Source organism: Bos javanicus, chromosome 23 (genome assembly GCF_032452875.1).
Source record: "Bos javanicus breed banteng chromosome 23, ARS-OSU_banteng_1.0, whole genome shotgun sequence".
Lineage (NCBI taxonomy): Eukaryota > Metazoa > Chordata > Mammalia > Artiodactyla > Bovidae > Bos > Bos javanicus.
In genome coordinates this window covers 30,032,497-30,175,046 of record NC_083890.1, presented here as the reverse complement: position 1 = coordinate 30,175,046, position 142,550 = coordinate 30,032,497, and the positions used below count along the sequence as shown (strand labels likewise).

The 142,550-nt window shown below is 37.6% G+C and overlaps 8 protein-coding genes and 2 pseudogenes across 10 annotated transcripts; 4 read left to right on the top strand and 6 right to left on the bottom strand.

Annotated features, from left to right (window-relative positions):
* The first annotated feature begins 18,078 nt into the window (after positions 1 to 18,078).
* LOC133235934 (olfactory receptor 2J3-like) lies at positions 18,079 to 19,625 on the top strand. The gene is given in 2 exon segments (XM_061397710.1): positions 18,079 to 18,093; positions 18,095 to 19,625. Coding segments are annotated over 2 exon segments (930 nt in total). The 3' UTR covers positions 19,010 to 19,625.
* A 2,423-nt stretch (positions 19,626 to 22,048) lies between these two features.
* LOC133235935 (olfactory receptor 2B11-like) lies at positions 22,049 to 23,023 on the bottom strand (annotated as a pseudogene).
* An 8,615-nt stretch (positions 23,024 to 31,638) lies between these two features.
* Positions 31,639 to 32,836, bottom strand: LOC133235933 (olfactory receptor 10C1-like). The gene has a single exon (XM_061397709.1). The coding sequence runs from the start codon at positions 32,670 to 32,672 to the stop codon at positions 31,722 to 31,724; it is 951 nt and encodes a 316-aa protein (XP_061253693.1). The 5' UTR covers positions 32,673 to 32,836; the 3' UTR covers positions 31,639 to 31,721.
* Positions 32,837 to 55,686: 22,850 nt separating this feature from the next.
* LOC133236550 (olfactory receptor 7C1-like) lies at positions 55,687 to 134,963 on the bottom strand. 3 transcript variants are annotated; one of them, XM_061398638.1, is made up of 3 exons: positions 134,603 to 134,959; positions 133,893 to 133,985; positions 55,687 to 56,314 (listed from the first exon to the last, which is right to left on the bottom strand). In XM_061398638.1, the coding sequence occupies exons 1-3, from the start codon at positions 134,873 to 134,875 to the stop codon at positions 56,237 to 56,239; spliced, it is 444 nt and encodes a 147-aa protein (XP_061254622.1). In that variant the 5' UTR covers positions 134,876 to 134,959; the 3' UTR covers positions 55,687 to 56,236. The 3 variants fall into 3 exon arrangements, with proteins under 3 accessions (XP_061254622.1, XP_061254624.1, XP_061254623.1); XM_061398640.1 differs by lacking the exon at positions 55,687 to 56,314 and adding an exon at positions 121,037 to 121,495 and having other exon boundaries at positions 134,603 to 134,963; XM_061398639.1 differs by lacking the exon at positions 55,687 to 56,314 and adding an exon at positions 121,037 to 121,498 and having other exon boundaries at positions 134,603 to 134,962.
* Positions 60,259 to 61,917, top strand: LOC133235932 (olfactory receptor 2J3-like). The gene has a single exon (XM_061397708.1). The coding sequence runs from the start codon at positions 60,554 to 60,556 to the stop codon at positions 61,478 to 61,480; it is 927 nt and encodes a 308-aa protein (XP_061253692.1). The 5' UTR covers positions 60,259 to 60,553; the 3' UTR covers positions 61,481 to 61,917.
* On the bottom strand, positions 65,187 to 74,073 carry LOC133236548 (olfactory receptor 10C1-like). The gene has a single exon (XM_061398637.1). The coding sequence runs from the start codon at positions 73,341 to 73,343 to the stop codon at positions 72,366 to 72,368; it is 978 nt and encodes a 325-aa protein (XP_061254621.1). The 5' UTR covers positions 73,344 to 74,073; the 3' UTR covers positions 65,187 to 72,365.
* On the bottom strand, positions 81,675 to 82,751 carry LOC133236547 (olfactory receptor 2B11-like). Its single transcript, XM_061398636.1, has one exon. It carries the CDS (start codon positions 82,664 to 82,666, stop codon positions 81,728 to 81,730), a length of 939 nt encoding a protein of 312 aa, XP_061254620.1. The 5' UTR covers positions 82,667 to 82,751; the 3' UTR covers positions 81,675 to 81,727.
* Positions 100,184 to 101,688, bottom strand: LOC133235930 (olfactory receptor 10C1-like). Its single transcript, XM_061397707.1, has one exon. It carries the CDS (start codon positions 101,678 to 101,680, stop codon positions 100,718 to 100,720), a length of 963 nt encoding a protein of 320 aa, XP_061253691.1. The 5' UTR covers positions 101,681 to 101,688; the 3' UTR covers positions 100,184 to 100,717.
* LOC133235929 (olfactory receptor 2J3-like) lies at positions 112,919 to 114,170 on the top strand. Its single transcript, XM_061397706.1, has one exon. It carries the CDS (start codon positions 112,963 to 112,965, stop codon positions 113,887 to 113,889), a length of 927 nt encoding a protein of 308 aa, XP_061253690.1. The 5' UTR covers positions 112,919 to 112,962; the 3' UTR covers positions 113,890 to 114,170.
* Positions 124,412 to 126,562, top strand: LOC133236549 (non-POU domain-containing octamer-binding protein-like; annotated as a pseudogene).
* Positions 134,964 to 142,550: the final 7,587 nt, after the last annotated feature.

The following is a 142,550-nucleotide window of genomic DNA, read 5'->3' as shown; positions in this document are numbered from 1 at the left end:
GATTTCCCAGGCAAGAATGCTTCAATAAATTTTTAAGAATTTTATAGGTACAAGTTCATGTCATTCACAAATAAAGACTGTTATTTCTACCTGTCCAACTGCTGTTCCTTTTATATCGCTATCTTACTTTGTTGCACTGTCTGTGATTTCTAGATTAATTTTGACTGTAAGAACTGAGAGCCAGAATCCTTGCCTTATTCTCAATTTTCAGGGGAAGTAGTCAGTCTTTTATCAATAGATATGTTTAGCTTTTTTTTTTTTTTTTCTGTATCATCTATTAGGATTAGAAAGTTTCATTCTCGTCTTGGTTTGCTGTGATTGTCATGAAAGGGTGTGAAATTTTGTCCAGCATTTTTTCTGCATTTCTTCATTTTCTTCTTTATTCAATTAACATGGAGAATTTCACTGGTTAATTTTCATGAGTTAAACTAACTTTGCCTCTTGGCAGTGGACTCTTGATCATAATGTGTTATCCTTTTAAAATCAATCTGGATTTCAGTTGCTAATTTTTTTTGTCTAATTACTGGGTTAATTACTAGGTAAGAATTTTTGGGTCTGTAATCATGAGTGATAATAAGCAATATTTTGCTCTTCTTATGATGTTCTTTGTCTAGTTTCTGTACCAACTTAGTGCTGGTTTCATTACATGACTTGGGAAATACTCCCTTCTTCTCTATTTTCTGAAAGAGTTTGTTTAGCATTGGCATTCCTCTTAAGTGTTCAATAGGACACTGATGTAAACATTTATTATTTCCTTTCTTTTGCTTACTTTTAGTTTAATTTCATCTTCGTTATTCAACTTTTGAAGGTGACAGTGTAGATCATTGATATTAGATCATTTCCCTTTATTTTATTTTAATTTTTTTAAATTTAATTTTATTTTTTAATTTACAATATTGTATTGGTTTTGCATATATTAAAATGAATCTGCCACAGGTATACATGTGTTCCCCATCCTGAACCCCCCTCCCCCGTCCCTCCCCATACCATCCCTCTGGGTCGTCCCAGTGCACCAGCCCCAAGCATCCAGTATCCTGCATCGAACCTGGACTGGCGACTCGTTTCATATATGATATTATACATGTTTCAATGCCATTCTCCCAAATCATCCCACCCTCTCCGTCTCCCACAGAGTCCAAAAGACAATTCTATACATCAGTGTCTCTTTTGCTGTCTCGTATATAGGGTTATTGTTACCATCTTTCTAAATTCCATATATATGCGTTAATATACTGTATTGATGTTTTTCTTTCTGGCTTACTTCACTCTATAATAGGCTCCAGTTTCACCCACCTCATTAGAACTGACTCAAATGCATTCTTTTTAATGGCTGAGTAATACTCCATTGTGTATATGTACCACTGCTTTCTTATCCATTCATCTGCTGATGGACATCTAGGTTGCTTCCATGTCCTGGCTATTATAAACAGTGCTGCGATGAACATTTGGGTACACGTGTCTCTTTCCCTTCTGGTTTCCTCAGTGTGTATGCCCAGCAGTGGGATTGCTGGATCATAAGGCAGTTCTATTTCCAGTTTTTTAAGGAATCTCCACACTGTTCTCCATAGTGGCTGTACTAGTTTGCATTCCCACCAACAGTGTAAGAGGGTTCCCTTTTCTCCACACCCTCTCCAGCATTTATTGCTTGTAGACTTTTGGATCGCAGCCATTCTGACTGGCGTGAAATGGTACGTCATTGTGGTTTTGATTTGCATTTCTCTGATAATGAGTGATGTTGAGCATCTTTTCATGTGTTTCTTAGCCATCTGTATGTCTTCTTTGGAGAAATGCCTATTTAGTTCTTTGGCCCATTTTTTGATTGGGTCGTTTATTTTTCTGGAATTGAGCTGTAGGAGTTGCTTGTATATTTTTGAGATTAGTTGTTTGTCAGTTGCTTCATTTGCTATTATTTTCTCCCAGTCTGAAGTCTGTCTTTTCACCTAGCTTATAGTTTCCTTTGTTGTGCAGAAGCTTTTAAGTTTAATTAGGTCCCATTTGTTTATTTTTGCTTTTATTTCCAATATTCTGGGAGATGGGTCATAGAGGATCCTGTGTGATGTATGTCGGAGATATTTTGCCTATGTTCTCCTCTAGAGGTTTGATAGTTTCTGGTCTTATGTTTAGATCTTTAATCCATTTTGAGTTTATTTTTGTGTATGGTGTTAGAAAGTGTTCTAGTTTCATTCTTTTACAAGTGGCTGACCAGTTTCCCCAGCACCACTAGTTAAAGAGATTGTCTTTAATCCATTGTATATTCTTGCCTCCTTTGTCAAAGATAAGGTGTCCATATGTGCATGGATTTATCTCTGGGCTTTCTATTTTGTTCCACTGATCTATATTTCTGTCTTTGTGCCAGTACCATACTGTCTTAATGGCTGTGGCTTTGTAGTAGAGCCTGGAGTCAGGCAGGTTGATTCCTCCAGTTCCATTCTTCTTTCTCAAGATTGCTTTGGCTATTCGAGGTTTTTTGTATTTCCATACAAATTGTGAAATTATTTGTTCTAGCTCTGTGAAGAATACTGGTGGTAGCTTGATAGGGATTGCATTGAATCTATAAATTGCTTTGGGTAGTATACTCATTTTCACTATATTGATTCTTCCAATCCATGAACATGGTATATTCTCCATCTATTAGTGTCCTCTTTGATTTCTTTCACCAGTGTTTTATAGTTTTCTATATATAGGTCTTTAGTTTCTTTAGGTAGATATATTCCTAAGTATTTTATTCTTTCCGTTGCAATGGTGAATGGAATTGTTTCCTTAATTTCTCTTTCTATTTTCTCATTATTAGTGTATAGAAATGCAAGGGATTTCTGTGTGTTGCTTTTATATCCTGCAACTTTACTATAGTCATTGATTAGTTCTAGTAATTTTCTGGTGGAGTCTTTAGGGTTTTCTATGTAGAGGATCATGTCATCTGCAAACAGTGAGAGTTTTACTTCTTTTCCAATTTGGATTCCTTTTATTTCTTTTTCTGCTCTGATTGCTGTGGCCAAAACTTCCAAAACTATGTTGAATAGTAATGGTGAAAGTGGGCACCCTTGTCTTGTTCCTGACTTTAGAGGAAATGCTTTCAATTTTTCACCATTGAGGATAATGTTAGCTGTGGGTTTGTCATATATAGCTTTTATTATGTTGAGGTATGTTTCTTCTATTCCTGCTTTCTGAAGAGTTTTTATCATAAGTGGATGTTGAATTTTGTCAAAGGCCTTCTCTGCATCTATTGAGATAATCATATGGTTTTTATTTTTCAATTTGTTAATGTGGTGTATTACATTGACTGATTTGCGGATATTGAAGAATCCTTGCATCCCTGGGATAAAGCCCTCTTGGTCATGGTGTATGATCTTTTTAATGTGTTGTTGGATTCTGATTGCTAGAATTTTGTTAAGGATTTTTGCATCTATGTTCATTAGTGATATTGGCCTGTAGTTTTCTTTTTTTGTGTCATCTTTGTCAAGTTTTGGTATTAGGGTGATGGTGGCCTCATAGAATGAGTTTAGAAGTTTACCTTCCTCTGCAATTTTCTGGAAGAGTTTGAGTAGGATAGGTGTTAGCTGTTCTCTAAATTTTTGGTAGAATTCAGCTGTGAAGCCGTCTGGACCTGGGCTTTGGTTTGCTGGAAGATTTCTGATTACAGTTTCAATTTCCATGCTTGTGATGGGTCTGTTAGATTTTCTATTTCTTCCTGGTCCAGTTTTGGAAAGTTGTACTTTTCTAAGAATTTGTCCATTTCTTCCACGTTGTCCATTTTATTGGCATATAATTGTTGACAGTAGTCTCTTATGATCCTTTGTATTTCTGTGTTGTCTGTTGTGATCTCTCCATTTTCATTTCTAATTTTATTGATTGGATTTTTCTCCCTTTGTTTCTTGATGAGTCTGGCTAATGGTTTATCAGTTTTATTTATTCTTTCAAAGAACCAGCTTTTGGCTTTGTTGATTTTTGCTATGGTCTCTTTTGTTTCTTTTGCATTTATTTCTGCCCTAATTTTTAAGATTTCTTTCCTTCTACTAACCCTGGGGTTCTTCATTTCTTCCTTTTCTAGTTGCTTTAGGTGTAGAGTTAGGTTATTTATTTGACTTTTTTCTTGCTTCTTGAGGTGTGCCTGTATTGCTATGAACTTTCCCCTAAGGACTGCTTTTACAGTGTCCCATAGGTTTTGGGTTGTTGTGTTTTCATTTTCATTCGTTTCTATGCAAATTTTGATTTCTTTTTTGATTTCTTCTGTGCTTTGTTGGTTATTCAGCATCCTGTTGTTCAGCCTCAATATGTTGGAATTTTTAATAGTTTTTCTCCTGTAATTGAGATCTAATCTTACTGCATTGTGGTCAGAAAAGATGCTTGGACTGATTTCAATTTTTCTGAATTTACCAAGGCTAGATTTATGGCCCAGGATGTGATCTATCCTGGAGAAGGTTCCGTGTGTGCTTGAGAAAAAGGTGAAATTCATTGTTTTGGGATGAAATGTCTTATAGATATCAATTAGGTCTAACTGGTCTATTGTATCGTTTAAAGTTTGTGTTTCCGTGTTAATTTTCTGTTTAGTTGATCTATCCATAGGTGTGAGTGGGGTATTAAAGTCTCCCACTATTATTGTGTTTTTGTTAATTTCTCCTTTCATACTTGTTAGCATTTGCCTTACATATTGCGGTGCTCCTACGTTGAGTGCATATATATTTATAATTGTTATATCTTTTTCTTGGATTGATCCTTTGATCATTATGTAGTGACCATCTTTGTCTCTTTTCACAGCCTTTGTTTTAAAGTCTATTTTATCTGATATGAGTATTGCTACTCCTGCTTTCTTTTGGTATCTATTTGCATGGAAAATCTTTTTCCAGCCCTTCACTTTCAGTCTGTATGTGTCCCCCGTTTTGAGGTGGGTCTCTTGTAGACAGCATATGTAGGGTCTTATTTTTGTATCCATTCAGCCAGTCTTTGTCTTTTGGTTTGGGCATTCAACCCATTTACATTTAAGGTAATTACTGATAAGTATGATCCCATTGCCACTTACTTTATTGTTTGGGTTCGAATTTATTCACCATTTTTGTGTTTCCTATCTAGACAATATCCTTTAGCATTTGTTGGAGAGCTGGTTTGGTGGTGCTGAATTCTCTCAGCTTTTGCTTGTCTGAGAAGCTTTTGATTTCTCCTTCATATTTGAATGAGATCCTTGCTGGGTAGAATAATCTTGGCTGTAGGTTATTTTCTTTCATCACTTTAAGTACGTCTTGCCATTCCTTCTTGCCTTGAAGAGTTTCTATTGAAAGGTCAGCTGTTATCCTTATGGGAATTACCTTGTGTGTTATTTGTTGTTCTTCCCTTGCTGCTTTTAATGTTTGTTCTTTGTGTTTGATCTTTGTCAATTTGATTAATATGTGTCTTGGAGTGTTTCGTCTTGGGTTTATCCTGTTTTGGACTCTCTGCGTTTCTTGGACTTGAGTGATTATGTCCTTCCCCATTTTAGGGAAGTTTTCAACTATTATCTCCTCAAATATTTTCTCATGGTCTTTCTTTTTGTCTTCTTCTTCTGGGACTCCTATGATTCGAATGTTGGGGTGTTTAATATTGTCCTGGAGGTCTCTGAGATTGTCCTCATTTCTTTTAATTCATTTTTCTTTTTTCCCCTCTGATTCATTTATTTCTACCATTCTATCTTCTAATTCACTAATCCTATCTTCTGCCTCTGTTATTCTACTATTTGTTGCCTCCAGAGTGTTTTTGATTTCATTTATTGCATTATTCATTATACTGACTCTTTTTTATTTCTTCTAGGTCCTTGTTAAACCTTTCTTGCATCTTCTCAGTCCTTGTCTCCAGGCTATTTATCTGTGATTCCATTTGATTTCAAGATTTTGTATCAGTTTCACTATCATTAATTGGAATTCTTTATCAGGTAGATTCCCTGTGTCTTCCTCTTTTGTTTGGTTTGGTGGGCATTTATCCTGTTCCTTTACCTGCTGGGTATTCCTCTGTCTCTTCATCTTGTTTAAATTGCTGAGTTTGGGGTGTCCTTTCTGTATTCTGGCAGTTTGTGGAGTTCTCTTTATTGTGGAGTTTCCTCACTCTGTGTGGGTTTGTACAGATGGCTTGTCAAGTTTTCTTGGTTAGGGAAGCTAGTGTTGGTGTTCTGGTGGGTGGAGCTGGATTTCTTCTCTCTGGTGTGCAATGAAGTGTCCAATAATGAGTTATGAGATGTCTATGGTTTTGTAGTAACTTTGTGCAGCCTGTATATTGGAGCTCAAGGCTGTGTTCCTGTGTTGCTGGAGAATTTTCTTGGTATGTCTTGCACTGGAACTTGTTGGCCCTTGTGTGGTGCTTGGTTTCAGTGTAGGTATGGAGGCGTTTGATGAGCTCCTGTCAATTAATGTTCCCTGGAGTCAGGAGTTCCCTGGAGTCAGGGTTTGGACTTAAGCCTCCTGCTTCCAGTTATAGGTCTTATTTTTACAGTAGTGTCAAAACTTCTTCTATACAGCACCATTGATAAAACATCTAGGTTAAAGATGAAAAGTTTCTCCACCATGAGGGTCACCCAGAGAGGTTCACAGCGCTACATGGAGAAGAGAAGAGGGAGGAGGGAGTTAGAGGTGACCCGAATGAGATGAGGTGGAATCAATAGAGGAGAGAGTGGGCTAGCCAGTAATCACTTCCTTATGTGCACTCCACAACTGGACCGCTCAGAGGTGTTCACGGAGTTATACAGAGAAGAGAAGAGGGAGGAAGGAGACAGAGGTGGTCAGGAGGATAAAAGGGGGGAATGAAAAGAAGAGAGACAGATCCAGCCAGTAATCAGTTCTCTAAGTGTTCTCCACCGTCTGGAACACACAGAAATTAACAGAGTCAGGTAGAGTAGAGAGGGGTTAGGGAGGAGACACAGGCTACCTGGTGGAGAAAAAGGAGAGTCCAAAGTGGGGAGAGAGCAGTCAAGCCAGTAATCTCGCTCTCAAGTAAAAAATGGGTACTGAAGATTGGGTTCTTAAAGGCACAAAATTGGTAACAAATACCTAAAAGCAAAAATTAAAAATCTAGAGTAGAGTTTGGAATTTCAAAAATACAATGTTAAAGAAAAGAAGAAGGAAAATAAAGAGAGAGAGGGAAAAAAATTCACAAAAATTATAAAGAAAATATAGGTACAAAATTGACAACAAATACCAAAAAGCAAAAGTTAAAAATCTAGAGTAGAGTTTGGAATTTCAAAACTACAATGTTAAAGAAAAGAAGAAGAAAAAGAAAGAGGAAAACAAACAAACAAACAAAAACAAAGTCACAAAAATTATAAAGAAAATATAGGTACAAAATTGATAACAAATACCAAAAAGCATAAATTAAAAATCTAGAGTAGAGTTTGGAATTTCAGAAATACAATGTTAAAGAAAAGAAGAAGAGAAAGAAAGAGAGAAAAAAAAATTCACAAGAATTATATAAAAAAAATATAGGTACAAAATTAATAACAAATACCAAAAAGCTAAAATTAAAAATCTAGAGTAGAGTTTGGAATTTCAATAGTACAATTTTAAAGAAAAGAAGAAAAAAAAGAAAGAGAAAAAGAAAAAGAAAAAAAAACAAGGCCACAAAAATTATAAAATATATATATATGAAGTTTGCTTAAAAAAATAGGGTTTTTTTTTTTTGCAAAGTAATAGTAGGTTATAATAGTGAAAATTAAAGGAGTAATAGAGGTCTTAAAAAATTTTTTTTAAATTAAAAAAAAAGAAAGAATGATCATAAAAATAGTAAAAATATATCTTGGACTTTCTCTGGTGTTATTTGGGTATTGTGGGGTCAGTTCATTTTTGGCTAGTTCCTTGGTCCGGCTTATATTTCTCAAGATCTATAGGCCCCTTCCTATGTAGTCGGGACTAACGACAGGGTTTTAATCTATTGCCTGTCGCTTCCAAGGCGGTTCCCTCTGTTATAGCTTCTTCTGTTTGCTGGTCTCTTCAGTGTCTGATTTCTGCCCTGATACAAAGGGGGTGGTGGTGGACACTTTTTTTGTTTTTTAGGCTCACTTGTTCAGTCGCGCTGTGGGGAGGGAGGGACGCTGCAAACAATTAACACTGGCCAGTGCTCGCAATGCCTCAGCCACACCGGGCCTGCTCCCGCTCACAGCGTGTGTAGCCTCCCTGCCTACACTGCTCAGGCTCTAGGTTGCTCTGCCGGGAACCATCAGAGGCCGGCCCTGGGCTGCCTGCACCTCCCAGGTCAAAGCCGCTCAGGTTCAGGCACTCGGGTAGTCCTCAGAGGCACAGACTCCGTTGGGCCTGCGTTTTGTGCCCTTCCCAGGTCCCAGCAGCTCAGGTGATGAGGTGTTTGGGGAGCGCGGCTGCTGCGACTTACCGCCTCCCCGCCGCTCGGTTTTCTAGGTGTACAACCGGCGCACCTTCTCAGGCAGATGTTGACCGTCCAGAGCCCCAAGAAGTCTTAGTTAGCAAAGATGCCTACTTACAGTTTTGTAGATAAGGTCTCTATGGGGGCTGCGATTGCCCCCTTCCGGCTCTGGCTGCCTGTCACCGGAGGGGGATGGTCTGCAGCCAGCTATCTCTGTTCAGTCCTTTGTTCCGTGCGCGGGCCTGGCGGTGTCTTAGGTTAGGGCTGGCTTTTCGCGTGGTAGCTGTCCCACAGTCTGGTTTGCTAGCCCAAATTAGTTTGCTCAGATAGCGCTCGGGGCATTCAGGCCAGATCCTTACTCTAAGCGATGCAGCCCCCGCCTCCCTGCCCAGCCCCCGCTTGCTAGTGGCAGGTGCAGGCGTCTGTGCTGCTTCTCCGCTGGGGGAGTTACCGTTGGGCTCCTAATCTGTGGGTTTTAATTGTTTATTTATTTTCCCTCCCTGTTATGTTGCCCTCTGTGCTTCCAAGGCTCGGCATAGACTCGGCAGTGAGAGTGTTTCCTGGAGTTTGGAAACTTCTCTCTTTTTAAGACTCCCTTCCCAGGACGGAGCTCCGTCCCTCCCTCTTTTGTCTCTTTTTTTGTCTTTTATATTTTTTCCTACCTCCTTTCAAAGACAACGGGTTGATTTTCTGGGTGCCTGATGTCCTCTGCCGGCATTCAGAAGTTGTTTTGTGGAATTTACTTGGCGTTTAAATGTTCTTTTGATGAATTTGTGGGGGAGAAAGTGGTCTCCCTGTCCTATTCCTCCACCATTTTAGCTCCTCCCTCCCTTTATTTTAAACATAAAACATTTAAAGCTATAAATTTTCCTCTCAGCACTGATTTAGCTGCATCTCACACATTTTGAATTTTTTAAAAAAATTATTTTTAATTGGAGTATAATTACTTTACAATATTGTGATAGTTTCTGTCATACATCAACATGAATTAGCCATAGGTATACATGTCCCCTCCTTCTTGAATCTTCCTTCCATCTCCCTCACCATCCCTCCCCTCTAGGTTGTCACAGAGCTCTAGTGGAGTGGAGGAAATGGAATTCCAGCTGAGTTATTTCAAATCCTAAAAGATCATGCTGTGAAAGTGCTGCACTCAATATGCCAGCATATTTGGAAAACTCAGCAGTGGCCGCAGGACTGAAAACAGTCAGTTTTCATTCCAATCCCAAAGAAAGGCAATGCCAAAGAGTGTTCAAACTATCACACAGTTATACTCATCTCACATGGTAGCAAAGTAATGCTCAAAATTCTCCAAGCTAGGCTTTAAAAGTAAGTGAACCGAGAACTTCCAGATGTTCAAGCTGGATTTAGAAAAGGCAGAGGAACCAGAGATCAAATTTAACATCCGCTGGATCATCAAAAAAGCAAGAGAGTTCCAGAAAAACATCTACTTCTGCCTCATTGACTATGCTGAAGCCTTTGACTGTGTGGATCACAACAAGCTGTGGAAAATTCTGAAAGAGATGGGAATACCAGACCACTTTACCTGCCTCCTGAGAAATCTGTATGCAGGTCAAGAAGCAACAGTTAGAACTGGACATGGAACAATGGACCAAATCAATGGCTCCAAATTGGGAAAGGAGCACATCAAGGCTGTATATTGTCCACCTTGCTTATTTAACTTATATGCAGAGTACATCATGAGAAATGCTGGACTGGATGAAGCATAAGCTGGAAACAAGATTGCTGGGAGAAATATCAATAATCTCAGATATGCAGATGACACCACCCTTATGGCAGAAAGTGAAGAGGAAAAAAAAAAAAGAAACAAAGTGAAGAGGAACTAAAGAGCTTCTTGATGAAAGTGAAAAAGAGTGAAAAAGCTGACTTAAAACTCAACATTCAAAAAACTAAGATCATGGCATCTGGTCCCAGCACTTTATGGCAAATAGATGGGAAAACAAGGGAAACAATGGCAGACTTTATTTTCTTGGGCTCCAAAAATCACTGCAGATGATGACTGCAGCCATGAAAATTAAAAAATGCTTGCTTCTTGGAAGAAAATCTATGACCAACCTAGACAGCATATTAAAAAACCAAGATGTATTACTGTGTTAGAATACAGTATTTATCTTTCTCTTTCTGACTCACTCCATGAAGAATTTATTTACAGGGCAACAGCAGAGAAACAGACATAGAGAACAGACTTATGGGGGGAGAGGGTGAGATGTATGAAAAAAATAACATGGAAACTTACATTACCATATGTAAAATAGATAGCCAATGGGAATTTGCTGTATGGCTCAGGAGACTCAAACAGAGGATCTGTATCAACCTAGTGGGGTGGGATGGGAAGGGTAATGGGAGGGAATTTCCAAAGGGAGGGGATATATGTATACCTATGGCTGATTCATGTTGAGGTTTGACAGAAAACAGCACAATTCTGTAAAGCAATTATACTTCAATAAAAAAATAAATCAGTTAAAACAAACAAACAAAAAAAGATGTTACTTTGCCAGCAAAGGTCCATCTAGTCAAAGCTATGATTTCTCCAATAGTCATGAGTGGATATGAGAGTTGGACCATAAAGAAAGCTGAGTGTGGAAGAACTGATACTTTTGAACTGTGGTTTTGGAGAAGACTCTTGAGAGTCCCTTGGACTGCAAGGAGATCCAACTAGTCAATCCTAAAGGAAATCAGTCCTGAATATTCATTGGAGAGACTGATGCTGAAGTTGAAACTCCAATACTTTGGCCACCTGATGTGAAGAACTGACTCATTGGAAAAGACCCTGATGCTGGGAAGATTGAAGGTGAAAGAAGGGAGTGACAGAGGATGAGATGGTTGGATGGCATCACCGACTCAATGGACATGAGTTTGAATAAGCTCCGGGAGTTGGTGATGGAAAGGGAAGCCTGGCGTGCTGCAGTCCGTGGTGTTGCAAAGAGTCGGACATGACTGAGTGACTGAACTGATACTGATTAAATGAGGATAAACAGCTTCTTCTGGCATTGTAGTAACCCTGTTCAATCCCAACCTCAGTGGTGTTATCATATTATACATTACTGGTGTGTTCTCACACTTGCAGTGTGTAATTTTTCTGACAGCTTATAAAGATTAAAAACATGGGAATAGAAGTAAATCATATCCAGTAATAATTATCAGTGCCCATAACTTAACTCCAAGTGAAATTCTCTCCAGGATACTTTAATAGTTTATAAAGTATTCTAATTCACTTTCTTCTCATGTAACTCAACTTGCCAGAAGCGTAGAGAAATGAATTAATGTCATTTGTCCATTTTCATCCCTCATATATGACTTGTGCCTTATGGTCCATGACAATCTGATACTTAAAATATTTTGCATGGATTTTATATAATTGGGAGTGAGTATGGACTCTGAAAATAACCAAAAGGCAGAATCCATATTTCTTCTATCAAGTGCTTTGAAAGTCACATACTTTCAGGGTGTTTCATCTCTCAAGTGTGTTGGGGGAAAAGAAAGAAGCTGAGAGCTGCTGTTTTAGAAATACTCTGCTTTAATTAAATTATTTTATACCATTTGTATATTTACAATAAATTTATAATATTGCACATAAGAATTTCACAATTGCTAGCACCCAATAGATTGGCAGAAGCTAAATATTCTACAAGTCTAGCAACCACAGCATGAGGAATATCGGAACTTGGTATGAAAATGCTATAGTCCTGGTTGTCAGATATTTCCCAGGTTTAAATAACTCAATTTTACTGCTAGTGTTGGATTGCTCTTTAAATTCTTCCTCCTCAAAATAAAATTTAGAGCATGAATATATAACTATTTAGTGATATTAATATGTAAATATTCATTATTATTTAATATATATTGAGGTGAACTGGAATGATACATGCCAAATTCATGATAATGGTTGTCTCTGGGTTGGGTTTTGGGTCAAAGAGTGGTAATTAAAAGGGATATGGATTTTATTTATGATATTTTGTGTGCTAAAATATGCTTGATTTAAATATATAAAAATCATAATTGATAATTCTGAGTTGTGGGAAGATAGATGTTCTATGTGTAATATTTTAAATATCCAAAATAAAGAATAACAAGAAAATAAGGTAGAATCATGTGTTAAAATATCAGTTCAAATTAAACTTCACTCTGATGATAGTAATAGCTAAGATGTATTGAATAATTATGTACTAAGTACTGCTGAAAACTTAAAATCTTTTTCTTATTGAGTCCTTACAACAGTCAAGATCACTGAAACATAAAGACTATTTTCTGGTACCTCTCTTAAATAGAAAGAAAAATACTTAATTGCTCTCTTAAAATTATACTTTTAAAAATGTAGTACTATTATATGACTTCCAAACCAAATTTTTTTCTACAGATGGAATATATTAGCTGGAAACAATATAACAAATTAAACATATTTATTAATCCATAAACTCTTTATATACTCTTTTTATAGTAACAAGTCAATTATTGGATGTAGGCTAGCAATCACAGGTAATTTTATTTGTTTATATATATTATGGCAAAACTCTTGACAAGACATCTAGGGAAATTATTGATAAAAATATTTTGGAAATATTAAATAGTTTTGTTAAGTTTTCAGAGTTTTGGTCATTGCTTTCTGAGTTATAGTTTTCAAAGATTACTTTCAATACTTTTGAGGGCTGAACTTGGCCCTGAATTTTAGAGATGTCAGGCAGAGACAATTAACATGGCAAGGATGTACAGTTTCATCTTTATGTATTCCATTTTTTAAATGACTTATGCTTCCTTCCTCCCTCAGTTAGAATAATTCTGACAAGTTATCCTTGAAATGTGGCCTTTAGCATGATGAGGAATTGCAAAAGAAATTTCAGGATAATGCATTCCGTTACCTATAAACACAGCTTAATGCGTATTTATCAGTGATGATCGGTCTAGAGTCATTGTTTTTTTAGTGCAACTGTGTATCATGTTGAAGGATTCCTCAGAAAATTCTAACTAGAACAACTCCTTGAAGGGCATTAATTGCTGCTTGGGGGTTTACCCTCCCAGTGGCCCCAGTTAAGGAAAGCATGTCACATTATTCTTTTGTTTCCATAAGGGCACCACTTGCTCTATGAAAAGGAGTCCATCCCCTGACAGAATGAATGCTCTAGTGAGTTCTTCCTTCCTGCTAAAACCATATCTTTTTGGTAGACTCAAGACTCTCTCTTGTGTAGCAATGATAATCATAGTAATTTTCAGACTCTGCTTTCATATATTGATGTAGTAGTTTAGAACATATGATGTAGGCAGCCATTTATGTTGGTATTTTCAAAGAGGTGAAAACCAGAGATCAGACTGGTCCACATGATAAAGAGGCATAGATTAGGCAGACAACTACAGGGAATGTTGACGGTCACAGGAAGGACAGAAGAGAAAGGAGTTGTTTCAATACTGCTTAAGCACTAAATAAGAGTGTTGAAGGACTAATGTAAGAAAAAAATAACCTGACCAGTTATATGGGGATGGGAAAAAGGGACTTGTGTCCCTCACTATTTCTTCCATGTCTTATTTTTTAAAAAAGAGATATTTCATTCCATAGCTTATAACTTTGATGAGGTTTTTATTTCTCCTCCTCTGGTAAGAAGAAATTAAACCATTAGTTTAACCATCCTGCAGTTTCTCTATTTACATATGATATTATTTTTTTTTTGTCTCTTATCTCATTCCTTTCAAACTTCTGTAAGAATGTTGAAGGATGGGTCTTACAACAGATAAATGTATCTGACAGCTGCTATTTTGTTTGAAGTAATGTACTAAGTTATTTATGCAACTGTATGAAGAAGGAGAAATTATATCAGCTTTAGAAGAAGCAATGACAGCATTTGGGTTTATATTTCTCATGATGCAGTATCTCCCATTCTATGAAAATACAGAAAAATTTTGGAACTTTCCCATTATCCCACAAGTGGTAGTGATCTCTAAATGAAATATTCTTTATGATTTATTCGACCATTGCTATCTTTTGATTCTGTCATGGTGAACTTCAGGATCCACTGGGCGGCAGCCATTCTGTCTTTGGTAAGGTCTGAACTTTAGCCTTGAGGAGGAAGGCTCCTTTCCAAGTTTTAGAGCTCTATTTATATCTTTATAGTTACTCTCCTTCCATAACTTAATAGTTCTTTATATTATATATTGGCTTAATTAAAAAGTTCTTTTAAAACATATACTGTCTGATTATCCTATATGATTTCTGAGGTGTATAAAGTAGTTTAGATTAGTGTAACAGCTAGCTAATGATTAAGTTTTAGGGTCCAAATCAGTCTTACAGCGTTGGAGCCAACCTGTTTGTGACTTTCCTGCTGAAAGTTAACCATTTATCTACTGCTAACGTCTTTTTCAAGAATTGCTCTTATAAAATGTGAGCAACTAAGAAACCCCCAAGGAGGGGGCAATGGCACCCCACTCCAGTACTCCTGCCTGGAAAAATCCCATGGACGGAGGAGCCTGGAAGGCTGCAGTCCATGGGGTCGCTGAGGGTCAGACACGACTGCGTGACTTCACTTTCACTTTTCACTATCATGCATTGGAGAAGGAAATGGCAACCCACTCCAGTGTTCTTGCCTGGAGAATCCCAGGGATGGGGGAGCCTGGTGGGCTGCTGTCTATGGGGTCGCACAGAGTTGGACACGACTGAAGCGACTCAGCAGCAGCAGGAACAGTATAATAAGTGATAAACAGCCATGTAATGATTTCAGTAAATATTCAGAATTCTCTATGTTGGAGAATAAAAATATATGTAGACACTATAAATTGTGAGCAGAATTTATATATTGTTTCAGTTATTGTCCCAGAGGAAAGAAGTAATGTCAAAACTTCCTTGAGGCCCTGTGTTCAGGTTCTCAACCCTGTGATACACATGTGCACACTTTTCAACTTTCAGCACCAGTAGTCATTTTTCTATCTTCCTCCAACCTCACACCCTTGCTTCTTTGCTCTCTTGGTGAATTTATATCTTCCTTTTCCCCAAAATTTCTCTTTTCAAGTCAGTTATATTCACATGTCTTTTAAGATACGTTCTACCACTGTTCTCCCTGTTTCACAGATCTATTCATGTGAACTAAGATTTTTAGCTTTCTTCGTATTGTGAGTATCCATCCATAGTTGATGTGCCTGTGTGTGTCATTTTTTTTTTTTTGTATTTCTATTGTGTTTTAGTTTTTGATTTAGAAATAAGCTGTGAGTATAAGAGAGCAAATCAGAAGATAAAGTTCTTTCTATAATAATATTTCACTAAAGCTCAGTGTTTTTTGTTCTGTATAAGTATTGTGAAATTATAACTAAATGTGATATTGTTCATCATATCCTCATATCTATTATATATTTAAGATTATTTGGATTGTAATTTTTGTGCTTTCTATAATCACATAAATGGAAATGGCATGAAAATGCTGAAAAGAAAACTAAAACTATTTATTGAAAAAGATTATTGTTCCACAAGAATTTTCTTTTGTAGCTAAGTAAGGAATTTTTCAAGTTACTATTTACCTAGATGTCACCCTGGGGTGAGGGAGAATTCAACTGTTAAGAAGTTATTTTTCTGTAACAGGGAAAATATCTGAATGAAATATAAAAGTGAAAATACTTTATATTTACTTTATAAATTTTTAATTTGATAAAATATCAAACAAATAAATTCTGCAAAAGTGGTACAAATAACTACCATTAACCTTTTAACCAGATTGAGCAATAGTTTACATTCTGCCTGGAATATTTATCTCATCTATTATCTATGTAAATATCCTATTTCTCATTATATTTTCATTCACTAGTTTTTAGTATCCATTTAACTTCCTAACTTCACTATTCCTTCTATATTGGTTAGTTAGGATACTGATGTCAGGAATAGCTTTTATTTATATATTCTTTTAAATTTATCAGTATGAGTGTGGATTCTTATTTCCTCTGGTTCATTAGTGTTATAGTTTTTCTTAATACCCCAATTGTCTTAGAACTGGCCCTTTAAGAGTCATAGACCCTTAAAATTGGCTTCCATTTCTTTCTCATGTGTCCCTTTATTTCTTGGAGACTTCCCATTTTCTTTATTTAAGTATATTTTAAGTATATTTAAGTATAATATTTTGTTAGTTTCAGGCATACAGCATAGTGATTTATTATTATTGCAGATTATACTTCATTATGCTATGGAGTATATCCTTGTTGCTTACCTATTTTATAATAGTAGTTCTTTACTCCCAAGCCCTTAATTTGTTCCTCTTCCCTCCCTTTCCCCTTTGGTAGCCACAGTTTGTTTCTTATACTTGTGAGTCTTTCTCTTTTTTGCAATACATTAATTTGCATTAATTTTTAAATTTGACATCAGTGATATCATACAGTACTTGTCTTTTACTGACTTACCTCACTAAGCATAACATAATTTAGGGCCATCCACATTGCTGCAAATGGCAGTATTTTGTCTTTTTTTAAGGCTCAGTAACATTTCATTGTATTGTATTGTTGTTCAGTTGCTCAGTCATATCTGAATCTGCAATCCCATCAACTTCAACATGTCAGGCTCCTCTGTCCTCCATTATCTCCTGGAGCTTTCTCAAATTCATATCTATTGAGTCAGTGATGCTATATATATATGTATATACACCATATTGTCTTAATCCAATCATCTGTTGATGGGCATGGGGATTGCTTCCATGTTTTGGCTATTGTAAATAGTGTTTCTATGAACACTGAGATGCCTTTTTTTGAATGATTGTTTTCATTTTTCTAGATATATAACCAGGAGTGGAACTGCTGGATCATATGGTAGGTTTAGTTTTAGTTTTTTGAGAAACCTCCCTACTGTTCTCCAACTTACTTTATACACTAACTTACATTCCCACCAACAGTTAGGCGTGTTCCCCATTCCCCACATCCTCAACATTTGTTTTTTGTAGACTTTTTGATAATAAACATTCTGACAGATGTAATATGCTATCTCATTGTTTTTTAATTTTTATTTCTCTAATAACTTGTGATATCAAGCATCTTTTTATGTGCTTTTTAGCCATTTTGTATGTCTTGGGAAAAATGTCCCTTTAAGTCCTGTATTCATTTTTTTTTTTTTTTGATTGTTTGTTTGATGTGGAGTTGTATGAGCCGTTTGTACATGTTGGACATTAACCTTTGTGAGTTGCATTATTTTCAAAAATTTTCTCCCATTCCACAGCTTGTATTATCATTTTGTCAATGGTTTCCTTTGCTATACAAAAGGTTTTAAGTTTAGTTAGTTCTCATTTATTTTTGCTTTTATTTCTTTTACCTTAGGGAATTGATCCAGGAAAATATTGCTGCAATTTATGTCAAAGAGTGTTTGGCCTGTGTTCTCTTCTAGGAGTTTTATGGTTTCCATTGTTATGTTTAGGTCTTTTACCCATTTTGAGTTTATTTTTGTGTATGGTGTGATTAAGTGTTCTAATTTTATTATTTTACATGTAACTGTCTAATTTTCTCAGCATCACTTGCTGAAGAGACTATATTTTTCCATTGTATATCTTGCCTCCTTAATTGACCATGGGTGTGGGTTTATTTCTGGGCTCTGTATTCTGTTTCATTGACCTAAATGTCTTTGTGCCAATACCATGATATTTTGATTATTGTAGCTTTATAGTATAGTCTGGGGCCTGGGATGGTTATACCTACAGTTCTGTTCTTTCCCCTCAAGATTGCTTTGACATTTACTTTCCTTTTATTTTGAATCTATGTGATTCTTTCATCAGGTAACAAGAAATGAATGATAATGGAAAAAATAAATGCAAGCTCTGAAGGCTACTTTGTTTTACTGGGTTTTTCTAATTGGCCTAATCTGGAAGTAGTTCTCTTTGTGATTGTCTTGATGTTCTACTTGATGACTTTGACAGGCAACCTGTTCATCATTATCTTGTCATACTTGGATTCCCACCTCCACACTCCCATGTACTTCTTCCTCTCAAACCTCTCTTTTCTGGATCTCTGCTACTCTACCAGCTTCATCCCTCAGTTGCTGGTCAACCTCTGGGGTCCAGAAAAAACCATCTCTTATACTGGTTGCATGATTCAACTTTATTTTTCCCTTGCACTGGGAACCACTGAATGTGTGCTGTTGGTAGTCATGTCCTATGACCGTTATGCAGCTGTGTGTAGACCCTTGCATTACACTGTCCTCATGCACCCTCGTTTTTGCCATCTGTTGGCTGTGGCTTGTTGGGTAAGTGGCTTCACAAACTCAGCACTTCATTCCTTTTTTACATTTTGGGCACCTCTGTGTGGACATCGCCAAGTGGACCATTTCCTTTGTGAAGTTCCAGCACTGCTTCGACTATCATGTGTTGATACCCGTGCTAATGAGCTAACCCTCATGGTCATGAGCTCCATTTTTGTTCTCATACCTCTCATCCTCATTCTCAGCTCCTATGGTGCCATTGCCCGGGCAGTGCTGAGGATGCAGTCAACAACTGGACTCCAGAAAGTCTTTGGGACGTGTGGAGCCCATCTTATGGTCGTATCCCTTTTTTTCATCCCAGCCATGTGCATATACCTCCAGCCACCATCAGGAAATTCTCAAGATCAGGGCAAATTCATTGCCCTCTTCTATACTGTTGTCACACCTAGCCTCAACCCTCTAATCTACACCCTCAGAAACAGAGATGTAAGAGGGGCAGTAAAGAGACTAGTGGGGTGAGAATGAGCCTGTATCCTTGTGACATTAATGGTACAATGGAGCATCTCTTCATCAATGATTCATCCATCCATCCATTCATTGGCCACTCTTTCATTTACTTACTCTCTCAGGACTTATTGAGCATGTACTATCACAAGGTCACAGAGTTCATTGTAGCAGATATAAATTAAACACAGACTGCCTGAATACCAATCACTCTCTGGTGGAGAAAATAACTATATAAAATCAATATTGAATTCCATATTAGATTTTTTTCCAATGGCACAAGCCTAATAAAACAAAAGTATCTTTTTCTTAATTGAAAATGAGATATGGATTGATTTAAAGAGCAGGTATAGTTCCTATGGAAAGATGATATTCATAGTCTTAAAGTACGTAGAATATATCTTTTAAAAAGTATTTTATTTATTTGCTTATTTTGGCTGAGCTAGGTCTTAGTTGCAGCACATGGGATCTTTAGTTGTGGTATGTGGACTCTTATTTGAAGCATGTGGGATTTAGTTTTGACTAGGAATTGAACCTGGGTCCCCTGCATTGAGAGTATAGAGTCTTAACCTTGGGACTCCCAGGGAAGTTCCTAGAACATACCTTTTAATTTCTTGTTTTTTAGGCAGAATGCATCAAAAATTTGTTTTCTTTGGTTTAATTAAACACATAATGAGATACTTTAAATCATTTCTCCAAAACTGTTATTCTTTTTTGGAAGTAGTTAATATTGAGAGGAATTTTGGTCTATATTCTTCATTATACCATTACCAATAGTAAGAAAATAAGTTTTATGAATCAATTAAGAAGGTCTCTGAAATAATGCAGCCATATAAGCATCTTATATTTCTCATTTTTCAAAATAGTGAGAAGTATAAAGGAGATGAAAATAGTTGTAAAAATGTTATATAGCTCATAAGGTAATGGTCATCATAGGCAAGGTATTGGTAGGTAAGAACATGGAACACCCGCTTAACCCAAGAAGCAATGAAGAATATCTGAAGCAACCAAGCAGGCTTTGCAGTTACTATGCTATGCAGATTTGAGGACACGTCTAGTGTGAAGCAAATCATAGTTACACCTTTTTGATTTCTCGCTTAAAGCCTTTCTCAAATACTTGTCTGCATTTTTATAACTAGGGGTTACAATACTTTGCTGTCTTCCTTTTGTTCTTCAGGAAAGACTTGCTTGGCTGAGAAAAGAAGAAAAGTTTTTTGATTAGCTTCCTTGAAAAGGCAATCTTGAGATTGCTTATGCTTTTACATCAAGTATAGAATACACTCTAACCTTCACATATAATGTGTTTCCTTCAACAGAGCTTCTCAGTGACTAATGAGAATATTCTTCATGCTGGAATATATTGGACATATACGACTACTGTGAAGTAGTCTAGAGTAATAGCATGTATCTGTGGCTTTCCCACTACCACTTTGCTCAGTGTTCTTTATCCTTAAAATTTTTGTGCATTTTCTTTAGGAAGTCCTGATATTTCAGAGCCTGGAAAACACTCACAATTCTGAAATGAGTCATGTTTACAGGCCTAGAAGGTGGTAGATAATTTAAGGAAGCAATCCAAACAGCTCTAAAACAGTATCTATAGCAAAGCTTATGACACAAATTTTGCTGGGTTTTGCCCTCCAAACTAAATATTACCACATTCCTATGTGTTTAAGACTAAGTTAGACAAAGGATATATTTAATAAAAATGATCAGAGATATCATTTAACATCACAAAATTTTAAATTTCATTGCTCTCTCTCTCTCTGTGTATGTGTAAAATTTTAAAACTTTTTTTTGGCATTCAGCCATCAGTCAAATTTTAAAGTTATTTAGAATTTTTCCAAACTAGACACACCGAAAATCTATTTAAAGAACTTGACCAAGTACCAGAAGATCTGTTCTTTATAAAAAATTAGATATGAGTTCCAACTGATTCTTGTTCAGGATAGCATGCAATTTTCTACCCAATAATTTGCTTAGATTTTGATCATACCAGAACACATGCCAGAAGAGTTCACATCACTGTTATTTTTCTTGCTTGTTAATTTCATTACAAAGCTGTATTTCTCATCATATTAATTCTATACTGAATAATTACAAAAGCATTTAATTTGCTTTAAAATATGTAACTAATTTTGTGACAAAGTGTTAAGTCGGGTGTGAGTCCTGGAACTAAGTTTAGCACTTTTAACTTTTAATGATACAGATTTTGAGGATCAAAGAGATACTTATATTGTTTGAAGTAATCAAGCTGCTTTCCACCCTAGAAATACAAATTGTTTCTTTCTCATAATGATTCTTGCACAGTTTCAAAAGGCATTTCAGGCTACCCCCATATGGTTCTACCTTGTGGTTCATTATTAATATCAGTATCTTTTCCTCTCATTGATTCAGAAAGCTCATGCTTATGATATTTAAAAGGAATGTTAAGAAACTTACCAATGTGTTTCACATATATTTTATTTATTTCAATATTTAATGATACATTTTTTTAGGCAAAATAAAAACGCTGTTCACTTGTTTGTTAAACAAGAGTTGCAATGTGTTTTTAAAGAAGCAGTAGCATCTACCTAAGCTGATAAACTTAATGAGACTCATGGTTGATTTAAGGTGTAGAGTGCCTCACAGTGGTGCCGTGTTCCCTTTTAGATGGGGCCAATCTTGTAGAGTGTCGGGATGTTTCTTAGGTGACTCAATCAAGGAAGTTCACTGGTGAATGCTTGCTGTGATGATTAGCTTGAACACATGAGTTTATAATTTATATTATTGCCTTCTTTTCTTTTACTACTTAGCACAGTTATGATTTCATTATCTACCCACCAGAATAGAACTATTTTTAAAAGTTCACACAAATAAAAGGTGCTGTTACTGGTGCATATTAGCCAAGTATCACCCTTGCCTAACACCATTTTAGAAGAATATGAGGAATGTGACATATTTTGCAAAAAGAACATCTAACATGAACTGAGGAAGGGCGACAAGAATGAGTTATTAAAGAAACCTCTATATACCTAACCTAATGGTTAAATAATTTCATTTGATGTCTGCCAACACTCACTTGGAAGTGAAAATGCTCCTCATGAGGTTGCCCAGTGCCCCTTTTACATCTTTATTCCTCAGAGTGTAGATGAAAGGGTTGAGTGTAGGAGTTACTACTCCATAGAAGAGAGCCATGAACTTGGGTTGGTCCCTTGAGGTGGAGGAGGGGGGCTGAAGGTACATACTAATGGCTGGACCATAAAACAAGAAAACTACAATGAGATGGGAGGAACCCGTCTCAAAGGCTTTTCTCCTTCCCCCCAAAGATTTAATCTTAAATACAGTATGTCCAATACAAGCATAGGAAACAAGAATTAAGCATAGTGGTACAGCTAACAAAAAAAAGCATATCACAGAGAGTGTGAGCTCATTAGCAACCTTTGCACCACAGGCAGTCTTTATCAAAACAGGAATCTCACACAACAAGTGATCCAGGGTATTGCGACCACACAGTGGTAACTGTAATGTAAGAGTGGCCTCTGAGACAGCATAGGTCATTCCACTCAGCCACACGGTGGCCACTAATAAGACACAGATGCGCCGATTCATGATGAAGGTGTAGTGTAGAGGTTTGCAGATGGCCACATAGCGATCAAAAGACATAACAGCCAAAAGCAGACATTCTGTGCCCCCCATTATGTGGAAGAAATAAAGCTGAAATGCACACCCCATATAGCTGATTGTCTTAGACGTTCCCAGGTTAAAGAGCATCTGAGGGACAGTGCTTGTGGTGTAGCACATGTCCAAAAAAGGAGAGGTTGGTGAGGAAGAAATACATGGGGCTGTGCAGACGGGGGTCTAACTTGGACACCAGAATGATGGCTATGTTTCCCATCATGGCCATGGGATACGTTATAAGCAGGATAATGAATAGAGGAAGCTCTAGCCAAGGACGGTCAGCAAAGCCTAGTAGAAAAAACTCTTCAGGATGGCTTTTGTTAATCAGATCCATTATTTTCAGTTTGTTTCACCTATGACAGGGAAGTGGCAGGGAAGGTAGAAAGGTTTTGCAAAACTGCAAAACGCAGTTATGCAGTGTGCACAGTTAAGCATCTGGTCACAGAAGATTGGCTACAGTAAATTTTCCAGATTCAAGTATATTTTTATAGCTGAATAATTGTATCATCCCCATGGGGACTATGAAGGCTGGTTTTATTAAAATCCATCTTTGTAATTTAGAATTGAGCAAGAAATGTAAACAATTTCATGTCAGTTTCCTGAAGTGTAAACTGAGAGAATTTAGCTATGACATATGTTTTCTCATACTCAAAAATTTGTTTGGGCATGTAAATTTTCTTGCATAATTACTTCATTCAAACTGGGCATTTGACTTTTTATTTTCAATTTTAATTATCTGTCTTATAAGAATTTTTCTTTATCAAGTGAGCTTATCATGTTTTTATGAGACTTTGGACAGTTATCAGTGATTTACTTAATTGTATTTAGCTACAAATGCAACCTTTATGTCCAGGAAACTGGATCAGGAGAAAATTCTCTATTATAATTTAGCATCAGAGACTTATTCATAACTATAAATTATTTTACATCCTGAGGCTACATTCTTTAAACTTTTTTTTTTAAGGTAAGAGGCATAGTGTAACAACAAAAATCAGCTATCTGAGTAAAGCAATACTTTGAGAAAGTTAATAATGTAATGAGATTTTTAAATACTTTTCCTTTAGTTTCATGAAGTGTGTTTCATGAAGTCTGTAATCTGTCAAGTGAGAGATATTCAGATGGGAAGTTAGAGTCATGTATCCTGGTGACAAAATTCTGAGTTACCCTGACAGTTAATTATTGGTTTAGGGACAACAGACTACATTTATAGGGTTGCAAAGCAGTTTTCACATTCTCTATTTCATTAAATCCTCAAAGCCTTCCTGTGAGGTGTCACATGAAGCTACTCAGGGTTAAGATGTCATTATGACTCTTTTATTCCACACTATCCCTAGGTCAGATGTGTATAATACAAAAATAAAATAATAGTTTCAAGTAATACTTAATGCGCCCTGTGTGCCAGACTCTACAGGAAGCATTTTATACCTATTAAATCATCCAGTAACTATTCCCAAGTCCTCTGACAAAGGAAACTTTAGTACCCATATTTCAAGATATTATTAATCATTCATCACTAATGTCTACTAATGACTAGGGAGGTTCTAAAGATCAAAAAGTTGAGAATTCCTTCAATGAGGTAGACAGATTATAGACTATAGATTCAGGATTTCAAGTTTCCAAGATGTACAATTAAGCTCTGGGATTGTATCAGTTCAGTTCAGTTCAGTCACTCAGTCATGTCCTACTCTTTGTGACCCCATGAACTGCAGCACGCCAGGCCTCCCTGTCCATCACCAACTCCCGGAGTTCACTCAAACTCACGTCCACTGAGTCGGTGATGCCATCCAGCCATCTCATCCTCTGTCGTCCCCTTCTCCTCCTGCCCCCAATCCCTCCCAGCATCAGAGTCTTTTCCAATGCATCAACTCTTGGCATGAGGTGGCCAAAGTACTGGAGTTTCAGCTTCAGCATCATTCCTTCCAAAGAACACTCAGGACCGACCTCCTTTAGAATGGACTGGTTGGATCTCCTTGCAGTCCAAGGGACTCTCAAGAGTCTTCTCCAACACTACAGTTCAAAAGCATCAATTCTTCGGCACTCAGCTTTCTTCACAGTCCAACTCTCACATCCATACATGACCACGGGAAAAACCATAGCCTTGACTAGATGGACCTTTGTTGGCAAAGTCATGTCTCTGCTTTTGAATATGCTATCTAGGTTGTATACTAGATCTCTAATCTTTTCCATGCCATTCTCATATTTCATTACTGTTAACTCTTGGATTCCATGACTTTTTAATCCTACTTTTTGATCTACTTCCAGTGAATTTTCATCACTATTTAACTATATAGGGATCTATTTATCCATGAATGTTTAAAGTCACTTTAATAAAGCATCAGACTATTTCTTTTGATTTTTCCTTTGTATCTCCACTAACATTTTCATCCTAGTATATCTTTTTGTACATAATTTTCACACAGAATATTTTATTATATTTACAGTGATTATTAAGTTATGTGTAGGAAAATACTAGAGAAGAAAGAAAAGTTCTTAATCTGACTTTAAAACATCTGGATGAAACTTGTGGACATTAAATTCATCAAATTTTGACTATGTATTAAAAATATTCACTTGCTTGAATAAAAACTTCACATTTCACTCAGGTATTTAGTATCTGTCAGCTATACAGATACTAAATGTTTAATGTTTATTAAAATTTACATGCATTTAAGTTTGGTTTCGGAGAAGGCAATGGCAACCCACTCCAGTACTCTTGCCTGGAAAATCCCATGGATGCAGGGGCCTGGTGGGCTGCAGTCCATGGGGTTGCTAGGAGTCGGACACGACTGAGCGACTTCACTTTATTTTTTCACTTTCATGCATTGGAGAAGGAGATGGCAAACCACTCCAGTGTTCTTGCCTGGAGAATCCCAGGGACAGGGGAGCCTGGTGGGCTGCCATCTATGGGGTCGCACAGAGTTGGACACGACTGAAGCGACTTAGCAGCAGCAGCAGCAGCAGCAAGTTTGGTTTAAGTGAGAGAATGATAAAGACTGATTACGAAGAGAAATCTAGTTGTTCTCTATAGGCACCAAACTAGTTATTCGCAAAATTTAGAGACGTCTCCCAGAAATGAAATGATGTTTTCCCTATATATGTTAGGTACTGTGATGTACACAGATTACAATGCTCCTTAAGAATGCATAGTTAAAAAAAATGTGTCTTTTTACTTACCTTATTTAGACAAGTATCACAATAAAAAAGGATTTAGGAAGGAACACACTTGAATTTTTCAAATTTTCAAAGAGAGAAAATATAGTATGCAGTTGACTATTTAAGAATTAGCTTTAGAAGTCTGAGTTTACAATTTGATACAATGCTGCCAGAAAGAAAAAAGCCAAGATTAGGAAGACAATATGGATAATATCAAGAATGCTTTGTGAGTGTGTAATTTTATTATATTTCTAAGACTCTTGAGCATTGTTTTTAAACAGTCCATTTATGCTTATCCCAGATGAGTTAGCAGAGAAATTTCCTTGGGACGGGGTTCTCTATGGAAATGCTTATTGTGTATAATTAGTTACCTACTGAATTGAGGTTGGTAGCAAATCTCTTCTATTGTTAGGCTTGTTCTATTTTATTTTTTGTCATAGGTTTTATTTTTAAATGAATTTTTATTGGAGTATAGTTGATTTACAATGTTGTGTTAGTTTCTGCTGTACAGCAAGGTGAATCAGTTATAATATACATATATCTGTTCTTTTTTAGATTCTTTTCCAATATTGCAGAGCAGCATTCTGTATGTTATCCAGTAGGTCCTTCAGATCAGATCAGTCGCTCAGTCGTGTCCGACTCTTTGTGACCCCATGAATTGCAGCATGCCAGGCCTCCCTGTCCATCACCAACTCCCGGAGTTCACTCAGACTCACGTCCATCGAGTCAGTGATGCCATCCAGCCATCTCATCCTCTGTCGTCCCCTTCTCCTCTTGCCCCTAATCCCTCCCAGCATCAGAGTCTTTTCCAATGAGTCAACTCTTCGCATGAGGTGGCCAAAGTACTGGAGTTTCAGCTTTAGCATCATTCCTTCCAAAGAAATCCCAGGGCTGATCTCCTTTAGAATGGACTGGTTGGATCTCCTTGCAGTCCAAGGGAGTCTCAAGAGTCCAACACCACAGTTCAAAAGCATCAATTAGTTATCTATATAGTAGTGTGTGTGTGTTCATCCCAAGCTCTTAATTTATCCTTCCGTCCCTCCTCTCCCCTTTGGTAACCATAAGTTTGTTTTCTACATCTGTGAGTCTGTCTGTACTTTGTAAATAAGTTCATTTATATCTTTTAAAAAAAAATTCCCCCATGTAAGTGGTATCATATAATACTTGTCTTTCTCTGTCTGAATTATGTCATTTTTTAATGAGCTATACACTTGCCTTTTTATTCTCCTGATTGTTCAGCAGGTAACTATTGACACAGACACATAGGAACAACTTTCTAAAGGGTACATTAATTTTCTAAGACAGTGCAACTTAAATTTATAAGAAGGATAAAACACTTTCCTGACATCCTCTATAGTTTACAGAACTCTTCTTTCACAATGGAATTATTATTTCATATTTTAATGTGAAACATTTCATGTTACTTTCCTTAATCCTGACTTATGTCATTTAAGATGGTAATTTCCAGGTCCATCTATGTTACTGAAAATGACATTTCTTTCTTTTTAATGGCTGAGTAATATTCTACTGTATATATGTACCATATCTTCTTTAGCCATTTATGTGTCAATTGACATTTAGATTGCTTCCATGTCTTGGCTATTGTCAACAGCATTGCAATGAATATTGGAGTGCATGTGTCCCTTCAAACCATGGTTTTCTCTGGATACATGTCGAGTAGTGCGATTGCTGGATTTTTAGTTTTTTAAGGAATCTGCATTCTGTTCTTAGTGTCTGTACCAATTTACATTCCCAGCAACAGTGTAAGATAGTTTCCTTTTCTCCACACTCTCTCCAGCATTTAATGTGTATAGGCTTTTTGATGATAGCCATTCTGACTCATGTGAGGTAATAATAGCTCATTGTAGTTTTGATTTGCATTCCTCTAAAACAGCGATGCTGAGCATCTGTTCTTGTGCCTCTTGGCCATTTGTATGTCTTCTTTGGAGAAATGTCTGTTTAGGCCTTCTGCCCAGTTTTTTGATTGGGTTGTTTGTTGTTTTGATATTGAGCCATATATATGAGCTGTTTGCAAATTTTGGAGATTAATCCCTTGTTGGTCACACGTTTCCATGTCATGATTTTTTAAAGTTGAAGCATGATAGACATACAACATTACATTATTTTCAGGTATACAACATAATGACTCGACCCCTGTATCAGGAAGAACAAAGGAGGAGGACATGGCAACCCACTCCAGTATTCTTGCCTGAAGAATCCCATGGAGAGAGAAGCCTGGTGGGCTACAGTTCATAGGGTTGCAAAGAGTCAGACATTACTGAAGTGACTTAACATGCATATAGTGGGAAAGGATCACAGTAAATTTGGTTACCATTGTTCATTATATAAAGTCACAAATTTTTTTCTTCTGATGGAAGCTTTTTTTTTTTTTTTTAAGATTTATTTATTTATTTATTTTATTTTCTGGTTGTGGTGGGTCTTTGTTGCTATGCATAGGCTTTCTCTAGTTACAGTGAGCAGGTGCTATTCTAGTTGTGATGTGCAGGCTTCTCATTGTGGTGGCTTCTTCTATATCAGAGCACAGGCTCTAGGTGCACTGGCTCAATAGTTGTGGTGCACAGGCTTAGTTGCTCCATGGCATGTGGACTCTTCCTAGACCAGGGATTGGAACTGTGTCCCTTGTATTGCAAGGTGGATTCTTAACCACTGGACCACCAGGGAAGCCTGGAAGCTTTTAGGTTTTATTCACTTAGCAACTTCCAGTTTCTCCATGCAATGTTATTGATTATAGTCCATATGCCACACATTTTATTCCTGTGGCATAATTTATTTTATATCTGGAAATTTGTTACTTCTTGATCTCCTTTATGCATTTTACCCACTGCTAATGCTCCTCCCCTCTGGCAATCACGAATATGTTCTCTGTATTTATGAGCTTTGCTTTGTTCATTTGTTTTATTTTGATTCCTCACATAAGTGAAATCATATGGTATTTGTCTTTCTCTGTGTGACTTATTTCCTTAGCATAATACTATCAAGGTCCATCCATTTGCTGCAAATGGCAAGATGTCATAATTCTTTTATGGCTGGGTAGAATTGCATTGTATATAAATACCATATCTTTATCTATTTATCTATCAAAGGACACAAGTTGTTTCTGTATCTTGGCTATTGTAAATAATGCTGCAATGAACATATGGGTGCATATATCTTTTTGAATTAGTGTTTTCATTTTCTCCAGATAAATACTAGTATTTTGAATTGCTGGATCATATGATAGTTCTGCTGTTAATTTTTTGAGATACTTCTATACAATTTTCTATAGTATCTGTATTGGTTTTCATTCCCATAGATAGTGTTTCCTTTACTCTACTTTCTTGCTAAAACTTGTTATTTCTTGTTCTTTTGAAAATAGCCTCTCTGACAGATGTGAAGTGATACTGTTGTTTTGATTTGCAGTTCTCTAATTATTAGTGGAGGGCTTCCCAGGTGGCTTAGTGGTAAGAAGTCCACCTACCAAGCAGGGGATGAGGGTTCGATCCCTGGGTCAGGAAGATTCCCCTGGGGAAGGACATGACAACCCCTCCAGTATTCTTGCTTGGGAAAGCCTATGGACAGGTGAGCCTGGCAGGCTACAGCCATGGGATCACAGAGTCGGACATGACCTAATGACCAAACAGCAGCAGCAGAAACAGTAATTAATGATTAAACCAATTGAATGTCTTCTCATGTGTCTGTTGGCCATTTGAATGTCTTCTTCAGAAGAATGTCTATTTAGAACTACCTATTTTTCAGTTGGATTGTTTGATTTTTTGTTATTGAGTTGCTTGTGTTCTTTGTATATTTTGGATATTATTTGGATAAACCTTTGGGTATATGATTTACAAATATCTTTTCCCATTCTGTAGTTGCCTTTTATTTTGTTTGCGATTTCCTTCACTGTGCAGAAACTTTTAAATCTGATGTAATCTCATTGGTTTATTTTTGCTTTTGTTGCTATTGCCTTTGGAGTCGATCCAAAAATTATTGTCAAGAGTGATGTCAAAGACCTTACTGCCTGTGTTCTCTTCTAGGAGTTTTATGGTTTCTGGTCTTACATTTAGGACTTTAATCCACTATAAGTTTAATTCTGCATGTAGTGTGATTAGATGTTAATAGTCTGATTCTTTTACATTGTAAGTTGTCAAGTTTTTAATCTTTTCAAACTTATAAAACTTAACAAAATGTTAATGCCTTATAGATTCCTATTAACTTGCTTTAATGCTTAATAACTCATTAATTTTTCTAGATTAATAAACATACTTTTAAATTTATACAGATTGCTATTAACTTGCTTTAATGCTTAATAACTCATTTTTTCTATATTAATAAGCACACTTCTAAGTAATAATCTCTAATGCCTACATATAATTCCTGACTATTTCTGTAGCACAATTGTTAAGTGGCTATTTTTGCATGTTCAGATTATTTCCATTCTTGATTACTGTACACACATGTAAATAATAACCACAAAGTATTATGTTTCGGTCAACAATGAATTGGATAGTTTTTGGTAAAATGCGTATATCTGGTAAACATATCTTTGTCATTAGTGAGCATCACTACTATACCCTGACTGTAGAATTTTCACAGTCTTTCTTCCCCTCAGCTTTTAAGAGATAAAACTGACCAATAAAATTGTATATAAAGTATATAATATGATTTGATATATGTGTCCTTTGTGAAATGATTACTACAATCAAGTTAAGAAACATATTCCATCACCTCAAATAGTTATCATTTGTGTATGTGTATGGTAAGAATACTTAAGAACTACAGTACTCTCAGCAAATATCAAGTACACAATACAGTATTATTAACTATAGTCACCATACCATACATCAGTCCCCCAGAACCTATTCTTCTGATACTGTAAGTTAAGTCATAGTAGCAGCACAGTTCTCCACTTTTTGTCATATTATAGCTACTGTTTGAGTAGTTATTTATCCCTCATAGATCATAGCACCTCCCTGAGGACAAGATGTTCAAATCCAAGGAAACGCATCTAATACATGCCTTGAGCTACTAGATCGTGTCGTAATCATGTTCATTTCTCTTAAGAGCAAGTTTTTGGATGATTTCCAAGTATACTCAGCTATGAATCATTTGTACATATGTAAATTTTATAAATTGAATAAAAATCTATAATTTTTATATTAAATATTGTATTAAATACAGTTATTTATATTAATTATTTTTAGTACACCTTTCATCTTCCATCCTTGGATTTAAATGTGATTTCTCTTTATTTCTAAAAATGTTTTGACCATGAGGGCTCTCCATAAAAATTTCCCATATTTTTCTTTTAATATTCTGCAACAAATACCTCTGACTTTAAGAGTTTACTTCTGATGTCTACATATTTTTATAGCACACACAACTCAAAAATTTAACTCTATAGAATGTACCAACAATTAAGGCAAAAGAATTATAAAACATTTTTATGGAAGTAAGTAATACATGTCACAGAGTTACTAGGGAATTCAGAGTTTTATGGGACAGACCCTAGTGACAAGAGCAGAAGTCAGATGGGCCCTCAGGGGCTATACAATGCCTAAGAGTATAGAGTGAGAATTTGCCAAGCTTCTGAGATATAATCTGGCAATCTATACTCTAAACCTATACTTTTAACCTGAAATATTTTGGAAAACCTGTGTAATGTTGGACTCGCCTATTAAATTCTTTAATAGCCAACTTCTTTCCAGAATTTGGCAGTCAGAACTTTAGCTATGGGAAGAGAGCTGTCTCCGGAATTACAAGAATTGTTACAATCACTGTTATTAAAGAATGTTCTTGCAAAATAGTTTGACAAGAACAATATTTTTTCCTCCCTCCTTCCTTTCGTCTTTCCTCTTAGGTTGAGTATGCATCTTTTGCAAAGAGGAATTTGTATGTTCCTCTGCTATCTACCCAGGAATCAAAACTTTTTCTTGCCCAGAGTTCTCCGAAGAGCTGTCTTGACTTCCTTGTTCCGTAAGCTGTAGATGATAGGGTTGAGCATGGATGTCACCACAGTATAGAAGAGGGCCAGGAGTTTATCCACCCCTGGTGAATGGCTAGCCTTGGGCCTCAAGTAGGTGACAGATCCTGAGCCATAGAAGAGCGTTACTACCAGCAGGTGGGAAGAACAGGTGGAAAGAGCTTTTTGGCGGCCTTCAGGGGAGGGCATGATCAGCACGGCAGCTAGAATTCTGCCATAAGAAGCAATGATTAATAAAAATGGGCTGGAAATGCAAAGAGTGGCCACAACAAAGACTGCAGCCTCATTATGGGATGTATCCCCACAGGCTAGTGCCAGAATAGGGGGGAGGTCACAGAAGAAGTGGTCTATTTCACAGGGGCCACAGAAGTCCAAAGAAAAAATATAGTTGGTTTGGCCCAAGCCTACTATGCAACCCACTCCCCAAGAAATCATTGCTAAATGGACGCACACTCCACGACTCATTCGTGTTGCATAGTGAAGTGGGGAGCATATGGCCATATAGCGATCAAAAGCCATGGCTGCCAAAAGACAGCACTCACTTATAGCAAATAATGTAAAGAAAAACATCTGTGTAGCACAGCCCTCCCGAGAGATTCCTCGGGCCTCACTCACAAGGCTCTGCAGCATCTTGGGTATGACAGAGCAAGTGTATCCAATCTCCAAGAGAGACAAGTTGGCCAGGAAGAAGTACATGGGGGTATGGAGGGCTGGATTGGTCCAGATGGCAAAAGCTATGAGAACATTGCCTGTCAGTGATGCTAAGAACATAAGTAGGATGAGGGTAAATAAAAGGAAGCACTGTTCAGTGACGTCAGAGAATTTGGCAAATGCAAAGTGTTTCACAGACATGCTGTTGTCTTGCCACAAGGAACAATTGAGGTTCATGACCTGAAGAAAAGAAAAGCAAAGTCATCAGGAAGATTCTTTCAGATAGAAATATAAATCTTTATATTACTCTTAATAAGCTCCAGTGAGCCAAAGAGATAAATTTCTTACCTATAATTTAAAGTTTTAAAGTTTGGAAGTTATACTCATCCTGAAACCAGTACTATTCTATGTAACCATCCCAATTGATTTGTCCACAGTGTATCTAGTCAGCAGGCATAAAATGGGGGAAAAAAGTCAGCACAAATCTCTTTCATTCCTTCTTTTTATCAAATGAAGTTCCTCAAATACCTATTTCTTTCCTCTTCTTTGGCCACTGACTTACTTTCTTCACTCATTTACTCAACAAGTATTTATTGAGCAGAATACTTTCAAAGTATTTTGCAGTTACTGTAGGTCCTGGTTTAAAACAATGAAAAAATACCACTTCTTTCCAAAGGGAACTTATTTAGTTAAGGAAAGCAATAATTAAATGACTATTCAATAAATAATTGTTACAATGCATAGAATTAAAACACAGGTAAGTTCTGTTACTGATCAACTAAATTGGCTGTTCAAAAAGGGTTCTTGATGAAGAGAAGCCTGAGCTGAGATGTGAATGAAGAAGAGGCAACCATGTGAAGACTGTCACAGCCATTCACATCATGTCTATATTGTACTGCTGAGATAATCCCATCATTGCAACAGTTAAAAAAAAAAAAAAATCTCACCTGCCAAGCTTTCTCCATCAGATTGTTCTTTGCTAAATGAAAATTACCCTTGCTCCAAGTTAAAAATCAAATTTATTAATATAATTGATGAAAATCTATAGATCAAGGTACTGACTATTGATAGAGACTTCTGTCTCACCTTTTATCCAATGGACCGTGTGTTATAGTCACAGCAAACTACTTGCATCTTTTCGTATGTGCCTTGAATGCAAGTATTTCCTTTCCTTTGTGTTTATTTTCCCCTGGTGGAAGGGGCTGGAAATTTTCCTCCCTATTTGTCCATCTAGCGAATAATCTATTATTGAGTTTCAGCATAGCTTCATCTCCTCTCTGGAACTTTCTTCCCCAACTCCCCCTCTCCCTTGCCCTTGTACTAGTAAGTTACATGGCCCTTCCACTCCATCTTCCCACCACTGTCTAATTGATATTTGAGCATTTCAGTTCAGTTCAGTCACTCAGTCCTGTCCGACTCTGTGACACCATGAATCACAGCATGCCAGGCCTCCCTGTCCATCACCAACTCCCAGAGTTCACTCAAACTCACATCCATCGAGTCGGTGATGCCATCCAGCCATCTCATCCTCTGTCGTCCCCTTTTCCTGCCCCCAATCCCTCCCAGCATCAGGGTCTTTTCCAATGAGTCTTTGCATGAGGTGGCCAAAGTACTGGAGTTTCAGCTTTAGCATCATTCCTTCCAAAGAACACCCAAGGCTGATCTCCTTTAGAATGGACTGGTTGGGTCTCCTTGCAGTCCAAGGGACTCTCAAGAGTCTTATCCAACACCCCAGTTCAAAAGCATCAATTCTTCGGCGCTCAGCTTTCTTCACAGTCCAACTCTCACATCCATGCATGACCACAGGAAAAACCATAGCCTTGACTAGATGGACCTTTGTTGGCAAAGTAATGTCTCAGCTTTTGAATATGCTATCTAGGTTGGTCATAACTTTTCTTCCAAGGAGTAAGCATCTTTTAATTTCATGGCTGCAGTCACCATCTGCAGTGATTTTGGAGCCCCCCAAAATAAAGTCTGACACTGTTTCCACTGTTTCCCATCGATTTCCCATGAAGTGATGGGACCAGATGCCATGATCTTAGTTTTCTGAATGTTGAGCTTTAAGCCAACTTTTTCACTCTCCTCTTTCACTTTCATCAAGAGGCTTTTTAGTTCCTCTTCACTTTCTGCCATAAGGGTGGTGTCATCTGCATATCTGAGGTTATTGATATTTCTCCCAGCAATCTTGATTCCAGCTTGTGCCTCTTCCAGCCCAGCGTTTCTCATGATGTACTCTGCATATAAGCTAAATAAGCAGGGTGACAATATAAAGCCTTGACATACTCCTTTTCCTATTTGGAACCAGTCTATTGTTCCATGTCCAGTTCTAATTATTGCTTCCTGACCTGCATATAGATTTCTCAAGAGGCAGGTGAGGTGGTCTGGTATTCCCATCTCTTTCAGAATTTTCCTGTTTATTGTGATCCACACAGTCAAAGGCTTTGGCACAGTCAATAAAGCAGAAATAGATGTTTTTCTGGAACTCTCTTGCTTTTTCCATTATCTAGTGGATGTTGGAAATTTGATCTCTGGTTCCTCTGCCTTTTCTTTAAAACCAGCTTGAACATCTGAAAGTTCATTGTTCACGTATTGCTGAAGCCTGGCTTGGAGAATTTTGAGCATTACTTTACTAGCATGTGAGATGAGTGCAATTGTGCGGTAGTTTGAGCATTCTTTGGCATTGCCTTTCTTTGGGATTGGAATAAAAACTGACCTTTTCCAGTCCTGTGGCCACTGCTGAGTTTTCCAAATTTGCTGGCATATTGTGTGCAGCACTTTCACAGCATCATCTTTCAGGATTTGAAATACCTCAACTGGAATTCCATCACTTCCACTAGCTTTGTTTGTAGTGATGCTTTCTAAGGCCCACTTGACTTCACAGGATGTCTGGCTTTAGGTGAGTGATCACACCATCATGATTATATTGGTCATGAAGCTCTTGTTTGTACAGTTCTTCTGAGTATTCTTGCCACCTCTTCTTAATATCTTCTGCTTCTGTTAGGTCCATACCATTTCTGTCCTTTCTCGAGCCCATCTTAGCATGAAATGTTCCCTTGGTATCTCTAATTTTCTTGAAGAGATGTCTAGTCTTTCCCATTCTCTTGTTTCCCTCTATTTCTTTGCGTTGATCGCTGAGGAAGGCTCTCTTATCTCTTCTTGCTATTCTTTGGAACTCTGCATTCAGATGTTTATATCTTTCATTTTCTCCTTTGCTTTTCACTTCTCTTCTTTTCACAGCTATTTGTAAGGCCTCCCCAGACAGTCATTTTGCTTTTTTGCATTTCTTTTCCATGGGGATGGTCTTGATCCCTGTCTTCTGTACAATGTCATGAACCTCATTCTATAGTTCATCAGGCACTGTATCTATCAGATCTAGTCCCTTAAATCTATTTCTCACTTCCACTAGCATTTAAATTTAGTGTAAATTTGAGCATTACGCTACTCCAAGGACGATTGATTGTTCATTTCTTCCTGAAAATAGCCTCAAGAAGTTTGGGAGTGAAGAACTTTATTTATACCATTATTTCCACCAACCATAACAGTGAATAAGTTCTCATGTAATTAAAAAATTAGAATATTAAGCTTTACTCTGGCTGCATATATATTCTGTCTAGTAGCACTTACTCTATTTTCTGAAGATAATTATGATAAATTTCATTTTCTTTAAGTATCTCAAATGTGACAGCTATTTGTCTCTCAATCCAGTAGTTACTACCAATTCTTGACAAAAACATTTCTTGTTCTAAATATGGATGTACTGCAGTTTAAATTTTTTTGGAAATGTCTTCAAGCAAAATCCTAAATAATGTTTGCTATGAAAGGACAAAAGAATGAGGAGGTTTTTTCCTATTCCTCTGAACTCTTATGTTTTTGTTAGTATAAACTGAAATCTTGTTTATTCTACATTTGTTTAAAACACATCACTGTTTATTCCACATTAATGTTTGATGCCAGTATATATAAAACAAAAGTATGCATTTTGAGGTTCCAAATTATTATGAACAGACAAAATTTAACAAGTGTGTTCACAAAAGCATATGTACAAAGATGTACATTTTTACATATATACATATATCTTATACTGACAGAAACACACATTCAAATCCATGCTAAATAGCACAGTAATCAAGAGTGCTGACAGTCTACGTGGGTTAAATTCCTAGTGCAGCCATCTAACACTGTCATGGCTAACATTTCCTTAAATATCTTTTCCTCAATTTTCCCATTTTTAAAGGAAGTGATAGAAGTACCTCCCTAATGCAGTTGTTATAAGGATTAAGTGAGTTAATTCTCATAGAAGCATGTACAAAATTGGTTACGTACTTAAATTTTAGCCATAACAGAGCCTGTATACTTGCATACTCTTACAATAAATTTACCTTCATATATACTCCTTTTGCTGAATTTTATGTCACAGTCCCTAGAGTCCCTAATCATTCCTCCTGTTCATTCTCTTCATTTCCATTTCATATTTTTCTAGTCACCTGCTGTGATAGAAAGAGAAAAAGTAAAAAATATATACACAAACAGATTCTATATATAATTACATAGATTCTATATATAATTATCTGTCTATAATCTATACATATATAGATTCAAATATAAAAATGCCACGTGGATGTTGTGTCCTGGGAAAAATAGTTGTATATTCTGAATCATTTTAATCTACTAATTTGTATATCCAGTGAGGTATGCAGCAGTTCCACAAAGTTAAGGACAGAACCAAGTGGACTGATTCAAAAATTCTGTTAAATGTGAAATAAAAACTCTGCACAATTCAGGGACCCTCAGTGTATATGACTGTTGAAAAATTTGCTTACACATTGCAGTCTATTACAATGCATTTACACTTATGTTAAAGCACTTGTAAACATTTACCTTGCATTGTGGGCTTCCCTGGTGGCTCAGATGGTAAAGAATCCACTTGTAATGCAGGAGGCCTGGGTTCGATCCCTGGGTTGGGAAGATTCCCTGGAGAAGGGAACAGCCACCCACTCCAGTATTCTGGCCTGGAGAATTCCCTGGATGGAGGAGGCTGGCAGGCTAAAGTCCTTGGGGTCACAAAGAGTCCCAAAGACTTTCACATCACTCACCTTGGATTGTATCTAATTAAATTAACTAATATAATTTAATATCTATATTTCTCATGTAGCAACACAATTCAGTTCAGGTTGTGGCAAAGAAAACAAAGACAATAGTTGACTTTCATTTTTTTAAGTCTAAAAAATTTCTGAAATATCCTAACTTCTCAATAATAGACTATGCAGTTATATAGAATATTGTGGATGTAGACAAGTTGTCATTCATTTTGTCAGTTAAATAGGCAAATATGTTTCTTACACATTCTACCTTCCTGTGTCTGGGAGAAACTGAAGTTTCCTCAGTGACACCAGTGGAGGAGCCAAGGAAGAAATCCTAACCAGAAAAGAAGAATGCCTCACTCTTTAAGTAGTGACATCATAAATATTTCATTTCATAAATATTATCATCCATTGAGACTGTAGACAGCAAATATAAATACCGGTATTGGGGATGAGAGTTGGGGGATGTGGGGAATGGGAGAAACCCACTGGTAGATGGCACACAGGAGGGCTGATTGCACAAAGGCTAATACATGCTGATAGTCGTTCAATATTCTTAGACCCACAGGATGAATAAAAAGTCATCCTGTGATAAGTACTTTTTAAAACCTCATAAAGTTCAGAGACAGCTGGAAAAAATTAAGATATCCAAGATAGTGAAGGTCTGTGAGTGCTTCTAAATATTTAAACTGATAAAGAATGGTAATGTGTCTAGAAATAAATATTAAATATATATAAATAAATATATGAGTCCACTGGAGGTGAGAATATAAAGAAACATAGTCAAATTCCCTTCTCCCTCCCTGTCACTGAGACTAACATGACACCAAGTAAAATCTGATTTTTTTCATTACTCTTTCTATTGTTTTCAGAATTTACTCTCTGTTGATCTTTGTGCAGGGACCCTGAGATCCATGTAGTAGAAGTCAGCTTTATGCACACACCAAGAAAGTTTAATTTTAATCACTGCCTACAGAAAGAGAGTGAGATGCTCAAGGCAGGTGTTTGGAGTCTGCAGATAAGGAGCATCATAGGAAGTACAACAATTTGGCACATTCTTCTGTCTCTCACCTGACACATTTTCTTGATTTAGAGTTTCTGATCCATCATTTCTGTGTAAGGGAAGGATGATGAAGCCCTTCCCATCTTTTTTGCTGAGTTGTTTTGAGCTAAAATGGAAATATTATAGAGATAAACCATGAATGAAAAATAAGGAATTAAAATGCACTTTATCAGTGTCAAAACCTCTTGCCCTTTAAAAACCTCATGTTAAGGAACATAGGATGTTGCCTGTGATATTCCCTAGTATTACCAGACTATTAAAATAACCTATATTGAGAGTCAGTCATTAAGCAAATATGCATTGTGATATTAGTCTAAAAATATAGGAGTTTCAGGCTCAATGATAAATTGTATTTGTCTATTCCAACTCAGTATAATAAAAGATTAAGTGACCATTGAACATTGACAAGATTCTGAGTTTGAGTCCTGAGATGGACTTTCAGTGATAGTTGGATACATGAAAGCATAGAGGAAGGAGACAAGATAATTAAAAAAAATTAATTTATTTATTATAATTGGAGGCTAATTACTTTCCAATATTGTGGTGGTTTTTGCCATACATTGACATGAATCAGCCATGGGTGTACATGTGTCGCCCCTGTCCTGAACTCCCCTCTCGCCACCCTCCCCATTCCATCCCTCTGGGTTGTCCCAGTGCATCGGGTTTGAGTGCCCTGTTTCATGTATCGAACTTGGGCTGTTCATCTGTTTCACATATGGCAATATACATGTTTCAATGCTATTCTCTCAAATCATCCAACCCTTGCCTTCTCCCACAGAGTTAAAAAGTCTGTTCTTTATATCTGTGTCTCTTGTGCTGTCTCTAATGTAGGGTCGTCATTACCATCTTCCTAAATTCCATATATACATGTTAATATACTGTATCGGTGTTTTTGTTTCTAACTTACTTCACTCTATATAATAGGTGTCAGTTTCATCCACCTCATTAGAACTGACTCAATTGTGTTTTTTTTAATAGCAGTAATATTCCATTGTGTATATGCACCACAACTTTCTTATCTATTCATTTACCGATGGACATCTAGGTTGCTTCTGTGTCCTAGCTATTGTAAACAGTGCTGTGATGAACATTGGGGTACATAGAGACAAGATAATTTTAATAGCTCAATGGCTTGGCTTCATGTGCCAACTCACCCAGTCCCAAGATCCAATGCAAGTACTTTCTATATGGTTCTACTTTGGAAATCATCCAGCATAAGTAATTCAGTGTGGGTCAATGCCACATAAATGATCCTTAACTGACTCAGTCCCTTATTAATCTCTGTTCTCATAATGAAATGTTTCTTTGTTTCCTCTCAGCCAAAGGAAAACATAAGAGACATTGTTAGATATTTTTACCTGAAATAGAACAGTGCCTCTCAAACAAGAAAAACTCAATAACTTTCATTATTCTGAAGTCCTTTCTAAAATGCTTGGATAGTAGATACAATTTATGTAAGTTATTTATTAAAGATTGTTGAAATAATTTCTTGTTGCTTTCTACAATTCACCTATAATCAATTCATTGAGGACTTAATATTTAGCTGGGTGATGCCTCAACATAACTCATCATGAACTACGTTATCCTTTGGTTGAAGTAACATGCACAGGATGATCTAGGCATCTCTATTACCAAACAATAAGAGATTTATCTATTTCCTGTGAAATGATTAGTTTAGAACATAATGGCAATTTTATGACAGAGATACTGGCAAACTGAGTAAATTTTATACTCTTCAGAGAAAGGGAAAATAACTGATTAAAATAATGTCTAGAATTGAATAATGCTTTGTGTGTTTTCTATCCATTTTCACATTTTAATTCACTGTCTTCCACAATCCTCTTTTAAAAATACATCTGTTATATCACGTACCTTTAATCCTAATATTTGAGGGACAAAAGTGGTTATCGATTCTGATGAGCCACTCCTTAATTTTTTCTGCACACTCTCCTTAAAACTTTCCCAAATTCAGAGAATGTAAATCTCCTCAATCCTCACTCCCAAGACCATGCACTGAGAAGCTTTTGTTGTAATCAAGGCCATGTCTGTTCCCAGAAAGACTGCGTGTCTCTTCAGAGAGCATTATGTCCCTCCTAGCAGTGTCCTCAACTGCGTGCATGCACGTGCGTGTGCACACACACACACACATACACACAGAAGAATGCAAAGCTGTGCTAGTTACATGATGATATATTTGAGCTTTCCTCTGTCCTGAAAAACAGGAGTATGAATACATATGCTTCATTTCTTCTCCTGGTTCTGAATACTTATCCTGCCTCCCCGTTCCCAGGAGACATTTTCTTCTCATTAGAGTGTTAAAAAGTAGTTTGATTCTGTCTCTCAGGGATTGCCAAGGACAAACCTCTCTGTATTTGTTGGTATAGTAAATGCCAATATTTAGGAAGAAGATAAGTAAGATGTAAAGTAGCCTGTAAAAACAAAAATAAATCAATGGTAAAATATAATGAATAATCTGTTTTATATGTAACTGCTATCATAGACTATGTACATAAAATGATATGAATTCAAGTGAAATACTACTGGAACTAAATATTTGACCACTCTGAACTATTAATGTGAAATACTAAGATCTTAATTTTTTGTCTGAATTAAGATAGTCTTCAAAAATAATTATGAAAATGACATATGTAACTTTCTTTTAATTTCTTTTTTTTAATTTTTAAAATTTACAATATTGTATTGGTTTTTGCCAAATATCGAAATGAATCCGCCACAGGTATACACGTGTTCCCCATCCTGAACCCTCCTCCCTCCTCCCTCCCCATACCATTCCTCTGGGTCGTCCCAGTGCACCAGCCCCAAGCATCGAACCTGGACTGGTGACTCGTTTCATATATGATATTATACGTATTTCAATGCCATTCTCCCAAATCATCCCACCCTCTCCCTCTCCCACAGAGTCCAAAAGACTGTTCTACACACCAGTGTCTCTTTTGCTGTCTCGTATACAGGGTTATTGTTACCATATTTCTAAATTCATATATATGTGTTAGTATACTGTATTGGTGTTTTTCTTTCTGGCTTACTTCACTCTGTATAATAGACTCCAGTTTCATCCACCTCATTAGAACTGATTCAAATGTATTCTTTTTAATGGCTGAGTAATACTCCATTGTGTATATGTACCACTGCTTTCTTATCCATTCATCTGCTGATGGGCATCTAGGTTGCTTCCATGTCCTGGCTATTATAAACAGTGCTGCGATGAACATTGGGGTACACGTGTCTCTTTCCCTTCTGGTTTCCTCAGTGTGTATGCCCAGCAGTGGGATTGCTGGATCATAAGGCAGTTCTATTTCCATGTTTTAAGGAATCTCCACACTGTTCTCCACAGTGGCTGTACTAGTTTGCATTCCCACCAACAGTGTAAGAGGTTTCCCTTTTCTCCACACCCTCTCCAGCATTTATTGCTTGTAGACTTTTGGATCACAGCCATTCTGACTGGCGTGAAATGGTACCTCATTGTGGTTTTGATTTGCATTTCTCTGATAATGAGTGATGTTGAGCATCTTTTCATGTGTTTGTTAGCCATCTGTATGTCTTTTTTAGAGAAATGTCTGTTTAGTTTTCTGGCCCATTTTTTGATTGGGTCGTTTATTTTTCTGGAATTGAGCTGTAGGAGTTGCTTGTATATTTTTGAGATTAGGTGTTTGTCAGTTGCTTCATTTGCTATTATTTTCTCCCATTCTGAAGGCTGTCTTTTCATCTTGCTAATAGTTTCCTTTGTTGTGCAGAAGCTTTTAAGTTTAATTAGGTCCCATTTGTTTATTTTTGCTTTTATTTCCAATATTCTGGGAGGTGGGTCATAGAGGATCCTGCTGTGATGTATGTCAGAGAGTGTTTTGCCTATGTTCTCGTCTAGGAGTTTTATAGTTTCTGGTCTTATGTTTAGATCTTTAATCCATTTTGAGTTTATTTTTGTGTATGGTGTTAGAAAGTGTTCTAGTTTCATTCTTTTACAAGTGGTTGACCAGTTTCCCCAGCACCACTTGTTAAAGAGATTGTCTTTAATCCATTGTATATTCTTGCCTCCTTTGTCAAAGATAAGGTGTCCATATGTGTGTGGATTTATCTCTGGGCTTTCTGTTTTGTTCCATTGATCTATATTTCTGTCTTTGTGCCAGTACCATACTGTCTTGATGACTGTATCTTTGTAGTAGAGCCTGAAGTCAGGCAGGTTGATTCCTCCAGTTTCATCCTTCTTTCTCAAGATAGCTTTGGCTATTCGAGGTTTTTTTGTATTTCCATACAAATTGTGAAATTATTTATTCTAGCTCTGTGAAGAATACTGTTGGTAGCTTGATAGGGATTGCATTGAATCTATAAATTGCTTTGGGTAGTATACTCATTTTCAATATATTGATTCTTCCAATCCATGAACATGGTATATTTCTCCATCTATTAGTGTCCTCTTTGATTTCTTTCACCAGTGTTTTATAGTTTTCTATATATAGGTCTTTAGTTTCTTTAGGTAGATATATTCCTAAGTATTTTATTCTTTCCATTGCAATGGTGAATGGAATTGTTTCCTTAATTTCTCTTTCTGTTTTCTCATTATTAATGTATAGGAATGCAAGGGATTTCTGTGTGTTGATTTTATATCCTGCAACTTTACTATAGTCATTGATTAGTTCTAGTAATTTTCTGGTGGAGTCTTTAGGGTTTTCTATGTAGAGGATCATGTCATCTGCAAACAGTGAGAGTTTTACTTCTTCTTTTCCAATTTGGATTCCTTTTATTTCTTTTTCTGCTCTGATTGCTGTGGCCAAAACTTCCAAAACTATGTTGAATAGTAATGGTGAAAGTGGGCACCCTTGTCTTGTTCCTGACTTTAGAGGAAATGCTTTCAATTTTTCACCATTGAGGATAATGTTTGCTGTGGGTTTGTCATATATAGCTTTTATTATGTTGAGGTATGTTTCTTCTATTCCTGCTTTCTGGAGAGTTTTTAATCATAAATGAATGTTGAATTTTGTCAAAGGCTTTCTCTGCATCTGTTGAGATAATCATATGGTTTTTATTTTTCAATTTGTTAATGTGGTGTATAACATTGATTGATTTGTGGATATTGAAGAATCCTTGCATCCCTGGGATAAAGCCCACTTGGTCATGGTGTATGATCTTTTTAATGTGTTGTTGGATTCTGATTGCTAGAATTTTGTTAAGGATTTTTGCATCTGTGTTCATCAGTGATATTGGCCTGTAGTTTTCTTTTTTTGTGGGATCTTTGTCAGGTTTTGGTATTAGGGTGATGGTGGCCTCATAGAATGAGTTTGGAAGTTTACCTTCCTCTGCAATTTTCCAGAAGAGGTTGAGTAGGATAGGTGTTGGCTCTTCTCTAAATTTTTGGTAGAATTCAGCTGTGAAGCCGTCTGGACCTGGGCTTTTGTTTGCTGGAAGATTTTTGATTACAGTTTCAATTTCCGTGCTTGTGATGGGTCTGTTTAAGATTTTCTATTTCTTCCTGGTCCAGTTTTGGAAAGTTGTACTTTTCTAAGAATTTGTCCATTTCTTCCACGTTGTCCATTTTATTGGCATATAATTTCTGATAGTAGTCTCTTACGGTCCTTTGTATTTCTGTGTTGTCTGTTGTGATCTCTCCATTTTCATTTCTAATTTTATTGATTTGATTTTTCTCCCTTTGTTTTTGATGAGTCTGGCTAATGGTTTGTCAATTTTATTTACCTTTCAAAGAACCAGCTTTTGGCTTTGTTGATTTTTGCTATGGTCTCTTTTGTTTCTTTTGCATTTATTTCTGCCCTAATTTTTAAGATTTCTTTTCTTCTACTAACCCTGGGGTTCTTCTTTTCTTCCTTTTCTAGTTGCTTTAGGTGTAGACTTAGGTTATTTGACTTTTTTCTTGTTTCTTGAGGTATGCCTGTATTGCTATGAACTTTCTCCTGAGGACTGCTTTTACCGTGTCCCACAGGTTTTGGGTTGTTGTGTTTTCATTTTCATTCGTTTCTATGCCAATTTTGATATCTTTTTTGATTTCTTCTGTGACTTGTTGGTTATTCAGCGGCGTGTTGTTCAGCCTCCATATGTTGGAATGTTTAATAGGTTTTCTCCTGTAATTGAGATCTAATCTTACTGCATTGTGGTCAGAAAAGAGGCTTGGAATGATTTCTATTTTTTTGAATTTACCAAGGCTAGATTTATGGCCCAGGATGTGATCTATCCTGGAGAAGGTTCCGTGTGCGCTTCAGAAAAAGGTGAAATTCATTGTTTTGGGATGTAATGTCCTATAGATATCAATTAGGTCTAACTGGTCTATTGTATCGTTTAAAGTTTGTGTTTCCGTGTTAATTTTCTGTTTAGTTGATCTATCCATAGGTGTGAGTGGGGTATTAAAGTCTCCCACTATTATTGTGTTATTGTTAATTTCTCCTGTCATACTTGTTAGCATTTGCCTTACATATTGCGGTGCTCCTATGTTGGGTGCATATATATTTATAATTGTTATATCTTCTTCTTGGATTGATCCTTTGATCATTATGTAGTGACCGTCTTTGTCTCTTTTCACAGCCTTTGTTTTAAAGTCTATTTTATCTGATATGAGTATTGCTACTCCTGCTTTCTTTTGGTCCCTATTTGCATGGAAAATCTTTTTCCAGCCCTTCACTTTCAGTCCGTATGTGTCCCCTGTTTTGAGGTGGGTCTCTTGTAGACAGCATATGTAGGGGTGTTGTTTTTGTATCCATTCAGCCAGTCTTTGTCTTTTGGTTGGGGCATTCAACCCATTTATGTTTAAGGTAATTATTGATAAGTATGATCTGTTGCCATTTACTTTATTGTTTGGGGTTTGAACTTATACACCATTTTTGTGTTTCCTGTCTAGAGAATATCCTTTAGTATTTGTTGGAGAGCTGGTTTGGTGGTGCTGAATTCTCTCAGCTTTTGCTTGTCTGGGAAGCTTTTGATTTCTCCTTCATATTTGAATGAGATCCTTGCTGGGTAGAATAATCTTGGCTGTAGGTTATTTTCTTTCATCACTTTAAGTATGTCTTGCCATTCCCTCCTGGCTTGAAGAGTTTCTATTGAAAGATCAGCTGTTATCCTTATGGGAATTCCCTTGTGTGTTATTTGTTGTTTTTCCCTTGCTGCTTTTAATATTTGTTCTTTGTGTTTGATCTTTGTTAATTTGATTAATATGTGTCTTGGGGTGTTTCGCCTTCGGTTTATCCTGTTTGGGACTCTCTGGGTTTCCTGAACTTGAGTGATTATGTCCTTCCCCATTTTAGGGAAGTTTTCCACTATTATCTCCTCAAGTATTTTCTCATGGTCTTTCTTTTTGTCTTGTTTCTGGAACCCCTATGATTCGAATGTTGTAGTGTTTAATATTGTCCTGGAGGTCTCTGAGATTGTCCTCATTTCTTTTAATTCGTTTTTCTTTTATCCTCTCTGATTCATTTATTTCTACCATTCTATCTTCTAATTCACTAATCCTATCTTCTGCCTCTGTTATTCTAATATTCGTTGCCTCCAGAGTGTTTTTCATTTCATTTATTGCATTATTCATTATATATTGACTCTTTTTTATTTCTTCTAGGTCCTTGTTAAACCTTTCTTGCATCTTCTCAATCCTTGTCTCCAGGCTATTTATCTGTGATTCCAAGATTTTGGATCAATTTCACTATCATTATTCGGAATTCTTTATCAGGTAGATTCCCTATGTCTTCCTCTTTTGTTTGGTTTGGTGGGCATTTATCCTGTTCCTTTATCTGCTGGGTATTCGTCTGTCTCTTCATCTTGTTTAAATTGCTGAGTTTGGGGTGTCCTTTCTGTATTCTGGCAGTTTGTGGAATTCTCTTTATTGTGGCGTTTCCTCACTCTATGTGGGTTTGTACAGGTGGCTTGTCAAGTTTTCTTGGTTAGGGAAGCTTGTGTCGGTGTTCTGGTGGGTGGAGCTGGATTTCTTCTCTCTGGAGTGCAATGAAGTGTCCAATAATGAGTTATGAGATGTCTATGGTTTTGGGGTGACTTTGGGCAGCCTGTATCTTGGCGCTCAGGGCTGTGTTCCTGTGTTGCTGGAGAATTTACTTGGTATGTCTTGCCCTGGAACTTGTTGGCTCTTGTGTGGTGCTTGGTTTCAGTGTATGTATGGAGGCGTTTGATGAACTTCTGTCAATTAATGATCCCTGGATTCAGGAGTTCCCTGGAGTTGGGTTTGGGCTTAAGCCTCCTGCTTCCAGTTATTGGTCTTATTTTTACAGTAGTGTCAAAACTTCTCCTTCTATACAGCACCATTGATAAAGCATCTACATTAAAGATGAAAAGTTTCTCCACCGTTAGGGTCACCCAGAGAGGTTCACAGCGTTAGATGGAGAAGAGAAGAGGGAGGAGGGAGTTAGAGGTGACCCGAATGAGATGAGGTGGAATCAATAGAGGAGAGAGTGGGCTAGCCAGTAATCACTTCCTTATGTGCACTCCACAACTGGACGCTCAGAGATGTTCACGGAGTTATACAGAGAAGAGAAGAAGGAGGAAGGAGACAGAGGTGGCCAGGAGGATAAAAGGGGGAAATGAAAAGGAGGGAGACAGATCCAGCCAGTAATCAGTTCCCTAAGTGTTCTCCACCGTCTGGAACACACAGAAATTCACAGAGTTGGGTAGAGTAGAGAGGCGTTAGGGAGGAGACACAAGCGACCTGGTGGAGAAAAAGGAGAGTCCAAAGGGAGAGAGAGCAGTCAAGCCAGTAATCTCGCTCCCTAGTGGAAAATGGGTAGTGAAGATTGGGTTCTTAAAGGTACCGAATTGGTAACAAATACGTAAAAGCAAAAATTAAAAATCTAGAGTAGAGTTTGGAATTTCAAAAATACAATGTTAAAGAAAAGAAGAAGGAAAAGAAAGAGAGAAAAACAAAAACAAACAAAGTCGCAAAAATTATAAAGAAAATATAGGTACAAAATTGATAACAAATACCAAAAAGCATAAATTAAAAATCTAGAGTAGAGTTTGGAATTTCAGATATACAATGTTATATAAAGAAGAAGAGAAAGAAAGAGAGAGAGAAAAAAAGTCACAAAAATTATAAAAAAAAATATAGGTACAAAATTGATAACAAATACCAAAAAGCTAAAATTAAAAATCTGGAGTAGAGATTAGAATTTCACAAATACAATGTTAAAGAAAAGAGGAAAAGAAAAAAAAAAAAAAACAAGGTCACGAAAATTATAAAAAATATGTATATGAATTTTGCTTTAAAAAAATAGGGTCTTTTTTTTTTTTTTTGCAAAGTAATAGTAGGTTATAAAAGTGAAAATTAAAGGAATAATAGAGGACTTAAAATTTTTTTAAAAATTAAAAAAAGAAAGAAAGAATGATTGTAAAAATAGTAAAAATATATCTAGGACTTTCTCTGGTTTTGTTGTGAGTATTGTGGGGTCAGTTCATTTTCGGCTAGTTCCTTGGTCCGACTTATATTTCTCAAGATCTATAGGCCCCTTCCTATGTAGTCGGTACTAACCACAGGGTTTAATCTATTGCCTGTAGCTTCCAAGGCGGTTCCCTCTGTTGTAGCTTCTTCTGTTTGCTGGTCTCTTCAGTGTCTGGTTTCCACCCTGACACAAAGGGGATGGTGGTGGACACTTTTTTTTTTTTTTTTTTAGGCTCACTTGTTCAGTCGGGCTGTGGGGAGGGAGGGATGCTCCTTTTGAAGACTTGGGTTGCTTTTCTGGGTGCCTGATGTCCTCTGCCGGCATACAGAAGTTGTTTTGTGGAATTTACTCCGCGTTTAAATGTTCTTTGATGAATTTGTGGGGGAGAAAGTGTTCTCCCCGTCCTACTCCTCCGCCATCTTAGCTCGTCCTCCCATAAGTAACTTTCATGTCATTATATTGATGAGTTTGTATTTTTTCTGATTGTTATAAGTAAATCATAAAATAATAATAAGTAAATCTTAAAAATCTCCTAGTTACACATGAATTTGGCCAGGTGCCAACTGATTTCTCTCAAAAGTAGTGAAGAAAATCAAGAGTCTATTCTGGCTGGTTCCTATAAAGGGAACAAGTTCTGTCAGGAACCAGATAAAGTGATGGAGGGCAGGAGAGTTAGGTGCTATTCTGAATATCATTTTCTGCTCCATTTACTTCCATCTTTTTTAACATTAGAATCCCTTTGTGCTTTTCAAAACAATATCATCATAATCACTATACTCTTAATACACATTGAAAGAGGCAAGAGCTACTACAAATTTAGTAATGTTTATAAACAAGTTTTTGCATCTCTTTTCCATGGGGATGATCTTGATCCCTGTCTCCTGTACAATGTCACGAACCTCATTCCATAGTTCATCAGGCACTGTATCTATCAGATCTAGGCCCTTAAATCTATTTCTCACTTCCACTGTATAATCATAAGGGATTTGATTTAGGTCATACCTGAATGGTCTAGTGGTTTTCCCCACTTTCTTCAATTTAAGTCTGAATTTGGTAATCAGGAGTTCATGATCTGAGCCACAGTCAGCTCCTGGTCTTGTTTTTGTTGACTGTATAGAGCTTCTCCATCTTTGGCTGCAAAGAATATAATCAACCTGATTTCGATGTTGACCATCTGGTGATCTCCATGTGTAGAGTCTTCTCTTGTGTTGTTGGAAGAGGGTGTTTGCTATGACCAGTGCGTTTTCTTGGCAAAACTCTATTAGTCTTTGCCCTGCTTCATTCCGTATTCCAAGGCCAAATTTGCCTGTTACTCCAGATGTTTCTTGACTTTCTACTTTTGCATTCCAGTCCCCTATAATAAAAAGGACATCTTTTTTTGGGTGTTAGTTCTAAAAGGTCTTGTAGGTCTTCATAGAACCGTTCAACTTCAGCTTCTTCAGTGTTACTGGTTGGAGCATAGACTTGGATTACTGTGATATCATGGAAAAGAAATGCAAAAAAGCAAAATGACTGTCTGGGGAGGCCCTACAAATAGCTGTGAAAAGAAGAGAAGTGAAAAGCAAAGGAGAAAAGGAAAGATATAAGCATCTGAATGCAGAGTTCCAAAGAATAGCAAGAAGAGATAAGAAAGCCTTCCTCAGTGATCAATGCAAAGAAATAGAGGAAAACAACAGAATGGGAAAGACTAGAGATCTCTTCAAAAAAATTAGAGATACCAAGGGAACATTTCATGCAAAGATGGGCTCGATAAAGGACAGAAATTGTATGGACCTAACAGAAGCAGAAGATATTAAGAAGAGGTGGCAAGAATACACAGAAGAACTGTACATAAAAGATCTTCACAACCCAGATAATCACGATGGTGTGATCACTGACCTAAAGCCAGACATCCTGGAATGTGAAGTCAAGTGGGCCTTAGAAAGCCTTACTGTGAACAAAGCTAGCGGAGGTGATGGAATTCCAGTTGAGCTATTTCAAATCCTGAAAGATGATGCTGTGGAAGTGCTGCACTCAATATGCCAGCAAATTTGGAAAACTCAGCAGTGGCCACAGGACTGGAAAAGGTCCGTTTTCATTCTAATCCCAAAGAAAGGCAATGCCAAAGAATGCTCAAGTTTAGTTCAGTTCAGTTGCTCAGTCATGTCCAACTATTTGCGACCCCATGAATCATAGCACGCCAGGCCTCCCTGTCCATCACCAACTCCCCGGAGTTCACTCAGACTCACGTCCATTGAGTCAATGATGCCATCCAGCCATCTAATCCTCTGTCGTCCCCTTCTCCTCCTGCCCACAATCCCTCCCAGCATCAGAGTCTTTTCCAATGAGTCAACTCTTTGCATGAGGTGGCCAAAGTACTGGAGTTTCAGCTTTAGACTACTGCACAATTGCACTCATCTCACATGCTAGTAAAGTAATGCTCTATATTCTCCAAGCCAGGCTTCAGCAATATGTGAACCGTGAACTTCCAGATGTTCAAGCTGGTTTTAGAAAAGGCAGAGGAACCAGAGATCAAATTGCCAACATCTGCTGGATCATCGAAAAAGCAAGAGAGTTCCAGAAAAACATCTATTTCTGCGTTATTGACTATGCCAAAGCCTTTGACTTTGTGGATCTCAATAAACTGTGGAAAATTCTGAAAGAGATGGGAATACCAGACCACATGACTTGCCTCTGGAGAAACCTATATGCAGGTCAGGAAGCAACAGTTAGAACTGGACATGGAACAACAGACTGGTTCCAAATAGGAAAAGGAGTTCGTCAAGGCTGTATATTGTCACTCTGCTTATTTAACTTAAATGCAGAATACATTATGAGAAATGCTGGACTGGAAGAAACTCAAGCTGGAATCAAGATTGCTGGGAGAAATACCAGTAACCGCAGATATGCAGATGACACCACTCTTATGGCAGAAAGTGAAGAGGAACTAAAAAGCCTCTGGATGAAAGTGAAAGAGGAGAGTGAAAAAGTTGGCTTAAAGCTCAACATTCAGAAAACTAAGATCATGGCATCCGGTCCTGTTACTTCATAGGAAATAGATGGGGAAACAGTGTCAGACTTTATTTTTGGGGCTCCAAAATCACTGCAGATGGTGACTGCAGGCACGAAATTAAAAGACGCTTACTCCTTGAAAGGAAAGATATGACCAACCTAGATAGCATATTGAAAAGCAGAGACATTACTTTGCCAACAAAGGTCCATCTAGTCAAGGCTATGGTTTTTCCTGTGGTCATGTATGGATGTGAGATTTGGACTGTGAAGAAGGCTGAGCGCAGAAGAATTGATGCTTTTGAACTGTAGTGTTGGAGAAGACTCTTGAGAGTCCCTTGGACTGCAAGGAGATCCAACCAGTCCATTCTGAAAGAGATCAGCCCTGGGATTTCTTTGGAGGGAATTATGCTGAAGCTGAAACTCCAGTACTTTGGCCACCTCATGTGAAGAGTTGACTCATTGGAAAAGACTCTGATGCTGGGAGGGATTAGGGGCAGGAGGAGAAGAGGACGACAGAAGATGAGATGGCTGGATGGCATCATTGACTCGATGGACGTGAGTCTGAGTGAACTCCAGGATTTGGTGATGGACAGGGAGGCCTGGTGTGCTGTGATTCATGGGGTCGCCAAGAGTCGGACACGACTGAGAGACTGAACTGAACTGATAAACAAGTTTATATCTTATTCCTTACAATAACATCCATGAACATTAAAAAAAGAAAAAAATAAGAGTCAGAAGTACCTATTAAGATGATGAAAAAAACTGTAAGGTACTGAATTATGTCAATGATATAAAATTATGTAAATGATATAAGAAGTGGGTAAGGTACTGAATATTCATAATTGACATGTTCTTTGGAGTGAATGATGCTGAAGCTGAAACTCCAGTACTTTGGCCACCTCATGTGAAGAGTTGACTCATTGGAAAAGACTCTGATGCTGGGAGGGATTGGGGGCAGGAGGAGAAGGGGACAACAGAGGATTAGATGGCTGGATGGCATCACTGACTCGATGGACGTGAGTCTGAGTGAACTCTGGAAGTTGGTGATGGACAGGGAGGCCTGGTGTGCTGTGATTCATGGGGTCGCGAAGAGTCGGACATGACTGAGTGACTGAACTGAACTGAACTGAATGGCAAAGGAGAAAGACTAGGGAAGGAAGTTGTCATTTGGATAGAAAATTTCCATTATCGTTTCCATGTTAAATAAATTATGCCCAGAAGGAGGTCAAGGTGGAGGAGTAGGAGGTCGAGGAACTCACTTCCCCCAGTGATCTCATCAGCAGTACATCTACAGTAAGTCCCTGACATTTGAAAAGATTTCCATTCTGAGAGTATGTTCATAAGTTCAATTTGTTCATAAGTCCAACTAAATTAGCCTAGATACCCAATTAGCACAATCGGCTATATAGTACTGTACTGTAATAGGTTTAAAATACTTTTCACATAAATAATACATAAAAAACAAACAAAAAGTAAAGAAAACATTTTAAATCTTATAGCACAGTACCTTGAAAAGTACAATAGTACAGTACAACCACTGGCATACAGAGGCTGGCATTGAGTGAAGAGGCAAGAAGGGCTACTGACTGGAGGAGGGAGAGAAGGTAGGAAATGGTAGAGCTGAAGGATCGTCAGTGATAGGAGATGGAGGGCAAGCTTCAATTTCACTCACACTTGATGCTGATAGAATGCCCGTTCATGTCATTGAAAGTTCACAACTTGAAGTTTGTATGTAGAGCACTTGCTGTACATGTGGAACAGTTCTCACTGCAAACTAATTGGAGACTTGGAGAGAGACTCCTGCAACCAAGGCTGTAAGAAATATCCATATGGAATTGGGTCGGAAGAGAAGCCATCCTGTTGGGACCTGTGTTCTGGGTGGAGACTCAGAGGAAAAGAGAGATTACATGGGCAGAGATCCTCCCCAGAGGATGAGTGGTTCCAGACAGATGTTGGCTCCCTCCCACCCTGGGATCCTGCACAGGGAAGGTGAGCCTCCTTGACTGGTTGGAGAGCCAGTGGGACTAACAGAAAGGCTGTGGAAAGCTTGGACTCCACTCTTTAGGAACACATGCACACTTGCTCCTGAATCAGTGAGAAGAAGGAGGACTGAAAGCTGCATAAGTGGCTGGCCAGTTTCCCAAGACTGCCCCCCTCCCGCCCAGGCTCATGTTCCAGCCTGAGCCTGGGGAACACTCCAGCTCTGCTTGCTTCAAAATGCAGCTGCACATTTACATTTTCCACACTTTTTTCTCTCGTTTTTCTCCTTTTGGGATCCCTATAATGTGAATGCTAGTACCTTGATATTGACCTGCAGAGCCTTTAAATTGTTTTCAGTTTAAAAAATTTAGTTTTCTTTTTGCTATTCTCATTTAGTGATTTCCATTAATCTATCTTTTAGTTGATTTATACATTCTTCTGTATTACTTAGTCTGGCTATTCTTTTCTTCTTGTGTTTTCATTTTAGTTATTGTATTCTTCAGTCGTGACTGATCTTTCTTATGATTTTAGATCCTTGTTAAAATTCTTACTGTGTTTAGCTATTCTTTTCCCCAAGTCAGTTACTATTATTATTACTAATGCTTTCAATTCTTTGTCTAGTAAATTTGATTTCCATCTCAGTAGCTGTTTCTTTTTCAGAAATTTTCTCTTGCCATTTCAATTGAGACAAATTACTCTGTCTTCTTATTTTGCTTAACTTCCTTTGTCTCTATGAAATTAGATGGAAATGTTATCCATGGTGGCCTTGAAGAGGTGTTCTTATATGGGAGTGTCCCTGTACAATCTCCGTGGGACCAGTGGCTTTGATGGCAGAACTGGGTTTGACCTGAACACAAGTCATGTCTTTCCTCAGGGTGCACTGACAGCTATCACCTTGTTAGGGGATGGGGTCAGAACTGAAGGGGCTGGGGCCAGAGCCAGGTGTGAGCCAGTGCTTCTTTCTCTTTGCTCAGTGGCCATCACAGTCCTTTTGAGGGTATAGTGGGTCTCAAGTTCCTGAAGCCCCAGAGGAGAGCAGTGCTGGAGCAAGAGCATTGGTGTGTTTATTTGGCAAAAGTCAGTCTATTGTGTATGGTGGTCTGGCCACTCTCAGACATGTGGTCTCCTTGTAATATGCTGCCTGTGCAAATTCCAGTAATGGTTGCCCTCTTCCTGCTCATGCTTGGAGCTACCTTTAGCATCTCACAGCGAGCTTTCCCCTTTGTCATGGCAGCTGTTGCTCCAGAGTGGAGCTGCAATGAGAAACTCTAGCTGTGCTGGAGTGTTTACTCAGCTCAGGGTAGAACATCCACTGGGGCATTTGTGTGTGAAGCCTTTTGTTCTGCCCTTTCTACCCTGCTTCGGGAAGATAGAAGCATTTTTGCACTATTCCCAAACTGAGTTGAGGTTTCCCATAGCCCATTTCTTAGTCCCTCTGAGCCTCCCAACAGCCAAGGGAGCTCCTCTTCCCTTAGTCAGACCCCAGGACTGGGGTGTCCAAGATGTAACTTGAGCTGCTCACCCCTCATGGAGAGTCTTCTTTGTAATCTTCCTTTTCCTCTGAGTCCCCTCCTAGGGGCATAGGACCTGACCTAATTGCCTGTCTTTGTTTCTGACTTGATTCTGTCTTTACCTTTCTCATAGCCTTGCTTGTACAGGAGTCTCTCTGGTTGTCTCCAGTTAGTTTTCAGTGAAAATTTTTCCACATAAATATGTGAGGGGAGATGAGTTCCATATCCTTGTACTCTGCCATCTTGATTTGAATCCAGTCTATTTCTCAAAGTTGTTTATTTCCTCTTGATCTTACAATGCACTAGACTGGTTGTAGATAGCCTCTAAAAAATGATTGTAATAGATACAACAAAAGTAATAGTTGATGATTCTAGCTGTAGGAATGTAGGTGTTCTATTGTAATATTTTAAATATCTAAAATAAAGAATAACAAAGAAATAGAGGTGTTTGTTAAAATATCTATTCAAATATGTATTGAATAATTATGTACTAAGTGCTGGGGAAAACATTTATATATTTCTCTTATTAATTTTCACAACAATTAAGACCACTGAAACATAAAGTCTATTTTCTGATATTTCTGTTAAATAGAGAAACACCCAATTGCTCTCCTAAAGATTACAGTTTTTAAAATGTAATTTTATTACAATATATGATTTCTAAATCAAAATTTTCTTTCTACAGATGAACTATGTTAGCTAGAAACAATATAACAATTTAAAAATGTTCATTAATTTATAAACTCGTGGTGTACTTTAATACTAGCAAGTAAATTATTGGATGTAGATTAGTAATCTAAGGTAATTTCACTTGTTTATATATTATTGCAAAACTCTTGACAAGACATCAAGGAAAATTACTGAGAAAAAAGTTTGGAAATATTAAATAATTTTGTTATGTTTCTGAGTTTTGATAGTTACCGTCTTTGTTACGGTTTAAATGGTCTTCAAAGATTTTTTTCAATACTTTTGCAGTACTAAACTTGGCCTTGAAGCTTAAAAATGTTGGCAGGCAGAATTAAATTAATAAGGCAAAGTTTAGTCTTTACATATTCCATTAAAAATAATTTATTTATTTTTTTAATTTAAATTTATTTATTTTAATTGGAGGCTAATTACTTTACAATATTGTATTGGTTTTGCCATACATCAACATGAATTCGCCACGGGTGTACCTGTGTTCCCCATCCTGAACCCCCCTCCCACCTCCCTCCCCGTACCCTCCCTCTGGGTCGTCCCAGTGCACCAGCCCCAAGCATCCTGTATCCTGCATTGAACCTGGACTGGCGATTAGTTTCTTATATGATATTATACATGTTTCAGTGCCATTCTCCCAAATCATCCCACCCTCTCCCTCTCCCACAGAGTCCAAAAGACTGTTCTACACATCTGTGCCTCTTTTGCTGTCTCGCATACAGGGTTGTCGTTACCATCTTTCTAAATTCCATATATATATATATGTGTTAGTATACTGTATTGGTGTTTTTCTTTCTGGCTTACTTCACTCTGTTTAATAGGCTCCAGTTTCATCCACCTCATTAGAACTGATTCAAATGTATTCTTTTTATTTATTTATTTTTGACTGTGCCGCGTCTTCATTGCTGCCTGGGCTTTTCTTTAGTTGCAGTGAGCTGGGGCTACTCTCCAGTTGCAGTGGGCAGTCTTGTCATTGCAGTGGCCTCTCTTGTGGTGGAGCACTGGCTCTAGGGTGCGCAGGCTTCAATAGCTACAGCACGTGAGCTCAGTAGTTGTGACTCCTGGGCTCTAGAGAACAGGCTCAATAGTTGTGACTCTCAGGCTTAGTTTCTTCGAGGTATGTGGGATCTTCTTGAATCAGGGATTGAACCAGCGTTTCCTGCAATGGCAGAAGGGTACTTTACCATTGAACCACCAGGGAAGCCTATGGATTCTGTTTTTAGAAATGTTTCATGCTTCCCTTTCCACCTCCCCATTAGACTACCTCTGACAAATATTCCTTTAAATTTGGCCCTTAGAATGATGAAGAAATCAGGAAGAAACTTCAGGACAACTCATCCCCTTCCCTATACAGCAGGCTTAAAACATGTTTATTAGTGATATTGTTATCTTAGTACAACTTTATGGTATCATGTTGAAGGTATTCCTTAGAAACTGTTCTAACTAGGACAACTCTTTGAAGGGCATTAATTGCTGCTTTGGGACTTACCCTCCCACTGAACCCAGTTAAGGAAAGCAAGTGTTTATTCTTTTGTTTCCATAAAGGCACCATTTGCTCTAGGAAAAGGGGAGGTCCATCCCCTGACACAGTGAATGCTCTAATGACTTCCTCTTTCCAGCTAAAACCAGATCTTTTTGGTAGACTCAGGACTCTGTCTTATGTAGCAATGATAATCACAGTAATTTTCAGACTCTGCTTTTCTATATTGATGTAGTAGGTTAGAATATATGGTACACACAGCCATTTATGCTGGTGATTTCCAAGAGATGAAAACTAGAGATCAGATCAGTCCACACATAGGACTGATAGAGGGCATAGATTCTGTAGACAAATATAGGGAATGAGGACAGACAGAGGAAGAACAGAAGTGGAAAGAACTGTTTGAGTTTTACTTAAGCACTAGGTGAGAGTATTAAAGGACTAATATAAGAAAAAACAACCTCGCCAAGGATATGGGAATGGGAAAAAGACACTTGTGTCCACCACTGTTTCTTCCATCTATCTTAGTTAAAAAAAAGAGAAGAGATATTTCATTTCACAACCCATGAAATCTACCTTTGATGAAGTCTTTATTTTTGTCTCCTTTGGTAAGAAGTAAAGTAAACCATAAAGTTATTACCTTTTCTCTACTTATATCTGTTTTTTTTTTTTTTGTCTCTTATCTCATATTCCTCTCTAACATTTATTAGTATGTTGAAGGATAGATCATACAACAGATTAAGATATGGCTGTAACTTTGTTTTAATCAATATACTAAGATTTTTAGGCAATTGAACAAGGAAGAAGAAAGTTATATCCACAATAGAAGAAGCAATGACTGAATTTGGGTTTATATTTCTCATGATGTACTATTTCCCTTCTAGGGCAATTGAAAAATAATTTCTAGATTTTTCTATCATCTCTCAAGAGGCAGTGATCTCTACGTGATGTAATCTTCGTAATTCACTATTTGACCATTGCCACTTTTTGATTCAGCCATGGTGAACTTCATCATCCAGTGGGCTCAACAACACCTTCTCTGGTGAGGTCTGACCTGTAGCCTTAAGCAGGAAGTGCCTCTTTCCAAACTTGTCCTTTCTTAGATATTGTCTCTTGGTCCAAGATTCATTTAGAGTTCTAGTTGCATCTTTATAGTTATTCTCCTTCCATAACTTAAAGTTCTTTATGTTAATCTTCTGTTTAATTACAAAATTTTCTTTTTAAGTAATGTAATATCTGACTCTCCTGCATGGTTTCTGAGCTACAGAAAGTAGTCTAGTGTAACTAGTGAATGATTAAGAGTTTAAAGGCCTGAATCAGTCTTACTGTTGTGGGGTTAAACTATTTCTAACTTTCATGCTGAAACTCAACAAATTAGCTACTGCTCACAGCTTTTTGAGGAATTGCACTTATAAAACATGAGTAATTAAAAGACCCCAGTAGAGATAATTGGGGGATTCCCAAGTGGTGTGATAGTAAAGAATCTCCCTGCCAGTGCAGGAGGTGCAAGAGACGTGGGCTTGATCCCTGAGTTGGGAGGATCCCCTGGAGTAGGAAATGGCAACCCACTCCAGTATTCTTGCCTGGAGAATCCCATGAAAAGAGGAACACAGTGGAATATAGTCCATGGGGTCACAAAAAGTCAGATACGACTGAGCACACACACAGGCAATAGAGGCAACCATGGATGGCTCTGCTGTGAATTTTACTTATTTTGGCCAATAGCTTATTAGAAAGTGGGAGAGAAAAAATTGGCTGTGGAAGAAGGGAAGCAGATATGATGTGTCAATGTCGAGTAAGGCAAAACATTCACAGAGAGAAGGAGGGATATTTAAATAGTGGTTATTATGCCTTGTCATAGTAACTATATAACAAAAGACGGTATTTATCTTTCCTATGAAAGACTGAAAACCCACAAGAGAAAAAAAAATCACTTAGGAGTCATAAATATTTATGAAATGCACTTTATTATTATTATTTTTAATAAAAAGAAACCTAAAGTTCTCTAGGTTCAATATATAAAATGACAGAGTCATTTAATGGTTTCAATAAACATTCAGAATTCTTCTCTAAGTTGGAGAATAAAAATATATGTAGACATTATAAATTATGAGCAGAATTTGAATATGGTCTCAGTTACTGTCCTAGAGGAAAGAAACAATGTGAAAACGTCCTTGAGGCTCTGTGTTCAGGTGTCTCAACCCTGTGATACACAGGAGCAAACTTTTAACTTTCAGCACCAGTAGTTGGATTCCTCTCCATCTTCCCCCAACCTCACATTCTTCCTTGCTTCTTTGTTCTCTGGATGGCTTTTATCTTCCTTTTTCTAAAAATACCTCTTTTCAAATCGGTGATGTTTTATGTCCTTTAAAAGGCATTTTATTACTGTTTCCCCCATCTATTTCACAGACTAGTCATGTGAACTAAGATTTTCAGCTTTGTTTGTATCATGAGTAATCATAAGTTGATGTCCATATGTTTCTATTTAGCTTTCAGTTTAGAAATAAATTGTAAGTGCAAGTAAAAAATAGGGAGATAAAGTTAGTCTATAAAAATATTTACTTGAAGCTCAATATTTTCACCCTATATAAGCATTTTGAAATCACAAATAAATTTGATGTTACTTGTATCTTTTCATCTATATGTAAGATTCATATTTAGCTTTCAGTTTAGAAATAAATTGTGAGTGCAAATAAAAAATAGGGAGATAAAGTTATTCTATAAAAATATTTACTTGAAGCTCAATATTTTCACCCTATATAAGCATTTTGGAATCATAAATAAATTTGATGTTACTCATATCTTTTCATCTATATGTAAGATTATTGGGATTGCAATTATTCTGTTTTCTATAATCACATAAACAGAAATTGCCTGAAAATGATGAAGAGAAAACTAAAGCTATTTGTTTTAAAAAAAGATTGTTTTATGGAAATTTTCTTCTGTTGGTATATTAGGATTTTTTCAAGTTACTTTTAACATAGATGTCTTGCTTAGATGAGTAAGAATAACTCAACAGTTAAGAAGTTACTTTTCTATAACAACACAAATATCTGGATGAAACATGAAAGTTAAAAATACTTTGTAACTTTTTGTTACTTTTTATTCTAGATTGAATTTACAGAAAATGTGCTAAAGTGGTATAAAGAACTATTAACCTTTTAAGTAGATTCAGCAATAGTTTGCATTCTACCTGAAAGACTTATTCTATCTCTTTTTTTCTCTCTCATCTATCTATATCTATCTATCACATATGAATCTATGTATCTATCATCTATGTATATATCTATTATCTATGTATAAATATATTAATTTCTATCTATTTACCTATCACTATCTATTATCTATCTATGGTATCTTTTTTTCTGGACAATAATAGTCTAATTTGGAGATACCATGTTCTTTTCTGCTAAATTCTATTGTTTATTTCCTAAGAATAGGAATGCTATTTTACATAATCATTGTATAGTTAACAAAATAAGAAAATTGAACATAGATACTATATTATTATCTAACCTATAATATATAATCATATTATAGGTTAGATAATAGTGGGGTGCCATCGCCTTGGTATTCAATTCTTTGATCTGGCTTCTGTTTCTTTTCTAAGTGTTTCTATGGTTCTTGGAGAATTTCCACACTTTTTTTGAATCTGTGTAGTTCTTTCCTTAGACTTCCCAGGTGGTGCTAGAGGTAAAGAACACGTGACAACAGATGAAAGTGACCCAGGTTTGATCCCTGAATTGGTAAGATCCCCTGGAGCAGGAAATAGCAACCCACTCCAGTATTCTTGTCTGGAGAATCCCATGGACAGAGGAGTCTGGTGGGCTTCTGTCCATAGGGTCACAAAGAGTCAGACACAGCTGAAGCGACTTAGCACAGCGCAACACAATTCTTTCCTTAGGTAACAAGCAAAGCATGATGATGGAAAGAATCAATGCAAGTTCTGAAGACAACTTTGTTCTACTGGGTTTTTCTAATTGGCCTCAGCTTGAGTTAGTTCTCTTTGTGGTTATCTTGATGTTCTACTTGATGACATTGATAGGCAACCTGTTCATCATTATCTTGTCACACCTGGACTCCCATCTCCACACTCCCATGTACTTCTTCCTCTCAAATCTCTCTTTTCTGGATCTCTGCTACACCACAAGCTCCATTCCTCAGTTGCTGATCAACCTCTGGGGCCCAGTAAAAACCATCTCTTACAATGGCTGTATGATTCAACTTTATTTTTTCCTTGCATTGGGATCCACAGAATGTGTGCTACTGATGGTGATGTCCTATGACCGTTATGCAGCTGTGTGTAGACCCTTGCATTATACTGTCCTCATGCACCCTCGTTTCTGTCAACTGTTGGCTGTGGCTTGTTGGGTAAGTGGCTTTTCCAACTCAGCACTTCACTTCTTGTTTGCCTTCTGGGTACCCCTGTGTGGACATCGCCAAGTGGACCATTTCTTCTGTGAAGTTCCAGCACTGCTTCGACTGTCATGTGTTGATACTCATGCTAATGAGCTGACCCTCATGGTCACGAGCTCCATTTTTGTTCTCATACCTCTCATCCTCATTCTCAGCTCCTATGGTGCCATTGCCTGGGCAGTGCTGAGGATGCAGTCGACAACTGGACTCCAGAAAGTCTTTGGGACGTGTGGAGCCCATCTTATGGTTGTATCCCTCTTTTTCATTCCAGTCATGTGTATATACCTCCAGCCACCATCAGGAAATTCTCAAGATCAAGGCAAGTTCATTGCCCTGTTTTATACTGTTGTCACACCTAGCCTCAACCCTCTAATCTACACCCTCAGAAACAAAGATGTAAGAGGGGCCGTAAAGAGACTAGTGGGGTGAGAATGGTCTAGTTATACTTGTGACAGTAATGGTATAATGGAGCATCTGTTTCACCAATAGTTCATCTACCCATCCACACGCCAACCCTTCTTTCATTCACTCACTCTATTAGCACTTATTTTGTACTCTCACAAGGTCACAGAGTTCAGGTAGCAGATAGGAATTAAACACAGTCTGCCTAAATAGTAATCACTCTTCAGTGGATATAACAGCCATGTAAAACATGAATCAAACATCAATATTAATTTTTTCAGTGCAGAAATCCAATAAAAATATCCTTTACTTAACTGAAGATGAAGCATAGAATTTGTTGTAAAAATTGATAAAATTCAGATGTAAAATTCCTATGGAGAGATGATATTCTTAATTTAAAATGACCTAGAATATGTCTTTCAGTTTCTCCCTTTATAGGCAAAATTTGTCATAAAATTTTTCTTCTGTCTTTGGTTTAATAATGAAAGATAAGTCTTTACTCCAACACTGTTATTCTCTTTTGAATACTAGTTAATATTGAAAAAAAATTTAGTGTATTCTTTGATATTCCATTATCATTAGTAAGAAAATAATTTTGATGAATTGTACCAAAAAGGGCTTTCAAATAATGCCCCTCATATTTTCCTTTTTTTTTTCAAGTCAGTGAGACTTGTAAAGGAGGTGAAAATAAGTTGCAAAGCTGTGCTATATAGCACATAAAGTAGTGGTCATCCTAGGCTAGGTTTTGTTAAGTGAAGTTAGAGCATGGTGCACCTGCTTAACTTAAGAAGTGATAAAGAATGTCTGAGTTGACTGAGTACTAGGCTCTTGAAAAATGAGTTGATGAATCTGATGGGTATTTGAAAGAATTATGTGAAAATATATTAGAAAATATTTGTGATAAAAGCTGTATGAAAATGCTAGTTGTTTTTTCCTTTTCAAACTCAATCTGATTTGAATATTTGTGGTTAGAAAGTTCATTATAAAAATCAACTGACACATTTTCCAAACAAATGTATTTTTATCAAAGTATAATTTTATTACCTATGTTACTGCCACCATCTCCATCTGAAATGTATACTATGTATATAACACTTTAAACTGAACCCACATTGAGCTGAAGAATAATTAAATTTAAAGTAAAATCTTGGCAAAACCTGAATTTTGAATGGTAACTCAAATGTCAGTTGTAGTTTTTGAAGCCTTTAAAGTTTAGGTATGATTGGTTCAAACCCTATTTCCTAAAGTATTAAAATGAAAAACACATCCAAAATCTTCCCCTCAATTTTCTGTATGGCTTGCAGTTATATTGATTCTGATGTCTTTGTTTTCTCCTTTGTTTATCTGTGATTCAGTCTTTATCTCCAACTAGGTGTATATGGGGTATATTCAATTATGCTTAAGCTACTTTTCAGAAAATTAAGAGCCAAGAATCATGTCTATAAAAGAACTTTTAGTAAATAATTGGGGCCACATAGAGTGAACCATCACAGAGGAAAACAAAAACTTTAAAAAACTTAAAAGACATAACTGAGTTCTTTGAACCATCTTGCATTTATGGAAATACCACTATTTGGGATACTGCATGCAGTACCCAGGTCTCTCACTGCCTAAATTTTCAGATACAAATCCACCATATTCCAATTACAATTCACAAACAAAATTACTCAAAAGAAAAATTTCATAGACTTATCAGATCTATCTTGCAAGAATATTCTATGTACACTTGAAGAGAATGTTTATCCTTGTGCTGATAGATGGGATATATATGAAAGTCTGTTAAGTCCAATTGGTATAAAGTATGGTTCAAGTCCAATTTTTTAAATAGATTTTCTTTCTGGGTAATGTACCCATTGCTGAAAATGAAGTCCCCTACTATTACTGTGTTGTAGTGTTGTCTGTTTCTCCCTTCAGACCTGTTAGTATTTGCTTAATTCATTTAGCTGCATCAGATCAGATCAGATCAACTGCTCAGTCGTGTCCAACTCTTTGTGACCCCATGAATCGCAGCACTCCAGGCCTCCCTGTCCATCACCAACTCCTGGAGTTCACTCAGACTCAATTGTGAGTTTTGAGGTGTCTGTGGGTTTGGTGTGACTTTGGGCAGCCTGTATTTTGATACTAAGGGCTATGTTCCTGCATTGCTAGAGAATTAGCGTGGTGTGTCTTGCTCTGGAACTTGTTGACTCTTGAGTGGAGCTTGGTTTCAGTGTAGGTATGGAGGCTTTTGGATGAGATCTTGTTGATTACTATTCCCTGGAGTAAGGAGTTTTCTGATGTTCTCAAGTTTTGGATTTAAGTCTCCAGCCTGTGGCTTTCAATTTTATTCTTACAGTAGCCTCAAGACTTCTCCATCCATACTGCACAGATGATAAAACATCTAGGTTAGTGGTGAAAAGATTCTCCACAGCGAGGGACAACCAGAGAGGTTCACAGAGTTACATAAAGAGAAGAGGGAGGTGGGAGTTAGAGGTGACCAGGAGGAGAAGATGGGGAGTCAAAAGGGGAGAGACCAATCTAGCCAGTAATAAGTTCCCTAAGTGTTCTCCACAGCCTGGAACACCCAGAGAGATTCACAGAATTAAGTAGAGATGAGAAAGGGGAGGGAGGAGATAGAGGTGACCTGGGGAAGAAGAGGGAGAGTCAAAAGGGGACAGCAATCAAGCCAGTAATCACACCCCTAAGTAAAAATTGGTACTGAAGATTAGAGTCTTCAGTTCAGTTCAGTTCAGTCACTCAGTCATGTCCAACTCTTTGCAACCCCATGAATTGCAGCACACCAGGCCTCCCTGTCCATCACCAACTCCTGGACTTCACCCAAACACATGTCCGTCGAGTCGGTGATGCCATCCAGCCATCTCATCCTCTGTTGTCATCCCCTTCTCCTTCCCCTAATCCCTCCCAGCATCAGAGTCTTTTCCAATGAGTCAACTCTTCGCATGAGGTGGCCAAAGTACTGGAGATTCAGCTTTAGCATCATCAGTCCTTCCAATGAGCACCCAGGACTGATGTCCTTTAGAATGGACTGGTTGGATCTCCTTGCAGTCCAAGGGACCCTCAAGAGTCTTCTTCAACACCACAGTTCAAAAGCATCAATTCTTCGGTGCTCAGTTTTCTTCACAGTCCAACTTTCACATCCATACATGACCACGGGAAAAACCATAGCCTTGACTAGATGGACCTTTGTTGGCAAAGTAACGTCTCTGCTTTTGAATATGCTATCTAGGTTGGTCATATCTTTCCTTCCAAGGAGTAAGCGTCTTTTAATTTCATGGCTGCAGTCACCATCTGCAGTGATTTTGGAGCCCCCCAAAATAAAGTCAGACACTGTTTCCACTGTTTCCCCATCTATTTGCCATGAAGTGATGGGACCAGATGCCATGATCTTCGTTTTCTGAATGTTGATCTTTAAGCCAACTTTTTCACTCTCCACTTTCAGTTTCATCAAGAGGCTTTTGAGTTCCTCTTCACTTTCTGTCATATGGGTGCTGTCATCTGCATATCTGTGGTTATTGATATTTCTCCCGGCAATCTTGATTCCAGCTTGTGCTTCTTCCAGCCCAGTGTTTCTTATGATGTACTCTGCATATAAGTTAAATAAGCAGAGTGACAATATACAGCCTTGACATACTCCTTTTCCTATTTGGAACCAGTCTGTTGTTCCATGTCCAGTTCTAACTGTTGCTTCCTGACCTGCATATAGGTTTCTCAAGAGGAAAGTCAGGTGGTCTGGTATTCCCATCTCTTTCAGAATTTCCCACAGTTTATTGTGATCCACACAGTCAAAGGCTTTGGCATAGTCAATAACGCAGAAATAGATGTTTTTCTGGAACTCTCTTGCTTTTTCGATGATCCAGCAGATGTTGGCAATTTGATCTCTGGTTCCTCTGCCTTTTCTAAAACCAGCTTGAACACCTGGAAGTTCACGGTTCACGTATTGCTGAAGCCTGGCTTGGAGAAGTTTGAGCATTACTTGACTAGCATGTGAGATGTGTGCAGTTGTGCGGTAGTTTGAACATTCTTTGGCACTGCCTTTCTTTGGGATTTCCTGGGGCTTCCCTGGTGGCTCAGAGGGTACAGTGTCTGCCTGCAATGCAGGAGACCTGGGTTTGATCCTTGGGTCAGGAAGATCCCCTGTAGAAGGCGAATGGCTAACCCACTCCAGTACTCTTGCCTGGAAAATCCCATGGACAGAGAAGCCTGGTAGACTACAGTCCATGGGATCGCAAAGAGTCAGACATGACTGAACAACTTCACACTCACTTTCTTTGGGATTGGAATGAAAACTGACCTTTTCCAGTCCTGTGGCCACTGCTGAGTTTTCCAAATTTGCTGGCATATTGAGTGCAGCACTTTCACAGTATCATCTTTCAGGATTTGAAATAGCTCAACTGGAATTTCGTCACCTCCACTAGCTTTGTTCATAGTGATGCTTTCTAAGGCCCACTTGACTTCACATTCTAGGATGTCTGGCTTTAGGTGAGTGATCACACCAGCATGATTATCTGGGTCCTAAAGATCTCTTTTGTACAGTTCTTCTGTATATTCTTGCAACCTCTTCTTAATATCTTCTGCTTCTGTTAGGTCCATATCATTTCTGTCCTTTCTCGAGCCCATCTTTGCATGAAATGTTCCCTTTGTATCTCTAATTTTTTTGAAGAGATCTCTAGTCTTTCCCATTCAAAAATACAATATTATAAATATTAAAAAATTCAGTCACAAAAATTATAAAAATATGTATATGAAATTTGCTTTAAAAATAGGGCCTTCTATATGTGAGACAGCAAAAGAGACACAGATGTAAAGAACAGACTTTTGAACTCTGTGGGGGAAGGCGAGAGTGGGATGATTTGAGAGAATAGCATTGAAACATGTATATTACCATATGTGAAATAGATAGCCAGTCCAGGTTTGATGCATGAGACAGGGTGCTCAGGGCCGGTGTACTGGGATGACCCAGAGGGATGGGATGGGGATGGAGGTTGGAGCAGGGTTCAGGATGGGGAACACATGTACACCCATAGCTGATTTTTGTCAATGTATGGCAAAAACTACTACAATATGTAAAGTAATTAGCCTCCAATTAAAGTAATTATTTAATTAAAAAATAAAATAGGGTCTTTTTTTTTTCAAAGTAATAGTAGGTTATAAAAATGAGAATTATCTAGGAATTTCTCTGGAGCTATTGAGGGCAATGTAGGGTCAGTTCAGTTTCAGATAGTTCCTTGTTCTAGCTTATACTTCTTCTCAAGGTCTATAGGCACCTTCCAATGCTTAGTCAATGCTAACTACATGGTTTAAATCTGTTGCACCTATCACTTCCAGAGTTGTTCCCTCTTCTTTGTTTATTTTGGCTTCCTCTGTTTTCAAGTCTCTCCAGTGTCTAATTTCTGCCCTGACACAAGGGGGCAAAGGTGGTCACTTAGTTAGGCTCACTTGTTCAGTTGTGCTGTGGGGAGGGCAGAACACTGCAAACAAATGTCACTGGCGTGTGTGGGGAGTGCTCCCAGTGTATAGACCACAATGGGTTTGCCCCAGCTCATGTTGTGTGTGCTTTTCTGGTCTACACTGCTCAGGCTCCAGGTTGCTCTGCAGGGGAATTGTCCAAAGCGGGCCCTGGGTTTCGTGCACTTCCTAGGTCTAAGACACTCAGATTCAGGTTCTCGGGTACTCCGCAAAGGCACAAATTTGGTTGGGCCTGCGTTTTGTGCCCTTCCCAGGTCCTAGCAGCTCAGGCGACCAGGTGCTTGGCAAGGACACTGTCCCAGGTGAATCGTGCATCTTAATCACCTCCTCAGTCCTGGCCACTTGGTTTCTTGGGTGCGCTGCAGGAGTGCCGACTCAGGTGTGCCGTGTGTCTCCTTTGGGGAGCTGATCTCTGGCTGTGACCATCCTGGCAGATGTCAACTGTCTAGGATCTTAGGAACACTTGATTAGCAACTAGGAGCCTGCTCACAGTTTGGTGGGGGATGCCATCTCTGGGGCCGAGATTGCCCTTTGCCTTCTGGTTCTGGCTGTCACCAGCCTTCCTCTCTGCCTCCCATGGGTGGATGGGCTGGTCTGCAGTTGGCTAGCTCTCCTCTGGTATTCGCTCAGTCCTTTGTTATGTGAGCAAGCCAGGCTGTGCCTTAGGTTAGAGCTTTTCGCGGGGAAAGTTCTCTTTCTCTATCTTTTTTTTCCCTCTTTCTGGCTATCCCACAGTTTGTGATGCTATCTCATGTTAGCTCCCTCAGATTGTCCTCAGGGCATTCAGACCTGGTCCTTACCCTAAGCCTGCAACCTGCGCCTCCCTGTTCAGCCCCCGCTCGCTGGTGGCAGATGCAAAGAGTGTCTGGGCTACTTCTCCACTAGGAGTTGTGGTTAGGCGCCTATTCTGTGGGTTGTTTTTTTTTTTTCCTCCTCCCAATCATGTTGCACTCTGAGATTCCAAAACTCCCCACAGGCCCGCTGGTAAGAGGGTTTCCTGGTGTTTGGAAACTTTTCCTTCTTCACGACTCCCTCCCTGGTATGGGTCTCCATCCCTAACTCTTTTGTCTCTCTTTTTGTCTTTTGTATTTTGTCCTACCTGCTTTTAAAGAGAATGGGCTGCCTTTCTGGGTGCATGGTGTCTTCTGCCAGTGTTCGGAAGTTGTTTTGTGGAAGTTGCTCAACATTCAAATGATCTTTGGATGAATTTGTGGGGGAGAATGTGGTTTCCCCATCCTATTCCTTCACCATCTTCCCCATTTCCAATTGTTTACTTTTTCTAGATTCCATGTAGAAGTGATAACATGGAGTGTTTATATTGATATTTAATATATATATGTTATATATATATATTATAATCTCCCCTTTATCTCCTTTATCCATTCAAATGTTGGTGAACACTAAGGTTGCTTCCATATCTTGGCTATTGTAAATAATGCTACAATGAACGTTGGATTGTACATATCTGTTCAAATTAGTGTTTTTGTTTTCTTCAGATATATATACTCAGGAATGGAATTGCTGGATTGTAGAGTAGTTGTACTTTTAGTGTTTGAAAACCTCTAGTAAGTTTTCTGCAGTGGCTGTATCAGTTTACATTCCCATCAAGGGTCTAAAAGAGTTTCTTTTTTCCACATTCTTGCCAACATTTGTTGTTTGTAAAGTTTTGGATGATAACCATTCTGATAGGTATGAGGTAATGTCTCATTCTGGTTTTGATTTGCATTTCTCTAATAATTAATGATGTGGAACATCCTTTTTTTTGGGGGGGAAACTACAACTGGTAAATTTATTTCCTTTATTTTAGGTCAAATAATACTTAAACATTTAAGCTGTAATTTTAATGTTTTCATTTTATTTTTTTAATTTAAATTTATTTATTTTAATTGGATGCTAATTACTTTACAGTATTGTATTTGTTCTGCCACACATCAACATGAATGTGCCTGTTAGCCATCTATATGTCTTCTTTGGAAAAATGTCTATTCATGCTTTCTGCCTATTTTTTGATTGAGTTTTTTGGTCTTATTGATACTGAGTTATATGAGCTGTTTATATATTTTGGATATTAACCACTTACCAGTCATACCATTTACAAATATTTTCTCCCATTCAGTCGGTCATCTTTTTGTGGATTATCATTTTGTTTTATATATATATATATATATATACACACATATATATACATACACATGTATATATTTCCTGTGCAAAAGCTTTTTAACATTAAGTAGGTCTAGTTTGTTTTTGCTTTTGTTTCTTTTGCCTTAGCATACAGATTCAAAAAAATGTTGCTATGATTTATCTCAAAGAGTGTTCTGCCTATTTTCTCTCTTAGGAGTTTTATGGATTCTGGTCTTAAATTTAGGTCTTTAATCGATTTTGAGTTTATTTTTTTTTATATGATGAGTGGAAATGTTGCAGACATTCTTTTACATATAAATGTTCAGTTTTTGATCATTTCAGACTTACAAAACTTTTCAAAACTAGTAAAGTAAACAGATATGATGATGCTATACAAATTGTTTTTAACTTTCCTTCCATGCCACGCTCAGTTGCTTCAATCGTGTTCAACTCTGTGCGACCCAATGGACTGTAGCTTGCTAGGCTCCTCTGTCCATGGGATTCTCCAAGGCAAGAATACTGGAGTCAGTTTCCATTCCCTCCTCCAGGGGATCTTCCCAGCCCAGGGATGGAGCCTGTGGCAGGATGGAGTTCTTGCATCTTCTGCATTGCAGGCAGATTCTTGACCACTGAACTCCCAGAAAGCCTGTTGCTTGCCTTAATTTTTAATAAATAATCATTTTTAAGATTAATAAGCACATGTAAAAGTAATAATCTTTAATGCCTGCAGATAACTCCTGCCTACTTCTATAGTGTAATTGTCAAGTAGTTATTTTCACGTGTTCAGATTATTTCTATTCTTCATTAGGTCCACACACATACAAATAAACACCACAGTGTATTATGTTTTGGTCTTTGGTGAACTAAATAGCTTTTGGTAAAATGAGCATATCTGGCAAAACACATCTTTGTCATTAGTGAACATCACTACCATTCTGTGATTGTAGCATCATCACATCTTTTTCTCAGCCTTATTGAGATAAAATAATAAAAATTGTCAAGAGTTAGACTTAAGGTGGGTAATGTGATGATTTTATATTGTCATTGTGAAATGATTACCACAATCAAGTTAAGTAACATATTCACTGTCTCACATAGCTATCCTTTGTGTATGTGGGTGATAGGAACAGTTAAGGTCTACTTTGTTAGCAAATTTCAAACACAGTACAGTATTATTAACTACAGTCAGCATGCTCTATGTTAGATTGCTAGAACTTATTCATTCTATCTGTAAATTGTCATGGCAGCAGTCAGAGGTCTTCTTTCCTTGTCACATTATCACTACTATGAGTAGTTATTAATCACTTATAGATCACAGCACCTCCCTGAGAACTTGATGTTCAAATTTAAGGTAATGCTTCTATAGATGACTAGAGGTACTTGATTATGTTGTAACTATGTTCATTTCTCTTAAGAGCAAGTTTTTGAATGAGTTCCAAATATATTCTTTCAGAATTCATCTGCACGTATGTACATTTGGTAAACTACATAAAAATTAAAATTGCTTTTATTAATTATGTTTAGTTCAGCTTTATTCTTCCTTTCTTGAATTTAAATCTGATTTCTCTTTCTTTAAAAAAATTTTTTTTACTATGGAGACTCTCAGTAAAAATTTCTCATATTATTCTGCAACAAATTCCTCTGAATTTTATGACTTTTCTCTTTTGGATGGTTACCTATTTTCATAGTACCCACAACTCAAAAAAAAATTTATTTAACTCTATGTTGCTACTGCTGCTTCTAAGTCGCTCAGTCATGTCAGACTCTGTGCGACCCCATAGACGGCAGCCCACCAGGCTCCCCCATCCCTGGGATTCTCCAGGGAAGAACACTGGAATGGGTTGCCATTTCCTTCTCCAATGCATGAAAGTAAAAAGTGGAAGTGAAGTCGCTCAGTCATGTCCGACTCTTAGGGACCCCATGGACTGCAGCCTACAGGCTCCTCCATCCATGGATTTTCCAGGCAAGAGTATTGGAGTGGGGTGCCATTGCCTTCTCCGAATTAGTAAGGATAAAAAATTTTAAAATATTTTTATGGAAGGAAATATTTCACATCATAGAGTTGTTTGGGAACTAAGAGTCGCAAGAGACAGATATTTGTGGAAGCGCTACTCAGCGACCAGAATGTGAAAGTGAAAGTCGCTAAATCCTGTCTGACTCTGCAACCCCATGGACTGACCATGGAATTTTCCAGGCTAGAATATTGGAGTGGGTAGCCTTTCCCTTCTCCAGGGGATCTTCTCCACCCAGGAAAGGAACCAGGGTCTTTTGCATTGCAGGCGGATTCTTTACCAACTGAGCTATGAGGGAAGCCCTCCCAGTGACCAGAGCAGAAGTCATATGAACCTCTCATGGACTGGTGGTGGTGGTGACTTAGTAGCTAAGTCGTGTCTGACTCTTGTGACCCCGTGGACTGTAGCCCACCAGGTTCCTCTGTCCATGGGATTCTCCAGGCAAGAATACTGGAGTGGGTTGCCATTTCCTTCTCCAGGGATCTTCCCTACCCAGGAATCGAACCCGAGTCTCCTGTGTTGCAGGCAGATTCTTTACCAACTGAGCTACAAGGGAAGCCCTTATAGTGCTTTATCCTCTCATGGACTAGAAAATGCCTAAAGGTATAGGTAAGAATGTCCTAGACTTCCAAGATATAAGCTGGTAATTTGTACTTTAAGCCTGTGCATGCACGTGGATTAAGTTGCTTTGTCGTGTCTGACTCTTTCCGACCCTATGGACCATAACCCACCAGGATCCTCTCTCCATGGGATTCTCCAGGCAAGAATACTGGAGTGAGTTACTGTGCTTCCTTCAGGGGATCTTCCCAGCCCAGGGATTGAACTCACATCTCTTACGTCTCCTACATTGGCAGGTGGGTTCTTTGCCACTAGTGCCACCTGGGAAGCCCCATTTTAAGTCTGTACATTAACCTAAACTGAAATATTTTGGAAAACCTGTCTAGTACTGGACTCATGTATCAAAATTCTTTGGTAGCCAATTTCATTCCAGAACTTGACAATCAGAACTGTAGCAATAAGAAGACTGCTGTCTCCAAAATTACAATTGCTGTTATTAAAGAAGGTTATTACAAAACAGTTTGACAAGTGCATTTTTTCTCCCTTCCTTCCTTTTCTTTCTTTCCTTTTAGATTGAGTATGCATCTTTTTCAAAGAGAAATTTTTATGGTCCTCTAGTATGCTGTTGCTGTTTAGTCACAAGTTGTGTCCAGCTCTTCTGCAACACCATGGATTGTGCCCTGCAAGACTCTTCTGTCTGTGAGATATCCCAGGAAAGAATGTTTAAGTGGGTTGCTATTTGTACCCATGAGTCAAAGCTTTTTCTTGCCCAGAGTTCTCCAAAGAGCTGTCTTGACTTCCTTGTTCCGTAAACTGTAGATGATAGGGTTGAGCATGGATGTCACCACTGTGTAGAAGAGGGCCAGGAGTTTATCTACCCGAGGTGAATGGCTAGACTTGGGCCTCAAATAGCTGACAGATGCTGAGCCATAGAATAGCGTTACTACCAGTAGGTGGGAAGAACAGGTGGAAAGAGCTTTTCGGCGACCTTCAGGGGATGACATGATGAGCACGGCAGCTAAAATTCTGACATAAGAAGCAATGATTAATAAAAATGGGCTGGAAATGCAAAGAGTGGCCACAACAAAGACTGCAGCCTCATTATGGGATGTATCCCCACAGGCTAGTGCCAGAATAGGGGGGAGGTCACAGAAGAAGTGGTCTATTTCACAGGGGCCACAGAAGTCCAAAGAAAAAATATAGTTGGTTTGGCCCAAGCTTACTATGCAACCCACACCCCAAGAAACCATTGCTAAATGGACACACACTCCACGACTCATTCGTGTTGCATAGTGAAGTGGGGAGCATATGGCCGTATAGCGATCAAAAGCCATGGCTGCCAAAAGATAGCATTCACTGATCCCAAATAAGGCAAAGAAAAACATCTGTGTAGCACAGCCCTCCCGAGAGATTCCTCGGGCCTCACTCACAAGGCTCTGCAGCATCTTGGGTATGACAGAGCAAGTGTATCCAATCTCCAAGAGAGACAAGTTGGCCAGGAAGAAGTACATGGGGGTATGGAGGACTGAATTGGTCCAGATGGCAAGGGCTATGAGAGCATTGCCTGTCAGTGATGCTAAGAACATGAGTAAGATGAAGGAAAATAAAAGCCAACACTGTTCGGTTAACTCAGAGAATTTGGCAAATGCAAAGTGTTTCACAGACATGCTATTGTCTCTCCACAAGGAACAATTAATGCTCATGACCTGAAAAAAAGAAAGGCAGGTCATTAAAAGATTCTTTTAGCTGGAAATATAAATCTTTATATTGCTCTTAACAAGCTTAAGTCAGAGATAAATTTCTTACCTCTAGTTTAAAAAGTTTGGAAGTTACACTGATCCTGTTGCCAAATCTAGTCAGCAGACATAAAATGGAAAAAAATTTCCCTTTTATATCTAATCAGCAGGCATAAAATGGAAAAAAAATTTCAGCACAATTAGCTTTTATCCCATTATTTTATCAAATAAAGTTATCATATCTAAATATTTATTTCCTATTGTCTTGCCACTGACTTGCTTTCTTCACTCATTCATTCCACAAGTATTTGTTGAATTCAGAGTATTTTCAGAGTATTTTTCAGTTACTGTTCATGGGTCCTGAGATTAAACAATGGACAAAAAAGGATGGAAACAAGTGGACTCATTCAAAATTCTGTTAAATATGAAATAACAACTCTGAATGATTACAAAACCCTTGGTGGATATGATTTTGAAAAATTTATTCACACATCAAGTATTCTATTATGATGCATTTACACTTAAAGCATTTATAAACATTTACTGTGTACTGTATCTAGTTAAATTAATTAATATAGTTTAATGTATATATTCCCCATGTAGCAACACAATTCAGTTAAGGTTGTAGTAAAGAAACAGAGCTAATAGTCTATTATCTTTTTTTTGAACCCAAAACATTTTCTTAAATATCTTCAGTTCTCAATAATAGCCTATGCAGTTGCATAAAAACTCTGATTGTGGAGAAGTTGTCATCTCTTTTATCAGTTAAATACACAAATATGTTATTAATATAATACTTACTAATTCTATCTTCCTGTACCTAGGAAGAACTGCTATTTCCTCAGTGACGCTGATGGAGGAAACAAGGAAGAAATCCAAACCAGAAATGGAGAATGCCTCACTCTTTCTTAAGTAGGGACATCACAAAGATTTCATTTCATAAGTATACTGTCCCATTTAGACTGCAGACAGTAAATGCAAATGCTTGTGTTGGGAGTGAGAGTCAGGGTTGTGAGGCATGGGAGAAAGCAGCTGGTGGATGATACACTGGATGGCTGACTGTGCAAAGGCCAATGTATGCTGCCAGTCATTTGATAGTCTTAGCCCCACAGGATGAATAAAAAGTTATCCTGTGATAAGTACTTCCTACAGCTTCACAAAGTTCAGAGATAATTGAAAAAATAAGATGTCTAGAAAGGTCTGTGAGTGCCTCTAAATAATTAAACTTACAAAGAATTATATTCTGTCTATAAATAATTATTACATCATAGAGAGATAAATGTATGGGTCTGCTTGGGGTGAGAATACAAACAAATGTAGTCAAATTCCCTTCTCCCTCCCTGTCACTGGGAATAGTACTACACGAGGCAAAATCTGATTTTTTTCATGACATTTTCTGTTTTTTTCAGGATTTACTCTCTGTTGACCTTTGTCCAGGGACCCTGAGATCCATGTAGTAGAAGTCAGTTTTATGTACATATCAAGAATATTTAACTTTAATCATTGTCTACTGAAAGAGAGGGAGGTCCTCAAGGGCAGCTGTCAGGGGTCTGTAGATAGGAGCATCATGGCAGTACAACAGACGGCTTAGCACAGACATTCTTCAGGCTTTTACCTCATACATTTTCTGGACTTAAAGCTTCTAATTAATCATTTTTGTGAAGAAAAGATGATGAAGCCATTCCTGTCTTTCTTGCTGAGTTGTTTTGAGTTAAAATGCAAACATTACAGAGGCAAGCCATGAATGAAAAATAAGGAATTAAAGTGCACTTCATCAGCATAAAAAACTCTTGCCTTTTACTAGTCTCATGTTAAGAAACTCAGAGGATGATGTGTGCCATACCCTCTATTATAACCAGTCTGTAAAAATAATCTATTTAATGTACATATGTGTAAAAATGAGTTTGCTGTACAGCAGAGATTGACACAGCATCTTAAATCAACTATACTTCAATAAAAAGCCTATGTTAAGATTCGGTTATCAAGAAAATATGCACTGATATTAATCTGAAGATATAGGAGTTTCATGCCCAATAATAAATTGTATTTGTCTATCTCTACTCAATGTAATAAGAGATTGAGTGACCAATGAACATCAACAGGATTCTGATGGTTTGAATTTTGGAATGGAGTTTCAGTGATAATTAGATGTATGAAGAGATAGAGGAAGGAGACAAGATAATTTTAATAGCTCAATGGGTTGGCTTCATGTGCCACCTTACTCAGCCCCAAGATCCAAAACAAGTACATTCTGTATAGTTCTGCTTTGGAAATAATCTAGCACAAGTGATTCATTTTGGGTCCGTGCCACATAATCAGAAATGCTCCTTAACTAATTCAGTCCCTTATTAATCTCTGTTCTCTTAATGAAATGTTTCTTTGTTTCCCATCAGTCAAAGGAAAACATGAAACATTATTAGATATTTTACCTGAAACACTTAGTACAGTGCCTGGCATACAAGAAAAACTCAATAAATATTCAACTCTTTGCAACCCAATGGGCTGTACAGTCCATTGAATTCTCCAGGCTACAGTACTGGAGTGGGTACTATTTCCCTTCTTCAGGGGATCTTCCCAACCCAGGGATCAAACCCAGGTTTCCCACATTGCAGGTGGGTTCTTAACCAACTGAGCTATCAGGGAAGCCCCAGTAAATATTAATCTTTGTTATGCTGAAATTGTCATTTCTAAATGATCAAGTAGTAGATACTGTTTATGTAAATTGGTCATTAGTTTGTAGAGAAGATTTCCCATTGCTTTCCACAATTCACCCATAGTCATTTCATTGAGGACTTAATATTTAGCTGGGTGATGCCTTAACATAACCCAGACGAACTATGTTATCGTTTCATTGGAATAACATGCACAAGATAATCTAGGCATTTATATTACCCAACAATAAGAGACATATCTATTTCCTGAGAAGTAATTATTTTGGAACAATTTGTAGCAATATTATGACAGAGCTACTGGCAAACTGAGTAGATATTTATACACTTCAGAGAAGAAGAAAAGACCTGATTAAAATAATCTCCAGAACTGAATAATGCTTTGGGTATTATCTATCCATTTTAGCATTTTAATAGACTGTCTTCCACAACCTTCTTTTTTCAAGACATCAGTTTTATCACATACCTTTAATTCTAAACTTTGAGTGAAAAAAATAAATGGTTTTTACTTCTGATGATCCAGTAGCTAATTTTGTCTGCATGCTCTCCATTTAACCTCCCAAAGTTCAGAGGATATAAATCTCCACATCCTCACTCCTAAGACCATGCACTGAGAAGATTTTGCTGTGGTCAGGACCATGTCTGATTTCATGAAGGCTGTGTGTCTCTTAACAGAGCATCATGTGCTTCCTAGCAATGCTCTTATGGCTAACACACAAAGACACACAGACACACACACACACAAGCATGCAAGACTGTGCTGATTACATAATGATGATGTTTGGACTTCCTCATCCTGGAACATTAAGAATTATGAATATTTATACTTCATTTCTTCTTCTTGTTCTGAATCCATATCCTGCCTTCCTTTCTCTGGAGACATATTCTTCTCACTAGAGTATGTCAGGAAGCAGTTTGATTCTCTCAGGAATTGCCATGGACAGGTCTGTCTCTATCTGTTGGGGAGTATGAGTATTCAGAAAGCAAAATAAATAAATATAAAAGATAATGTAAAAAGAAAAGTAAAAGTAAATCAACAGCAATATATAATGAATAACCTATAGTATAGATAGCTGCTATCATAGACTGTGTACACAATGTGATATTAATTCAAGGGAAATCTACTACTGGAACCAAATATGTATGTGACCACTCTATACTATTAATATAGAATACTCACATTTAAATTTTTGTTTGAATTAAACTAAGTAGTTATCAAAAGTAATTATGAAAATGATGTAACTTTCATGTCATATTAATAGTATATTGTTGCATTTAGTATTTATTTTGATTATTATAAGACTCAATAAATCATAATAATCTTCTAATCTTCTAGTAACATGAGTTTGACAAAGTACCTTTTTGTTTGTATCAAAAGTAAAAAAAACCTGAGTCAAAGATAAGATATATATTATGATGATGAAAAAACTGTATGATACTTAATATTTTTTGTTTAAATGATATAAAAAAGTGGATAAGATAATAAATACCTATTATTGACATGATATGAAGGCAAAGGAAAAAGCCTACAGAAGAGTAAGTTGTCATTTGTTTTTTTAATTGGAGTAAATTTCTTTACAATGTTAGTTTCTGCTGTACAAGGACATGAATTACTTATGTGTATACATATCCCTTCCATTGTGAATCTCCCTTCCATACCCACAATTCCACCCTTACCAGTCATTCACAGAACACCAAACAGAGCTTCCCACCAGCTAATTTTGCTACCTGATTCTAGAAAAAAAGTTTAAATTCTTCCTCTTTTGGGGGAATATAGCTTTATTCCTCTGTTCAGATTCATATTCCTTTATTTATTTATTTTTAATTTATTTATTTTACTTTATAATATTGTATTGATTTTGCCACACATTGACATGATCTGCCATGGGTGTACATGTGTTCCCCATCCTGAACCCCTCTCCCACCTCCCTCACCATCCCATCCCTCTGGGTCATCCCAGTGCACCAGCCCCGAGCACCCTATATCATCATATTCCTTTAAAAATTGTTGTGTGTCCTTTAAAAATTGTTGGGCTTCCCTGGTGGCTGAGTTGATAAAGAATCCGCCTGCAATGTGGGAGACCTGAGTTCGATCTGGGTTGGGAAGATCCCCTGGAGAAGTGAATAGCTACCCACTTCAGTATTATGGCCTGGAGAATTGTATGGACTGTATAGTCCATGGTGTTGCAAAGAGTTGGACATTACTGAGCAACTTTCACACATGCATGCTTAATATACAAAAAGTTGAATATATTTAATGTATGCATTTTGATGAATTTGGAAATGGGCCTATACCTATGATACTGCCATCAAAAACAATATAAACCATCACCTCCAAAGACTCCTTGTGCTCCACGCATTTTTTTTTTGTTTGTTTGTTTGTGAGATGAGCACTGGTCATGAGTTTGTGCACTTTAAAACTTAAGAGGGCAGAAATCCATTCTTTGAAGATGTATTTTGTCACTATTGATTTCTGAGTGGAAGACAATTACAATTCTGAAATGAGTTGTCTTTACAGGTCTAAAAGATAAAGAAGTGATCTAAACAGCTCTAAACAGTCTCTATAGCTAAGTTTTCAACTTAAATCTTGAATTTTGTACTCTAAACAGAAGTTACCATTTTGTCTAAATAAGATTAAGTTAAACAAAGGTTATCTTAACTAATAAAAATGATCAGAAATATTATGTAACCTCACAGAATTTTTATTTTTCTTGCTTTGTGTGCATGTTTATGTCAAATTTAAAAACCTTTTATGGCACATCAGCTGCCTATCAGCCAACTTTTAAAGTTGTTTAGAATTATTTGTGAAGTAAATATACCAAAGTCCATTTGTCTCAAGAACTGGACCAAGCACCAAGACGGTCTGTTCTGTTTCAAAAAAATGAATCTGTATTGCAGTTAATTCTTGTTCAGGAAAACATATGATTTATCATCCAATAATTTGCTTAGACCTTGATTTGCTAGACCAGAAAACATGCCAGAAATATCTAAATCACTCTTGTTGTTCTTACCCATTAATTTTTCACTATACAGCATTATGCTGATTTCTGTATTGGCAGGCAGATTCTTTACCACTGCACCACCAGGGAAGCACTGTAATGTTGATTTCTAACCGTATTTTAAACACCAAATAAATGTAATATCCTTTAATTTGCTTTAAAAAATGTGATGTTTTATGACAGAGTTTGAAGTTCGATGTGAGTCCTAGAACTAATTTTGATACTTTCAACTTTTAACGATACAGATTCTAAACCTCAAAAATATGCTTACATTGTTGAAGTAATCAATTTTCTGTCTATTCTAGAAATACAAATATTTTCTTTTTCATCCTAATTCTTGCACAGTTTCAAAAAGCATTCCTGGCTGTCCCCACTATGCATGAAATGGTTCCATGTTGTGGTTCATTATTAACATCACTATCTTGTTCTCTCACTGATTCAGAAGGCTCATGCTTATGATATATACAAGGAACATTAAGAAATCCATATGTTTTGTCCAGATATTTTATTCATTTTATATTTAATGATACATTCCTTAGTTAAAAGTATAAAACATTGCACACTTGCTTGTTAGAATAACAATGTGTTGTTAAAAGATTAGTAGCAATTAGATAAATTGAGGTGGATAAACTTTTGGCCATAGGAAACATCACTACAAACAAAGCTAGTGGAGGTAATGGATTTCCAGTTGAGCTATTTCAAATCCTAAAAGATGATGCTGTGAAAGTGCTACACTCAATATGCCAGCAAATTTGGAAATCTCAGCAGTGGCCACAAGACTGGAAAAGGTCAGTTTTCATTCCAATTGCAAAGAAAGGCAATGCCGAAGAATGCACAAACTACCACAAAATTGCACTCATCTCACACGCTAGTAAAGTAATACTCAAAATTCTCCAAGCCAAGCTTCTGCAATATGTGAACTATGAAATTCCAGATGTTCAAGCTGGTTTTAGAAAAGGCAGAGGAACCAGAGATCAAATTGCCAACATCTGCTGAATCATCAAAAAAGCAAAAGAGTTCCAGCAAAACATCTATTTCTGCTTTGCTGACTATGCCAAAGCCTTTGACTGTGTGGATCACAATAAACTGTGGAAAATCTGAAAGAGATGGGAATACCAGACCACCTGACCTGCCTCTTGAGAAACCTGTATGTAGGTCAGGAAGCAACAGTTAGAATTGGACATGGAACAACAGACTGGTTCCAATTTGGGAAAAAAGTACGTCAAAGATGTACTCTGTGGGAGAGGGAGAGGGTGGGAAGATTTGGGAGAATGGCAATGAAACATGTAAAATATCATGTAGGAAACGAGTTGCCAGTCCAGGTTCGATGCACGATGCTGGATGCTTGGGGCTGGTGCACTGGGAGGGCCCAGAGGGATGGTATGGGGAGGGAGGAGGGAGGAGGGTTCGGGATGGGGAACACATGTGTACCTGTGGCAGATTCATTTTGATATTTGGCAAAACTAATACAATTATGTAAAGTTTAAAAATAAAATAAAATTAGAAAAAAAAAGAAAAAAAAAAGATGTATATTGTCACCCTGCTTATTTAACTTATATGCAGAGTACATCATGAGAAACTCTGGACTAGATGAAGCACATGTTGGAATCAGGATTGCTGGGAGAAATATCAATAACCTCAGAAATGCAGATGACGCCACCCTTATGGCAGAACGTGAAGAACTAAAGAGCCTCTTGATGAAAGTGAAGAAGGAGAGTGAAAAAGTTGGATTAAAGCTCAACATTCAGAAAACTAAGATCATGGCATCTGGTCCCATCACTTCATGGGAAATAGATGGGGAAACAGTGGAAACAGTGTCACTTTATTTTTTGGGACTCCAAAATCACTGCAGATGGTGATTGCAGCCATGAAATTAAAAGACTCTTACTCCTTGGAAGGAAAGTTATGACCAACCTAGACAGCATATTCAAAAGCAGAGACATTACTTTGCCAACAAAGGTCTGTCTAGTCAAGGCTATGGTTTTTCCAGTGGTCATGCATGGATGTGAGAGTTGGACTGTGAAGAAGGCTGAGCACCAAAGAATTGATGCTTTTGAACTGTGGTGTTGGAGAAGACTCTTGAGAGTCCCTTGGACTGCAAGGAGATCCAACCAGTCCATTCTAAAGGAGGGATCAGTCCTGGGTGTTCATTGGAAGGAATGATGCTAAAGCTGAAACTCCAGTACTTTGGGCACCTCATGCAAAGAGTTGACTCATTGGAAAAGACTCTGATGCTGGGAGGGATTGGGGGCAGGAGGAGAAGGGGACGATAGAGGATGAGATGGCTGGATGGCATCAGTGACTCGATGGACATGAGTTTGAGTGAACTCCGGGATTTAGTGATGGACAGGGAGGCCTGCTGTGCTGCAATTCATGGGTCACAAAGAGTTGGACACGACTGAGCGACTGAACTGAACTGATTAGTTTATATTATAGTTTACAGTACTTCAAAAAAAATTGTTTAACAGCCATTATTTCAGTATATATCAAACAGAATAATTTTTTAAATATATTTCCACGGAATGCCCTTACTGGTGTGTATTAGCCAAGTATCACCCTTGCCTAAGAATATGAGAAACATGGCATGTTTTGCAAGAAGAACATCTATTAATAACATGATATGGGAAAGTATGAGAAAGGATTGAGTTATTAAAGAAACCTCTATATACTTACTAAATTGGTAAATACTTTCATCTAATGTCTACCAACTATCACTTGGAAGTGAAAATGCTCCTCATCAGATTGCCCAGTGCCCCCTTTACATCTTTATTCCTCAGAGTGTAGATGAAAGGGTTGAGTGCAGGAGTCACCACTGCATAGAAGAGAGCCATGAACTTGGGCTGGTCTCTTGAGATGGAGGAGGGGGGCTGAAGGTACATGCTGATACCTGGGCCATAAAATAAGAAAACTACAATGAGATGGGAAGAACATGTCCCAAAGGCTTTTTTCCTTCCCTCCGAAGATTTAATCTTAAATACAGCATGTCCAATACAAGCATAGGATATTAGAATTAAGCATAGTGGCACAGCTAAGAAAAAAATGCATACCACTGAGAGTGTGAGCTCATTAGCACCCTTTTCACCACAGGCAGTCTTTATCAGAACAGGAATCTCACACAGCAAGTGATCCAGGGTATTGCGACCACACAGTGGTAACTGTAAGGTGACAGTGGCCTCTGAGACAGCATAGGTCATTCCACTCAGCCACACGGTGGCCACTAATAAGATACAGACGCGCTGATTCATGATGAGGGTGTAGTGTAGAGGCTTGCAGATGGCCACGTAGCGATCAAAAGACATAACAGCCAAAAGCAGACATTCTGTGCCCCCCATTATGTGGAAGAAATAAAGCTGAAATGCACACCTCATATAGCTGATTGTCTTCTTAGACGTTCCCAGGTTAAAGAGCATCTGAGGGACAATGCTTGTGGTGTAGCACATGTCCAAAAAGGAGAGGTTGGTGAGGAAGAAATACATGGGACTGTGCAGACGGGGGTCTAACTTGGACACCAGAATGATGGCTATGTTTCCCATCATGGCCATGGGGTATGTTATAAGCAGAATAATGAATAGAGGAAGCTCTAGCCAAGGACGGTCAGTAAAGCCTAGTAGAATAAACTCTTCAGGATGGCTTTTGTTATTTGGTTCCATTATCTTCAATTTGTTTCACCTATAGCAGGGAGGTAGCAAGAAAGGTAGAAAAAATTTGAGAAATGATAAAACAGAATTATGTAGCTCGCACCATTAAGCATCCAGTCATAGGAGGTTGAGTATAGTAACTAACTGGAAAAAAGTCAAAGTGAAGTCGCTTAGTCGTGTCCAACTCTTTGCAACCCCATGAACGGTAGCCTACCAGGATCCTCCGTCCATGGGATTTTCCAGGCAAGAGTACTGGAGTGGGGTGCCATTTCCTTCTCCAGGGGATCTTCCTGACTCAGGGATCAAACCTGGGTCTCCCACATTGTAGGCAGATGCTTTACCATCTGAACTGGAGGAGAGGACTAATGAAACAAATGTGACACTAGATGACTTAATTTCTTTTCAAGAGTCTACAGAATAAAGGTAACTAGCTTAAGTAACCTAACCTTTTTGAAATTGAATTTTCTTTTGTGTATAGTAAAGATGCTGTGCCTATGTCCTTGTGCTATGGTGAGGATTAAATGTCAAGTAGAAATGACTGTGTTTTATATTCTCCAAAGGAATGCTTTCAAACTATGTTTGCATACTTATCAGCTGAAGATGCAGCTAAAATGAAGTTTATTGGTTCCTATATTCACATGTCTAGTAGAGTAGATGTGGCATGGGACCTAGGAATCAGGTAGTTTCTTTTCAGAATCACTGCTGCAAGGTATTACTGAAATATTTAGACTAAAATCGTTAGCCATAGCTACAGCTGTAGCACAAGAAGAAGGTGGAGAAAACCCTGCACTTAAGCATCATCAAGGTAGCCTTGTTCAGATACAAGTATATTATTATAGTTGAAGAGTTACATCATCCGCATAGGAACTGACAAGGCAGGTTTTATTCAAATCCATCTTAGTAATTTATAATTGAAAAAGAAATTTAAACATTTTTGTGCCAGTGTCCTGAAATATAAATGGAGAGGATTTAGCTATGACATGTTTTCCTATACTCAGAATTTTGTTTTGGAATGTAAATTTTCTTGCCCAACTACATCATTTAAACTGGGCAATTGGTTTTTCATGTTAAATTTTAATCATCTATCTTGCAGGAATTTTTCTTTATTGAGTGGGCTTATCCTGTTTGTACATAAGAATTTGGATAGTTATCAATGACTTAGTTAATTGTCAGTTCAGTTGCTCAGTTGTGTCTGACTATTTGTGACCCTGTGGACTGCAGCACGCCAGGCTTCCCTGTCCATCACCAACTCCCGGAGTTTACTCAAACTCATGTCCATTGAGTCAGTGATGCCATCCAACCATCTCATCCTCTGTCGTCCCCTTTTTCTCCCGCCTTCAATCTTTCCCGGCATCAGGGTCTTTTCAAATTCAAATGAGTCAGTTCTTCGCATCAGATGGCCAAAGTATTGGAGTTTCAGCCTCAGCATCAGACTGTTCAGGACTGATTTCCTTTAGAATTGACCAGTTGGATTTCCTTGCAGTCCAAGAACTCCAAGAGTCTTCTCCAGCACCACAGTTCAAAAGCATCAATTCTTCAGTGCTCAGCTTTTTTTAATAGTCCAACTCTCACATCCATACATGACTACTGGAAAAACCATAGCTTTGACTAGACAGACCTTTGTTGGCAAAGTAACTACAAATCTAATCTTTATGTCTAGGGAACTGGATCAGGAGGCAAATCTTTATTCCTGTTCAGGATAGGAGACTTATCAGTTTAGGGGCAACAGATTACATTTGTAGGGTTGCAGAGCAAAGTTTTCACATTCACTAGTTCATCAAATCCTCAAAGCCATCCTGGGAAGTGTCGCATAAGATTACTCAGGGCCAAGATGTCACCATGGCTCTTTGATTTCACACTACCCCAGGTCAGGTGTGTGAAATACAATAATAAAATAATAATTCCAAGTAATCCTTGATGAGTGCTGTGTGTCAGACACTACAGGAAGCATTTTACATCCATTGACTCATTTAGTATCTATCCCTAAACCTCATGACAAAGGAAATATTAGTATCCATATTTTAAGATATAATTAATCATTTATCCCTATTAATAGCCTAACAACTATGAATGTTCTAAAGATCAAAAAGCAATCAATTTCTTCAACCAGGTAGGAGATAATGAGAGTAAAAATTCAAATTTAAAGATTCCAAAACTGTATATTTAATCTATAATCCTATCCTAGATCTCTTTCTAGTCTTTTCCATGTGATTCTCATGATATTTCTTTACTTTTAAATCTCAAATATCATGACATTTTAATCCAACTTTTGAAGTACTTCCAGTGATTTTTCCATCACTGTTTAACCACATAGGGATCTCTTTATCTGTGAAGGTTTAATGTCCACTACATTTTATTGTAGTATATCTTTTACTATATAATTTTCATTACACAGTATTTTATTTATATTTACAGTGACTTTAAAGTTATATGTGGAAAAAGATTATTGAAAGAAAATATTTTATCTGATTTCAAAACATCTGGATCAATCATGTAGACAAGTTGATCCACCAGATTTTTACTACATATTAAAAATGTTCACATAATTGACTACAAGCTGCACATTTAGTTCAGGTATTTAATATTTGTCAGATTTAGTGTTTATTGGGCTTCCCTGGTGGCTCAGATGGTAAAGAGTCTGCTTGTAGTGCAGGAGACCCAGGATTCATCCCTGGATCAGGAAGATCCCCTGGAGAAGGAAGCAGCAACCCACTCCAGTATTCTTGCCTGGAAAATCCCAGGGATGGAGGAGCCTGGGAGGCTACAGTCCATATGGTTGCAAAGAGTCAGACACGACTGTGCGACTTCACTTTCACACTTTTATAGTGTTTATTAAAATGTACATGCTTTTAATGTAGGTTCAAATGAGAGAATGAGTTTGATTACAGAGAAAAATCTAGTTTCTTTCTACAACACCACACTAGTTATTTCCAATGTTTAAAGAAGGCTCTCAGAATTGAAATGCTTTCTGATTTTCCTTCAAATATTTGGCACTATGATGTACACACATTCCAACCTTTCCTAAGAATAGATAGATTTTAAAAGAAGAGTCTTTTGCTTACCCTTATTTTGATAAATATCATTTAAGAAAAAGAAGTGTGAGACATCAAGGAATGCACTTGATTTTTCAAATTTTCAGAGAAGGATTAGAAACTGGAGTGTGCAGATGAGTACTTAAGAAATAGCTTCAGAAGTGTGAGTTTTCCATTTGATAAAATGCTGCCACAAAGGAAAAAGCCCAGCTTAGGAAGACCTTAGTAGATAATGTCAAGAGTGTCCTGTGGGTGTGCAATTTTATTATATTCCTGAGACCCTTGGGCATTATTTTCAAATAGCGTATTTATCGTTATCTCAGATGAGTTAGCAGACAAGGTTCCTTGGGACAGAGTTCTCCATGGGAATGCTCCTTATGTACGTTTGTTTACCTTCTGAATTGAGGTTTGTATTAAACCTCCTCTATTGCTAGATTTGTTTTATTTTTATTTTTTTTTAAATTCCAAGAGTTTATTTTATTTTATTTTTAAACTTTACAATATTGTATTAGTTTTGCCAAATATTGAAATGAATCCGCCACACGTATACATGTAAATAGACTCATTTGATTTCCCAACACACTGGAAACTAATTTTATTTTATTCCTTTATTTTCCTTTTAACTGTATGTTTTATTTTCATGATTTTTAAAATTGAAGTATAAATGACATATATTACATTATTTTCAGGTGTACAATATGATGATTTGACATTTATATACATTTCGATCACAGTAAGTCTAATTACCATTGATCATTATACAAAGTTACAATTTTTTCTTTGTGATGAGATCTTTTAAGATTTATTTTCTTAGTAATTGTCAAATTTGCAATGTAATGATATTGACCATATTCACAACGTTGTACATTACATCCCCATGACTAATTTATGTTATAGCTGGAAATTAACCTGTTGATTCCCTTCACCCTCTTTTCCACCTTTCAACCCTCATCCTCTCTGGCAAACACCAGTCTTTTTTCTATAAGACCCGTTTTGTTTGCTCATTTGCTTTTTAAAAAATATCCCACATAGAGTATGTGTCTTTGTTTGTATGACTTATTTTCTTAGCATAACTTCCTCAAGGTCCATCTGTGTTATTACAAATGGCAAGATTTCATTCTTTGCTTATGGCTAGGTAGAATTGCGTTGTGTATGTGATACTACATCTTCTTTATCCATTTTTCCATTGATGGACACTTAAGCTGTTTCCATATCTTAGTCATTGTAAATAAGGCTGCAATGAACATATAGGTGCATATATCTTTCTGAATTACTGTTTTTGTCATCTCCAGATATACACCAAGAATCGGAATTGCTGGATTATATAATAATTCTATTTTCAATTTTTGAAGGAATGTCCATATGATTTTCATAGTGTCTCCACAAATTTTCTTTCCCATGAGTTGTGCATATGTTCCTCTTTCTCTACATTCTTCCCAACACTTACTATTTCTTGTTCTTTTGATAAAAGCCATGTGAGAAATGTGAGGTCATACTTTTGGTTTTGATTAGCATTTCTCTAATAATTAGTCATTTTGAACATCTTTTCATGTGTTTGTTGGCCATCTGTATGTCTTCTTCAAGAAACTGTCTATTTGGAACTTTTACTTGTTTTAAGTTAGATTGTTTGTTGTTTTGTTATTAAGTTATATGGGTTCTTTATTTTGGATATTGTTTTTATAAATTTTTCTGTATAATGATTTGTAAATATCTTTTCCCATTCTCTAGGTTGCATTTTTTATTCTGTTCATGGTTTCCTTCATTGTGAAGAAGCTTTTATGTTTGATGCAGACTCATTGGATTATTTTTGCTTTTCTTGCCATTGCTTTTGGGGTTAGATCCAAAAAACTACTGCCTTGAGTGATGTCAAGGAGCTTACTGTCTACATTGTCTTCTGGGAATTTTATATGTTTTCATCTCATATTAGAGTCTTTAATCCATTTTGAGTTAATTTTGTGTATAGTGTCAGGTAGCAGCCCAGTTTCATACAAAAAAGATCTTAATGACCCTTGTAACCACAATGGTGTGATCACTCACTTAGAGCCAGATATCCTGGAGTATGAAGTCAAGTGGGCCTTAGGAAGCATCACTATGAACAAAGCTAGTGGAGGGGATGGAATTCCAGGTGAGCTATTTCAAATCCTAAAAGACGATGCTGTTAAAAAATGCTGCACTTAATATACCAGCAAATTTGGAAAACTTATCAGTGGCCACAAGACTGGCAAAGGTCAGTTTTTACTCCAGTCGCAAAGAAAGACAAGGCCAAAGAATGCTCAAACTACTGCACAATTGCACTCACCTCACACGCAGGCAAAGTAATGCTCAAAATTCTCCAAGCTAGACTTCAACAGTACATGAACCGAGAACTTTCAGATGTTCAAGCTGGATTTAAAAGAGGCAGAGGAACCAGAGATCAAATTCCAACATTTGTTGGATCATCAAAAAAGCAAGAGAATTCCAGAAAAACATTTACTTCTGCTTCATTGACTATGCTAAAACCTTTGACGGTGTGGATCACAACAAACTGGAAAATTCTTCAAGAGATGAGAATACCAGACCACTTTACCTGCCTCCTGAGAAACCTATATGCAGGTCAAGAAGCAACAGTTAAACCGGCCATGGAATAATGGACTGGTTCCAAATTGGGAAAGGAGTATGTCAAGGTGGTATATTGTCACCCTGCTTATTTAACTTATATGTAGAGTATATCATGCAAAATGCTGGGCTGGGTGGAGCACAAGTTGGAATCAAGATTGCTGGGAGAAATATACATAACCTCAGATATGCAGATGACACCATCCTTATGACAGAAAGTGCAGAGGAACTAAAGAGCCTCTGATGAAAGTGAAAGAGGAGAGTGAAAAGCTGGCTTAAAACTCAACATTCAAAAAACGAATATCATGGCATCTGGTCCCATCACTTCATGGCAAGTAGATGGGGAAACAATGGAAACAGTGACAAGTTTTATTTTCTTGGGCTCCAAAATCACTGTAGATGGTGATTGGAGGCATGAAATTAAAAGACACTTGCTCCTTGGAAGAAAAGCTATGACAAACCTAGACAGCATATTAAAAAGCAGAGATGTTACTGCTGACAAAGGTCTGTCTAGTCAAAGCTATGGTTTTTCCAGTTATCATGTATGGAGGTGAGAGTTGGGACTCTAAAGAAAGCTGAGCGCCAAATAATTGATGCTTTTTAACTGTGGTGTTGGAGAAGACTCTTGAGAGGCCCTTGGACTGCAAGGAGATCCAACCAGTCAATCCTAAAGGAAATCTGTCCTGAAGATTCCTTGGAAGAGCTGATGCTGAAGCTGAAGCTCCAATACTTTGGCTACCTGATGTGAAGAAATGACTCATTTGAAAAGACCCTGATGCTGAAAAAGTTTGAAGGCAGTAGGAGAAGGGGATGACAGAGGATGAGATGGTTGGATGGCATCACCGACTCGATGGACATGAGTTTGAAGAAGCTCTGAGAATGATTGACAGGGAAGCCTGGCATGCTGCAGTCCATGGGGTACTGAAGAGTCAGATGTGAATGAGTGACTGAACTGAACTTCCAATTTTTACAACACCATTTGTTGAAGAGACTGTCCTTTACCACATCATTATTGCTTTTTTTTTTTTTTTTTGCCATAAATTAATCAACCATATGTGGGTGGGTTTGTTTATGGGCCCTCTATTTTGTTACATTGATTACTATGTCTTTTTTGATGCCAGTACCATACTGTTTTGTTTTTTGTTGATTCTTAATATAGTTTGAGATCAGGAAGATAGATGCCTCTGGATTTGGTCTTCTTTCTTAAGATTTCTTTGACTATTCAGGAACTTTTATAGTTCCATAGAAAAATTTACAATTGTATGTTCTAATGCTGTGTAAAATGCCATTTGAATTTGATAGGGAATTCATTGAATCTGTATATTGTTCTGGGTAGTATGGATATTTAAATTAATTCCATCAATCTGTGGAATATATTGCCATTTATCTGTATGTCCTTCAGTTCCTTTTTCAGTGTCTTGTAGTTTTCAGTGTACTGATCTTTCACTTCTTTGGTTAAATTCATTTTTAGGTATTTTATTATTTTTAATGCAATTGTATATGGGATTGCTTTCTTAATTTTTCTTTCAAATAGTTGTTAAACAACAATTTAATATATCATCAGAGTAAAGCTATTTTGAGTAAATGATTCTGGAGGATTTAAATGTGAGTTCCTTCAATACCTTATTATGTTTATTTGTAGAATATCTCACATAAGACTTAATATTTCTGACCATACAATGAAGGGGCATAAAAATGAGCTGGCAAGAAAAGAAAAAAAACCCCATAATTGGTCTTTCCAGTGAGGAAGAATAAAGTGACATTAAAAAATTCTTTAGAACATTTTAAAACTTTTCTAATATAAGGACTTAAGACAGTCTCTCTTTCAACCCTTCACTCTCTTTCTCTTAATCTCTCACTTACACATAATAGTAGTCAGATTTGTATATATGCCTTAAGATTACAAAGTTACACTCATAGATTCCTTGGAAAACCAGGAATAAAACCACCATATAACCCAGCAATCCAACTCCTAGGCATATACCCTGAGGAAACCAAGGTTGAAAAAGACACATGTACCCCAGTGTTCACTACAGCACTCTTTACAACAGCTAGAACATGGAAGCAACTTACACGTCCATTGACAGATGAATGGATAAAGAAGTTGTGGTACTTTTACACAATAGAATATTACTCAGCCATAAAAGGAATGCATTTGAGTCAGTTCTAATGAGGTGAATGAATCTAGAACCTATTATACAGAGTGATGTAATTCAGAAAGAGAAAGATAAATATTGTATACTAACACATATATATGGAATCTAGAAAGATGGTACCAAAGAATTTATCTGAAGGGCAGAGATGGAGAAACAGACATAGAAAACAGACTTTTGGACATGAGCAGAGGAGAAGAGAGGGTGAGAAGTATGGAGAGAATAATATGGAAACTTATATTACCATATGTAAAATAGATAGCCCATGGGAATTTGCTTTATGTCTCAAGAACTCAAACAGTGGCTCTGTATCAGCCTAGAGGGATGGGCTAGGGAGGGAGATCTGAGGAGGTTCAAGAGGGAGGAGACATATGTATACCTATGGCTGATTCATGTAGAGGTTTGTTAGAAAACAATGAAATTATGTAAAGCAATTATCTTTCAATTAAAAATAAATTAATTAAAAACTTAAATTCTTACGTACAAAAAAAATTTCACTCATATCCCTGAGTATATTATATATTTTGAAAAAAGCAAATTTAGATGTACTGAATAACAGTTATAAACAGATATCTCTCCTTGAACATTCTCTTTCATGGCTTATAATCCCACTATCCTTTCCCTAAATGTAGCCACTAGTATAAAGTGAATCATATGTTTGTTCTACTTTACAAGTGTGATGGGTGGATATATTTCATTCCTCTTCTGTCCAGATCCCCTCTTTATTGCATTAGGTATGTAGAAGGACGGGCACTCATCTTCTCTTGTGAGAACTCCAAAATTACAACTTGTTGCTGAACAACCGTCGACAGGAGAATGTTGGATCCCACCAAAAAAAAAAAAAATAGCCCACGTCCAAGGGCAAAGAAGAAGCCCCAACAAGATAGTAGGAGGGGCAAAATTGTGTTTAGAATCAAACCCCATACCTGCCAGAGATGCTCAGAGGGCTCAAACACAATCTTGTGCACACCAGAAGAACTCACAGAGAATGAGCCAGACCTGCCTGTGAGTGTTTGAGTGTCTCCTGTGGAGGTACGAGTGAGCAGTGGCCTGCTGCAGGGGCAGGGGTTCTGGGTGCAGCAGACCTGGGTATGGCATAAGCCCTCTTGGAGGAGGTCACCATTAACCCCACAATAGAGCCCCCAGAACTTACACAGGACTGGGGAAACAGACTCTTGGAGGACACAAACAAAACTTGTGTGCATCAGGACCCGAGAGAATGGAGCCGTGACCCCAGAAGAGGACTGACCCAGACTTTCCATGAATGTCCAGGTGTCTCCAGATAAAGTGTTGGTTGGCAGTGGCTTGCTGCAGGGTTGGGGGCACTGAGTGAGGCAGGAAGTGGAAAGCCACTTCAGTATTCTTGTCTTGAGACCCCATGAAGAGTATGAAAAGGCAAAAAGATAGGATACTGAAAGATGAACTCCCCAGGTCAGTAGGTGCCAATATGCTACTGGAGAACAGTGGAGAAGTAACTCCAGAAAGAATGAAGAGACGGAGCCAAAGCAAAAACAACACCCAGTTGTGGATGTGACTGGTGACTGAAGTAAAGTCCGATGTTGTAAAGAACAATATTTCATAGGAACCTGGAATGTTAGGTCCATGAATCAGGGTAAATTGGAAGTGGTCAAACAGGAGATGGCAAGAAGGAACATCAATGTTTTAGGAATCAGTGAACTAAAATGGACTGGAATGGATGAATTTACCTCAGATGACCATTATATCTACTACTGTGGGCAAGAATACCTTAGAAGAAATGGAGTAGCCCTCATAGTCCACAAAAAAGTCTGAATGTACTTGGATGCAATCTCAAAAATGACAGAATGATCTCTGTTTATTTCCAAGGCAAACCATTCACTATTACAGTAATCCAAGTCTATGTCCTAACCAGTAATGCTGAAGAAGCTGAACTTGAATCGTTCTATGAAGACCTACAAGACCTTATAGCACTAACATCCAAAAAATGTCCTTTTCATTATAGGGGACTGGAATGCAAAAGTAGGAAGTCAAGAGCTACCTGGAGTAACAAGCAAATTTGACCTTGGAGTACAGAATGAAGCAGGGCAAAGGCTAATAGAATTTTGCCAAGAGAACGCACTGGTCCATAGCAAACACCCTCTTCCAACAACACAAGACAAGACTCAACACATGGACATCACCAGATGGTCAATACCAAAATAAGACTGATTTTATTCTTTACAGTCAAAGATGGAGAAGCTTTATGTAGTCAGCAAAAACAAGACCAGGAGCTGAGATCATGAGACCAAGGCTCGGAGATCATGAACTGCTTATTGCCAAATTCAGACTTAAATTGAAGAAAGTAGGGAAAACCACTAGACCATTCAGGCATGCCCTAAAACAAATCCCTTATGATTATTCTTTGGAAGTGACAAACAGATTCAAGGGATTAGATCTGATGGAAAAGAGTGTCTGAAGAAATACAGATGAAGGTTCATAACATTGTACAGGAGGCTGTGATCAAGACCATCTCCAAGAAAAAGAAATGAAAACCAGCAAAATGGTTGTCTGAGGAGGCCTTACAAATAGCTGAGAAAAGAAGAGAAGGAAAAAGCAAACGTGAAAAGGAAAGATATACCCATCTGAATGAGAGGTCCAAAGAATAGCAAGGAGAGAAAAGAAAGCCTTCCTCAGTGATCAATGTAAAGAAATAGGGGAAAACAATAGAATGGGAAAGACTAGAGATTTCTTCAAGAAAATTAGAGATACCAAAGGAACATTTCATGCAAAGATGGGCACAATAAAGGACAGAAATGGTGTGGGCCTAACAGAAGCAGAAGATATTAAAAAGAGGTGGCAAGAATACACATAAGAACTATACAAAAAAGATCTTCAAGACCCAGATAACCATAATGGTGTGATCACTCACCCAGAGCCAGAAATCCTGGAATGCAAAGTCAAGTGGGCCTTAGGAAGCATCACTATGAACAAAGCTAGAGGAGGTGATGGAATTGCAGTTGAGTTATTTCAAATCCTAAAAGATGATGCTGTGAAAGTGCTACACTCAATATGCCAGCAAATTTGGAAAACTCAAAAGTCTCCACAGGACTGGAAAAGGTCAGTTTTCATTCCAATCCCAAAGAAAGGTAATGTCAAAGAAATCTCAAACTACCACACAATTGCACTCATCTCACATGCTAGTAAAGTAATGCTCTATATTCTCCAAGTGAACCGTGAACTTCCAGATGTTCAAGCTGGTTTTAGAAAAGGCAGAGGAACCAGAGATCAAATTGCCAACATCTGCTGGATCATCAAAAAAGCAAGAGAGTTCCAGAAAAACACCTATTTCTGCTTTATTGACTATGCCAAAGCCTTTGACTTTGTGGATCACAATAAACTGTGGAAAATTCTGAAAGAGATGGGAATACCAGACCACCTGACTTGCCTCTTGAGAAACCTATATGCAGGTCAGGAAGCAACAGTTAGAACTGGACATGGAACAACAGACTGGTTCCAAATAGGAAAAGGAGTACGTCAAGGCTGTATATTGTTACCCTGCCTATTTAACTTCTATGCAGAGTACATCATGAGAAACACTGGGCTGAAAGAAGCACAAGCTGGAATCAAAATTGCCGGGAGAAATATCAATAACCTCAGACATGCAGATGACACCACCCTTATGGCAGAAAAAAAGCCTCTTGATGAAAGTGAAAGAGGAGAGTGAAAAAGTTGGCTTAAAGCTCAACATTCAGAAAACAAAGATCATGGCATCTGGTCCCATCACTTCATGGCAAATAGATGGGGAAACAGTGGAAATAGTGTCAGACTTTATTTTTCTGGGCCCCAAATCACTGCAGATGGTGATTGCAGCCATGAAATTAAAAGATGCTTACTCCTTGGTAGGAAAATTATGACCAACCTAGATAGCATATTGAAAAGCAGAGGCATTACTTTGCCAACAGTGGTCCATCTAGTCAAGGCTATGGTTTTCCCAGTGGTCATGTATGGATGTGAGAGTTGGACTGTGAAGAAGGCTGAGCGCCGAAGAATTGATGCTTTTGAACTGTGGTGTTGGAGAAGACTCTTGAGAATCCCTTGGACTGCCAGGAGATCCAACCAGTTCATCTTAAAGGAAATCTGTCTGAATATTCATTGGTAAAACTGATGCTGAAGCTGAAACTCCAATGGCCACCTGATGAGAAGAACTGACTCGTTGGAAAAGACCTTGATTCTGGGAAAGATTGAAGCTGGGATGAGAAGGAGATGACAGAGTTTGAAATGGTTGGATGGCATCACTGACTCGATGAACATGAGTTTGATAAGCTTCAGGAGTTGGTGATGGACAGGGAGACCTGGCGTGCTGCACTCTATGCAGTCATGAAGAGTTGGACATGACTAAGTGATTGAACTGAACTGATGTCTTATTCTGTGCTGTACCTCAAGTGAAATTAGAAAAAGAGACTCTGTAATACATAGGAGCTATGACTCCTGTGTGATACCTCCAGGAGCTATGACTTTTGGTTGAGCAACACAGGCAACCTCATGTTTCCCAGCTGCTGCTGCTGCTGCTAAGTCACTTCAGTCGTGTCCGACTCTGTGCGACCCCATAGACAGCAGCCCACCAGGCTCCCCTGTCCCTGGGATTCTCCAGGCAAAAACACTGGAGTGGATTGCCATTTCCTTCTCCAGTGCACGAAAGTGAAAAGTGAAAGTGAAGTCGCTCAGTCTGACTCTCACCGACCCCATGGATTACAGCCCACCAGGCTCCTCCGTCCATGGGATTTTCCAGGCAAGAGTACTGGAGTGGGGTGCCATTGCCTTCTCCGGTTTCCCAGCTAAGAGGGAGCAAATGGAAAATAACACAAATTTGTTTTTCTCTCATTCTCTAATCGTCAACTGTCTGCTGTCATTGGCTGAACCCAACCAGAAGCCATAAATTAAGGAATTCTTTAATTCTTTTGTTTTGAATACTTGAAGTATACATGAGGTATCCGAATCAAAAGAACTTAAGAATTCTTTGATACCTCAAGCCTTAGGTTTGAGAGAGACTCCTAAATGTGACAAGTTCCAGGGTAGTGCATGTGTAGTACACATATAGAAATCTTTTGTTGATGTTTAAATTCTTCTCACACCTTTGTCAGTTCTTCCTTTGTTCAACTTTTCTCATTTTCCCAGTTGGAATGTGCATCTATTTTATGCTGGGATCATAGCTGATATAACTCTCCATTTAAAAACAGGCCAAGATCATTTCTGGCTTCCATACTGTTTGTTTTTGTTTTGTTTTTTTCCCCCAAACTTTGAACTTTTTATTTTTTATTGGGGTATAGCCAATTTTCAGTGTTGTGGTTGTTTCAGGTGAACAGTGAAGGGACTTAGCCATACATATACATGTATCCATTCTCCCCCAGACCTCTCTTATTCAGGCTGGCACATAACATTGAGCAGAATTCCCTGTGCTATACAATAGGTCCTTATTGGCTATCCAATTTGAATATGGCAGTGTGTACATAACCTTTCCAAACTCCCAACTGTCCTGTCCCCCTGGCAACCATAAGTTTGTCTTCTAAGTCTTTGAGTCTCTGTTCTGTAAGTTCTTTTGTATCATTTCTTTTTAGTTTCCACATTTAAGGGATGTCATACTATATTTCTCCTTCTCTGTTGGCTTCCAGAACTTTCGAATTACCTTTTCTCCCACTTAAAATGCTGTTTCCCTGATTTCATCATGGCTGGCTTCTTCCTGTCTTTCAGTTTGAGTTTAAATATCACCTTCTAGGAAGGAATACCCAATATGAATTTACTACCCAGTATCTCAATATCATATTCTTCTAAAATTTCAATCAAAAGACAATGTATTTTCTAAATTATTTTGCTTTCCAAGTATATCCAAAATTATTTTGCTCTGAAAGATGTAAATTTCATGACACTAGTAACTCAAAACATATAATAGAGTCATCTTCTACATATTATGTCAGTTGATTTTTATACACACATAGAAACCTTTTCATGGCAGATAAATTGATAAATCAACAATTAAAATATATTTATTTTTTATATAAAACATATCTGAAATACTTTTGCTACATTCCATATATTTTGGTATGCTGTGTTTTCATTCTTCTCAAATTCTTTGCTAAGACATTTATTTCTTCTGAGATATTAATTATTTATGAGTGCATTATCTAATTTCTACATACTTGTATATTTCACAATATTTAAAAAATTTATACTAATATCATTTCATTGTGCATAGAGAACATACTTTCAGTCACTTAAAATTTATTGTGATTTTTTCATGGCCTAACAAATGATCTACTCTGTAGAATGTTCCATATGCAATGAGAAACATATGTATTCTGTTTTTGTTGGGTGAAGTGTTATGTAGATCTGTTAGTTTTAGTTTGCTTATATTTTTCAAATCTTCTCTTTCTTTGCTGATTTTATGTCTAATTGTTCTTTCCATTATTTTAAGTGGGGTATTGAAGTTCAACTATTGTGGAATTAACTATTTCTTCAATCAGTTCTGTTAGTTTTTACTTTACATATTTTGCAATATGTTACTAGATACATATGTGTTTGTAACCATTATATCTTCTTGATGAATAGCATAAATTTATCACTATGAAAAGGTTTTTTTTTTTTTTTACTGTGGTAACAATTCTTTTCTTTATGTCTTTATTCTGTTGTTAGTATAACTAAATAGTGCTGTCTTTTCCCTTTATCTTATTAGCATTTTATTGAAGTATAGCTATTTTAGAATATTATAGAAGTTTGAAGTATATAATATAGTGACTCAGTATTTTTATAGATTATCAGTTCAGTTCAGTCTCTCAGTCGTGTCCGACTCTTTGTGACCCCATGGACTGCAGTACTCCATGTCTCCCTGTCCATCACCAACTCTCAGAGTTTACGCTTACTCATGTCCATTGAGTCAGTGATGCCATCCAACCATCTCATCCTCTGTCATCCCCTTCTCCTCCCACCCTCAATCTTTCCCAGCATCAGGGTCTTTTTCAATGAGTCATTTTTTTGCATCAGGTGGCCAAAGTATTGGAGTTTCAGCTTCAGCATCTGTCTTTCCAATGATTATACTCTATTAAAAATTATTACAAGAAAATGGCTATAGATGACTGTGTTATACAATGTATTCTTGTTGCTTGTCTATTTTATACATAGTTTGTATCTACTACTGCTAAGTCAGTTCAGTCATGTCCGACTCTGTGCGACCCCATAGACGGCAGCCCACCAGGCTCCCCCGTCCCTGGGATTCTCCAGGCAATAACACTAGAGTGGGTTGCCATTTCCTTCTCCAATGCATGAAAGTGAAAAGTGAAAGGGAAGTTGCTCAGTCGTGTCTGACTCTTAGCGACCCCATGGACTGCAGCCCACCAGGCTCCTCCATCCATGGGATTTTCCAGGCAAGAGTACTGGAGTGGGGTGCCATTGCCTTCTCCATAGTTTGTATCTATTAAGCCCATACTAATCCCATACTTACTCCTATCTTGCCCCTCCTTTCCCTCTTTCCTTTGGGAATCTCTAGTTTGTTCTCTATATTTGTGAGTTTGTTGTTACATACATTTGTTTTATTTTTTAGATTCCAATAGAAGTGATGATATGGACCATTTGTATCAATATTTCAATATTTATGTTATATATATATATCCTTTATCTCCTTTATGCATTCAAGTGTTGATGAACAGTAAGGTTGCTCTCATGTCTTGGAAAGAAGATGCTGCTATGAACATTGGACTGCGTGTATCTTTTCAAATTAGTGTTTTTTTTTTCTTCAGGTGTATCCCCAGGAATGGAAATCCTGGATTGTAGTATATGTTGTATTTTAGTTTTTTGAGAAACCTCCATAATGTTTTTCATAGTGACCGCACCAATTTATATTCCCATTATGAGGAGTTTTCTTTTCTCCACATCCTTGCCAACGTTTGTTGTGCATACATTTTTTTGATGATAGCCATTCTGATGGGTGTGATGTAACATCTCGTTCTGGTTTTGATTTACATTTCACTAATAATTTGTAATGTTGATCTTTTAATGTGCTTGTTAGCCATCTATACGTCTTCTTTGGAAAAATGTCTATTCATGTCTTCTGCCCATTTTTTTGATTGCATTATTTGTTTTTTTTGATACTGAGTTGTATGAGCTATTTATATATTTTGGATATTAATCCCATACCAGTCATATCATTTGCAAATATTTTCTCCCACTTAGTAGGTTGTCTTTTGGTTATGAATAGATTGTTTTCTTTGCTGTGAAAAAGCTTTTAACATTAATTAGGTCCAATTTGTTTGTTTGCTTTTTTTCCTTTTGCCTTTAGCATACAGTTTTAAAAAATATGGCTGTGATTTTACTGAAAGAGTGTTCTGCCTATGTTCTCTTCTAGAAGTTTTATGATTTCTGGTTTTACATTTAGGTCTTTAATTCATTTTGAGTATACTTTTGTATACTCAAAAAATATACTTATTTTGAGTATACATTTGCATTTTGTATATGATGAGAAGAAATGTTCTAATCTTATGCTTTTACATGTAACTGCCCAGTTTTGATATTTTTGAACTTATAAGCCTTTAGAAAATTAGTAAACCAAGTAAAAATGATCATGCTATACAAATTGTTTTTACTTGCTTTAATTTTTAATAATCATTTTTCTAGATTAATAAACACTTTGAATAATAATCCCTAATGCCTGCATATAATTCTTGCCTATTTCTATAGCATAATTGTTAAATAGTTATTTTTTCATGTTCATATTCTTTCCATTTTTTGTTAATTTTACACAGATATAAATAAAAACTGCAATATATTATGTTTTGGTCTTCAATGAATTATATAGCTTTTGGTAAAATGTGTCCAGTAAAACAAATCTTGGTCATTAGTGAACATCACTACCATCCCCTAATCGTAACATTATCACATCTTCTTTTTCTTTTTCAGCTTTATTGAGATAAAATGGAAAAAATTGTCAAGAGTTAAAACGTAAGGTGGATACTGTGATGATTTTATATATGTGTTCATCGTGAAATGATTGTCAAAATCAAGTTAAAAAACATCACCTCACATAGATATCTTTTGCATATGTGTGTGGTAGGAACACTTAGGTCTATTCTCTTAGCAAAGTTCAGGTATACAATTCAGTATTATTAACTACAGTCAGCATGCTATATGTTAGATCACTAAAATTTATTCATCCTATTTGTAAGTTGTCATAGCAGCAGAGTTCTCCATTCCTGTCATGTTATCACTACTGTATGGGTAGTTGCTAAATCTTCATAGACCACAGCTCTTCCCCAAGGACTAGAGTTCAAATCCAAGATAATTTCTCCTATAGATGCCTCGAGATACTAGATTTTGTTGTAACTATGTTCATTTCTCTTAAGAGCAAGTTTTGGATAATTTCCAAATATATCCTGCCAGGATTCATCTGCACATTTGTACATGTCGTAAATTACATAAAATCATTAAAATTATTTATATTAATTATTTTAAGCTCAATTTTCTTCTTCCATCCTTGAATTTAAATATGATTTCTCTTTCTTTTCAAAAACATTTTTTCTATGGGGACTCTTGGTAAAAATTTCTCATGCTTTTCTTTTAATATTCTGCCACAATTACCTCTGAATTTTAAGAATTGCTTTTTTGAGTTTTATCCACACTCAAAAAAGAATTATTTGACTACTTCATATACCAACAATTAAGGATGAAGAATTTAAAACATTTTTATGGAAGAAAGTAATGAACATCATAGAGTTATTAAGGAATTAAGAGCCATATGGGACTGGCATATGTGGAAGCACTGCCTCAGTGACCATGGCAGAAGTCATATTGACCTCTCAGAGGAGAGAAAATGCCTCAGAGTATGAGTGAGAATTTCCTAGGCTTCTGAGATAGATTCTGGTAATTTATACTCTAAGCCTGTACTTTAGCCTAGACTGAAATGTTTTAGAAAGCCAGTCTAGTATTAGATTCACTTATTAAAATTCATTGGTAGCCAATTTCCTTTCAGAATTTGGCAATCAGAACTTTTGCTATAAGAAGAGAACTATCTCCAAAATTAAAATCACTGTTACGAAAGACGTTTCTTACAAAACACCTTGACAAGTACAGTTTCCTTCCTTCCTTTCTGTCTTCCTTCCTTCTTTCCCCCCAACCTCCTACACTCCCTCTCTCATTCTCTCCCTCTTTCTTTCTTTCTCTCCTTCCCCCTTCCTTCCTCCATCCATACTCCCTCTCTTTATCCATATCTTTCTTAATTTTCTTCCTTCCTCTGAGGTTGAGTGTGCATCTTTTTCAAAGAAATTTGTGTGGTCCTTTGGTATCTACCCATGAGTCAAAACATTTTTCTTGCCCAGAGTTCTCCGAAGAGCTGTCTTGACTTCCTTATTCCGTAAGCTGTAGATGATAGGGTTGAGCATGGATGTCACCACAGTATAGAAGAGGGCCAGGAGTTTATCTACCCCAGGTGAATGGCTAGCCTTGGGCCTCAAGTAGGTGACAGATGCTGAGCCATAGAATAGTGTTACTACCAGTAGGTGGGAAGAACAGGTGGAAAGAGCTTTTTGACGGCCTTCAGGGGAGGGCATGACCAACACAGCAGCTAGAATTCTGCCATAAGAAGCAATGATTAATAAAAATGGACTGGAAATGCAAAGAATGGCTGCAACAAAGACTGCAGCCTCATTATGGGATGTATCCCCACAGGCTAGTGCCAGAATAGGCAAGAGGTCACAGAAGAAGTGGTCTATTTCACAGGGGCCACAGAAGTCCAAAGAAAAAATATAGTTGGTTTGGCCCAAGCCTACTATGCAACCCATTCCCCAAGAAATCATTGCTAAATGGACACACACTCCATGACTCATTCGTGTTGCATAGTGAAGTGGGGAGCATATGGCCGTATAGCGATCAAAAGCCATGGCTGCCAAAAGACAGCACTCACTGATACCAAATAATGTAAAGAAAAACATCTGTGTAGCACAGTCCTCCCGAGAGATTCCTCGGGCCTCACTCACAAGGTTCTGCAGCATCTTGGGTATAGTAGAGCAAGTGTATCCAATCTCCAAGAGAGACAAGTTGGCCAGGAAGAAGTACATGGGGGTATGGAGGGCTGGATTGGTCCAGATGGCAAGGGCTATGAGAGCATTGCCTGTCAGTGATGCTAAAAACATGAATAGAATGAAGGAAAATAAAAGGAAACACTGTTCAGTGACCTCAGAGAATTTGACAAATGCAAAGTGTTTCACAGACATGCTGTTGTCTTGCCACAAAGAACAATTGAAACTCATGATCTGAATAAAAGAAAGGCAAAGTCATCAGAAAGATAGTTTCAGATAGAAGTATACATCTTTATATTACTCTTAACAAGCTCTAGTGAGTCAAAGAGATAAATTTCTTACCTATAATTTAAATTTAAACAGTTTGGGAGTTACGCTCATCCTGAAACCAAATCCTATCCTATGTTCACTGTACCAGTTGATTTGTCCAATATATGTCTAGTCAGCAAGCATAAATTGGAAAAAAAAATTCAGTACAATTTTCTTCACCCCTTCATTTTCTCAAATAAAGGTCTTATGATTTCTATTTCTTTCCTCTTCTTTGGTTGCTTAGTTGCTTTCTTCAGTTGTTCACTCAACAAACATTTATTGAACATTGAGTATTTTCAGATTATTTTGCATTTACTGCTGTCATGGGATTAAAAGGTAGGAAAAAAGGGTCAGAAATAAGTGGACTGATTCAAAATTCTGTTAAATATGGAGTAACAAACCTGCATGATGACAAGAACCCTTGATGGGTATGATTGTTGAAAAATTTGCTCATACATAAAATATTATAATGCATTTATGTTATTTAAAATAATTTATATATATTTACCTTGCATTGTATCTAATTAAATTAACTAATACAATTTAATATCTATATTCGACATGTAGCAAAGAAATTCAGTTAAGGCTGTGGCAAGAAAAAAAGACAATTGTTTACTTATCTTTTTTTAAAACCCCAAATATTTTCTTATATATCTTTACTTCTAAATAATAGCCTATGTTGTTGCATAAAAGCTCTGGATGTGGAGAAGTTATCATCTGTTTTGTCAGTTAAACACACAATTTTTTTTTAACTAATTCTATCCTCCTGTATTTGGGAAGAACTGCAGCTTTCTCAGTGAGACTGATGGAAGAACCAAGGGGGAAATTCTGACCAAAAAAGGAGAATACCTGACTCTTTCCTAGGTAGTGATATCGCAAAGATTTCATTTCATAAGTATCCTTGCCCATTTAGGCTGTAGACATAAATGCAAAAGCCTGTGTTGGGGGTGAAAGTCGGGGGATGTGGGGAATGGGAGAAACCTAGTTGTGAAAGGCACACAGGGAGGGTTGACTGCACAAAGGCTAATGCATGCTGTTAGTCATTCTATATTCTCAGATGCACAGGATGAATAAACAGTCATCCTGTGTTAAGTGCTTTTTAAAACCTCATGAAATTCATAGATATTTGAAAAAATAAGTTGTCCAAAATAGTGAAGTGAGTGCTTTGAAATATTTAAACGGACTTAAGAATATTAATAAAACTATACCAGGTAAAATCTGATTTCTTCATTGAACTTTCTATTGTTTTCAGGATTTGCTCTGTTGACCTTTGTGCAGGGACCTTGAGACACATGTAGTAGAGGTCAGCTTTATGTTCATAGCAAGAATGTTTCATTTTAATCATTGTTACAGAAAAAAAGCAAGATGTTCAAGGACAGGTGTCAGGAGTCTGCAGAAAGGACCATCACAGGCAGTATAACAGTTTGGCATAGACATTTTTCTGTCTCTCACCTGATACATTTTCTTGACCTAAAGCCTCTGATTAATCATTTCTGTATGAAGTAAGGATGATGAAGCCTTTCCAGTCTTGCTTGCTGAGTTGTTTTGAGTTAAAATGGAAACACTATAGAGGGAAACCATGAATGACAAATGAGGAATTAAAATTCACTTTTATCATCATCTAAATTCAACTCATATGGCCTGCAGTATTCCCTATTATCACCAGATTATTAAATAACTATATTCAGTCACTCATCAAGCAAATATGCACTGTGATATTAATATAAAGACATAAGAGCTTCATGCCCTATTTTAAATTGTATTTGCCTATTCCTACTCAATGTGATAAAAGATTTTGTGGACATTGGACATTGACATATGTGTGAAGGTTTGAATCTTGACATGGAGTTTCAGTGACAGAGGAAGAAGACAAGATAATTTTAATAACTCAATGGCTTGGGATCATGTACCACCTTACCCAGCCTCAAGATCCAAGACAAGCACATTCTATATAGTTCTGCTTTGGAAATAATCCAGCAGAAGTGATTCATTTTGGGTCAGTACCACATAGTTAGAAATGCTTCTTAACTGACTCAATCCCTGATTAATCTCAGTTTTCAAAATGAAATGTTTGGTTCCTATTAGTCAAAGGAAAACGTCTGAGACATTATCAGATATTTTACCTGAAACAATACAGTGCCTGGCATACAAAAAAACCTCAATGAATATTAACCTTTGTTATTCTGAAATCATCATTTCAAAATTCTTGAATAGTAGATACAATTTATATAAACTGGTCATTTTTTGGTAGAGATTTCCCATTGCTTTCCACAATTCACCCATAGCCTTTTCATCAAGCACCTAATATTTAGCTGGGTGATGCCTTAACATAGCTCAGCAGAAACTATGTTATCATTTGTTTGGAGTAAAATTTACAGGATAATCTAGGCATTTGCATTACCCAACAATAAGAGACATGCCTATTTCCTGAGAAATAATTATTTTAGAACAACTTATAACAATTTTATAACTGCAAACTGAGTAAATCCTTATAGTCTTCAGATAGGGAGAAAAGAACTGATTAAAATAATCTCCAGAACTGAATAATGCTTTTGGTATTGTCTATCCATGTGCACATTTTAATCCACTGTTTTCTACAACCCTCTTTTCTTTTAAGGCATCAGTTATATCACATACCTTTAATCCTAATATTTGAAGAAAAAAGTAGATAGTATTTGCTTTTGATGAGCCACTCCCAATTTTTGCCTAAACACTCTCTGTATAACCTCCCAAAATTCAGAGGATGTATATCTCCCTAATCCTCTTTTCTAAGAGGAAGATTTTGTTGTAATCAGGGCCACGTCTGATCCCAGGATGATTGTCTTCTCAGAGAGCACTCTGTCCCTCCTAGCCATGCTCTCAACTACACACACACACACACACACACACACACACACACACACACAACACATGCATGTGTGGGTGCGTGAGGGCTGTGCTAATTACATGATGATATATTTGAACTTTTCTCGCCATGAAAAAAAAGGGTATATGAATATGTTACACTTCATTTCTTCTCCCTGTTCTGAATCCTTATCCTGTCTCTCTTGCCCAGGAGACATATTCTCAGAAGTATGTCAGGAAGTAGTTTGATCCATCTCTCAGGGATTGCCATGGACACATCTGTCTCCATTTGTTGGTGAATATGAACATTTAGGAAGCAAAATAAATAAATATAAGAGGTAATGTAGGGGCTTTCATCGTGGTACAGTGTTTAAGATTCTGCACTTCCAGTGTAAGGGGTATGGGTTCAATCCCTGGTCGGTAAACTAAGATCCCACATGCCTCAGAGTATGGCAAAAAAAAAAAAAAGTAAAACAATAGTAAAAGTACATCAACAGTAAAATATAATGAATAACCTATATTATATGTAACTGCTATCATAGAGTGCATACACAATGTGATATTAATTCTGTGGAAATGTACTACTGAAATCAAATATTTATGTGACCACTCTATGCTATTAATATTACTATGAAATTCTCAGATTTAAAATTTTTGTTTGAATTAAACCAAGTAGTCATCCAAAATAATTATGAAAACAACAAATAACTTTCATATCATATTATATCAATGCAGTTAGTATTTATTTTGATTATTATAAAACATTTTAGTAAATCTCAATAATCTTCCAGATACACAAGAGTTCACAAAAGTATCTATTTGTTTCTGTCAAAAGTAATTAAAAAAAACCTCAATAGTCAAAGGTATATATTAAGATGATGAAAAAAAGTAGATGATACTTAATACTAATTGTTTAAATGATTTAAAAAGTGGATAAGGTACTGAATACCTATCAGTGACATGATCTAAAGGGAAGTGAGAAAGACTAGGAGCAGGAAGTTGGCATTTGGATATAAATTCTGCTTCTTGCAGCCCCATTAGATGAATTATGCATAGGAAGAGAACAGATGATGGAATAGGAGGATGGGGAAACTCTCTCCCCTAATGAATGCACAAAAATTATATCTACATGTGGAACAATTCTTACTGGAAACTAACTGGAGACTGGGAGAAAGACTCCTGTACAACCAAGGCTATAAGAAATATCCACATGGAAGCCAGTTAGGAAGAGAAGCAGTAGGTCAGGACCTGTACCCTTGGGATGGGACTCAGAAGAAAAGAGAGATTACATGGGCAGAGATCCTCCCCAGGGAGTGAGTGGTTCCAGCCAGATACTGGGCACCCCAGCTCTGTGTTCCTTGACAGAGAAGATGAGCCCCTTTGACTGATTGGAGGACTTGTGAGATTAAGAGAAGGGCTGTGGGAAGCTTGGACTCCACTCCTTAGGAGCCGTGCACACTTGCTTGCTCCTAAAGCAGTGAGGAGAGAGGATTGAAAACAGCATGAGTGACTGACCAGTTTCCCAAGACTGCCCCCCAGGCTCATGTCCCAGCCTGAGCCTAGGGAACCCTCCAACTCTGCTTGCTTCAAGATCCAGCTCCACATTTCCATATTCCATACTCTCCTCTCTCTCTCTCCTCTTTCTGGGATCCCTATAAGGTGAATGTTGGTACCCTTGATGTTGTCCTAGAGATTCCTTAAATTGTTTTCATTTTTAAAGAGAAAGGCGTTTCACTATTTATTTAACATTTAAGTCCTTACACTGTATTTTTACAAGCTGGTGAATATTGACAAATTATTTCTCTCACAGAACTATAACCACATGTTCCCAGACAGTATAAATATATAGTTTTAATCAATTACATAATAAAACAAATTGTCAAGTATCAAATATTAAGTTACCCAGCTCCAAAGGCATATAAAATATTAAATGTCTGCTCAATTCATTAGCAGAAACCACTTTTTTTGTGTGTGTGTGTGAAAGAGGTTGGGAATCACACTTCAAACAAAAATAAGTGGGTAAACAACTTCGGACAAGTATGGGAAAATTACAAGAATTTCAGAAATTTTATGATTAAGAATTGTTTTAGCCAGAAGTATTTTTTAATGAATAAAATTCCTTTTAATTTCACATAAATTACACCCACCTTGAAAGTGAAAGTCGTGCTCAACTCTTTGTAATCCCATGGACTGCAGTCCACTAGGCTCCTCTGTCCATGAGATTTTCCAGGCAAAGATACTGGATTGGTTTGCCCTTTCCTTTTCCAAGGGATCTTCCTGCCCCAGGGATGGATCCTGAGTCTTCTGCACTGCAGGCAGATTCTTTACCAACTAAGCTACCAGGGAACACCCACCTTATTTCTCTCTATATGGTTCTGATTCAAAGTTAGAGTTATTATAGATATTTCCTTTCTAAAAGGTTATTCCTTGTATTTTCTAAGGAATTTATTCAACTAATATTTATTTAAAAAGTAACACTAATCATTGGTTTTTCAGGGATTCATACGCACACACTAAAGACATAATGGTAGACTTGACACAAAATAGATAGGGAATTCATTAAATACAGGGGAAGAGTAGTGTCTGTTGAAGATGGTTAGCAAAAATAGCTACCTTTTTCTCTCTCCACACCCTCTGCAATGTGTATGATTAAGTGCACATGCATAAGTGATATGTTAGTGTTTCTCAAGTGTTTCCTCCCTTGAATTTTCGCTGGTCCTGTGACTTGCTTGGCTAATAGAACGTGTGTGGTAGAAGGGATATTGTGCTGGACTTCAGAAGTGTTGCATGCTTCCACTCTCTCCCTTGGATCCCCATGATCTTACCATGCGAACAAGTGTTAGCTAAAAGATAAAGCACTATCTGAAAGGGGGTTCATTTACCTTAGTTAGGAGTCATTCAACTTCTGAATTTATGAACGAGTCCTTACTATTCAGCACCACCGTCAAAAGGCCAGCTGAGATCACAGATGCCTTCTTTCTCAAGAATAGTGTTGTAAGTTTCTTCACACACTCTTATTATTGTGGTAACTTCACATACTCTTATAATTGTAGTAACACTTTGCTGACAATGGTCTGTATAGTCAAAGCTGTGGTTTTTTCAGTAGTCATGTATTGATGTTAGAGTTAGACCATAAAAAAAGAATGAGTGCAGAAGAATTAGTGCTTTTGAATTGAGGTACTGGAGAAGACTCTTAAAGTCCCTTGGACAGCAAGGAGATCGAGCCAGTCAATCCTAAAGGAAATCATCCCTGACTATTCACTGAAAGGACTGATACTGAGGCTCCAATATTTTGGCCACCCAATGCGAAGAGCTGACTCATTGGAAAAGACCCTCATGCTGGGAAAGACTGAGGGCAGGATGAGAAAGGAGCCACAGAGGATGAGATGGCTGGATGGCATCATTGACTCAGTGGAAATGAGTTTGAGAAACCTCCATGAGATAGTGAAGGACTCTGATGCTGGAAAGGTTGAAGGCGGGAGGAGAAGGGGATAACAGAGGATGAGATGGTTGGATGGCATCACCAACTCAATGGACTTGAGTTTGAGTAAACTCTGGGAGTTGGTGATGGCCAGGGAAGCCTGGCATGCTGCAGTCCATGGCGTTGCAAAGAGTCGGACAGGACTGAGCGACTGAACAACAACACATACTCTTATTATTGTGGTACTTCTTAAGTTCCTCTATACAGTTGTTTAAGTTTGCATTAATTTGATTGTGTGTAATAAGAAATCTCATGTTCTTGTATATGAGTTCCACAGGATCTTGGTGGTTCATTTGAAGCATGTCAATTTAGTTAAAAAATGCTCGATTATGAAAAAATTTAAAAATTGAATAACAGAAATGATGGAAAGAAACTGAATCTACTTCAATATACTCCACTTGAAATACTCAGTGCTTTAGAGTATGAAGTTGAGAGGAACGGGAAATGAAATGACCCTCCTAACAAGAAGCAACAATTCTTTGGTCCAGTAATACTAAGGTGATAGAAATGAAGTGCGCTGAGGTTTACTCCATCCAGGTCAGAAGTCTTGTAAAAAATGCTCTGTGAATTTCAGTTCAGTTCTTCTGTGTCCAGGTTACTCACTGGGAGCTTCTTATTGGAGTGGTAGTGAATTTCTACAAAACACTTTTCTGCATAGAGGTCGTGCTGTGCCTCGCAATAGTCTCCACTGCCCTTCAGAAACTTCATAAATGTGTGATGGAGAACACCACAGAACTGAGGAATATGTCTCCTCACTGAGGGCTGTGGCCTAACTATACATCCTGTCCCCAGGTGGTGGTGACACAGGTGGTGGCGGTGGCAGGGCAGGGAGGAGGTGGTTGTCACAGGGTGGTGGTGGAGTTTTTGGCTTTGACAGGGGTGTTGGACTCCATCCTGCAGTGAGCAGCACTGAGAAGCTCATTTTTTGAAATTCTGTTTTCTTTTTGCTGGTCTCATTTGGTGATTTTAAAGTAATCTTTCAAATCCCTTATGTATTTTTCTTTATCACCTAGTCTGCTGTTTGTTTCTTCTGCTGCTGTTGCTAAGTCGCTTCAGTCATGTCCGACTCTGTGCGACCCCATAGACAGCAGCCCACCAGCAGCTCCCCTGTCCCTGGGATTCTCCAGGCAAGAACACTGGAGTGGCTTGCCATTTCCTCCTCCAATGCATGAAAGTGAAAAGTGAAAGTGAAGTCGCTCAGGTTGTCTACTTGAAAGTTATACAGTCGTGTCCAACTCCTAGCGACCCCATGGACTGCAGTCTACCAGGCTCCTCCATCCATGGGATTTTCCAGGCAAGAGTACTGGAGTGGGGTGCCATTGCCTTCTCTGGTTTGTTCCTCCTAGTGTGTTTTAAATTTTAGTTATTGTATGCTACAGTTCAGACTTGTTCTTTCAAAATTTTCTATTTTCTTGGTAAAATTCTTACAGTTTTCATCTTTTCATCCATTTTTCATCTCATGCTTTCCATTTATTCAGTTAGCATTCTTATCACTAATGCTTCCAACGTTTTTGTTGTTGTTCAGTTGCTCAGTCATGTCTGACTCTTTGCAACCCCATGGACGACAGCAAGGCATTGTCCTGTCCTTCACCGTATCCCGGAGCTTGCTCAAACTCATGTCCATTGAGTTGGTGATGCCATACAACCATCTCATCCTCTGTCGTCCCCTTTTCCTCCTGCCTTCAATCGTTCCCAGCATCAGGGTCTTTTCTAATGAGTCGGCTCTTCACATCAGGTGGCCAAAGTATTGGAGCTTCAGCTTCAGCCTCAGTCCTTCCAATGAGTATTCAGTATTCAGGGTTGATTTCCTTTAGGTTTGACTGGTTTGATCTCCTCGCAGTCCAAGGGACTCTCAAGAGTCTTCTCCAAAACCACAGTTCAGAAGCATCAGTTCTTCAGCGCTCAGCCTTCTTTATGGTTCAACTCTCACATCCATACATGACTACCAGAAAAACCTTAGCTTTGACTAGATGGACCTTTGTTGGCAGTAACATCTCGGCTTTTTAATATGCTGTCTAGGTTGGCCATAGCTTTTCTTCCAAGAAGCAAGCATCTTTAATTTCATGGCTGCAGTCACCATCTGCAGTGATTTAGGAGCCCAAGAAAATAAAGCTTGTCACTGTTTCCATTGTTTCCGCATCTATTTGCCATGAAGTGATGGGACTGGATGCCATGATCTTAGTTTTTTGAACGTTAAGTTTTAAGCCAACTTTTTCACTGTCCTCTTTCACTTTCATCAAGAGGCTCTTTAGTTCCTTTTGACTTTCTACCACAAGGGTGATGTCATCTGCATAACTGAGGTTATTCAATTCTTTAGTAAATTGTTTATTTCATCTCATTAGTTTTTTTTTTTTCCCCAGGAGTGTTCTCTTGCTTTTTCAACTGAGAAAAATTACTGTATCTTCTCATTTTGCTTAACTTCCTCTGTTTTTATGAAATTAGGTGAAACAGTTACCACTGGCAATCTTGAAATAGTGTACAGATTTGGCAGTGTCCCTGTACAATTCGTGTGGGTGCAGTGGCTTTTGGGGGAAAGCTGAGTTTGATTTGAATACAAGACAGATATTTCTTCAGAGTGTGCTGGCAGGTACCACCTGGTTAGGAGGTGGGGTTAGAGATGAAGGGGCTAGGGCCAGAGCCAGGTGTGAGCCAAGACATCCTCTCTGCTCAGTTGCTATCACCACCCTATTTAAGGCAAGGGTGGGTCCCATGTTGCTGGAACAGAAGCCCTGAGGGTTGAGTTAGTTGGCTCCATTCCCTTATAGTGTGTGTTCCTCTCCCTTCCAGCACTGGCCCCCTCAGCCCCAGAGGGGAGCAGTGCTGGAGTAAGAGAGGCTGGGGATGTTTATTTGGCGATAGTCAGTGTATTGGGTGTGGTGGTCTGGCTGCCATCAGAGATCTGTTCTGCTCATGATGTGCTGCCTGTGTAAGTGCCCATAATGGCTGCCCCCTCCCTGCTCAGAGGCCATTTGGTTTTTCAGCTGCCTCAGCATTCCACACTCAGCTTTTCCCTCCGTCATGGCAGCCCTCCCTCCAGTGTGCAGCTGTGAGTGTTTGCTCAGCTCAGAGTGGGGCTTGCAGAAGGGCATTCTAGGGAAACCAATCAGCTAACTGGTGGTTTCACTTGGTCCTTTCCACCCTGCTTTGGGAGAAAGCAGGAAACTGTTCTAACCTAGGACAACTCCTTGAAGGGCATTAATTGCTACTTTGGGATTTATACTCCCAGTGGCCTCAGTCAGGGAAAACAAAACACAGTATTCTTTTGTTTCCATAAGGGCTCTGTTTGCTCTAGGAAAAGGGGTCCATTCCCTGACACAGTATATGCTCCAACTAGTTCCTCCTTCCAGATAAAATGAGATCTTTTTGGTAGACTCAGGATCCTTTCTTGTGTTGTAATGGTAATCATAGTTATTTTCAGTCTCTGCTTTCCTGTACTGATGTAGTAGATTAGAATACATGGTGTAGGCAGACATTTATATTGGTGATTTCAAAGAGATCATTGGCCCACAGATAAAGAGGCATGGATTGGGCAGACAAATACAGGGAATCCTCCATAATGTTGTATTTCAAAAATAGAGAAGAGATATTTCATTCTACAGCCTATGAAAGCAACCTTTGATGAGGTCTTTATTTTCCTTTCTTACTGTAAGTAGAAATTTAATCCTAAATTTCCTACCAGTTTTCTACTTACATCAATTTTTAAATTAAAAAAAAATTTTTGGTCTCATATCTTATTTTTAACTTCTATAAGAATACTGAACGATGGGTCATGCATGAGATAAATATATCTCAGAGCTGCTACTCTTTAAAATTAATGTATTATGTTATTCATGCAACTGTGTAAGGAAGAAGAAAATTATATCTGCATCAGAAGAAGCAACAAAAGCATCTGGGTTTATATTTCTCATGATATACTGTCTCATTCTAAAGAAACATTTAAAAATCTGAAATTTTCCTGCTGCTGCTGCTGCTGCTAAGTCGCTTCAGTCGTGTCCTACTCTGTGCGACCCCATAGATGGCAGCCCACGAGGCTCCCCCGTCCCTGGGATTCTCCAGGCAAGAACAGGAGTGGCTTGCCATTTCCTCCTCCAATGCATGAAAGTGAAAAGTGAAAGTGAAGTCGCTCAGTCCTGTCCGACTCTTAGCGACCCCATGGACTGCAGCCTACCAGGCTCCTCCATCCATGGGATTTTCCAGGCAAGAGTACTGGAGTGGGGTGCCATTGCCTTCCTATTACCCCTCAAATGGCAGTGATCTCTAAGTGATGTATCTTTGTAATTCACTCTTGGACCATTGCTATATTTTGATTCAGCCACAGTTAAGTTCATCATCCAGGGGACGCAACCACACCCTCTTTGAGGAGGTCTGAACTGTAGCCTTGAGCAGGAAGTGCCTCTTTCCAAGCTTGTCCTTTCTTGGATACTGTCCCTTGGGCCAAGACATTATTTAGAGTTCTAACAACATTAAAAAAAAAATAGTTCCTCTCCTTTTATAGCTTAATAATTCTTTATAATAAATCTTATGTTTAATTACAAAAAGTTTCTTTTAGGCAATTTGCTATCTGATTATCATCCATGGTTTCTGAGCTGTAGACAGTAGTCTAGCGTAACAATTAGTTAAAGACTAAGAGTTTTAAAGCCTAAATCAGACTTACAAGTGTGAGGCTAACTGTTTTTAATGTGCCTGTTGAAATTCAAGTATTTGTCTACTGCTAACATCTTTTTCAGGAGTTGTACTTATAAAATACAAGCAATTAAAAGACCCCAAAAGAGGTAACTACAGGTGGCTCCAATGTGCTTTTTTTTTTTTTTGCTTTTGCAGTATTTCTTTAAATTTCTAGGGTATATATATGGTACTTGCCTCAGATAACAAGTAATGAATGACCACGAGAAAAATGAATGCAACCTCTGAAGCCTACTTTGTTCTACTGGGGTTTTCTAATTGGCCTCATCTGGAAGTAGTTCTCTTTGTGGTTGTCTTGGTGTTCTACTTGATGACATTGACAGGCAACCTGTTCATCATTATCTTGTCATACTTGGATTCCCATCTCCACACTCCTATGTATTTTTTCCTCTCAAATCTCTCTTTTCTGGATCTCTGCTATACCACCAGCTTCATCCCTCAGTTGCTGGTCAACCTCTGGGGTCCAGGAAAAACCATCTCTTACACTGGTTGCATGATTCAGCTTTATTTTGTCCTCGCACTGGGATGCACAGAATGTGTGCTTCTGATGGTGATGTCCTATGACCGTTATGCAGCTGTGTGTAGACCCCTGCACTACTCTATCCTCATGCACCCTCGTTTCTGCCATCTGTTGGCTGTGGCTTCTTGGGTAAGTGGCTTTACCAACTCAGCACTTCATTCTTTCTTTACATTTTTGGTACCCCTGTGTGGACATCGCCAAGTGGACCATTTCTTCTGTGAAGTTCCAGCACTGCTTCGACTGTCATGCATTGATACCCGTGCTAATGAGCTAACTCTCATGGTTACAAGCTCCATTTTTGTTCTCATACCTCTCATCCTCATTCTCAGCTCCTATGGTGCCATTGCCTGGGCAGTGCTGAGGATGCAGTCAACAACTGGACTCCAGAAAGTCTTTGGGACGTGTGGAGCCCATCTTATGGTCGTATCCCTCTTTTTCATTCCAGTCATGTGCATATACCTCCAGCCACCATCAGGAAATTCTCAAGATCAGGGCAAGTTCATTGCCCTCTTCTATACTGTTGTCACACCTAGCCTCAACCCTCTAATCTACACCCTCAGAAACAGAGATGTAAGAGGGGCCGTAAAGAGACTAGTGGGGTGAGGATGGTCTGTTTATACTGGTGACATGAATGGTAAAATGGAATATCTCTTCACCAATGGTTTTTCCAGTCATCCACTCATCAATCTTTCATTCACTCAATTAGCACTTAATGAAGGTGTACACTCACAAGGTCACAAAGTTCGTGGTAATAGATATGAATTAGACACAGTCTGTCTTAATACTAATCATTCTTTAGTGGTGATAACAGCCATGTAAAAATGGATCAAACATGAATATTCAGGTTTTAGTGCACAAACATAATAAAAGTATAATTTTCTTAATTGAAAATGAAGTATAGAATTTATTATAAAAATTGACAAAATTCAGGTATAATTCCTTAAAAAAAACCTAGAATATATTGTTTAATTTCTTGCTTTGTAGGCAGAATTTGTTATTCAATTTGTCTTCCATCTTTGGTCTAACGAAAGACATTTTGAAAAACTTTACATGTTTTCTCCAACATTGTTATTCTTTTTTTGAATGCTAGTTAATATTGAGAGGAATTTTGGTCTGTATTCTATAATGTCCCATTATCATTAGTAACAAAGTGACTTGCATGAGTCGTAACAAGAAGTGCTCTCAGTAATGCAGCGGAAGTAAGCGTCTCATATTTCTCTCTTTTTCAAGTTAGTGAGAAGTGTAAAGGAAGGGAAAATAAGTTTAAAGCTGTGCTATATAGCTCATAAAGTAATGGTCATCGTAGGCTAGGTATTGTTAAGTGAAATAAGTGCTTGTAGCACCTGCGTAATCCAAGAAGCAGTAAACAGTATCTAAAGCGACCAAGTGCTAGGCTCTGAAAAGTGTATTGATGAATCCAATGGGTATTTGAAGGAATTACTTGAAAATATATTGGAAAAATTTTATGATAAAAGCTATATGAAAATGGTAGTTTTTTCTTTTCTAAGCTCGATCTGATTTGAATATTTGTGGTTAGAAAGTTCATATGAAAATTAGCATGTATTTTTCAAATAAATAAATAAATGCACTTTGAATTAAAGTAATAGTGTTGTTTCCTATATTATTAATACCATCTCCATCTGAAGTAAATGTACTATGTATATAACATTTTAAACTGCACCATATTGAGATTATTGAGATAAAAAATGGAATAAGGAATAAAGTAAAATCTTGGCAACACCTGAGTTTTGTATGGTTCTTAAATGTCTGTTTTAGTTTTGGGGGCCTCTAAATTTTAGATATGATTGATTCAAGCCCTTTTCCCTAAATTATTAAAAAGAAAAATGTCCCACATCTTTGTCTCAACTTCTCGTGTGGCTCTCATGTACGTTGATTCTGATGTCTGTGTCTTTGCCTTTGTATGTCTGTGAGTTGTTTACTCTAACTAGCAATAAACAATAATATGGGGTATATACATTTGTCCTTAAGCTACTTTCCAAGAAATGAAGAATCAAGAATCATATCTATAAAAGAACTTTTAGTAAATAATTGGGGCCACACAAAAGAACAATCACAGAGCAAAAATCTTTTAAGAACTTACAAGATATAGTTTAGTTCTTTGAACCACCTTGTACTTATGGAATTCTTATTGTTTGTTATACCTCATACAGTACCAGAGTATCTCACTATCTAACTTGAAAAAGCTTTGAAATTTCCCATTTCTTCTTTTCCTTTTATGCTTGAAAAACACAGAAATATCTTTTTGTATGTGTAGACTATTTTTCTTGAAATGTATAAATTTAGTGTTTATGGTTTTGAATCCTAGCCATGTTACTGCAATATTTATTTGTAATCTAAAATAAAGATTACTTTCAAAAAATTCTCCCAAAGATCACCACAGATACTATTGTTTATATTGCTTGTATTTTCATACTTCTTACATGAAACTTTTTTTATCAGAGGCAGGATATAAGTATGTTTTTTTCTCACTTTCTAGATGAGAAAACTGAAGAGAAGAAGATATGAGACTTACCTAAACTTAAGTAACTTGTATATGACAAATCAGGTAACGACAATAGATTTTTACCTGAGTTCCCTTGTTATGGTCAACAACAACTAGGAGATCTGAGACTCTATCATTGCCAACCCTAAACCTCCAACCAATATTTGGTAAATTGACATTTAAACAGCACACATGAATTTGAGTCACAGGCAACTTTACTGAAGAACTGATGATGAAAGCATTTTCTCAGCTAAGAATGGAAGCTAAATGCACTGAAGGATCATCTTCTTTTATCTTAGTAAAATTTTCCTCCTCTTCAGGACAATATCTCCCAATCTTTGCCCACTTCTCATACTGATTCCTGTGCAGCATATTCCCTAAACACATGCTCAATTGTTTGTTCTTAGTGTATCTCAGCAGTGCAGGATTATTGGCACAAATATGCCATCAGATAGTTACAGAAACTAGCTCTGGCTTCCAGTTCAGATTCACTCATTCTCTACTATTTTATTAGCCTCATTGCCATACATTGTATTCTTTTTACAAATATGAAGCTGAAAGGTCACTGGTTATCATATGCTATGACAGCATCAAGTGATTTCAAGCATAATAATTTCAAATACAAATACACCATATTCGAATTACAATTCAACAACAGTAAAACTTCCAGAAAAGAAAATAGTGCAGATTTAGACCTCCATGAGATTTCATAGTGTTAATGTTTCACCACGGGTGCTTTGCCATTCTGTCTATAATTATATAATATTAATTTAAATATTTTTCTGAAATAGTATATATGCTGACCCATCCCTAACTGTTCCTGAGAGTATTTCCTAAAGTGAAGAGCTAATTCAGGATAACAAATTAGATTTAGGTGTTATGTCTCTTAGTGTCCTTTAATCTAAAACCATTTTTCAGTTTTTCTTTGCCTTTAATAGCTAAATATTTCTGAAGAGTATAGGCCATTTATTTTATACAATGTTTTTCAATTTATAGTTGCCTAGTGTTTATGCAGAATTAGAATTTTCCTTTTTGACAATGAGACTCCACAAAACTGATATTGTGTCACCTGAGCTGCATCTTATTAGAAGGAACCTGGTATTTACTTATTCTATTACTGATGATATGAGCTGTGAACACTTGGATAACATGGTGTCTTTTAGGCTTCTCTACTATAAAGTTACTATGTTTATTTGGTAGTTCACAAGAACCTGGTGGGGAGAAGGTCGAAATTAGGCGGAATTCCAATTTCCTTTAATTTTCATCCATAATTTTTATGTATTTATATTTTTATTTTTCCTCCAGCTTTATTGAGGCATCATTGACATACAATATGTTCAAGTTCAAGGTGTACATTGTGATGATTTATACATGTACATATTGCAGATATTTACCAAAAAATAGTTAACCCATCTGTTCTCCCATTTATTATACATTTTTTTTTGTAGTGAGAATATTTAAGATCTACTCTTTTAGTAAATTTGAAGTATATAACACAGTAGGTGGTGCTAGTGGTAAAGAACCTGCCTGGCAATGCAGGAGACTTAAGAGACTAGTGTTTGATTACTGGATGGAGAAGATCCCCTGGAGGAGGGCATGGTTGCCCACTCCAGTTTTCTTGCCTGGAGAATTCCACGGACAGAGGAGCATGGTGGGCTACAGTCCCTGGACTTGCAAAGACTGAAGCGACTTAACACGCACATATTGTTATAGTCACCAGTGTAAATTAGATCTCCAGAAAGTATTTTAGTGCTGAGAATTTGTACTCTATAACCAACATTTTCTGTTCTCCCAAGCAGCCCCTAGTAACCATTCTTTTACTAGCTATTTCTTTGTTTGCCTTTTATTTATTTTTAAATTTCACATAAAAGTGAGAACATACTTGTTTTTGTCTTTCTAATTTATTTTACTTAGCATAACACCCTCAAGTTTCATCTATATTTTTGCACAAGGCAAGATTTTCTTCTTTCTCAAGGTTGAAGGATATTTCACTGTATGTAAGCTATTCTTTATCCATTCATCTTTTGATAGATTCTTAACTATTGTGAATAAAGCTGCTCTCTCTGTTTTTCTGTGCTAATCTTGCTAAAGGTTTGTCAGGTTCATCTTTCAAATAAACCAACTCTTAGTTTTGTTGGTCTTTTCTGTTGTTTTTCTTGTATCTCTATCATTTATTTCTGCTCTTTGTTATTTTCTTTCTTGTTTCTAACTTTGGGCTTTGTTTCTTTTTCTAGTTACTTGAGATAAAGATAGATTGCTTTTTGTAATTTTTTCTTTTTATCTTTATAAACTTGCCTATTAGAATTGCTTTTGCTGCATCTTGCAAGTTTTGGTATTTTGTATTTCCATCTTCATTTGTCTTAAGATATTTTTGGTCCCCCCCCCCCATTTTTTTGACCAATGGTTGTTCAGGAGTATGTTGTTTAGTTTCCATTAGTTTGTAATTTTCCAATTGTCATCCTGTAATTGACATCTAATTTCTTATGTTTCTGGTAAGAAAAGATACTTGATATGAATTCAGTCTTCTTACATTAGCTAAGGCTTGTTTTGCAACTTAACATACGTTCTATGCTGAAGAATAATCTGTGTCCACTTGAAAAGAATGTGTGCACTGCTGCTGTTGGATGAAAATTTAATCTACCAACTGTCTAACAAAGAATTCAAATAATCCTTTAAAAAATTCAGTGAAGTACAAGAAAACAGAAGTATACAACTAAATAAAATTAGGAAAATATTATATGAACAAAATAAAGTTCAACAAAAAATGGTATGGAATTGGATATTAATAATAGGATGAGAATTTAGAAGTTGGCATTTCTTTACAGTATGTATTGTGTTTGGTGGTATCATACCTTCTTGATTACTCATGATGTTTGTGGTCTTGCCTTGGTATCTGTGCATCTGAGGATGTAGGTTCCTGTACTAGTCTTTATAAATCTGCTTTGGCAGGCAAAGGCCTCTACCAGTCAGTTTGTCTAGGGAGTCTATGTGTGCATTCTGGTGGCATCCATGGTCAACTGCTGCTGGAGTATTTTGGTGACCTGGTGCTGGGGTGCAACAAAAGCCTGAAATAGGAGTCAACCTGGTACTGGGGCCCTACAATATCATGAGTTAACAAGTGCTCTCTAGACCCTGGTTTGTGGTCACTGATTGGAAGCCTAAGACCAGAGGAGATATCCTGGACTGTGGGAGTTGGCCAGGGCAGAAATATGCCAGAAGCCTGGGTGTGCTGGCCTGCTGGGAGCCTGTTACTTAGGAGATGCCCATGGTTGTGGGAGCTGGTCAGAAACTTGATGCCATGGGTGTTGGTTGGTGTCCTGCTTGATTGGGAGCCTGGGTTCACAGGATCTCTTTATTTATTTATTTTTTTATCAATAAAAGGTTTATTTTCTTCTAATCTTATAAATATTAGGCTCTTCTTTACAACAGATTTCATAATAGGCAGCACCCAGAAGACAATGTTGGTATAAGTTGTTTTGGAACATCAACTTATATGCCATTCTTTCAATGCTGGAACAGCCACTGTTTCTTTTATGTTACCTTAGAAGTTTATTATCTAACCCCCTGCTGCTGCTAAGTCGCTTTAGTCATGTCCAACTCTGCGCAACCCCATAGACAGCAGCCCACCAGGCCCCGCCGTCCCTGGGATTCTCCAGGCAAGAACACTGGAGTGGGTTGCCATTTCTTCCTCCAATGCATGAAAGTGAAAAGTGAAAGTGAAGTCACTCAATCGCGTCCGACTCTTATCGACCCCATAGACTACAGCCCACCAGGCTCCTCTCTCCATGGGATTTTCCAGGCAAGAGTACTTGAGTGGGGTGCCATTGCCTTCTCCCACACAGGATCTCTTTAGAATCTTGGAGCAAATGAAGCTTCCTCTAGCCAAGGGAAACTTCTGGGGCCACCGAGTTACTTGTGACTACTGGAAGTGACTAGCACTCAGGTGGTCAGGAAGCTTAGGTTTGCAGGGCCCTCTGAGAGCCTGAAGCCATCACCCACTGGTCTTATTATCAAGCACCCTTTATTAATTCTTCCAAGAAACAGTGATTGTTATTTTGCACAAAATGGTGATTTTTAGAGTTCATTTATTCTTGTGCAGAAAAGGGAACATTTGTGTACTGTTGCAGAGATTGTAAATTGATGCAGTCACTATGGAAAACAGAATGTGGAGGTTCCTCACAAAATGAAAAATAGAAGTACCATCAGTTCAGTTCAGTCCAGTCCCTCAGTCCTGTCTGACTCTTTGCAACCCCATGGATTGCAGCACAACAGGCATCCTTGTCCATCATCAACCCCCGGAGCTTGCTCAAACTCATGTCCATCGAGTCGATGATGCCATCCAACCATCTCATCCTCTGTCATCGCCTTCTCCTCCTGCCTTCAATCTTTCCCAGCATCAAGGTCTTTCCCAATGAGTCAGTTCTTCGAATCAGGTGGCCAAAGTATTGGAGCTTCAGCTTCAGCCTCAGTCCCTCCAATGAATATTCAGTATTCAGGGTTGATTTCCTTTAGGTTTGACTGGTTTGATCTCCTCGCAGTCCAAGGGACTCTCAAGAGTCTTCTCCAACACCACAGTTCAGAAGCATCAGTTCTTCAGTGCTCAGCCTTCTTTATGGTCCAACTCTCACATCCATACATGACTAATGGAAAAACCATAACCTTTGACTAGACGGACCTTTGCTGGCAAAGAACTACCATATGATCCAGCAATTTCTCTTTTGGGTATTTACCAGAAGAAGACAAAACCACTAATTTGAAAGAATATAAGCACACCAAAGTTCATTGTGGCATTACTAATAGCCAAGATATGGAATCAATCTAAGTGTTCATCAATAGAGGAATAAAGAAGACATATATATACATTGGGCTTCCCAGGTGGCTCCGTGGTAAAGAACCCACCTGTCAATGCAAGAGATGGAAGAGATGTGAGTTTGATCCCTGGATCGGGAAGATCCCCTGGAGTAGGACATGGCAACCCACTCCGATATTTCTTGCCTGGAAAATTACATAGACAGAGGAACCTGGGGGACTACAGTCCATGGGATCACAAAGAGTCAGAAAAGACTGAGTGACTGAGCATGCATGCATGCTCAGTAATGGAATATTACTCAGCCATAAAGAGGTATGAAATCTGCCATTTACTTCAACATGAATAGATCTATAAGATATTATGCTAAGTGAAATAATAAAGAGAAAGACAAATATCATATAATCTCACTTATGTATAGAATATAAAAAATAAAGCAAGCAAGCAAATAAAACAAAACAAACACTCATAGATACAGAGAACAAGTAGATGGTTTCCAGAGGGGGTATAAAATATGAAATGGGATTAATACATACAAACTTTTTTTTTGGTTTTATTTATTTATTATTATTATTATTATTTTTACTTTATAATATTGTATTGGTTTTGCTATACAAACTTTCATTTAGAAAATAAGTAAGTCTTAGGAATGTAGTATACAACATAAGGAATATTGTCAGTTCCCCATTATACTGCATGGGGACAGATGGCTACTAGACTTATTGTGGTGATCATTTCATGGTGCCTGCAAATGCCAAATCACTACATAGTACACCCGAAATGAACATAATTGTTCAGTTGCTCAGTTGTGTCCAACTGTTTGCGATCCCATGGACTGCAGCATGCCAGGCTTCCCAGTTCCCACCGTTCCCCTGAGTTGCTCAAACTCATGTCCATATCTGCTATATTTCAATAAAAAAGAAAAAGTTACATTATTTCTTGTACATTTATTACTTAATTTGGTATGTAAATAATGCCTTGTTGTTCTTTTTTCTCAAATTGTTCACATCCCAATCCCTGGAACCCGTGATTATACATTGTCTTTCACAGTATAAGAATTTTTACAGATAAAAATAAATCAAGGAAATTGAGATGGGGAGATTAACCTGAATTACCCAAGTGGGCCCATATAATTACAAAGGTTCTTATAAGAGGAGGCAGGAGTTAGGGAGGAGACAGGATATTATGCTTCTGACTTTAAAGATGGAGAAAAGGATTATCGGTGGCCTCTAGAAGTTGGAAAAGACCAGTAAATAGATTCTCTCCTAATGTCTGCAGAAGGACACAGCCCTGTTGACCTATTTTAGCCTCCTCATCTCCAGAACTCTAAGGTACTAAACATTTGTGTTATTTTAAGCCATTAAGTATATGGCAATATGTCATAGCAATGATGGGAAACTAGCACAGTTGTCATTCTACTGGAAGGAAAAGTTTTTTTTACCATATATGTTTATATATACTGTATCATATATCATTTTTAATAAGATGATCTTGACTAGTCTCAGATTTTCCTTTGGGATAGAAAGACTAATTTACCTGTTTTGGTCATATGACCACTCCTGTTACCACAGAGGTGAAGTTTCCTAATGAGCAGTTCACCAGAAATGCATGGAGTGGACCAAATCAAGAGTAAAGAGTGTCTTGATGAAGGTGAAAGAGGAGAGTGAAAAAGCTGGCTTAAAACTCAACATTCAGAAAACAAAGATCATGACATCTGGTCCCATCAGTTCATGGCAAATAGATGAGGAAACAAAGGAAACAGTGAGAGACTTAATTTTCTTGGGCTCCAAAATCACTGCAGATGGTGACTGCAACCATGAAATTAAAAGACGCTTGCTCCTTGGAAGAAAAGCTATGACAAACCAAGACAGCATATGAAAAAGCAGAGACATTACTTTGCCAACAAAGGTCCATTAGTCAAAGCTATGGTTTTTCCAGTAGTCGTGTAAGGATGTGATATTTGGACCATAAAGAAGGCTGAACTTGTAAGACTTGGTGCTTTTGAACTGTGGTGTTGGAGAAGACTCTTGAGAGTCCCTTGGACTGCAAGGAGATCAAACTAGTCAAACCTAAAGTAAATCAACCCTGAATACTCAATGGAAGGACTGATGCTGAAGTTGAAGCTCCAATACTTTGGCCACCTGATGTGAAGAACCAACTCATTGGAAAAGACCCTGATGCTAGGAAAGATTGAAGGCAGGAGGAGAAGGGTACAACAGAGGACAAGATGGTTGTATGGTATCAATGACTCACTGGACATGAGTTTGTATAAGCTCCAGGAGATGGTGATAGACAGGGAAGCCTGGTGTGCTGCAGTCCTTGGGGTTGTAAAGAGTCAGACACGACTGAACGACTGAACAACAACAAAGATCAAATCAAGACATGGCACTACTGTTGACAACATTTATTAGTTATTCTTTTCTTTCTTCTGAGAAATAGAATTTTTCTATTGTGTTTGAGAATGAGGCAACACTGGTATGGGTTTGGAGAGTCATTTATGGCAGGACTGTAAATCCTTGAAATTGAAGACTTTCCAGGTTAACTTGATTCTTTAAGACTTCTTAAATTTGAAGTTCAGGCTGATAAGTTAACAACAATTTGAATTCAACTCTGCATGACTACACTTGTGATCTAACCAAAAATGAAACAGGGGGAACATGTGTACACCTGTGGCGGATTCATGTTGATATACGGCAAAACCAATACAATATTGTAAAGTAATTAGCCTCCAGTTAAAATAAATAAATTTAAATTAAAAAAAATGAAACAGGGATTGGTTATTGAAGGTGAGAAAATGATCTTTTAAAAATATTAGGCCCTGTGCTCCCAGAAAGATAAGCTTAGTTTAAGAGAACATTGACTATTAATGTGGACATGTAAATTTGTAATCTCCAAGCTTCTGAAACAGTGATCCTTGTACTATACATGTGTGAAAAGGCCTTTATCCTCTCAGACTTTGCAGTTACTAATTAGGGCCTGGGAAGGACAGAGTCACTGTAGTCAGTGTCTTCTTAGACTTGTACATTTCCACCTTATGTTGGCATTGGTGGAAACCAATAAAATGAAGACATTTGGTAATGTTTGTTAATTCTCCCCCACTGCTACCCCATTGATGGTTTCTCCTGGTTTTTAGGTGCTGATTTATCTTCCAAGCAGGACCTTCTTGATGTTCTTTGCAATTTGTTGTATAATAGAAAAGTCCTGGAAGCTTGAGGCAGATCTGTTGCTGTGGTAAACATGCTTAGTGCTACAGATTTCTACTTATGCAAGTCCTGGAGAAGCTGAGGCCTGCCATGTCAGTGTTGCTAGAAGCCAGGACACTCACACAGCATCAGAAGGCTTCACCTAAAGTTGGTGTTAAGTCTAGGTTTATTTGGGCTTCCCAGGTGGTGCTAGTGGTAAAAACTTGCCTGCCAATGCAAGATATGTAAGATGTGGGTTCAGTCCCTGGATTGGGAAGATCCCCTGCAGGAGGGCCTGGCAACCCAGGAGGGCACGGTAACCCACTCCAATGTTCTTACCTGTTGAATCCCATGGACAGAGGAGTGAGGAGCCTGGTGGGCTACCATCCGTAGGGTTGCAAAGACTCAGAAATGACTGAAGTGACTTAGCAGGCACACACTAGCTTTATTTATCTATGTATTTTTATTAAAAGTTCACTCTATGCAAATAAGAAAAAAAAGTTTATCATAAGATTTTCTTCTCCCGTGAAAGCAAATATAAGGTTCCTGATAAATTAGTCTGATTCAAAAATAATATAAAGGCCTAACTTAATGGAATCTATTCTTGAGAAAAAGGCATCAAGTGCTCTAAGTCTAAAGGAACTTTGAGGAGCAGAAAACAGTCGGTGGAGGGGTACAAAGATGCAGAGCAATAAAACTTTTAACTTGGAGAAACAAAACCACACTCCAAGGAAGCATCATCAACATCACCATCAGCAGCACCACCAGCAGCAACAGCAGCAGCCACCACCTCCACCAATGCCTGCAAATGGGCAGCAAGCCAGCAGCCAGAATGAAGGCTTGACTATTGACCTGAAGAATTTTAGGAAGCCAGGAGAGAAGACCTTCACCCAGCGTAGCCGGCTCTTTGTGGGCAATCTTCCTCCTGACATCACTGAGGAGGAAATGAGGAAACTGAGAAATATGGGAAGGCAGGCGAAGTCTTCATTCATAAGGACAAGGACTTTGGCTTTATCCGCTTGGAAACACGAACCCTAGCGGAGATTGCCAAAATAGAACTGGACAACATGCCACTCCGTGGAAAGCAGCTGCGTGTGCGCTTTGCCTGCCATAGTGCATCCCTTACAGTCCAAAACCTTCCTCAGTATGTGTCCAATGAACTGCTGGAGGAGGCCTTTTCTGTGTTCGGCCAGGTGGAGAGGGCTGTAGTCATTGTGGATGATCGAGGCAGGCCCTCAGGAAAAGGCATTGTTGAATTCTCAGGGAAGCCAGCTGCTCGGAAAGCTCTGGACAGATGCAGTGAAGGCTCCTTCCTGCTAACCACATTTCCTCGACCTGTGACTGTGGAGCCCATGGACCAGTTAGATGATGAGCAGGGACTCCCAGAGAAGCTGGTTATAAAGAATCAGCAATTTCACAAAGAGCGAGAGCAGCCACCCAGATTTGCACAGCCTGGCTCCTTTGAGTATGAGTATGCCATGTGCTGGAAGGCACTTATTGAGATGGAAAAGCAGCAGCAGGACCAAGTGGACCGAAACATCAAGGAAGCTCGTGAGAAGCTGGAGATGGAGATGGAGGCTGCTCGCCATGAGCACCAGGTCATGCTAATGAGGCAGGATTTGATGAGGCGTCAAGAAGAACTTCGGAGGATGGAAGAGCTGCACAATCAAGAAGTGCAAAAATGAAAGCAGCTGGAGCTCAGGCAGGAGGAGGAGCGCAGGTGCCGTGAGGAAGAGATGCGGCGGCAACAAGAAGAAATGATGCGACGACAGCAGGAAGGATTCAAGGGAACCTTCCCTGATGTGAGAGAGCAAGAGATACGGATGGGTCAGACGGCTATGGGATGTGCTATGGGCATAAACAACAGAGGTGCCATGCCCCCTGCTCCTGTGCCAGCTGGTACCCCAGCTCCTCCAGGACCAGCCACTATGATGCCAGATGGAACCTTGGGATTGACCCCACCAACAACTGAACGCTTTGGCCAAGCTGCTACAATGGAAGGAATTGGGGCAATTGGTGGAACCCCTCCTGCATTCAACCGTGCAGATCCTGGAGCTGAATTTGCTCCAAACAAACGTCGCCGATACTAATAAAATTGCAGTGTCTAGTTTCCTAAAACCCTTAAAAGAAGGACCCTTTTTGGACTTAGCCGAATTCTACTCTGGAAAAGTGTTAGGGATTCCTCCCAATAGTTTAGGTCTTCCCTGCCTGTAGTACTCTAGGGAGTATGTTGGAGGCAGAGGGTAAGGGAGGGGTGATATTTAACAAATCAGTTCTATGTGGTATATCCTTTCACTAATCAATTCTGTGTGGTGCATTCCTAAAATCTCATGTGATTGTTGAGAGCCTGTGAGGGCCAGGGAGCCATGGCAAAATGGATCCAGTTAGAGCCCCCATTAATCTTAATCATTCCACTCTTTGTCCACCCTGTTCTATTTGCTTTCTTGTTCTTACACCCCCCCCTCCCCCGCCACCCCAGTCGGTAAAGAATCTGCCTGCAGTGCTGGAGACCTGGGTTCGATTCCTGGGTTGGGAAGATCCCCTGGAGAAGGAAATGGCAACCCACTCCAGTATTCTTGCCTGGAGAATCCCATAGACAGAGGAGCCTGGCAGGCTACAGTCCATGGCGTCGCAAGAGTTGGACATGACTTAGTGCACTGTCTCACCCCAGAGATCCTGCCACAAATACCACAAAAACCAAACATCCCCCAATGACCTTGGCCCCACTGTTCCAATCACTCCCAGGTGGGAATTCAGGCACATGTCCACAGAGGTCACAGACAACATACATACGGTTCTGTTATGTCCCATATATTACCCTTTCATGTCCCAAGGAAGACATTTTCTCTTAGAGATTTTCATTTAGTGTATCTTTAAAAAATCTTGTGTTAAACTTGCCTCCACCTTTTTCTTGGGTAAGGACAACCCAGAAATGGCCCTTTTGTGTCTGTGATGTTGCCATTCACAGCTTTCTTGATAGGCCTAGTACAATCTTGAGAACAGGGTTGCTGTATGCTGAGTGTCAGATGGTAGCTCTTAGCTTTGCCTATCTTAGGTAGTTATGCTGTGCATTTTTTATTGGTGTACCATGTTTGATTTGTCCCTAATACCTTTGAAGTTTTTCTGAGAAATGAATAATGCAACATTAATTTATTAAAATACATTTTAAGCCTTTTAAAAAAAATAAAGGAACTTTGAGTTTAAAATATAAACTTAAAAAGAGTGGAGAGGAAGGACTTTTTTTTTTCATGTATCTATTCTTTTTCAAATTCTCTTCCCATTTAGGTTATTACAGAGTATCGAACACAGTTCCTTATGCTATACAGTAGGTCCTCATTGGTTATATATTTTAAATATAGCAGTGTGTACATGTCAATCCCAAACTCTATCCCTTCCCCCCAGCCTTCTCCCTTAGTAACTGCAAGTTTATTCTCTAAGTCTGTGGGTCTTTCTGTTTTGTAAATAGGTTAGTTTGTATCATGCTTTTAGATTCCACATATAAGTGATATCATATATTAGTCTTGTCTGTCTGACTTACTTCACTTAGTATGATAATCTCCACATCCATCCCTGTCACTGCAAATGTCATTATTTCATTCTTTTTGATGACTGAGTAATATTCCTCTCTCTCTCTCTCTCTCTCTCTCTATATATATATATATATATATATATTCCATTGTATATATGTATGTATATGTATATGTATATATACTTCAGTTCAGTTCAGTCGCTTAGTTGTGTCCGACTCTTTGCGACCCCATGAATCACAGCACGCCAGGCCTCCCTGTCCATTACCAACTCCCGGAGTTCACTCAGACTCACATCCATCGAATCAGTGATGCCATCCAGCCATCTCATCCTCTGTCGTCCCCTTCTCCTCCTGCCCCCAATCCCTCCCAGCATCAGAGTCTTTCCCAATGAGTCAATTCTTCGCATGAGGTGGCCAAAGTACTGGAGTTTCAGCTTTAGCATCATTCCGTCCAAAGAAATCCCAGGGCTGATCTCCTTCATTATGGACTGGTTGGATCTCCTTGCAGTGAATGTATATATACAATGGAATATTGTCATATATGTATACATATGTATACTACATCTTGTTTATCCTTTCATCTGTCAATGGATATTTCTGTTGGTTCAATATTTTGGTTGCTTCCATATCCTGGTTATTGTAAAGAGAGTTTCAGTGAACATTGAGGTGCATGTATATTTTCAAACCAAGTTTGTCTCTGGATATATGCCCTGGAATGGCATTGCTGCTGCTGCTGCTGCTAAGTGTCTTCAGTTGTGTCCGACTCCATGCAACCCCACAGAGCCTGTGCTGCTGCCCAGCAGGCTCTTCCATCCCTGGGATTCTCCAGGCAAGAATACTGGAATGGGTTACCATTCCCTTCTCCAGGGGAATGAGTACCAATAATTGTTCTTGTGCATATGGAATGTATTAGACAGAAAATAATCAGAATTAAGATATTCATTAATTTGTAAATAAACAACACAAGAAGGCTATACTAAGAGGTACATTGATGTACCTTGCCAGCAATCAGAATCAGTTAATAGCCCTAGTAATGTGACCTTTCTGGTGTGCCTTTTCTGTTTAGACTCATTTAGTAAACTTGGATTCAGTCAGTAGTTTGTACCATCTCTTTTTGTGCTGTAAATTGTCTTGCATAACTACTTCATTTAAACTGGGCAATTGATTTTTCTTGTTAAAATTTAATTACCTATGTTGTAGGAATTTTTCTTATTGAGTGGGATTATCTTATTTTTATTTAAGAGTTTGGACAGTTATCAGTGATTTACTTAATTTTATGTAGCTACGAAGACAGCCTTTGGGTCCAGGAGAAAAATCTTTTTCCAATTTAGGATCAGAGACATTGGTTTAGGGGCAACAGACTACATTTGTAGGGTTGCAAAGCACAGTTTTCTTTTCTTTTTTTTTTTTCACAGTTTTCATATTCTCTGTTTCATTAAATCCTCAAAGCTATCCTGGGAAATGTCACACAAGATTTCTCAGGGATAAGATGTCACTATGGCCCTTTGATTCCACACTACATTTAGGTCAGATGAGTGTAATACAAAAATAAAACAATAATTCCAACTAATTCTGAATGAGCCTGGTGTGCCAAACACTACAGGAAGCATTTTACATCCATTAAATCATTTAGTTAATTAATGATTAATTAATGATTAAATCATTAAATCACTGATCCCCAAATGCTTTGACAAAGCAAACTTTAGTATTCCCATTTTAAGATATTGTTAATAATTCATCCCAATTGTATGCTAATAACTAGGAAATTTTTTAAGGATCAAAAATCAATACATTTCTTCAATGAAGTAGAGAGATAATGAGAGTATAAATTCAGATTTCTACATTCCAAAAATGTATATTTAAGTGCTATAATTCTACCCTAGATCTCTAATTTTCCCCATATCAATCTCATTGATATTTCATTACTTCTAACTCTTGCATTCCATGGCATTTTAATCCAATTTTTGATCTACTTTCAGTGATTTTCTGTCACTGTTTAACCATAGTAATTTAGTCGTTAAGTCATGTCCGACTCTTTCGACCCCATGGACTGTATCTGCCAGGCTCCTCTGTCCATGGGATTCTCCAGACAGAATACTGGAGTGGGTTGCCATTTCCTTCTCCAGGGGATCTTCCTGACCCAGGGATTGAACCCAGGTCTCCTGCATTGTAGGCAGATTCTTTACCAACTGAGCTATAAAGAAAGCCCATAGGCTTATGGTTTAACCATATAGGGATCTATTGATCTGTGAAGGTTTAAAGTTCTTTGTCTCTCCACTAAATTATCATTCTAGTGTATCTTTTTATATACAATTGTCTTTATACAGTATTTTATTTATATTTAAAGTGGTTTTAAAGTTATGTGAGGGAAAATATTATTTTTTATTCTAAAATATTTATACATTTGAAATGGTCACAGTAAATCTAATTACCATTCGTTATTATACAAAGTTACAATTTTTCTTTGTGATGAGATCTTTTAAGATTTATTTTCTAAGCAATTAAGAAATTGCTAAGAAAGAAAATATTTTTATCTGACTTCAAAACATCTGGATGAAATATGTGGACAAGTTGTCTATCAGATTTTTATTATGCTACACATTAAAAATGTTCATATGATTGTATGAAGGTTACACACTTCATTCAGGTATTTAATATCTGTCAGATATAGTGTTTACTAAAATTTACATGTTTTTAAGGTCGGTTCAACTGAGAAACTGAGTTGATTACAATGAAAAATCTCATTTCTTTCTATAGGTACCACACTAGTTATTTCCAATATTTAGAGAAGGCTCCCAGGAATGAAATACTTTCCAATTTCCCTATGAATATTTGGCACTATGATGTACACACATTCCAACCTTCTCTAAGAATGGATAGCTTTTAAAGCAAAAGTCTTACTTACCCTTATTTTAGATAAACATCACTTAAGAAAAAGGAAGTGTGAAGGAACATACTTGAATTTTTCAAATGTTCAGAAAAGGACAAAGAAACTGTAGTTTGCAGATGAGTACTTAAGAAATATCTTCAGAAATATGAGTTTTCTATTTGATAAAATGCTGTCAGAAAGAAAAGAAGCCCAGATTCAAAAGACCTTAGTAGATATTACTAATATCAAGAGTGCTTTGTGGTGTGCTATTTTTTTTTTTTTTTTTATATTCCTGAGCCCCTTGGACATTATTTTCAGCAGCCCATTTATGGTTATACCAGATGAGCTAGCAGAAAAAGTTCCATGGGACAGAGTTCTCCATGGGAATGTTCCTTATGTATAATTAGTTACCTACTGAATTGAGGTTGGTATCATCTCCTCTATTGCTAGATTTGTTTTAAAATAGACTCATTTGGTTTTCAACACACTGGAAACTAATTTTATTTTATTCATTTATTTTCCTTTTTAGTGTGTCTTTTTAAAATTTTATTTATTTTACTTTACAATATTGTATTGGTTTTGCCATACATTGACTTGCTTTTACATTATATGACATAATGATTTGATACTTGTATACATTTTGAAATGATCACAGTAAATCTAATTACCATTGGTTATTATGCAAAGTTACAGTTTTTCTTTGTGATGAGATCTTTTAAGATTTATTTTCTTAGCAGTTTTTAAGTTTTCAATGTAATATTATTGACTATATTCACCATGCTGTAGATTACACCCCCATGACCAATTTATTTTTATCTGGATATTATACTGCTTGATTCCCTTCACCCCCTCTCCCTTGCCTCAACCCTCCTCCCCTCTGACAAACACCAGTCTTTTCTCTATAAATCTTGTTTGGTTTGTTCATTTGCTTTATTAAAAAAGTATCCCTCATATAGTTGAAATCATATGGTATGTATCTTTGTGTGACTTATTTCCTTAGCATAATACCCTCAAGGTCCATCCGTGTTGTTGCAAATGACAAAATTTCATTCTTTTCTTATAGCTGAGTAGGACTGCATTGTTTTATAACACACCTTCTTTATCCATTCATCCATCCATGGACACCTGGTCTGTTTCCATATCTTGGCTCTTGTAAATAATGTTGCAAATGAGCATATATGTACACATATCATTTTGAATGACTGTTTTTGGTGTCTCCAGATAAATAACAAGAATATGAATTGCTGCATCACATGATAGTTCTATTTTTAAGTTTTTTGAGGAACCTCCGTATTATTTTCCATAATGTCTGCACCAGTTTTCAGTTCCATGAATCAAGCATATGTTCCCTTTCTCCATATTTTTTGCCAACACATTATTTCTTGTCCTTTTGATAAAAGCCACTGTGACAAGTGTGAGGTGATTTTTTTTTGGTTTTAATTTGCATTTCTCTAATAATCATGTTGACAACTTTTCATGTGTGAAGTGGTGACATGGACTATTTGTATTTCAGTACATATGTGACATGTATATTGTAACATGTCCTTTATCTCCTTTATCCACTAAGATTGCTCCCATATGTTGGCTATTATAAATAATGCTGCTATGAACATTGGATTCTATGTATCTTTTCAAATTAGTTTTTTTTTTTTTCTTCAGATCTATATCCAGGATTGGTAGTTGTATTTTTTTTTTTTTTTTTTTTTGGAGAAACCTCCATAATGTTTTCCATTAGTGGCTGCACCAGTTTACATTCCTATCAAGAAGAATTTCCTTTCCTTTTCTCCACATACTTGCCAAAATTTATTGCTCAAAGATTTCTTTTTTTTGATAGCCATTCTGATAGCTGTGAGGGTGATATCTCTTTCTGTTTTTTTTTTTTTTTGCAGTTCTCTAATAATTAGTGATGTTGATCATTTTTTAATGTGCCTGTTGGTCATCTATATGTGTTCTTTGGAAAAATGTCTATTCATGCCTTCTGCCCATTTTTTGACTGAGTCGTTTGGTTTTCTGAATACTGAGTTGAGTGAGCTATTTATATATTTTGAGTAGTAACCCCTTATCAAGCATATCATTTGCAAATATTTTCTCACATTCAGTAGGTTGACCTTTGGTTATTTATAGATTGTTTTCTTTGCCGTCAAAGGCCTTTAACCTTAATTAAGTCCAATTTGTTTGGTTTTGCTTTTATATCTTTTGCATTAGCATACAGATCCAAAAAGATTGCTGTGATTTATCTCAAAAAGTGTTCTATGTTCACTCCTAGGAGTTTTATGGTTTCTAGTCTTGCTGTTACTTTTAGGTCTATAATCTATTTCTTGAGTCTATTTCTTGAGTTTATGGTTAGAAGAAATGTAGTTTTATTTTTTACATGTAACTGACCAGCTTTTGATCATTTCAAACGTGTAAAACTTTTCAAAATTAGTAAATGAAACAAAAATGATCATGCTACCTAAATTGTTCCTAACTTGCTTTAATTTTTAATATCATTTATTTTTTAGATTAATAAACACTTATAAATAATAATATCTAATGCCTACAGATAATTCCTGCCCATTTTTATAGGATAATTTTTAAATAGTTATTTTTGCATGCTTAGTTTATTTCCATTCTTCACTGACTACACACAAATAAAAATACAAATAGAAACCATAATATGCTGTTCTGGTCCTAAATGAATTTATTAGGTTTTGGGAAAAACAGCATATGTGGCAAAATACATCTTGGTCATTAGTGAGCATCACTACCATCCCCTGATTGTAACATTATTATAACATTTTTTTCTTCTTCATCTTTATCAAGACAAAACTGACAAAATTGTCAAGAGTTATGACTTAAGGTATATAAGGTGATGACTTTATGTATGTGCGCATTGTGAAATGATTGCCACAATCAAGTACATACTGATAACATATATTAGTATAACATATTAATTATTTTCAATTCAACCTTCTTCTTCTATCCTTAAATTTAAGTATTATTATTTTTAAAATTTTTACTATGAGGACTCTTGGCAAAAATTTCTCATATTATTCTGCAACAAACACCTCTGAATTTTAAGAGTTTGTTTTTTTATGTTTACACATTTTTATATACTCACAACTCAAAGAAGAATCATTCAATTCTATATTATGTACCAGTAACTGAGAATGAAGAATTTTAAAACATTTTTATGGAAGGAAATAATTCACATCATAGTTATTGCGGAACTGAGAGTCATATGAGACAAACATATGTGGGGGAACTACCCCAGTTACCAGTGCAGATGTCATACAGACCTCTCAGGGGATAGAAAATGCATAAGAGGATAGAGTGAGAATTTCTGAGGCTTCCGAGGATAAATCTGGTAATTTATACTCCAAGCCTGTACTTTAGCCTAAAATGAAATATTCTGGAAAACCAGTCTAGTGTTGACTTCACCTTTAAAATTCTTTGCTAGCCAACTTCCTTCCAAACTTGGCAGTCAGAACTTTAGCTATAAGAAGAGAGCTGTCTTCAAAATTACAATCACTGTTACAGTCACTGTTATAAAAGAAGCTTCTTATAAAACACACTGACAAGTACAGTGTTTTCTTCCTTCCTTTCTTCCTTCTTTCCTCCCTCCTTTTCTCCTTCCTCCCTCTCTCCCTACTTTCTTCCTCCCTTTCCTTCTTTCCTCTTAGGTTGAGTGTGCATCTTTTTCAAAGAGGAATTTAGTTGTTCCCCTAGTATCTTACCCATGAAATCTGTAGAATAGACTCCTCTAAATGAAGTTGCTTTTCTTGCCCAGAGTTCTCCGAAGAGCTGTCTTGACTTCCTTGTTCCGTAAGCTGTAGATGATAGGGTTGAGCATGGATGTCACCACAGTATAGAAGAGGGCCAGGAGTTTATCCACCCCAGGTGAATGACTAGCCTTGGGTCTCAAGTAGGTGACAGATCCTGAGCCATAGAAGAGTGTTACTACCAGTAGGTGGGAGGAACAGGTGGAAAGAGCTTTTTGACGGCCTTCAGGGGAGGGCATGACCAATACAGCAGCTAGAATTCTGCCATAAGAAGCAATGATTAATAAAAATGGGCTGGAAATGCAAAGAATGGCTGCAATAAAGACTGCAGCCTCATTATAGGATGTATCCCCACAGGCTAGTGCCAGGATAGGCAAGAGGTCACAGAAGAAGTGGTCTATTTCACAGGGGCCACAGAAGTCTAAAGAGAAAATATAGTTGGTTTGGCCCAAGCTTACTATGCAACCTACTCCCCAAGAAACCATTGCTAAATGGACACACACTCCACGACTCATTCGTGTTGCATAGTGAAGTGGGGAGCATATGGCCATATAGCGATCAAAAGCCATGGCTGCCAAAAGACAGCACTCACTGATACCAAATAATGTAAAGAAAAACATCTGTGTAGCACAGCCCTCCCGAGAGATTCCTCGGGCCTCACTCACAAGGTTCTGCAGCATCTTGGGTATAGTAGAGCAAGTGTATCCAATCTCCAAGAGAGACAAGTTGGCCAGGAAGAAGTACATGGGGGTATGGAGGGCTGGATTGGTCCAGATGGCAAGAACTATGAGAGCATTGCCTGTCAGTGATACTAAGAACATGAATAGGATGAGGGTAAATAAAAGGAAGCACTGTTCGGTGGCCTCAGAGAATTTGACAAATGCAAAGTGTTTCACAGACATGCTGTTGTCCTGCCACAAAGAACAATTGATGCTCATGACCTGAATAAAAGAAAGGTGAAGTCATCAGAAAGATTCTTTCAGATAGAAATATAAATCTTTATTATATTACTCTTAACAAGCTCTTAAAAGACGCTTAAAATAAAAAGACGCTTACTCCTTGGAAGAAAAGTTATGACCAACCTAGACAGCATATTTTTGGACTCTGTGGGAGAGGGAGAGGGTGGGATGATTTGGGAGAATGGCATTGAAACATGTATAATATCATATATGAAACGAGTCTCCAGTCCAGGTTCGATGCACGATACTGGATGCTTGGGGCTGGTGCACTGGGATGACCCAGAGGGATGGTATGGGAAGGAAAGAGGGAGGAGGGTTCAGGGAACATGTGTATACCTGTGGTGGATTCATGTTTATATATGGCAAAACCAATACAATATTGTAAAGTTAAAAAATAATAAAATTTAAAAAAAGATAAATAAAAAATAAAAAGCAGATACATTGCCAACAAAGGTCTGTCTAGTCAAGGCTATGGTTTTTCCAGTAGTCATGTATGAATGTGAAAGCTGGACTATAAAGAAAGCCGAGCACCGAAGAATTGATGCTTTTGAACCATGGTGTTGGAGAAGAGTCTTGAGAGTCTGTTGGACTGCAAGGAGATCCAACCAGTCCATCCTAAAGGAAATCAGTCCTGAATGTTCATTGGAAGGACTGATGTTGAAGCTGAAACTCCAATACTTTGCACTTGATGTGAAGAGCTGACTCATTTGAAAAGACCCTGATGCTGGGAAAGATTGAAGGTGAGAGGAGAACAGGACGACAGAGGATGAGATGGTTGGATGGCATCCCTGACTCAACGGACATGAGTTTGAGTAAACTCCGTGAGTTGGTGATGGACAGGGAGGCCTGGCGTGCTGCGGTCCATGGGGTCGCAAAGAGTCAGACATGACTGAGCGACTGAACTGAACTGAACTGAGCAAGCTCTAGTGAGTCAAAGAGATAAATTTCTTACCTATAATTTAAAATATATGAAGTTTGGAAGTTAGAAGTTAGACTCATCCTGAAACTGAATCCTACTTTATGTTCACTATCTCAGTTGATTTGTCAAAGATATATCTACTCAGCAGGCATAAAATGGAAAAGAAATTTCTGCACAATTCTGTTTCATTCCTTCATTTTATCAAATAAAGTTCTTCTCATACCTATTTATTTCCTAATCTTTTGCCACTGACTTGCTTTCTTCACTCATTCAGTCCACAAGTATTTATTGAACACAGAGTATTTTCAAGTATTTTTCAGTTACTGTTGTAGGTCCTAGGATTAAACAATGTAAAATAAGATAGAAACAAGTGGACTCTTTCAAAATTCTGTTAAATATGGACTAACAAGTCAGCACGACTATAGGAAACCTTTATAGATATAATTGTTGAAAATTTTTCACACATCAAATATTCTATTATAATGCATTTACCCTTGGACTGCAAGGAAATCCAACCAGTCTATTCTAAAGGAGATCAGTCCTGGGTATTCTTTGAAAGGAATGATGCTAAAGCTGAAACTCCAGTACTTTGGCTACCTCATGAAAAGAGTTGACTCATTGGAAAAGTCTCTGATGCTAGGAGGGATTGGGGGCAGGAGGAGAAGGGGACGACAGAGGATGAGATGGCTGGATGGCATCACTGACTCGATGGACGTGAGTCTGAGTGTACTCCGGGAGCTGGTGATGGACAGGGGGCCTGGCGTGCTGCAGTTCATGGGGTCGCAGAGTTGGACATGACTGATCGACTGAACTGAACTGAACTGAACTGAATGCATTTACACTTGTAGCATTTATAAACATTTACCTTGCATTCTGTCAAATTAAATTAATTAATATAATTTAGTATCTGTATTCCTCATGTAGGAACACATTTCAGTGAAGATTTTGGCAAAGAAAACAGACAATAGTTTACTTATCTTTTTTAAAAACCCAAAATATTTTCTTAAATATCATCAGTTCACAATAATAACCTATGCAGTTACTTAAAAATTCTGGATGTGGAGATGTTTTCATTCTTCTTGTCATTTAAATACTCAAATATTTTTCAAACTAATTTTATCTTCCTGCATCTGAAAGGAACTGCAATTTCCTCAGTGACAATGATGGAGGAACCAAGGTGGAAATCCCAACCAGAAAAGGAGAATGCCTGACTCTTAAGTCGTGACATTGTAAGGATTTTATTTCATAAATATCCTTGTCCCATTTGGACTGTAGACTGTAAATGCAAATGCCTGTGTTGGGGGTGAGAGTCAGGGGATGTGAGGAATGGGAGAAACCTACTGGTAGATGGCACATGGTGAGGGCTGAGTGCACAGAGACTAATGCATGCTGTTAGTCATTTAATATTCTTAGACCCACAAGATGAATTAAAGAATCATCCTGTGGTAAATACTTTTTAAAACCTTACAAAGTTCAAAGATGAAAAAAATTACCTGTCCAAGAGAGTGAAGATCTGTGAGTGCTTCTAAGTATTTAAACTGACAAAGAATTATACTTTGTCTAGAAATAAAAATTAAATCATATAGAAATAAATGCATATACCCACTTGGAAGTGAGAATACAGACAGTCAAAATCTCTTCTCCATTCCTGTCACCAGGAATAATTCTACATCATGTAAAATCTGATTTTTTCATTATCCTTTCTATTGTTTTCAGGATTTAATCTATTGACCTTTGTCCAGGGACCCTGAGTTTCATGTAGTAGAGGTCAGTCTTATGTACATACCAAGAAAGTTTAATTTTAATCATTGTCTATAGAAAGAGAGTGAGTTGCTCAACAGCAGGATGTCAGGAGTCTGCAGAAAGGAGCATCACGGGCAGTACAAAAATTTGGGACATTCTTCTGTCTCTCACCTGATATATTTTCTTCACAAAGTTTCTGATCCATTATTTCTGTGTAAAGGAAGGATGATGAAGCCCTTCCTATCTTTATTGAGGAGTTGTTTTGAGGTAAAATGGAAACACAGAAGCAAACCACAACTGAAAAATCAAGAACTAAACTACTTCATCAGTCTCAAAACCTACTTTTTAAAAGCCTCATGTTAATGATCTCATAGAATGTTGCCTACAATATTCCCTATTATTACCAAGCTTTCAAAATCACCTATATTCAGTGCCAATCATCAAGCAAATGTGCACTGTGATATTAATCTAAAGATACAGAAGTTTAATGCTCAATGGCAAATTGAATTTTTCTATTCCTACTCAATATAATAAAAGATTAAGTGACCATTGGACATTGACAAGGTTCTAACAGTTTGAATCTTGAGATGGAGTTTCAGTGACAGTTGGGTATATGAAATAAACAGAGGAAGGAGACAAGACAATTTTAATACCTCAGTGGCTTGACTTCATGTGCCACCTTACCCAGCCTCAAGATCCAAGACAGGTGCATTCTATATAGTTCTGCATTGGAAATAATCCAGCCTAAGTGTTTAATTTTGGGTCAGTGCCACATAATTAGAAGTTATCTTTCACTGATTCAGGTCCTTATTAATCTCTGTTCTCATAATGAAATATTTCTTTGTTTCCTAACAGCTAAAGGGAAACGTCTGAGACATTATTAAAATTTCACCTTAAACAGTACAGTGCCTAGCATACAAGGGAAACTCAATAAATATTAATGTGTTATTCTGAAATTGTCACCTCTAAAATGCTTGAATAGTAGATACAATTTATGTAAATCGATCATTAAATTTTGTAGAGATGATTCACCCATAACCATTTTATCGAGCACCTAATATTTAGCTGGGTGATGCTTCAACATAACCCAGCAGAAACTATCATTTGATTGGAGTAACATGTACAGGATAATCTAGGCATTTCTATTACCCCCAAATAAGAGATATATCTATTTCCTGAGAAGTAATTATTTTGGAACACCTTATAGCAGTTTTAAGACAGGGATCCTGGCAAAATGAGTAAATTATTATACTACTCAGAGAAGGAAAAAGAACTGATTAAAATAATGTTCAGAACTGAATAATGATTTTGGTGTTGTCTATCCATTTTCACATTTTAATCTACCATTTAATGCAGGCTTCTTTTTTAAGGCATCAGTTATACCACATACCTTTGATCCTAATATTTGAGGGAAAAAGTAGATGGAATTTTCTTCTGATGAGCCACTGCCGAATTTTGTCTGAACATTCTCGATATAACCTCCCCAAATTTAGAGAATGTAAATCGCCCCAATCTTCTAAGACCATGCACTGAGAAGTTTTGTTGTAGTTAGGACCATGTCTGAACCCAGACAAGATTGTGTGTCTTCTCTGATAGCATTATATTCTTCCTAGCAATGCCATCAGCTAAACACACACACACACACACACACACACACACAAAGCATGCTTGGCTGTGCTGTTTACATGATGATGTATTTGAACCGTTCTTGCCTTGAAAAAAATGGTATATGGATAGTTGTACTTCATTTCTTCTCCTTGTTCTGAATCCTTATCCTGCCTCCCTTCCCCAGGAGACATATTCTTCTCACTAGAGTATGTCAGGAAGCAGTTTGATTTTATCTCTCAGGAATTCTCTCTCTCAAGTCAGTCTGTATTTATGGTAAACATGAATATATAGAAAGCAAAATGATAAATATAGAAGGTAATATAGGGACTTCCATGGCAGTGCAGTGGTTAAGACTTGTATTCCAGTGCTTGAGGCACTGGTTCCTTCCCTGGTCAGACAACTTAAGTTCCCGCATGCTGCAATGTGGGCAAAAAAAAAAAAAAAAAATTACTGTAGAACAAAATAGAGTGAATCAACAGTAAAATATAACAACCTATCATTACCAGTAAAATAATATAATCTATCATTTAGGTAACTGCTATCATAGACTTGGTACACAATGAGATTAACTCAAGAGAAATGTACTACTGGAATCAAATATTTATGTGACCACTCTATATTATTAAGATGAAATACTCAAAAAATATTTATAATTTTTGTTTGAATTAAACCAAGTAGTCATCAAAATATTATGAAAATGACATAAATAACTTTCATATCATCTTATATTGAAGCAATTATTATTTATTCTGATTACCATAAGATACTCTAATAAATCATAATAATCTTCTAATTACAACTGAGTTTGACAAAGTACCTATTTGTGTCTATCAAAAGTAATAAAAAAGAACCAAGAATCAGAGAGATATATATAGGGTGATGAACAAAACTGTATGACACAATATTTATTGTTTCGTGATATTAAAAAGTAGATAAGGTACAAGGTACTGATTACCTAATATTGAATATATCGTTGACATGATGTAAAGGCAAAGGAGAAAGACTAGGGAAGAGAAAGTTGTTTAAATAGAAAACGCCCCTCACCAAAGCCCCATTAGATGCAATATGCACTAGAAGAGAACAGATGGTGGAGTAGCAGGATGGGGAACTCCCTTCGCTAATGAACACAGCAAAAATACATCTACATGTGGAACAGTTCTTACTGGAAATGACCTGGAGACTGGGAGAAAGACTCCTGTACAACCAAGGCTGTAAGAAATATCCACATGAAATCCAGTAGGAAGAAAAGTGTCAGGTCAGGACCTGTGCCCTGGTAGGGGACTCAGAGGAAAAGAGAGATTACATGGGCAGAGATCCTCCCCAGGGAGTGAGTGGTTCCAGCCAGATACTGGGCACACCAGCCCTGGGGTCCTGCACAGGGAAGATGAACCCCATAGGCTGGTTGGACAGCTAGTCGGACTAACAGAAGGGCTGTGGGAAGCTTGGACTCCACTCTTTAGGAACACATGCACACTTGCTTGCTCCTGAAACAGTGAGGAGAGGGAGAACTGAAAACTGCACGAGGGGCTGGCCAGTTTCCCAAGACTGCCCTAGGCCCATGTTCCAGCCTGAGCCTCGGGATTGCGCCAGCCCTACGTGGTTCAAGATGCAGCTCCACGTTTACATTTTCCACACTCTTCTCTCTCTTTTCTCTTTCTGGGAGCCCTATAAGGTGAGTGTTGGTACCCTTGATGTTGTCCCAGAAATTCCTTAAATTGTTTTCATTTTTTTAAAAAAATGTGCTTCATTATTTATTTCATGTTTAAGCTTCCCTGGTGGTTCAATGATGAAGAACTTGCCTGTCAATGCAGGAGATGTGGGCTCAATCCCTGGGTCAGGATGGTTCCCTGGAAAAGGGAATGGCAACCCACTCCAGGATTCTTGCCTGGAGAATCCCATGGACAGAAGGAGCCTGGTGGGCTGTAGTCCATGGGATTGTAAAAGAGTCGGACATGACTTAGTGATTAAACAGCAGCAACTATAAGCTCTCCTACCGGATTTTAAAAAGATGATGAACACTGACAAATTATTTACCCCACAGAACTATAATCACATGTTCTCAGGTCGTGTAAATATATGGTTAAGCTAACATTAATATATTTCACTATTTTATCAATCACATAATAGAACAACTTGTTAAGTATCAAAATACTAGGTCACACAGCTCAAAATGCATATAAAACATTAATTGTCTGCTCAATTCATTAGCAGAAACCCACTTCTTTATTTTATGTTTTTGCAAGAGAGGTTGGGAATCACACTTCAAACAAAAACAATAAGTTGGTAAACAACTTCAATTAAGTGTGAAGAAATTGCAAGAATTTCAGAAATTTTATGATTAAGAATTGTTTTAGCTACAATAACAAAGTATTTCTACCTTTAAAAACATTTACTCAATTAAAGTGTATAGTCTACATGTTCTACAAGAGACAGAGGCAATATTTTACTAAAAACACTTAATAACCCTTCCCATTCTTTTTCATGCCCTCCTTGAAAGTTGCATCTAGAAGTGCAAACATTAAAATGAACTGTAAGGCTTTTTTTGTTTGGAAACATTAAAGACAAGATTCTGTACAATGTAGATTTTCAGAATGGAGGTTTCTATAATAGAAAAAATGAGTTTTATATGGATGAAACTGGAGCCTATTATACAGAGTGAAGTAAGCCAGAAAGAAAAACACCAATACAGTATACTAATGTATATATATGGAATTTAGAAAGATGGTAACAATAACCCTGTATATGAGACAGCAAAAGAGACACTGATGTATAGAACAGTCTTTTGGACTCTGTGGGAGAGGGAGAGGGTGGGATGATTTGGGAGAATGGCATTAAGATATGTTTAATATCATATATGGAATGAGTCGCCAGTCCAGGTTCGATGCACGATACTGGATGCTTGGGGTTAGTGCACTGGGACGACCCAGAGGGATGGTATAGGGAAAGAGGAGGGAGGAGGGTTCAGGATGGGGAACACATGTATACCTGTGGCAGATTCATTTCGATATTTGGCAAAACCAATACAATATTGTAAAGTTTAAAAATAAAATAAAATTTAAAAAATAAATAAAAATAAAAGTGCAAACATTAAAATGAGCTGTAAGGCTTTTTCTGTTTGGAAACATTAAAGACAAGCTTCTGTACAATGTAGATTTTCAGAATGGAGGTTTTCTATAATAGTAAAAAATGAGTTTTATATAAAGACTTTAAATAATCACTGTAAAAGAAAAAGGAGCAAATCTGATATATAATGGTGTGAATGTGGGAGATGTAAATATACTGTTTGTAAATATCCTTACAGGCCCTACTTTCCATGTTTGAAATGGTGGAAGGAATAAACCTCATATAGTCCAGAGTGTTCATAGTTTCTGAGATTTTAGTTCT

What these genes read in the sequence shown, in the direction of transcription:
- LOC133235933 (XM_061397709.1), bottom strand. Translation starts at nt 32,672, where the DNA reads ATGAACCTCAATTGTTCCTTGTGGCAAGACAACAGCATGTCTGTGAAA.
- LOC133235932 (XM_061397708.1), top strand. Translation starts at nt 60,554, where the DNA reads ATGATGATGGAAAGAATCAATGCAAGTTCTGAAGACAACTTTGTTCTA.
- LOC133236548 (XM_061398637.1), bottom strand. Translation starts at nt 73,343, where the DNA reads ATGACCTGCCTTTCTTTTTTTCAGGTCATGAGCATTAATTGTTCCTTG.
- LOC133236547 (XM_061398636.1), bottom strand. Translation starts at nt 82,666, where the DNA reads ATGGAACCAAATAACAAAAGCCATCCTGAAGAGTTTATTCTACTAGGC.
- LOC133235930 (XM_061397707.1), bottom strand. Translation starts at nt 101,680, where the DNA reads ATGAGTTTCAATTGTTCTTTGTGGCAAGACAACAGCATGTCTGTGAAA.
- LOC133235929 (XM_061397706.1), top strand. Translation starts at nt 112,963, where the DNA reads ATGACCACGAGAAAAATGAATGCAACCTCTGAAGCCTACTTTGTTCTA.
- LOC133236550 (XM_061398638.1), bottom strand. Translation starts at nt 134,875, where the DNA reads ATGAGCATCAATTGTTCTTTGTGGCAGGACAACAGCATGTCTGTGAAA. An exon ending in CCAAGATGCTGCAGAACCTT is followed by an intron (nt 133,986 to 134,602) that starts GTGAGTGAGGCC and finishes TATCATCTACAG; the next exon opens with CTTACGGAACAAGGAAGTCA. An exon ending in CTATTCTACAGATTTCATGG is followed by an intron (nt 56,315 to 133,892) that starts GTAAGATACTAG and finishes CTGCCATTGCAG; the next exon opens with GAAACGCTGGTTCAATCCCT.